The sequence below is a fragment of the Zosterops lateralis genome, assembly GCF_965231275.1.
Source record: "Zosterops lateralis genome assembly, chromosome: 33".
In the NCBI taxonomy this organism is placed as follows: Eukaryota; Metazoa; Chordata; class Aves; order Passeriformes; family Zosteropidae; genus Zosterops; species Zosterops lateralis.
In genome coordinates, this window is record NC_139793.1 from 3,592,234 (window position 1) to 3,714,129 (window position 121,896).

Below are 121,896 nucleotides of genomic sequence, written 5' to 3' on the forward strand. Positions count from 1 at the left end.
GGGAAAATAAAGTAAAATAAAAATAAAAAAAGGAAAATAAAATAAAATAAAATAAAATAAAATAAAATAAAATAAAATAAAAATAGAATAGAAGGAAAGAGAATAGAATGGGATGAAATGAAATAAAATAAAATAAAATAAAAAATAGAATAAGGGAAATAGAATAAAATAAAATAAAATAAAAATAGAATAAAATAAAAATGGAATAGAAGGAAATAAAATAACATGAAATAAAATAAAATAAAAAACAGAATAAAGGAAATGGAATAAAATAAAATAAAAATAGAATAAAATAAAAATGGAATAGAAGGAAATAGAATAAAATAAAATGAAATGAAATAAAATAAAATAAAAAACAGAATAAAGGAAATAGAATAAAATGAAATAGAATGAAATAGAACAAAATAAAATAAAATAAAATAAAATAAAATAAACCAAAATAAAATAAACCAAAATAAAATAAAATAAAATAAAAAACAGAATAAAGGAAATAGAATAAAATGAAATAAAATAAAAATGAAATAAAATATTAATGGAATAGAAGAAAATAAAATGAAATAGAATGAAATAGAACAAAATAAAATAAAATAAAATAAACCAAAATAAAATAAAAGTAGATAAAATAAAATAGAATAAAATAAAATAAAAAACAGAATAAAGCAAATGGAATAAAATAAAATAAAAACAGAATAAAATAAAAATGGAATAGAAGGAAATAGAATAAAATAGAATAAAATGAAATAAAATAAAAATGAAATAAAATATTAATGGAATAGAAGAAAATAAAATGAAACAGAATGAAATAGAACAAAATAAAATAAAATAAAATAAACCAAAATAAAATAAAAGTAGATAAAATAAAATAAAATAAAATAAAATAAAATAAAATAAAATAAAATAAAATAAAATCCAACTTGCCTCCCGGGATGTTTCAGTCCAGGGGGGGCCGGAGCCGAAGGGCCAAAGGGGGAATTTTGGGTTCTGGGAAAAGGAGACACAAAAAAATGGGATTTTTGGGCTTAAAAATCCCATCAAACGGGGCAAATCCTGGTTTTTTGGGGATTTTTTGGGGCAGATTTTTGGGATATTTTTTGGGATATTTTTGGGCTTTTTTGGGGCAGATTTTTGGGGATTTTGGGGATTTTTTTGGGGGATTTTTTTGGGGATTTTTTTGGGATTTTTTTGGCTTTTTCAGGGCAGTTTTTGGGGTTATTTTTGGGTATTTTTGGGGATATTTTTTGGGATATTTTTTGGGATATTTTGGGTTATTTCGGGGCAGTTTTTGGGGATATTTTTTGGGATATTTTGGGATATTTTTGGGGCAGTTTTTGGGGATATTTTTTGGGATTTTTGGGGCAGTTTTTGGGGATATTTTTGGGGATTTTTGGGGCAGTTTTTGGGGATATTTTTTGGGATATTTTGGGTTATTTTGGGGCAGTTTTTGGGGATATTTTTGGGGCAGTTTTTGGGATATTTTTGGGGATTTTTGGGATATTTTTGGGGCAGTTTTGGGGATATTTTTGGGCTATTTCAGGGCAGGTTTTGGGGATATTTTTTGGGTATTTTGGGGATATTTTTTGGGATATTTTTGTGGATTTTGGGGATATTTTTGGGCTATTTTTGGGCAGATTTTTGGGTATTTTGGGGATATTTTTGGGGCAGTTTTTGGGGCAGATTTTTGGGGATTTTGGGGATATTTTTGGGGATTTTTTTGGGGCGGATTTTTGGGGATTTTTGGGATTTTTTTTTTTGATATTTTTGGGGCAGATTTTTGGGGATTTTGGGGATATTTTTGGGGATATTTTTGAGGCAGATTTTTGGGGCAGATTTTTGGGGATTTTTGGGGATATTTTTTGGGATTTTTTTGGGATATTTTGAGCTATTTTAGGGCAGTTTTTGGGGCAGTTTTTGGGATATTTTTTGGGTTATTTCGGGGCAGGTTTTGGGGCAGATTTTTGGGTATTTTTGGGGATATTTTTTGGGATATTTTTTGAGATATTTTTGGGATATTTCAGGGCAGTTTTGGGGCAGGTTTTGGGGATATTTTTGGGGTATTTTGGGCTATTTCAGGGCAGTTTTTGAAACAGTTTTTTTGGCAGGTTTTGGGGATATTTTGGGGTATTTCGGGGCAGTTTTTGGGGACATTTTTGGGGCAGTTTTTAGAGAGTTTTGGGCAGTTTTTGGGGATATTTTTTGGGATATTTTGGGCTATTTCAGGGCAGTTTTTGGGGACATTTTTGGGGCAGTTTTGGGCTATTTCAGGGCACTTTTTGGGATATTATTGGGGATATTTTTGGGGATATTTTGGGGCAGTTTTTGGGGATATTTTGGGGCAGTTTTGGGGTATTTTTGGGCAGTTTTGGGGGTGACTCACCGATGTCCCCGGTGACCCCCCCCAGCCGTGTCACCTCCCCCACGCTGACCCCGAGCTGGGCCAGGACCCCCAAAACCTGGGGGGGGAGGGGAGAGGTCACAGCCGGGACCCCTCCCCAAATTCCCCCAAAATTCCTCCCAAAATTCTCCCTGAAATCCCCCCAAAATTCCTCCTCAAAATCCCCCCAAAATCCCCCAAAATTCTTCCCAAATCCTCCCCAAAAATTCCCCCAAAATCCTCAAAAAATCCCTAAAAAACCCCTCAAAATTCCTCCTCAAAATCCCCTAAAATCCCCCGAAATTTCCCCCCAAATCCCCCCAAATTTCCCCCAAATCCCCCCCAAAATTCCCCAAACCTCCCAAAATCCCCCCCCAAACCCCCCCAAATCCCCCCCAAAATCCCACCTCAACCTCACCTGGCTGAGCTCCCTGAGCCCCCTCCCCAAAATTCCCTCAAAATCCCCCAAAAATCCCCCAAATCTCCCCAAAATCGCCCTCCCACCCCAAAATTGTCCCAGAATTTCCTCCTAAATCCCCCAAATACTCCCAAAATCCCCCAAAAAATTCACCAAATCCCCCCCAAAATCCCCTCCCCATCTCACCTGGCTCAGCTCCCTGAGCCCCCTCCCCAAAATTCCCCCCAAATCCCCCCAAAATTCCCCCCAAATCCCCCCAAAAAATCCCCCAAATCCCCCCAAATTTCCCCCAAATCCCCCTAAAATCACCCAAAATCCCCCAATTTCTCCCAAAATCCCCCCAAAAATCCCCAAAAATCCTCCAAATCCCCCAAAAAAATCCCAAAAAAATTCCCCAAATCCCCCCAAAATCCCCCTCCCCATCTCACCTGGCTCAGCTCCCTGAGCCCCCTCCCCAAAATTCCCCCCAAATTCCCCTAAAATCCCCAAAATCCCCCCAAAATCCCCCCAAAATCCCCCTCCTACCCCAAATCACCCCAAAATTCCCCAAAATTCCCCAAAAAATCTCCCCAAAATCTTCCTAAATCCCCAAAAATCCCCCCAAAAAATCCTCCAAATCCTCCTCCCACCCCAAAATTGTCCCAGAATTTCCTCCTAAATCCCCCCAAAATCCCCCAAATCCCCCCAAAAATCCCCCAAATCCCCCCAAATTCCCCTAAAATCCCCCAAATCCCCCCAAATCCCACCTCAACCTCACCTGGCTGAGGTCCCTGAGCCCCCTCCCCACAGGGGGGACTTGGGGGCCAAAGGGGTGAATTTGGGGGGTCCTGGGGGGTCCCAGGGGGTCCCTGAGCTCTGAGACCCCAAAAGCTGCAGCCAAAGAGGTCAAAGCCCCTCCCAAAACCCCCAAATTTGGGGGGTCGGGGGTGGGGGATCCCCCTAAATTTGAGGCCTGTGGGGAGGAAAGGGTTAAAGGGGGGTTGGGGAGGGGAAATTTCAAAAAAAAAAAAGCAAAAAAAAAATCAAAATTTATCCCAAAAATGAGGCCAAAACCACCTGGAGATGATTTATCACAGTTTGGGACCCCCAAAATTTACCCCAAATTCTTCAGGGACCCCCAAAATTGTCCCCAAATTCTCCAGGGACCCCCAAAATTTACCCCAAATCCTTCAGGGACCCCCAAAATTGTCCCCAAATTCTCCAGGGACCCCCAAAATTTACCCCAAATTCTTCAGGGACCCCCAAAATTGTCCCCAAATTCTCCAGGGACCCCCAAAATTTACCCCAAATTCTTCAGGGACCCCCAAAATTGTCCCCAAATTCTCCAGGGACCCCCAAAATCTCCTCAAAACCCTCAAAATCTCCCCAAAATCCCCCTCAAATCCCCCCAATTGACCCCAAATCCCCCTAAACCCCCCAAAATCTCCCCCAAATCCCCCCAAAACCCCAAAATTTCCCCAAATGCCCCCAAAATCTCCTCCCAAATCCCCCCAAAATCCCCCTCAAACCCCCCAAAATCTCCCCCAAATCTCCCCAAAATCCCCCCCACAGGTTCCAGGGACCTCCCAAAACCTCCCAAATTCCCCCCAAATCCCCCTCAAATCCCCCCAGTTGACCCCAAATCCCCCCAAACCCCAAAATCCCCCCCCAGTTGACCCCAAATCCCCCCAAATCTTCCCCCAAATCCCCCCAAAATCTCCCCAAAATCCCCCCAAAATCCCCCTCAAACCCCCCCCAACTGACCCCAAATCCCCTCAAACCCCAAAATCTCCCCCAAAACCCCCCTCAAATCCCCCAAAATCCCCCCAAAATCCCCAAAATCCCCCTCAAACCCCCCCCAATTGACCCCAAATCCCCCCAAAATCTCCCCCAAAACCCCCCTCAAATCCCCCAAAATCCCCCCCAAAATCCCCAAAATCCCCCTCAACCCCCCCCCCAATTGATCCCAAATCTCCCTAAACCCCCCAAATCTCCCCCCAAATTACCCAGGGACCCCCCAAAATCCCCCCAAAATCCCCCCCAGCCCCACCTGGGCCCTGCAGCTCCTCCAGGCCCCGCCGGACCCTCCCCAATTCGGCCTCCAATTCGGGGAGGGGTCTCCTGGGTGGGGGGGAGAATAAAAAAATGGGGGTCAGAGGGGAATTTTGGGGGGGATTTTGGGGGTTTTGGGGGGAATTTTGGGGGATTTTGGGGGTCCCTGGGTCATTTGGGGGGATTTTGGGGGGAGATTTTGGGGGTTTGGGGGGATTTTTGGGGGGGATTTTGGGGTTCCTGAGTCATTTGGGGGAATTTTGGGGGTCCTTGGGTCATTTTGGGGGGATTTGGGGGGTTTTGGGGGGAATTTTGGGGGATTTTGGGGGTCCCTGGGTCATTTTGGGGGGATTTTGGGGGGATTTGGGGTTTTGGGGGGGATTTTGGGGGGATTTTGGGGGTCTCTGGGTCATTTTGGGGAGTTTTGGGGTCAATTTGGGAGATTTGGGGGAGAATTTGGGAGGATTTTTGGAGATTTTGGGGTTTTTTGGGTGGAATTTTGGGTGATTTTGGGGGGATTTTTGGGGCCTTTTGGACAGAATTTTACAGAGATTTTTGGTGAATTTTAGGAGGAATTTTGGGGGGAATTTTGGGTGGATTTTGCGGAATTTTAGGGAGATTTTTGGGGGAATTTTGGGAGGATTTTTGGGAGGAATTTTGGGTGAATTTTGCGGAGATTTTTGGGGTTTTTTGGGCAGATTTTGGGGAGATTTGGGGAGAATTTGGGTGGATTTTTGCAGAGATTTTTGGGGAGTTTTGGGGGGAATTTTGGGGATTTTTGGGGAGAATTTTGGGGTTTTTTTGGGGGCATTTTGGGTGGAATTTTGGGGGAATTTTTGGGGTTTTTTGGGGAGAATTTTGGGGATTTTTGGGGGGAATTTTGGGGAGATTTTGGGGGGATTTTTGGGTGAATTTTGGGGAGATTTTGGGGGGATTTTTGGGGATTTTTGGGCAGATTTTGGGAAGATTTTTGGGTGAATTTTGGGTGAATTTGGGCAAATTTTTGGGGAGATTTTTGAGGAATTTTTGGGGAGATTTTGAGGAGATTTAGAGAGAATTTTGACGAAAATTTTTGAGGTTTTTTGGGGCAATTTTGGGTAGATTTTTGTGAAAATTTTGAGGTTTTTTTGGGCGGATTTTGGGGCGATTTTGGGGCAAATTTTCCGGAGATTTTTTTGATTTTTCTGGGGTAAATTTTTTGAATATTTTGGGTTTTTTTGGGGTGTTTTTTGACTTGGGGGGGTCCCCAAAAACCCACCTGGCTCCGGGGGGGGTCTCTGAGTCCTCCAGGGGAATTGGGGGGGGGTTGGGGGGTCTCAGGGCCTCCCCCCCCTCGGGGCTCCCCAAAAGCTCCTGCAGGAAACGGGTCACCCTGGGGGGCCTTTTTTGGGGAGAAAAATCAGATTTTTAGGGAGAAAAATGGGATTTTTGGGGAGAAAAAAGAGATTTTTAGGGGAGATTTGGGGGTTTTTAGAGGATTTGGGGGAGTTTTGGGGGGTTTGGGGAGAAAAAAGTGATTTTTAGAGGATTTTAGGGGGAATTTGGGGGGATTTTTGGGGAATTTTGGGATTTTTTGGGTGGATTTTTTGGGGAATTTTGGGGGAGAATTTGGAGGGATTTTTGGGGGGATTTTGGGGGTATTTTTGAAGGATTTTTGGAGGATTTGGGGAGATTTTTGGGGAATTTTTGGGAATTTTTGGGGGGATTTGGGGGGAATTTTTGGGATTTTTTGGGAGGATTTTTGAGGGGAATTTTTGGGAGATTTTTGAGGGATTTTTTTGAGGATTTTTGGGGGGATTTTTTGGGGGAATTTTTGGGATTTTTGGAGGAATTTTGGTGGAATTTTGGGGTGATTTTTGTGGGATTTTTGGGCGATTTTGGGGAGATTTTGGGGGGAATTTTTGAGGGGATTTTGGGGGGATTTTTGGAAGATTTTTGGAGGATTTTGGGGGGGATTTTGGGGGATTTTTGGAAGATTTTTGGAGGATTTTTAAAGCCTTTTCGGAGGATTTTTTGGGGAGATTTTGTGAGATTTTTGAGGGGTTTTGGGGGGAATTTTGGGGGGAATTTTGGGGTGATTTTTGGAGGATTTTTGAGGAATTTTGGGAGATTTTTGAGGAATTTGAGGGAATTTTTTGAGGAATTTTTGGAGGATTTTTTGAGGGATTTTTTGAGGATTATTTTGGGAATTTTGAGGGGATTTTTGGGGAGATTTTGAGGGATTTTTGGAAGATTTTTGGAAGATTTTGGGGGGGATTTTTGGGGTGATTTTTGGGGTGATTTTTGTGGGATTTTTTGGATATTTTGGGGGGATTTTTGGAGATTTTTTGGGGGCAATGTTGGGGGGAATTTTGGGGTGATTTTTGGAGGATTTTTGAGGAATTTTGGGAGATTTTTGAGGAATTTGAGGGAATTTTTTGGGAATTTTTGGAGGATTTTTGGGGGGATTTTTGGAGGATTATTTTGGGATTTTTGGGGGATTTTGGGGGGGTCTTGACCTGTTTTTGGGGAGGGTCTCTGGGGGTGGAGCAGCATCCAGAAGGTCCTGCAGGAACTGGAGCTGCTGCTCGGGGGGGGCCGTGCCCTGAAGGGGAGACCCCAGACCCAAAAAATTCAGCGCAAAATCCTCCCCAGAGCCCAAAAAATCCCCATTGGAAACCCCAAATCCCACTGGGACCCCCAAAATTCTCCCCCCGACCCCAAAAATCCCCATTGGATCCCAAAAAAATGCCCCTGAGACTCCCAAAAATGCCCCTGGGACCCCCAAAAATCCCCCCCCGACCCCAAAAATCCTCCCCCAGATCCCAAATCTTCCCCAAAAATCCCCCAAAATCCCCAAAAATCCCCCCGATTTCCCCTTCCAGCCCCTCCAAGTCCCCCAAAAATTTCCCAAAATCCCCAAATCCCCCAACATTTTCCCTTCCAGCCCCTCCAAAACCCCCCAAAACACCCCAAAACCCCAAATTTCCCAAATCCTCCCCAATTTTCTTTTCCAGTCACCCCAAACCACCCCAAAAACCCCCAAAAAATCCCCCAAAAAACCCCAAAATCCCCCAAAAATCTCCCAAAACCCCCCCAAAATCCCCCCAAAAAACCCCAAAGACTCCAAAAATCTCCCAAAAATCCCCAAAGTCCCACAAAATCCCCCAAAATCCCCCAAATTTTCCCTTCCAGCCACCCCAAAAATCCCCAAAAATCCCCAAAATCCCCAAAAAAACCCCAAAGACCCCAAAAATCCCCCAAATCCCCCAAAAACCCCAAAAAATCCCCCAAAATCCCCCAAAAATCTCCCAAAACCCCCCCAAAATCCCCCCAAAAAACCGCAAAGACCCCAAACCCCCAGAAAATCACCCCAAAAACCCCAAAAATCCCCCAAATTTTCCCTTCCAGTCACCCCAAAACCCCCCAAAAAATCCCCCAAAAAACCCCAAATCCCCCAAAAATCCCCAAAAATCCCAAAAAACCCCCCAAAATCCCCCAATTCTCCCTTCCAGTCACCCCAAAACCCCCCAAAATCCAAAAAAAAATTCCCAAAAAATCCCAAAAATCCCCCCAATTTTCCCTTCCAGCCACCCCAAACCCCCCCAAAAATCCCCCAAAAAACCCCAAAGACCCCAAAAATCCCCCAAATCACCCCAAAATTCCCCAAAAAATCCGAAAAAATCCCCCAAAAAAACCCCAAAATCCCCCAAATTCTCCCTTCCAGTCACCCCAAAAATCCCCAAAATCCCCAAAAAATCCCAAAAATCCCCAAAATCCCCCAAAAATCCCAAAAAATCCCCCAAACCTGGATGAGGGCGAGGTCCTGGGCCCTGCAGAGCATCAGCTTCGCTCCCAGTTTGGCCAGTTCTGGGCCGGGGGGGAACTGGTTAAACTGGGATGGGGCTTGGGGTTTTTTGTTTTTTTTTTTTTTTTTTTTGGGTTTTTTTTTGGGATTTTGGGGGATTTTTTTGGGATTTTTGGGAAATTTTTTGGGGATTTTTTGGGGGATTTTAGGGGATTTTTGGGGATTTTTTTCAGGATTTTTAGAAGATTTTTGGGGATTTTTGGGGGATTTTTGGGGATTTTTTTGGGGCATTTTAGGAGATTTTGGGGGGATTCGGGGGTGTTTTTTGGGGATTTTTGGGGGATTTTTGGGAGATTTTTGGGGGGTTTTGTGGTTTCTGGGGTGGCCGGAAGGGAAAACTGGGAGGGATTTAAGGATTTTTGGGGAAGATTTGGGAGTTTTAGGGAGCTTTTTGAGGTCTTTGGGGTGGGAGGAAGGAGAAATTCGGGGATTTTTGGGGGGCTGGAAGGGGTGGAGGTGCAGAAATTTGGGGGGATTTTGGGGTTTTGAGGGGGTGATTTTGCGTTTCTTTGGGGCTGATTTTGACCTTTTTTGGGGGGATTTTGGGGTTTTTTTTAGGGCTGATTTTGGGGTCTGATTTTGGTTTTTTTGGGGGGGGGATTTTGGGTTTTTTGAGGGTGATTTTGGGGTTTTTTTGGGGGGCAGATTTTGGAGGTTTTTGGGGCTGATTTTTGGGCTGATTTTGGGCTTTTTTAGGGCTGATTTTGGGGTTTTATGGGGCTGATTTTGGGGTGTATTTTGGGGTTTTTTTGGGGGGTCTCACCCCTCATCTGTTCCTCCTCAGGGAGCGACTCCAGGTGGGCGTCGAGGGGGGGGTGAACCCTGAAAGGGGGTGGGGAGGGGGAAGATTTTTGGGGACCCCCCCCAATTCCAATCCCCCTCCCCAAATTTCGGGGTCTCCCCCCCATATTTTGGTGTCCCCCCCATATTTTGGGGTCTTCCCTCCATATTTTGGGTTGCCCCTCCAATATTTTGGGGTCTCCCCCCCATATTTTGGGGTTCCCTCCCCCCATATTTTGTATTTTGGGGTGTCCCACCCATATTTCGGGGTCTTTTCCTCCATATTTTGGCGTCCCACTCCCAAATTTTCATGTCCTCTCCCATATTTTGGGGTGTCCCCCCATTCCAAACCCCCCCTTCTCGACCCCTCCCCATATTTTAGGGTCTCCTCCCATTTTTTGGGGTCCCCCCTCCCCAAATTTCAGGTTTCCCCCCCGTACCTGGCACAGATCCATCTGAGCAGGTCCCTGCGGGGCCTCGAGGGGCGACAGAGCAGCTCCAGGGCCTCGCGGGGGGCACGGGGGGCTCCCCCCAAAATTATGGGGCAGGAAAGGGCCTGGGGAGGGGGAAATAATGGGGAGGGGTCTCCAAAAATGGGGGGGTCACAAATATTGGAGGGGTCACGACGGGGCCTGGGGGGGGTCACAGAAGGGTCTGGGGGGGTAAAACCCCCCTGAGGGGGGTCAGGGATCCATTGGGGGGGCAATGAGGGGCAGATTTTGGGGAGTGGAATTGGGAGGGGGGGGGGTGTCCCCATGGAGAGAGTGGGCGGGGCTGAGGGCGTGGCTTACCACAAGGGGGCGTGGCTTATTGCTGGGGAGTGTCCCGCCCTAAGGGGGCGTGGCTTGAGGGGCGTATCCCACCCTGATAGGCTGGGGCGGGGCTTGGGGGCGGGACTTGAGGGGCGTATCCCACCCTGATAGGCTGGGGCGGGGTTGGGGGCGGGGCTTGAGGGGCGTGCCCCACCCTGAGGGAGGGACACGCCCCTCAGGACCCTCGCGGTCGGGGGGTGGGGGGGGGGGCACGGGCGCTGCTGGTCCCCCCCGGAGACACCGAGACCCCCCCGAGAGACCGGGACCCCCCCCCAAAGACACCGGGACTCCCCGATCCCTCAAGACCCCCGAGCCCGCCCCTCTCTCCACCTCCAGCCGCTGCAGAGTCGCCGCCGCCGCCGCCTCGGCCGCCATTTCTTCCCGCGCTCGGCGCTGATTCGCCGCCGCTTTCCCGCCCCTCTTTCTGGTTGGCTCCTCTTCCCGCTACTCGCGCTGCTATTGGACGGCGCCACGCGAGCCTTAACCAATCAGAAAGCGCTGAACCGAATCGACGCGCGGCTATTGGCCAGCGATCGTGCTTCAGCCCCGCCCCCCCTTGTCTTTTGGCCCAATCGGAGCGGGGCGTCCGGCGGCCTCGCGACCCGGAAGTGCTCGGCGCGCGCGCGCGCGCGCGCTCCCGCGCAGCCGCCGCCGCGTTTTTTTCCCGCGCGCGCGGGTTTTCCCGCGCCGCCCGTGACGTCACCGGGGGGGGCGCCTTTAACGCCATGACGTCACCGACGCGGGCCCTGACGTCACGCGGCGGCCCCCCCGAGCCCGGCGGGCCCGAGGCCCGGGCGCGGTTCCGGATCGCGCGGTTCATCATGGAGGCGGGTAAGGGGGGGAGGTGACGTCATGGCGGAGGGAGCGGTGACGTCACGGCGGGACTCGTGTGGAAGGATCCGCGGGGCGGGGCTTGGTGACGTTACAGTGACATCAAAAGGCCGGGATGGGCTGTGGTGTGGTGTCATAGTGACGTCAGAGTGGTGACATAGTGAGGCTAATGGTGGGAGTGGGTTAGAGCTGAGCTCGGTGACGTCACTGTGACGTCATGGTGGCACAAAAGGGGTGAGCTCGGATCAGTGACCCCCCCCCCCAGGTGTGACACAGGTGACACTCAGGTGACCCCCAGGTGCCCCTAAGGATGACACAGGTATCCCCAGGTGTCCCCAGGTGTGTCACTCCTGTCCCCAGGTGTGTCACTCCTGACCCAGGTGTGTCACTCCTGTCCCCAGGTGTGTCACTCCTGACCCAGGTGTGTCACTCCTGTCCCCAGGTGTCCCCAGGTGTGTCACTCCTGTCCCCAGGTGTGTCATTCCTGACCCAGGTGTGTCACTCCTGTCCCCAGGTGTGTCACTCCTGTCCCCAGGTGTCCCCCAGGTGTGTCACTCCTGACCCAGGTGTGTCACTCCTGTCCCCAGGTGTGTCACTCCTGTCCCCAGGTGTCCCCCAGGTGTGTCACTCCTGACCCAGGTGTGTCACTCCTGTCCCCAGGTGTGTCACTCCTGACCCAGGTGTGTCACTCCTGTCCCCAGGTGTGTCACTCCTGACCCAGGTGTGTCACTCCTGTCCCCAGGTGTGAAGCTGGGTTTGGGTTCGGCCGCTCTGGCCACGGCCTGCGGCTCCTTCCACGCCTTCGAGGCCGCCGTGGGCACAGGTGAGGCCAGGTGAGGTCCTGCTGTCCCCAGGTGTCCCCAGGTGTGTCCCAGGTGTGTCACAGACTGTCCCAGGTGTCCCCAGGTGAGGTACTGATGTCCCCAGGTATGACCCAGGTGTCCCCAGGTGTGTCCCCAGGTGCGACCCAGGTGTCCCCTGCTGTTCCCAGGTGTGTCCCCAGGTGTCCCCAGGTGTCCCCAAGTTTCCCCAGGTGTCTCCAGGTGTCACTCCTGACCCTCAGGTGTCCCCAGGTGTGTCCCCAGGTGTGTCCCCAGGTGTGACCCAGGACAGGTACCTGGTGTCCCCAGGTGTCCCCAGGTGTGTCCCCAGGTGTTCCCAGGTGTGACACTGATGTCCCCAGGTGTGTCCCCAGGTGTGACCCAGGACAGGTACCTGGTGGCCGCCGCCTCCCTCTTTGTGGCCGCCAAGGCCCAGGGGACGCCCCGACGGGCCCGGGACGTGCTCAACGTCAGCCTCAGGTGAGACACAGGACAGGTGAGCCAAAAATAGCCCAAAAACACCCCAAAATCACCTCAGGTAACCCAAAACCACCCCCAAAATCACCTCAGGTAACCCCAAAATCCCCAAAAATACCCCAAAGATCACCCCAGGTAACCCAAAAATACCCAATAATTACCTCAGGTAGCCCCAAAAATCACCTCAATGTCACACTCAGGTGAGACGGGCGACAGGTGAGGCCAAAAGTCATCTGAGGTAACCCAAAAATATCCCAAAAATAGCCCCAAATCGCCTCAGGTAACCCAAAAATATCCCAAAAATAGCCCCAAATCGCCTCAGGTAACCCAAAAATATCCCAAAAATACCCCCAAATCGCCTCAGGTAACCCAAAAATACCCCAAAAGTCATCTCAATGTCATCCTCACACTGGCACAGGTAACCCCAAAACACTTCAGGACCCCCCCAAAATCCCCTCAAAACCCCCAAAATCTCCCCAAATCCCCCTCAGGACCCCCCAAACTCCCCCCAAAAACCCCTCCCAGCCTCCCCAAAATCTCCTCAGAATCCCTCCAGATCCCCCTCAGAACTCCCCAAAATCCCCTCAAAATCCCCTCAAACCCCTCCAAACCTCCCCAAACCCCTTCAAGACGCCCCAAATCCCCCTCAGAACCCCCCAGGACCTCCCAAAAACCCCTCAAGACCCCCCCAAACTCCTCAAACCCCCTCAAGAGCCCCTGAAATCCCCTGAAATCCCCCAAAAAATCCCCAAAATCCCCCCAAATCCTCTCAAGACCCCCCAAATCCCCTCCCAAACTTCCCAAAGTCCTCTCAGGACCCCCCAAAATACCCTCAAAACCCTCCCAAACCCCCCAAATCCCCTCAAGACCCTCCCAAATCCCCCCAAAATCCCCTCAAGACCCCCCAAAATCCCCTCAAAACCCTCCTAAACTCCCCAAAACCTCCTCAGGACCCCCAAAATCCCCCTCAAACCCCTCCCAAATCCCCCCAAAAATCCCAAAATCATCTCAAGACCCCCCAAATCCCCCCCAAACCTCCTCAGGACCCCCCAAAATCCCCTCAAAACCCTCCCAAACTCCCCAAAATCCCCCCAAACTTCCCAAAATCCTCTCAGGACCCCCCAAAATCCCCCTCAAAATCCTCCCAATCTCCCCAAAATCCCCTCAAGACCCCCCAAAATCTCCTCAAATCCCCCTAAATCCCCCTCAGGACCCCCAAAACCCCTCAGGATCCTCTCAAACCCCTCCCAAAATCCTCTCAGGATCCCCAAAATCCCCCCAAAATCCCCTCAGGACCCCCCAAACCCCCTCAAGACCCTCCAAATCCCCTCAAAACCTTCCCAAACTCCCCAAAATCCCTCTCAGGAACCCCCAAATCCCCCCAAAATCATCTCAAGACCCCCCAAAACCCTCCCAAATCCCCCCAAAATCCCCTCAAGACCCCCCAAAAAATCCCAAAATCCCCCCAAACCCCCTCAAGACCCCCCAAAATCCCCTCAAGACCCCCCAAATCCCCCCCAATTTCCCCCCAGGTGTCTCCAGCCGGGCTCTGCCCCCCCAGCCCTGGACGGGAATTTCTGGGCTCTCCGGGACAGTCTCCTGCAGTGTGAGCTGCTCCTGCTGCGAGTTCTGCGCTTCAGGCTGCCCCTGGCCCAGCCCCACAGGGTGAGACCCCTCCCCAAAATAACCTGAGACTCTCCTGGACACCCCCAAAAAAATCCCCAAATTTTTGGACCCCAAAAAACCTGAAAAATCCCCAAAAATTCTGCACAAAATCCCAAATAAACCAATTTTTTGGTGCTTTTGGATGCCCCTGGCCCAGCCCCACAGGGTGAGACCCCTCCCCAAAATACCCCCAGAACCCCCCCGGGGACCCCCAAAAAAATCCCCGAATTTTTGGACCCCAAAAAACCCAAAAATCGCCCAAATTCCAACTTAATTCCCAAAAACATCCCAAATTTTTGGTGCTTTTGGGTGACCAAACAAGGTGAGACCCCTCCCCAAAATAACCTGAGACCCTCCCGGGGACCCCCAGAAATCCCCGGATTTTTGGACCCTAAAAAAGCTAAAAAAACCCAAAAATTCTGCACAAAGTCCCAAATAAACCAATTTTTGGTGCTTTTGGAAGCCCCTGGCCCAGCCCCACAGGGTGAGACCCCTCCCCAAAATACCCCCAGACCCCCCCCGGGGACCCCCAAAAAAATCCCCGAATTTTTGGACCCCAAAAACCCCCCAAAAACCCCCCAAAAAAATCTACCAAAATCCCCCCAAACCATCAAATTCCGGAATTTTCTGGTGTTTGTGGGATTTTGGGGGTGATTTTGGGATGAATTTTGTGGGATTTTAGGAAAATTTGGGGGGATTTTGGGGAGATTTTTGGGGTGATTTTGGGAGGAATTTTAGCGGAATTTTGGGGAAATTTTAGCGGAATTTTTGGGGAGATTTTAAGGCATTTTTGGGGAATTTTGGAAGGAATTTTAGTGGAATTTTGGGAGGATTTTGGGAGGAATTTTAGGAGAATTTTGGGAGAATTCTGGGAGAATTTTGGAGGAATTTTAGGAGGAATTTTAGCGGAATTTTGGGGGTTATTTTGAGAAGAATTTTAGAGAATTTTGGGAATTTTGGGAGGAATTTTAGCGGAATTTTGGGGGGATTTTTTAGGAGGATTTTGGAAGGAATTTTAGCAGAATTTTGGGGGGAATTTTGGGAGAATTTTGGGTGGAATTTTGTGAATTTGGGGGAAATTTGGGGAGAATTTTGGGGGAGATTTTGAGGAAATTCTAGCAGAACTTTGGGAGGATTTTGATGGGAATTTTGGGCAGAATTTTAGGGGATTTTGTGGGAATTTTGGGAGATTTTAGGGGGGAGATTTTGGGGAGAATTTTAGTGGAATTTTGGGGGAAATTTTGGGAGAACTTTGGGTAGAATTTTGTGAATTTGGGGGAAATTTTGGGGCTGATTTTGAGAGGAATTTTGGGGAAATTTTGTAAGAATTTTGGGCATAATTTTGGGAAGAATTAGGAGAATTTTTGGATTAATTTTAATGAATTTTTTCCTATTTTGAGAACTTTTTAACCCGATTTTTCCCCCATTTTTCCCCAGTACCTGGTGCAGTACCTGCTGGCCCTGTCCCGCTGGGGGGGGGGTCCCTTGGGGAGGGTCCCGGGGGTCTCCTGGGCCCTGCTCAGGGACGGGGCCGCGGGGGGGCTCAGCCTGCGCCACCCCCCCCCTCACCTGGCGGCCGCCGCCCTCCACCTGGGCCTGGAGCTCTGCGGGCGGGGGGCGCCCCCGGGGACCCCCCAGAGGTGGTGGCAGGTGAGGAAAAAATGTGGGGAGGGGTCTTGGAGGGGTTTGAGGGGGATTTGAGGGGAGTTTGAGGGGAGTTTGGGGGTCCTGGGGGGGTTTGAGGGGAGATTTGGGGGGGTTGAAGGGGGATTCGGGGGGATCCGGGACCCCCCAAGGTGGTGGCAGGTGAGGAAAAAATGTGGGGAGGGGTCCTGGAGGGGATTCGGGATCATTTGGGGAGGATTTGGGGTAATTTGGGGGGGTTTGAGGGGGGATTTGGGGGAGATTTGAGGGTCCCCACTGGTGGCAGGTGAGGAACAATTGTGGGGAGGGGTCCTGGGGGAAATTGGGGGAATTTGGGATCATTTGGGGGCATTTGGTGGGTTTTGGGGAGGGTTTGAGGGGTCCTGGGGGGGATTTGGGGAGGATTTAGGGGGATTCAGGACCCCCCCCAAGGTGGTGGCAGGTGAGGAGAAATTGTGGGGAGGGGTCCTGGGGGGTCTTGTGAGATTTCGGGGGGGGGGTCCTGGGTGGTTTTAGGGGGGTCCTGGGCAGTTGAGGAGGGTCCTGGTGGGTCCTGGTGGAGTTTTGGGGGGTCCTGGGCAGTTTTGGGGAATTTTTTGGGGGGTCCTGAGCAGTTTAGGGGGAATTTTGGGGGATCCTGGGGGGTTTTAATGGAGTTTCGGGGAGTTTTAGGGGGTTCCTGGGGGGTCCTGGGGATTTTGGAGGGTCCTGGGAAATTTTGGGGGGTTCTTGGGGGAGATTTGAGGGATTTTTGGGGGGTCCTGTTGGATTTTGGGGTGTCCTGGTGTGTTTAGGGGCTCCTGGCCATCCCAGGAATTTGGGGAGGGGTCCCATGTGGGATTTTGGGGGGTCCTGGGTGTGTTTAGGGGGGTCCTGGCCATCCCAGGAATTTGGGGAGGGGTCCCATGTGGGATTTAGGGGCTCCTGGCCATCCCAGGAATTTGGGGAGGGGTCCCATGTGGGATTTTTGGGGGTCTCACCCCCCCCCCCCGCCCCCCCCAGGTGCTGAGCCCGGGGTTAACCCCTTCGGCGCTGGAAGGAATCGTGCGGGAGCTTTTGGGCCTTTACAGCCTCGACACTCAGGTGGGGGGGGGCGCGACCCCCCCCCCGCGACCCCCGGGACCCCTCCCCTCCCCCACGGACAGACAGAGGGACCCCCCCAGCCCCTGAGACCCCTCCCCAAAATAAATCCCATTTCAGGTCCTGACAGAGCCTGAGACCCCCCCCCCAAAAAAAAAATCACATTTGAGGTCCTGAAAGACCCCAGGAGCCCCCCCCCAAAAAAAGCCCCAAAACAGATGGACCCCCCCCAAAAAAAAAGTCTCAAAGACAGAGAGACCCCTCCCCAAAAAAGCCTGAAAGACAGATGGACCCCTCCCCCCCAAAAAAAAAAAAGCCTTAAAAACAGATTAATTCCCCCCCCAAAAAAATAAAGCGTCAAAGACAAAGGGGGCTCCCCAATTTGAAGGGAAGTCCCAATTTGAGGGGGGGATCCCCAATTCGGGGGAGGGGGGCGAATTTAAAGGGAGAGTCCCAATTTGGGGAGGGGTCTCCACTTAAGGGGGAATCCCCCAATTTGGGGGGGGGGGGTCCCAGTTCGAGGAGGGGTTCCCCAGTTTGGGGAGGGGGGGAGTCCCAATTTGAGGGGGGGTCCTAATTCGGGGGGATTCCCAATTTCAGGGAGGGTCGCCCGGCCGGGGTTGGGCCGGGGTTGGGCCGGGGGAGCGCGGCTGGGCCTGACCGGAAGTGCCGCCGGCGCCGCCTCACGCCCAAATGGCGGCGCGCGTCTCCCTGGCGACAGAGGGTGGTGTGGAGGGGGCGTGGTCATGGTTGTGATTGGTTGGGTTTGAGGAAAGAGGGCGTGGCTTATCGCCTCGCTTGTCATTCCCGCCTTCTACCAGCGCACGCTGATTGGTTGATCACCCAAAAGGGGCGCGGCGGACGCAGCTGTTTATGGTGACGGAATTCCCGGAGCGCCCCGGGATTGGCCGCTCCGCCCGGCGCTTCTCGTCTGCTCCGAGTCCTCCGGGTTTGCGACAGCGCAGCGGGGCGAGCCGTGTGCTTTACGGCGCAGAGGCACGGGGGTCCCGGGAGGGTCCCGAGGGAGTTTTGGGGAGATCCCGGGGGGGTTTCGGACAGTCCGAGGCGGTTCCGCGAGTCCCGAATTGCCCCCGGTGCCCTCCTTTGTGGAGGTACTCGGAGCGCGCCTCGCTTGACGGCCGGTTGTACGACAGTCACCGGGGCGTGCGGCGCGCTTTACGGCAGCGCGGCGGCCAGAGGGGCCGGGGGGTTTTTGGGGGGTTTTTGGGGGTCCCGGGGGGGATTTTGGGGGTCCCGGGGGGGGTCGGGGCTCAGTGCCCCCCCCAGGATGCCGCTGGCCGTGCAGTGGCCGTTCCCGGCGGAGCCGTCGCGGCGCTGGGCCCTGGCGAGCCGCCTGGTGACGGGGCTGGTGGGAACCTACAGCTGCGTGTGGACCCGTGAGTGGGGACCCCTCCCCAAATACCGCCGGGAGACCCCAAAATCCCCCCTGGGCCCCTCCCCAAATACCGCCGGGAGACCCCAAAATCCCCCCTGGACCCCTCCCCAAATACCGCCGGGAGACCCCAAATACCGCCCGGACCCCTCCCCAAAATCCCTGGGCACCCCCTGAGCTATTATAGGACCCCCAGGACCCCCCCAGCCCCTCCAGGACCCCCCAAACACCCCCCAAGACCCCCCAAATTCCTCTTCCAGCCCCTTTAGCACCCCCTGAGGACCCGTCAGCCCCCCTGGAACCCCCTGAGGACCCTCCCAACCCCCCCAGCCCCTCAAGGACCCCCCAAGACCCCCCAAATTCCTCCCCCAGCCCCTTTAGGACCCCCTGAGGACCCTCTGGGATCCTCCAGGACCCCCCAAATTCCTTCTCCAACCCCTTTAGGACCCTTTGAGGACCCCTCAGCCCCCCCAGGACCCCCCTGAGGACCCTCCCAACCCCCTTAAACCCCCTTGAGGACCCTCCTAACCCCCCCCAGACCCCTTAACCCTCCTCGAGGACCCCCTGGGACCCCCCAGGACCCCCTTAACCCCCCCTGAGGACCCTCTGGGACCCCCCAGGACCCCCTTAACTCCCCTGAGGACCCTCTGGGACCCCCCAGGGCCCCCCTGAAGCCCCCCCGTGCCCCCCCAGGGTACCTGAACAGGCTGAGGGTCCACAATGGGGAGGTGCTGCACGAGCTGGTGGAGAGGAGGGGGCCCGGGACCCCCCTGCTGACCCTGTCCAACCACAACTCCTGCATGGACGACCCCCACCTCTGGGGTACGGGGGGCTGGGGGGGCTGGGGGAGGAGTTTGGGGGGGTCTGGAGGGTTTTGGGGAGGTCTTGGGGGTCCTGGAGGGGCTGGGGGGGTCCTCAGGGGGTCCCAGGGGGACTGAGGGGTCCGGAGGGGGTCCTAAAGGGGCTGGAGGAGGAATATGGGGGGGTCTTGGGGGGTCCTGGAGGGACTGAGACCATCCTCAGGGGGTCCCAGGGGGATTTTATGGGGATATTTGAGGGGTCTCGGGTTTTGGGGGTCCTAAAAGAGGTCAAGGGGTGCTCAGGGGCTCTGGGAGGGGGTCCTGAGCGGTTCTAAAGGGGTTGGAGGAGGAATTTGGGGGGGTCTTGGGGGTCCTGGAGGGTCTTGGGGGGTCCTGGAGGGGCTGGAGGAGTCTGGAGGAGGAATTTGGGGGGCTCTGAAGGGTTTTGGGGAGGTCTCGGGGGTCCTGGAGGGGCTGAGGGGGGGTCCTGGGGGGGTCCTACAGGGTCTGGAGGATGAATTTGGGGGGTCTTGGGGGGTCTGAAGGTGTTCAGGGGGTCCTGGAGGAGCTAGGTGGTCCTGGGGAGGGTCTTTAAGAGGGGTGGGTGGGGGGCAGAGGGTCCTAAAAGGGTCTGGGGGGGTCCCAGGGGTGCTGGGGGAACCCCAAAGTGATTTTGGGGAGTTTTTGGGGGGTCCCAATGACCCCTCTGACCCCCCCAGGGTCCCTGAAGCTGCGACACGTCTGGAACCTGCCCAGGATGCGCTGGTGGGGGGCTTTGGGGGTCCTGGGGGGGGGTTTGGGGGGTCCTGAGGGGATTTGAGGGGTCCTGGGGGACTTTGGGGGGTCCTAGGGTGGATTTGGGGGAGTCCTGGGGGGCTTTGGGGGGTCCTAGGGGGGATTTGGGGGAGTCCTGGGGGGCTTTGGGGGGTCCTAGGGGGGATTTGGGAGAGTCCTGGGGGGCTTTGGAGGGAATTTGGGGGATCCTGGGGGGGATTTGGGGGGTCCTGGGGGGATTTGGGGGGTCCTGGGGTTGTTTTGAGGGTCCTGGGGATGTTTTGGGAGATTCTGGGGATGTTTTTGAGGGTCCTGGGGGTGTTTTTGAGGGTCCTGGGTGGATTTTTTGTTATCCTGGGGATGTTTTGAGGGTCCTGGGGTTGTTCCGGGGGATCCTGGGGTTGTTTTTGGGGGGTCTCAGCGCCCCCTCCCCACATTTCCCCCCCCCAGGACCCCCACGGCCGCCGACATTTGCTTCACGCGGGAGCTGCACTCGCTCTTCTTCAGCCTCGGGCGCTGCGTCCCCGTCTGCCGCGGTACTGGGGGGACTGGGGGGACTGGGATGGACTGGGATGGGATTGGGGGGACTGGGAGGGGACTGGAAAGGACTAGGGGGCACTGGGGGGACTGGGAGGGAACCGGGATGGGACTGGGGGGGACTGGGAGCACTGGAGGGGATTGGGGGGAACTGGGATGGACTGGGGGGGACTGGGAGGGACTGGGAGGGACTGGGCTGCTTCTAGTCCATACTGGGAGGTAATTGGGGGGCACCGGGTCATTCCCAGTCCACACTGGGCTGTTCCCAGCCCACACTGGGAGGGCCCCAGTTCATACTGGGAAGGCCCCAGTCCACACTGGGTCATTCCCAGTCCACACTGGGAGGGTCCCAGCCCATACTGGTGTTGCAGGGGACGGCGTTTACCAGCGAGGGATGGATTTTATACTGGAGAAACTCAACCAGGGCGACTGGGTGCACGTGTTCCCCGAGGGTACTGGGGGCACTGGGGGGGACTGGGAGGGACTGGGAGAGACTGGGAGGGAACTGGGAGAGACTGGGAGAGACTGGGAGAGACTGGGAGGGAACTGGGAGCACTGGGAGGGAACTGGGAGGGAACTGGGAGCACTGGGAGGGAACTGGGAATGCAATGAGGGGAACTGGGAGCACTGGGGAGAGTGGGGAGGGGTCTCAGGGGGGATTTTGGGGGTCCTTGAGGGGGATTTTGGGGTCTTGGGGAGGATTTGGGGGTCCCTGAGGGGGATTTTGGGGGTCCCTGGGGGGATTTTGGGGTCCCTGGGGGGGATTTTGGGGGTCTTGGAGGAGGATTTTGGGGATCCTGCGGGGAATTTGGAGGTCTTGGGGGGATTTCAGGATCCTGGAGGGGATTTGGGGGTACCCTGGGGGGGATTTTGGGAGCCCTGGGGTGGATTTTGGGGGTCCTGACCCCCCCAGCCCCATTTTTCTCCCCCCCTCAGGTAAAGTGAACCTGGGCCAGGAGGTCGCTCGCTTCAAGTGGGGTGAGACCCCCCAAAAAAACCCCAAAATTCCCCCCAGGGACCCCCAAAATGCCCCAATCCCACCCTGGGTCACCCCAAAACCCCTCCCAGAGCCCCCCAAAACCTCCCAAACCCCTTTGAACCCCCAAAACTTCCCCCAAATTCCTTTAAACTCCCCCCAAACTCTCTCCATTCACCCCAAAACCTCCCAAACCCCTTTGAACCCTCAAAACTTCCCCCAATCCCCCTCAATTCCCTTTAAACCCCTCCAGGACCCCCCAAAATCTTCCCCTGTGCCTCCCCCCAGTCACCCCAAGACCCCCAGAGCCCCCAGACCCCTCCAGGACCCCCCCAGGACCCCCCAAAATCCCACCCTAGGTTTCCAAACCCCCCAAAATCTCCTTCTGGGGTTCCAATCCCCCTAAAATCCCCCCCCGGGGTTCCAAACCCCCCCAGATCCCCTCCTGGTGTTCTAAAACCCCCCCAAAATCCCTCCTGGGGTTCCAAAAGCCCCCTAAAAACTCCCCTGGGGTTCCAAAACCTCCTCCTGGGGTTCCAAAATCCCCCCCAAATCCCCTCTTGGGGTTCCAAAATCCCCTAAAAACCCTCCTGGGGTTCCAAAATCCCCTCCTGGGGTTCCAAAATCCCCTCCTGGGGTTCCAAAATCCCCCCCAAAATCCTGTCCAGGTATCGGGCGGCTCCTGGCCGAGTGTCGTCGGGACCCCGTGATCCTCCCGCTGTGGCACGGGGGTGAGGGGGGCTTTGGGGGGGTTTTGGGGGGTCCTGGGGGTGTTTGGGGGGCACAGGGGAAGATTTTGGGGGGTTCTGGAGGGATTTGGGGGGCACAGGAAGGGTTTGGGGGGCACAGGAAGGACATGGGGGAGAGTTGGGGAGGCACAGGGGAAGATTTTGGGGGGTCCTGGGGGGGTTTGGGGGGTCCTGGGAGGATTTGGGGGGCATAGGAAGGACATGGGTGAGAGTTGGGGGGTTTGGGGGGGGTCCTGGAGGGGTTTGGGGGGGTCCTGGGGGGGTCTGGGGGGTCCGGAGGGTCTTGGGGTGACTGAGGGGGGGCACAGGGGAAGATTTTGGGGGGTCCTGGGGGGGTTCAGGGGGTCCTGGAGGTGTTTGGGGGGCACAGGGGAAGATTTTGGGGGGTCCTGGGGGGATCTGGGGGCATTTGGGGGGGTCCTGGAGGGGTTTTGGGGGGTCCTGGAGGGGTTTGGGGGGCACAGGAGGGGTCTGAGGGTCTGGGGGGAGACACAGGGGAAGATTCTGGGGGGTCCTGGGTGGGTTTGGGGGGTCCCAGGTGATTTTTGAGGGGGTCCCAGGGGGGATTTCTGTCCATAGAAGGATCAGTAAATTGAGGGGGGGCTCAGGGATGAGGGTCCCGATTTTGGGGAGGGGTCCCAGAGAAGCCCCCCCCCTCATTTTGTGTCCCCCCCACCCCAGGGATGAGCGACGTCCTCCCCAACTGCCGCCCCTACGTGCCCCGGGTGGGACAGGTGAGGGCACGGGGGGCATTTTTGGGGGTCTCTGGGGGGATTTTTGGGGTGTCTGAGGAGGTTTTTGGGGTCTCTGGAGGGATTTTTAGGGTCTCTGGGGGGATTTTTGGGGTCTCTGAGAGGATTTTTTGGGTCTCTGTGGGAATTTTGGGGTCTCTGAGGGGTTTTTTGGGGGGTCTCTGGGGGGTTTTTGGGGTCTCTGGGGGGGTTTTGGGGTCTCTGAGGGGGTTTTTGGGGTCTCTGGGGGGGGTTTTGGGAGGTCTCTGGGGGAATTTTGGGGTCTTTGTGGGTCTCTGTGGGGATTTTTGGGGTCTTTGTGGGGATTTTTGGGGTCTCTGAGGGGATTTTTGGGGTCTCTGGGGGGGTTTTGGGGGGTCTCTGAGGAGGTTTTTGGGGTCTCTGGGGGATTTTTAGGGTCTTTGGGGGGATTTTTGGGGTCTCTGGGGGATTTTTGGCATCTCTGGGAGATTTTGGTGTCTCTGAGGAGGTTTTCGGGGCTCTCTAAGAGGATTTTTGGTGTCTCTGATGGATTTTTTTGTATCTCTGAGGATTTTTGGTGTCTCTAGGAGCATTTTTTGTATCTCCGTGGGATTTTTTTTGTCTCTTTGATAGATTTTTTTGTATCTCTGGGGATTTTCGGGGCTCTCTAAGAGGATTTTTGGTGTCTCTGATGGATTTTTTTTGGGGTCTCTGATGCGTTTTTTTAATATCTGTGGGATTTTTGGGGCTCTTTGATGGATTTCTTGTATCTCTGTGGGATTTTTTTGTCTCTCTGCTGAATATTTTGTCTCTCTCTGGGAATTTTGGGGTTCCCTGTGGGGTTTTTGGGGGTCTCTCTGGGATTTTTGGGGGTCCCTGTGGGGTTTTTGGGGGTCCCTGCGGGTTTTTGGGGTTCCCTGTGGGGTTTTTGGGGTCTCTGAGGAGGTTTTTGGGGTCTCTGAGGGAATTTTTAGGGTCTTTGGGGTCCCTGTGGGGTTTTTGGGATCCCTGTGGGTTTTTGGGGGTCCCTGCGGGTTTTTGGGGGTCCCTGTGGGGTTTTTGGGGTCCCTGTGGGGTTTTTGGGGGTCTCTGAGGGGTTTTTGGGGTTCCCTGTGGGGTTTTGGGGGTCTCTGTGGGGTTTTTGGGGTCCCTGTGGGGTTTTTGGGGTCCCTGTGGGGTTTTTGGGGGTCTCTGAGGGGTTTTTGGGGGTCCCTGACCCCCCGTTTCCCCCCAGCACATCACGGTGGTCGTGGGGCGCCCCTTCAGCGTCCGGCCCCTCCTGGAGCGGCTCCGCAGCGAAGGGACCCCCACGGTGGGTCTGCCTGGGACCCCCATCCTGGGGGCTGCCCCACAGATCTGGGGGGCTCTGACCCACGGATTTGGGGGTTTTACCCCATAGATTTGGGGGCTCTGACCCACGGATTTGGGGGGTTTTACTCCATAGATTTGGGGGGGTTTACCCCATGGATTTGGGGGTTTTACCCCATAGATTTGGGGGGTTTAACCCCACGGATTTGGGGGTTTTACCCCATAGATTTGGGGGGATTTACCCCATAGATTTGGGGAATTTTACCCCATAGATTTGGGGAATTTTACCCCATAGATTTGGGGCTCGACCCATAAATTTAGGCAGGTCTCTGCCCCATATATTTGGGGCTGGGGCCCCATAGATTTTTAGGGGGTGTCTGACCCATGGGGTGGGAGTAGCTCCTGCTCTGCCCCATAGATCTGTGGGTCCCTTTGCCCTGCCCCATAGATCCATGGATCCCAGCTCTGCCCCATAGATCTCTCCCCTGCCCCATAGATCCATGGGTCCTCCCAGCCCCATAAATCATTAATCCCTGCCTCATAATTCTGTGGCTCTCTGCCCCACAGCTCTCTGCCCCACAGCTCTCTGCCCCACAGCTCCCAGACCCCCAGCTCTCTGCCCCACAGACCCACAGACCCAGAGCTCTCTGCCCCACAGACCCACAGCTCTCTGCCCCACAGACCCAGAGCTCTCTGCCCCACAGACCCACAACTCTCTGCCCCACAGCCCCACAGCTCCCAGACCCCCAGCTCTCTGCCCCACAGCCCCACAGCTCCCAGACCCCCAACTCTCTGCCCCACAGCCCCACAGCTCCCAGACCCACAACTCTCTGCCCCACAGACTCACAGACCCAGAGCTCTCTGCCCCACAGACCCAGAACTCTCTGCCCCACAGGTGGAGCTCCGCAAGGCTCTGACCGATTTTGTCCAGAGGGAATTCGAGGCTTTGAGGGGCCACGCCCGGACCCTGCACCCGGCCCCATAACTGGGACCCCTGACCCACAACTGGGGGTCTTCTGCCCCACAACTGGGGGAGTTCTGCCCCACAACTGGGGGTTCTGCCCCACAACTGGGGGTTCTGCCCCATAACCGGGGGTTCTGCCCCATAGAGGAGCCCCCTGCCCCACAACTGGGGGTCCTGCCCCACAGCCAAGGGCTCTTACCTCACAAAAGGGCAAGTCCAGCCCCACAGCGAGGCCCTCCTGCCCCATATAAAGGGGGTTTTTACTCCATAATTGGGGGTTTTACCACAGATTTGGGGGGTCCTGCCCCATAGCAGGGGGTCCCTGGTGGAGTCCCTGCCCCACAGAGGGGGGTCCTGCCCCACAGACGCCCCTCAAGCCCCCCAACTGTGCACGGTGCCAATAAAAGAAGGTGGAACCTCGGGGGTCTCTGGGGGATTTTGGGGGTTCCAGGGGGATTTTGGGGGTTCCAAGAGGAATTTTGGGGTCCCAGGGGGATTTTGGGGGTTCCAAGAGGAATTTTGGGGTCCCAGGGGGATTTTGGGGGTCTCTGGGGGATTTTGGGGGTTCCAGGAGGGATTTGGGAGGTCCCAGGATGGAATTTGGGGTCTTAGAGGGTCCCAGGAGAGAATTTTTGGGACCCAAAACCAACCAAGGCCCGACCCGAGGAGTTTTTATTGAAGCAGAAGAAAAAAAGGGGAGGGGTCCTCATTGCCCCCCCAAAAAACCCCCCAGGAAGAGGGAGGGGATAAAGGGGAGGGGGCTCAGCCTCCCCAAAACGAGGCTTGGACCCCCCAAAATGAAGATTTGGACCCCAAAAAAAGGGGAGGGGGTCCCCAATCCCCCCCCCCCCCCCAAAAAACAGCGCAGGGGGCGTAGCCTGATCCGGGGGGCGGGGCTTAGTCTAAGGGGTGTGGCCCTTTAGGGGGCGTGGTTTGATCCCGGGACGGGGATTGGTCAGGGATTGGTTTGTGGGCGTGGCCTGGCCACAGGGGGCGGGGCTTGTAACCGTTGTGGGCGTTGTTTGAGCGTTGTGGGCGTGGCCTCAGCCCCTCACTCCTCCTTCTTGTCGCGGGGTCCGTCGTGAGCGGCCTGGGGGACAAAGGGGGGATTTGGGGGGTTTTAGGGGGTCCCAAAGGGGTTTTGGGGTGCGAGGGGTAGTTTTGAGTTCCCTCACGGGATATTTTTGGGGTTCACTTGGGGTATTTTTGGGGGGGTTCCATGGGGTTCCCCCCCAGGATATTTTTGGGGTCTCCTCTGGGATATTTTCAGGGTCCTCCCTGAGATATTTTTAGGGTCTCTCTGGGATATTTTTGGGTCCCCCCTGTGATATTTTTGTGGCTCCCTCTGGGATATTTTTAGGGTCCCCTGGGCCCGTTTTTGGGGTGTTCTGGGGTGTTTTGGGGTGTCTGTACCTGCAGGCGGGCGTGCTGCTCCAGCAGCCGGTCGTACTCGCGGGTCAGTCCCTGGGCCTGGCGCCGCATGGCCTGCACCTCACTCTCGGCCTTCTCCAGGGCTGGGGGGACCCCAAAATACACCCTGAGACCCCCCAAATACACCCTGAGACCCCCCTGAGACCCCCAAATCCACCCTGACCCCCCAAATCTATCCTGAGACCCCCAGACCCCTCATGGTCCCATGGCCTGCACCTCGCTCTCGGCCTTCTCCAGGGCTGGGGGGGAAAATACACCCTGAGACCCCCCTGAGACCCCCAAATCCATCCTGACCCCCCAAATCTATCCTGAGACCCCCAGACCCCTCATGGTTCCATGGCCTGCACCTCACTCTCGGCCTTCTCCAGGGCTGGGGGGCCAAAAATACACCCTGAGACCCCCAAAATACACCCTGAGACCCCCAAATCCATCCTGAGACCCCCCTGAACACCCCAAATCCCCCCTGAACCCCCCCAAACCCAGCCTGACACCCCCAAATCCCCCCTGAACCCCCCAAATCCCCCCTGGACCCCTCAGACGTCCCCAAATTACGCAAAACCTCCCCAAATTCTCTCCTTAAGCCTCCTACACACCCCAAAAATCCCCCCAAAATCCTTCAAGTCCTCCAGACACCCCCAAATCCCCCCAAACCTCCTCAAAGTCCCTTCAAATACCCCAAAACCTCTCCCAAATCCCTTTTTAACCCTCCCAGACCCCCCAAAATCCCTTTTTAACCCTCCCAGACCCCCCAAAATTTCCCCAAACCATCTCAAAATCCCTTCAAACACCCCCAAACTTCTCCCAAATCCCTTTTGAACTTTCCAAGACCACCCCAAATCCCCAAAATTCCCCCCAAAATTCCTCTTCAACCCTCCCAGACACCCTAAAATCCCTTTTTAACCCGCCCAGACCCCCCAAAATTTCCCCAAACCTCCTCAAAATCCCTTCAAATACCCCAAAACCTCTCCCAAATCCTTTTTTAACCGTCCAAGACCACCCTAAATCCCCAAAATTCCTCTCTAACCCTCCCAGACCCCCCAAAATTTCCCCAAACCTCCTCAAAATCCTTTTAAACACCCCAAAACTTTTCCCAAATCCCTTTTTAACCTTCCAAGACCACCCCAAATTCCCCCCAAATTCCCCCCAAATTCCCCCCAAAATCCCTCTCTAACCCTCCCAGACCCCCCAAAATTTCCCCAAACCTCCTCAAAACCCCTTCAAATACCCCAAAACTTCTCCCAAATCCCTTTTTAACCTTCCAAGACCACCCCAAATCCCCTAAAGTCCCCCCAAAATCCCCTTTTAACCCTCCCAGACCCCCCAAAATTCCCCAATTTTCCCCCAAAATCCCTTTTTAACCCTCCCAGACCCCCCAAAATTCCCCAATTTTCCCCCAAAATCCCTTTTTAACCCTCCCAGACCCCCCAAAATTCCCCAATTCTCCCCAAAATCCCTTTTTAACCCTCCCAGACCCCCCAAATTTCCCCAAATTTCCCCCAAAATCCCTTTTTAACCCTCCCAGACCCCCCAAAATTCCCCAAATTTCCCCCCTCACCCTTTTTGCTGAGCTCCAGCTCCTCTTTCAGCGACTCCACTTTGGCCTTGAGGGTCTCGTTCTCATCCTTGCTTGGGGAAGGGGCTCCCCCAGACTCCTGAAGTTGCTGTGGAGGCACAAAAAAACAAAATTTGGGATTTTTTTGGAGGGTTTTGAGGTTTACTCAGATTTTTTGGGGGTTTTATCCTGATTTTTTGAGAGGTTTTGGGGGGTTTATATTGATTTTTTAAAGGTTTTTTGGGGGTTTTTTTTCTGATTTTTTGAGGGTTTATCTTGATTTTTAAGGGGATTTTTTGGGGGTTTTTTCTTCCGATTTTTTAAAGGTTTTTTTGAGGGTTTATATTGATTTTTAAGGGTTTTTTGGGGGTTTTTTTCTGATTTTTTGAGGATTTTTGGGGGGTTTTATCCTGATTTTTTTAGGGGATTTTCCAGTTTTTTTGAGGCAGTTTTGGAGGATTATTTGGATGTTTTTATGGGGGTTACTCAGGGCTCGATTTGGAGGTTTTATCCTGATTTTTTAAGGGATTTCTTTTTGAGTTTATCCCAATTTTTTTGAGAGGTTTTTTTGGGCTTTATCCCGATTTTTTGAGAGATTTTTTTGGCGGGTTTATCCCAGCTTTTTTAGGGGATTTATCCAGGTTTTTTGAGGGAGTTTTGGAGGATTATTTGGGTGTTTTTTGGGGAGTTACTCAAGGGTTGTTTTGGAGGTTCTATCCTGATTTTTTAAGAGATTTCTTTTTGAGTTTATCCCAATTTTTTGAGATATTTTTTTGGGCTTTATCCCAATTTTTTGAGATATTTTTTTGTGCTTTATCCTGACTTTTTGAGAGATTTTTTTGGGTTTTATTCCGATTTTTTGAGAGACTTTTTTGAGCTTTATCCCGATTTTTTGAGGAATTTTTTGGGCTTTATCCCAATTTTTTGAGATATTTTTTTGGGCTTTATCCCGATTTTTTGAGAGCCTTTTTTAGGCTTTATCCCGATTTTCTGAGACATTTTTTGGCGCCTTCATCCCATTTTTTTTGCTGTTATTTATCCAAATTTCCCGGCGTTTTTTTTCGAGCTTCATTCACCATTTTCTGGGATGGTTTTTAGTGTATCTCAGGTGGTTTTTTGGGGTGTTTTTGGGGTGTTTTTTACCTTCCTGAGGGCGTCGTTGTCCTCCAGGTACTGCCGGGCTGCCTGGCTGGCGCCCTCGGCCTGTTTGCGGAACGCCTGGCTGGAGGCGCCCAGGGCAGCCTGGGCTGAGATCAGCGTCACCAGCCGCCTCAGGAGGCTGAGGGGGGACAAAAATGGGGTTCAGGGACCCCCCAGAATCATCCTGGATCCCCAAAAATCATCCTGGATCCCCCTGGACCACCTTGAGACCCCCGAGATCCCCCAGGTCTGTCCGAGCAAAGCCCGGCTGGAGCAGCCTGGGCTGAGATCAGCGTCACCAGCCGCCTCAGGAGGCTGAGGGGGACAAAAATGGGGCTCAGGGACACCTCAAAATCATCCTGGATCCCCATGGACCACCCTGAGACCCCCTGAGCCCCCCAGGGTCACCCAGAGCCCCCCTGAGATCCCCCAGGTCTGTCCGAGCAAAGCCCGGCTGGAGCAGCCTGGGCTGAGATCAGCGTCACCAGGCGCCTCAGGAGGCTGAGGGGGCACAAAAATGGGGCTCAGGGACACCCCAAAATCCTCCTGGATCCCCCAGAGACCCCCAGGGTGACACAGAGACCCCTCAGAGCCCCCAGGTTGTGCCCAGGACCCCCTAAAAACCCCCAAACTCACAAGGGGAGCAGCAAGGTGAACCCAGCCAAGTAGAGACCTTTCCCAGACACCCCAAAACAGCTCCTACCCTTCCCTGACCCCCAGATGTCCCCCCAAATTGTGTCTGGGACCCCCCAAACTGTGCCCAGGAACCCTAAACTGTGCCCAGGAACCCTAAACTGTGCCCAGGAACCCCCAAACCGTGCCCAGGACCCCCCAAATTGTGTCTGGGACCCCCCAAACCGTGCCCAGGACCCCCCAAATTGTGTCTGGGACCCCCCAAACTGTGCCCAGGAACCCCAAACTGTGCCCGGGACCCCCCAAACTGTGCCCAGGAACCCCAAACTGTGCCCGGGACCCCCCAAACTGTGTCTGGGACCCCCCAAACTGTGCCCGGGACCCCCCAAATTGTGTCTGGGACCCCCCAAACCGTGCCCGGGACCCCCCAAATTGTGTCTGGGACCCCCCAAACCGTGCCCGGGACCCCCCAAATTGTGTCTGGGACCCCCCAAACCGTGCCCGGGACCCCCCAAATTGTGTCTGGGACCCCCCAAACCGTGCCCGGGACCCCCCAAATTGTGTCTGGGACCCCCCAAACCGTGTCCAGGACCCCCCAAACTGTGCCCAGGACCCCCCAAACTGTGCCCAGGAACCCTAAACTGTGCCCAGGACCCCCCAAACTGTGCCCAGGACCCCCCAAATTGTGTCTGGGACCCCCCAAACCGTGCCCGGGACCCCCCAAATTGTGTCTGGGACCCCCCAAACCGTGCCCAGGACCCCCCAAATTAACTCATCCCCCCAAATTGTGCCCGGGACCCCCAAATTTTCCCCCCAGACTCACAATGGGAGCAGCAGAGCCATTCAAGACTTCCCCAAACTGGATCCAGCCCCCTCCCAACCCCCTCTAACCCCTCCCAGACCCCCCAAATTATGCTCAGGACCCCCCAAATCACACCCAGGACCCCGAAATTTTCCCCTGAGACTCACAAGGAGAGCAGCAGGGCAAAGCCAGCCAGGTAAAGGTTCCTCTGAGCCCGGAAGAGTTTCATGTGGAAGTGCTCCAGGGCGGCCGGGGTGCTGCTCAGCGCCTCCTTGTCCCCCACGTTGTATTTACGGGTCTCCCTCAGGGCATCTGGGGGGCAGGAAAGGGTTAAAGACCCCCCAAAACCCACCCAGGAGCTCCCTAAACCCACCCAGGAGCCCCCAAAACCCACCCAGGAGCCCCCCAGGAGCAGCAGCATGAGGATGATGATGAAGTTTGGGGACTTGGGGCCATCCCAAAGGAGATTTTGAGGGTCCCTGGAGGGTCCCAAGTGGATTTGGGAGGGGTCTTATGAGAATTTGGAGCTCCTGGGGGGGGTCTCTGGGAGATTTGGGGAGGTTTTGCGGGGGATTTTGGGGTCTCCAGGATTAGTGGGGGGTCTTTAGGGGGGGGTTCTCAACAGGATTTTGGGGGTTTCAGGGGGAGGAACTGGCTGGGGGGTCCTGGGGGGCTCCAGGAGGTCCCAGGGGGGTCCCAAGGGGCTCCAGGGGGGTCCTGGGGGGTCCCAAGGGGCTCCTGGGGGGCTCCAGGGGGAGCTCCAGGGGGGTTCTGGGACTCCAAACACAAAGGGCTGAGGGGAGGAAAGGGTTAAAGGACGGATTTTTGGGGGGGTGGGGTCTTCCTCAGGATATCTGGAGGTCAGGAAAGGGTTAAACACCCCCCAAAACCCACCCAGGACCCCCCAAAACCCACCAGGACCCCCCAAAACCCCCTCCAGGACCCCCCAAACCCACCCAGGATCCCCCAAAACCCACCAGGAACCCCAAAACCCCACCCAGGACCCCCCTAAACCCACCAGGACCCCCCAACCCCCACCCAGGACCCCCCAAAACCCCCTCCAGGACCCCCCAAACCCACCCAGGACCCCCCAAAACCCACCAGGACCCCCTAAACCCCCCCCCAGGACCCCCCAAAGCCCCCCAGACCCACCGAGGAGCAGCAGCACGAGGATGACGATGAGCACGATGAAGAAAGTGTTGCCGTAAGCCACGGCCAGGCCCACCAGGCGGGAACGGAAAATCTTCTGCCATCTGAGGGGTGGGGGAGAAATTTGGTACCCCCCAAAGCCCCCCAGGACCCCCCAAGCCCCCCAGGACCCCCCAAATTCCGGGGAACCCCCCAGGACCCCCAAATTCCAGGGAATCCCCTCAGGGAATCCTCAATCCCAGGAATCCGCCCAAAGGTTATGAAGAGGGAAAGGAAAATCTTCCATGGCGGGGAGAGAACACAAATCGGGAACCCCCTCAGGTCCTCCAGGACCCCCCAAAAAACTCCCCAAGACCCTCCAAATTCCCTCAGGAAACTTCCAATTCCACAGGATCCCCCTCCTCCATCCCATTTTATCTCTCAGGGACCCCCGCAAAATCCTCCCCTTAATCCTCAAGCACCTTAAACCTCTCCCACCGCCCCCTTTAATCCCTAAAGACCCCTCCCCACCTTTAGAGACCCCCCCAGCCCCTCACCTGGCCGGGGACACGAAGGGAACGCAGAGCAGCAGCACCAAAAACACCTCGGCGTAGAGGAACGTGGCCACGGCCGTCCACTGCAGGCTCATGGCGGCCTAAAGGGGGGCGCAAACAGCGATGGGGACGCGGTTTGGGGCGGCGGGAGCCCCAAAATCCCCTCAGGACCCCCCAAAAGCCGCCCCGGGGCCGCCCCTCACCCTCACTGCGGCCCCCGCCCAAACAGGAAGTGAACGGCGGAAGCCACGCCCACGCCCTCAGGGAATTGGCCAATCAGAGCGAGAGGCGGGAAAAAAATTAGGGTGACGTCACGCCTGCCCGCCATTTTCCCCGCCTCTCCCCCAGGGAATATTTAACAATTAATTTTGTAGTTGAAATGAGCTTGTTTAAAAGTAAAAAAGGTGAAAATGAAAGACTTTTAACGCGAATTAAATTGATATTAATATTATTAATAAAATCGATGCTATTAAACCTCTTTTTCGCCGTGGAGCCTCCCACCCCCCCCCCAAATACCTCAACACCAATGGTTCGGCCCTCACCGTGGCCACGCCTCCACCTCCGCCCACAGCCAATCATCGTCCCGCCCTCACCACTTGCCCCGCCCCCTCCGCCCACAGCCAATCAGCGTCCCGCCCTCACCATTTGCCCCGCCCACAGCGTTGATTGACAGCTCCCCACAGGTTTAACAAGTTTATTGGGGGATCCCTGAAGGTATTTTGAGTAGTTTGGTGTCCTGGAGGAGTCCCAAAAGGGATTTTGAGGGTCCTTAAGGGAGGTCCAAGGGAATTTTGGGGTCCAAGGGGAATCCTGAGGGGATTTTGGGGGGTCCCAAGAGAATTTTGGGGTCCAAGGGGGAATCTTGAGGGGATTTTGGGGGTTCCCAAGAGGATTTTGGAGTCCAAGGGGGGGATCCTGAGGGGATTTTGGGGGGTCCCGAGAGGATTTTGGGGGGTCCCAAGGGAATTTTGGGGTCCAAGGGGGATCCTGTGGGGATTTTGGGGGTTCCCAAGTGAATTTTGGGGGTCCAAGGGGGGATCCCGAGGGTATTTTGGGGGGTCCCAAGAAGATTTGGGGTCCAAGGGAGATTCTGAGGCGATTTTGGGGGGTCCCGAGTGAATTTTGAGGGGTCCAAGGGAAAATCTTGAGGGGATTTTAGGGGGTCCCAAGGGGATTTCGGGGAGGGGGTCCCATGAGAATTTCGAGCTCCTGAGGGGGAGATTTGGGGGGGTCCTGAGGGGGGGTCCCTGGGGGGGGTCCCAAGGGAATTTTGGGGTCCAAGGGGGATTCCAAGGGGATTTTGGAGAGTCCCATGAAAATTTTGAGCTCCTGAGGGGGAGATTTGGGGGGTCCTGGGGGATCCCAAGGGAATTTTGGGGTCCAAGGGGGATTCTGAGGGGATTTTGGGGGTCCCAAGAAGATCTGGGGTCCAAGGGGGGATCCCTGGGAGGATTTTGGGGGGTCCCGAGGGGATTTTGGGGGTCCCAACTGAATTTTGAGGTCCTGAGGGGGGATTTTGGTGTCTCCAATATTCGGGGGGTCTTTAGGGGGGGGGGATGATTTGGGGGGTCTCAGCCAGGGCCCCCCCCCAGCAGCAGCAGCCCCAGCAGGACCCCCCCGATCAGCCCCAGGACCACCAATTGGAGTCTCAGGGGGAGGAACCGGCCGGGGGGTCCCGGGGGGGTCTCAGAGGGTCCCGGGGGGCTCCAGGAGGGTCCCGGGGGGGCTCGGAGCGGCTGCCGGGGCTCCAAACGCAGAGGGCTGAGGGGAGGAAAGGGTTAAAGGGTTTTTTTTGGGGGGGGGGGGTCAGTGACCCCCAAAAAACTGCCCCAAATCCCCTCCCCCCCCTTTACCTGTCCAGGTGGTCCCTCAGGGTGGGGGAGGGGCGCTCCCCAATCTGGGGGGGGCAACAAAAGGGGGGTGAGGGGGGGGAAAAGCCCCTCCCTCAATACTCCAAATACCCCCCCAAAAAAATCCCCCAAAATCCCCCCCAGGACCCTCCAAATCCCCTCCCCGAAATCCCCCTCTGAGACCCCCCAAATCCCCTCCCCGAAATCCTCCCAAGACCCCCCAAAATCCCCCCCAAGACCCCCCAAATCCCCTCCCCAAAACCTCCCGAAATCCCCCTGAGACCCCCCCAAATCCCCTCCCCAAAACCCCCCGAAATCCCCTCCCCGAGACCCCCCAAATCCCCTCCCCAAGACCCCCCAAATCCCCCCCGAGACCCCCGAAATCCCCCCCCAAAATCCAACACCCCCCCCTCACATCTTGCCGGGGTCGCGCCCCCTCCCCAAATTCCGGGGGGGCTCCGTCGTTGTCGGGATCATCTGGGGGGGTGAGACCACCAAAAACCCCTCAGGACCCCCCCCCAAAAAAAATACCGCGACCCCCCCAAACCACCCCAGTGCTCCCGACCCCCTCCCCAAAACCTCCCCAGGACCCCCCAAAACTTCCCCAATTTCCCCTGGGACCCCCCCCAGGAAGCCGCCCCCTCCCCAAACCCTTCTGGGACCCCCCAAAATCCTCCCGGACCCCCCCAAGGAGTCTCCCCCTCCCCAAAACCCCTCCCGGGACCCCCCCCCTCACGGACCCGACCCCTCCCCAAATTTCTTCTAGACCCTCCCAGTGACCCCCAAACCCCCACAGGGACCCCCTCCAAACCCCCCTAAATCCTCCCAGGGCCCCCCAAACCCTCCCAGGGACCCCCAAACCCTCCCGGGACCCCTCCCCACGGACCCGCCCCCCCCTCCTCCAGCGCTGGGTCTCGAACTCGTAGAATTTCTTCTCGTAGATTTTGCGGGGGGGGTCCTGGGAGGGGGGCACGGGCTCAGCCCAGCGCTCCCAGTGCTCCCAGTTACCCCTCCCAGTGCTCCCAGTTACCCCTCCCAGTGCTCCCAGTGCTCCCAGTTACCCCTCCCAGTGCTCCCAGTTACCCCTCCCAGTGCTCCCAGTTACTCCTCCCAGCGCTCCCAGTGCTCCCAGTTACCCCTCCCAGTCCCCCCCAGTCCATCCCAGTCACCCCCAGACCTCCCCAAGTTCATTCCCCGTTCCTCCCATCGCACCCAGTTCACTCTCCCAGTTTGCCGCGATTTTTCCCAGTTCAGCCCCAGTGTCCCCCAGTCCCCTCCCAGTCCATCCCAGTGCTCCCAATCCCCTCCCAGTGCCTCCAAACCCCTCCCAGTGCCCACCCAGTCCATCCCAGTCCATCTCAGTTCCCCCCCAAGCCCGTCCCAGTCCATCCCAGTCCCCTCCCAGTCCCTCCCCCTGCCCCTCAGTGCCCACCCAGTGCCCCCCAATTCCCTCCCAGTCTATCCCAGTCCTCCCCAGTCTCCTCCCAGTGCCCCCCAATCCCCTCCCTATTCCCTCCCAGTCCATCCCAGTCCCTCCCAGTGCCCCCCAATCCCCTCCCAGCCCCTCCCAGTCCATCCCAGTCCCACCCAGTCCATCCCAATCCCCTCCCAGTGCCCCCCAATCCCCTCCCAGTGCTCCCAGTGCCCACCCAGGGGCCCGCGCCGGCTCTGGAGTTTCTCCAGCAGCTCCTGGTCCGAGAGGCCCCGAAAACTCTCCATGGCTGGGGGGGGTCCGGGGGGGCTCCCCGTCAGTTTTAGGGGTCCCGAGGTCCTCGAAGGGCTTTGGGGAGGGGTCCCGGTATCCCCCCATGGGTTTGGGGGGGGGGTTTCAGGGGTTCCCCGGTCGGATTTGGGGGTCCCAGAGGGGTCCCGGGTGAGTTTTGGGGGTCCCAGAGGGGTCCCGGGTGGGTTTGGGGGACCCCAAAAGGCTCTGAGGGGCTTCTGGGGGTGTCCTCATGGCTTTGGGAGGGTGTTGGGGTTGTTTTTGGGGGTGTCCTCATGGATTTTGGGGGTTTGGGGAGGTTTAGGGTGTCCTCATAATTTTGGGGGGTTTTGAGGGGGTTTGGGGAGGATTTGTGGGTTTTTGGGAAGGTTTGGGGGGGTGTCCTCATGAATTTTGGGGTTTTGTGGGATTTTAGGAAGGTTTGGGGGGGTTTCGTGGGGTTTTTTTGGGGGGTCCCGGTACCTTCGCTCCGCCGGGGCCGCGCTGGGGATGACTCAGGGCAGGGGGCGTGGCCACCCCAGACCACGCCCACCTCCTTATATGGACCAATCCCGCCCAAGCGCGGGGGGTGTGACCATTTATGGGCGTGGTCAAAATGAGCCCCCACCCAATACCTTATATGGTGATCAGGGCGTGGTCTCTAATAAGCCCCGCCCAGTCCCTATATGGGGCGGGGTTTCCCAAAGCTCCCAGTGATGTTTTGGGGGTCCCAGACCCCCACGACCCCCCCCAAACCCTCTCATAGGGTCCAGACCCCTCCCCAAATCCGGGGTCACAACCCCCAGACCCCCCTGAAAATGGGTCAGGACCCCCAAAATGGGTCAGGACCCCCAAAACTCCCCCCATGACAAAATTGGGGTCTGGTCCCCCTTATCCCCCCCCTCCCCAAGATTTGGGGTCTCCCCCTCACCCAGAGACCCCTCCCCAAATTTCACAACTCTAAGACCCCCCCCCCCCAAAAAATAAATTTGGGGACCCTCCCCTTGGCGGTTTCACCGTCATCTTTTATTCCCTCCGGGGGGTCCCCAGGGGGGCTCAGCCCCCCCCCCCCACCCCCCCGGCCCCGCCCCCACATTTTTGGGGAGGGGGATTTTTTTTTGGGGGGGGGGGGGGGGCAACCGAGGGGGGGGAGGGGCTCCCCCAAAACGTCACAATCACGGCACAAAGACACGGGGGGGGGAGGGGGGGGGAGGGGGAGGGGCTTTGGCACGGCCGTGGGGTGGGGGAGGGGCTGTGCGGGGGATATTTTGGGGAGGGGGATTTTGGGGTTGTTTTTTTTGAGTGGGGGGGGTTTAGGGGGATCCATTATGAGGGGGGGCTTTGGGGGGGGGGGGTGGTTAAGCCCCGCCCACTCCGCTGTCCCCTCCCCCTTTGGGGGCGTGGTTTAGCCCCAGGCCCCGCCCCCCGGTCGGCGCCGCGCGGGGCGGCTCTTCGGCACAGCGCCCCCTGCTGGAGGGGAGGACCTGCGGAGAGGAGAGCAAAGGGGGGTCAGGGCGCCCCCTGCTGGAGGGGAGAGCAAAGGGGGGTCAGGGCGCCCCCTGCTGGAGGGGAGGACTGAGAATATTATTGGGGAGGGGGATTCAAATTTCACCGTCCCCCCCTCCCAGAACTGCCCCCAAAAGCTCCTCATGGAGACCCCAAATGCCCCCAAACCCCCTCAAACCTTCCCTCAGCCACCCCACCCCCCAAAACCTCCCCATGGAGACCCCAAATCCCCTCAAACCCCCTCAAACCTTCCCTCAGCCACCCCACCCCCCAAAACCTCCCCATGGAGACCCCAAATGCCCCCAAACCCCCTCAAACCTTCCCTCAGCCACCCCACCCCCCAAAACCTCCCCATGGAGACCCCAAACCCCCCAAATGCCCCTCAAAACCTCCCCCCACTCCTCTCAACCCCCCCCCAATCTATCTCAAACCTCCCCAAAAACCCTCGACCCCCCCTAAAACTCCGCCCAAATCTCCCCCCAAATCTCCCCCACAACCACTTTAAACCCTCCCCAACCCCCCAAATCTCCCCCAAAACCACCCCAAACCCTCTCCAAATCCCCCCAAAACCTCCCCCAAACAGCCTCAAATCCCCCAGATCTCCCCCAAATCCCCCCCAAACCTCCTGCCAACTACCCCAACCCCTCTAAATCTCCCCCCAAACCACCTTAAATCCCCCCAAATCCCCTAAACACCTTCAACCCCCCCAAAATCTCCCCCAAAATCCTCCCCCACCCCCCTAAATCTCCCCCAAACTCACCCCAAATCCCCCCAAAGCCACTCTAACCCCCCCAATCCCCCCAAACCCTCCCCAAAACCACCCCAAACCCCCCCAACCCCCCAAAACTACCCCAAATCTCCCCCAAATCCCCCCAAACCCTCCCCAAAACCACCCCAAACCCCCCAAACCCTCCCCAAACCCCCCAACCCCCCAAAACTACCCCAAATCCCCCCAAATCCCCCCAAGCCCCCCTAAATCTCCCCCAAACCCTCCCCAAAACCACCCAAAACCCCCCAAGCCCCCCTAAATCTCCCCCAAACTCACCTCAAATCCCCCCAAAGCCACTCTAACCCCCCCAATCCCCCCAAACCCTCCCCAAAACCACCCCAAACCCCCCCAAACCCCCAAAACTACCCCAAATCCCCCTAAATCTCCCCCAAAACCACCCAAAACCACCCCAAACCCCCCGAGCCCCCCTAAATCTCCCCCAACCCCCCCCAAATCCCCCCCAAAGCCCCCCAAATCTCACCCTACATCTGGTTGGCGAAGGAGGTGGGGGCTCCCTGGCCGTACCCCCCCTCGGCTGGGGGGGCTCCGTAGCCCCCCTGGCCATAGTCGGGCTGGTAGCCCCCCCCGGGCTGGCCGTAGCCCCCCCCGGGCTGACCATAGCCCCCCTCGGGGGGTCCGTAGCCCCCCTCGGGGGCCGGGCCTTTCTCGGGGACCCCCCCCGGGGGAGGGGCGCGGGCCCCCAGGCCCCCCCAGCCCGTCTCCTTGAAGACAAACCAGAGATTGCCCGTCCACAGCACCAGGTTCAGGAAGCCAAACACCTGCAGGGAGGAGGAAATTTGGGGGTTTTTGGGTTTTTTAAGGGTGTATTGGGTTTTTTTTTTTGGGGGGGGGGTTATGGGGATTTTTAGCAGTGTATTGGGGGTTTTGGGGGGTTTATTGGGTTTGTTTTTTTGGGGGGGGGTTTGGGGAATTTGGGGGTTTTTTTTTGGGATTTTTGGGGGTTTGGGGGGGATTTGGGGGGTTGGGGATTTATAGGGGTGTTTTGAGGGTTTTTTTGGGGGTTTTGGGGGGGCTTTTTTTGGTTTTTTTGGGGGGGTTAGGGTTTTTTTGGGGGGATTTCGGGGGGATTTTTGTGAAAATTCAAGGGGTTTGGAGCATTTTGGGTAGATTTTGGGGTTTGGTGTGGGATTTGAGGGCATTTAAGGGAATTTGGGGGGGATTTCGGGTGATTCGGGGTAGTTTTTTTGAGGGATTTTTGTGTTTTTTGGGGTCTCCAGCCCCCAGACTCACCACAGAGGTGTTGAGGCCGGATGTCCTGGGGGTTGGGGGGATTTGGGGGGGATTTAAGGGGATTTTTGGGGTTTTTGGTGTCTCCAGCCCCCAGACTCACCACAGAGGTGTTGAGGCCGGATGTCCTGGGGGTTGGGGGGATTTGGGGGGGATTTAAGGGGATTTTTGGGGTTTTTGGTGTCTCCATCCCCCAGACTCACCACGGAGGTGTTGAGGCCGGATGTCCGGGGCGCCCCCAGGGCCTGGCACCGCGCCCCGGGGCGTTGGCACCCCCCGACCTGGGCCAGGACCCCCGAGGGCGCCGTGGCCGCCTTGACCTCGGCCAGAGCGGCCGCCCAGGCACAGGAACTGACCAGCCACAGGAAGGCCAGGGCTGCCGTCACCCCCAGGTCCTGCCAGGGGGAGATTCGGGGGGTTTGAGAGTCCTTGAACACTCCAGATTCACCTGAGACCCCAAAAACCCCAAATCTAAACCCAAAAACCCCAAATCTGAGCCCCAAAAACCCCAAATTGGAGCCCAAAATCTCCCCTAGAATTGACCAGCCCATTGAAGGTCGGGGTTGTGGTCACCCCCAGGTCCTGCCAGGGTGAAATTCGGGGGGTCAGGGCACCCCAAAACCGAGATGAGAGACCCCAGACTCACCTGAGACCCCAAAAAGCCTTTCTAGGATCACCTCAGTCTCTCCAATCCCCCTTAAAGACCCCCAAACTCCTCCACAACCACTGGAAACTCTGCCAAAGCTGCCCCAATCTCCCCCAAATTTCATCCCAGGACCCCCAAACCCCCTCAAGGCACCCCCAAATCCCCCCTTAAACACCCCCAAACCCCCCCAAAGTCCCCTTAAACACCTCCAAACCCTCCCAAAACTCCCCCAAGCCCCCCAAAACCCTCCTCAAACCCCCCCAGGCACCCCCAAAACCCCCTTTAACCACCCCAACCCCCCCTTAAACACCCCAAACCCCCCCAAAACTCCCCCAAACACCCCGAAGCCCCCCTAAACCCCCCCAAACCTCCCTTTAAACACCCCCAAACCCCCCAAAACCTCCCCAAAACCCCCCTTTAAACATCCCTCAAACACCCCTTAAACCCCCCAAAACCCCCGAAGCCCCCAAAGCCCCCCTTAAACACCCCCAAACTCTCCAAACCCCCCTTTAAACCCCCCCAAACCCCCTCAACCCCCCCCTTAAATCCCCCCAACCCCCCCCAAAACACCTCCAACCCCCCCCCAAATCCCCCTTTAAACACCCCACCACCCCCTTAAACACCCCCAAACCTCTCTCAAACCCCCCTTAAACCCCCCAAAACCCCCCTTAACCCCCTCAAACCTCCCTCAAACCCCCACTCACGATGCGGGGCGCCCGGCCCCCCGCCCGGTAGGCCTGGGGGGCGAACAGGTACCCCCCGAGGGCGGCGGGGGCGTAGAGGAACGAGCCCACCCCGACGGTGACAAAGAACTGCGCGGCCGAGGAGTGATCGCCCACCAGGAACACCCGCTCGGGGGGTCCCGCCCCGCACGAGGGGGCCTCGAAATACACCTGGTGCAGCCTGGGGGGGCGGGGTTAACTGGGGAGGGGTCCCAGGTACCCCCAGGGTGAAGTTTGGGGTGCCCTGCCTTGATTTTGGGGGGTTTTGGGACCCCCAAACACACCTGGTGCAGCCTGGGGGGTCAAAGTTACCTGGGGAGGGGTCTTGGGTACTCTGGACCCCCTCAGGGTAAAGTTTGGGGGGTTTTGGGACCCCCAAACACACCTGGTGCAGCCTGGGGGGGCGGGGTTAACTGGGGAGGGGTCCCGGGTACCCCCAGGGTGAAGTTTGGGGGGTTTTGGGACCCCCCCACACACCTGGTGCAGCCTGGGGGGGGCAGAATTAACTGGGGAGGGGTCTTGGGTAAACTGGACCCCCCCCAGGGTAAAGTTTGGGGGGTTTTGGGACCCCCAAACACACCTGGTGCAGCCTGGGGGGGCGGGGTTAACTGGGGAGGGGTCCCAGGTACCCCCAGGGTGAAGTTTGAGGGGGTTTGGGACCCCCACACACACCTGGTGCAGCCTGGGGGGGGCAGAATTACCTGGGGAGGGGTCCCGGGTACCCCCAGGGTGAAGTTTGGGGTGCCCTGCCTTGATTTTGGGGGGTTTTGGGACCCCCAAACACACCTGGTGCAGCCTGGGGGGGTCAAAGTTACCTGGGGAGGGGTCTTGGGTACTCTGGACCCCCTCAGGGTAAAGTTTGGGGGGTTTTGGGACCCCCAAACACACCTGGTGCAGCCTGGGGGGGCGGGGTTAACTGGGGAGGGGTCCCGGGTACCCCCAGGGTGAAGTTTGAGGGGGTTTGGGACCCCCACACACACCTGGTGCAGCCTGGGGGGGGCCAGAATTACCTGGGGAGGGGTCCCGGGTACCCCCAGGGTGAAGTTTGAGGGGGTTTGGGACCCCCACACACACCTGGTGCAGCCTGGGGGGGGCCAGAATTACCTGGGGAGGGGTCCCGGGTACCCCCAGGGTGAAGTTTGGGGGGTTTTGGGACCCCCACACACACCTGGTGCAGCCTGGGGGGGCAGAATTAACTGGGGAGGGGTCTTGGGTAAACTGGACCCCCCCAGGGTAAAGTTTGGGGGGGTTTGGGACCCCCATGTGCAAAGGGAGGGGCTTTAAAATGCACCTGGGGCAGCCCAAAATTACCTGGGGAGGGGTCTTGGGTAAAATTTGGGGGGTTTTGGGACCTCCTCCCACATTTAAAGCGCACCTGGTGCAGCCTGGGGGGCCCAAAATTACCTGGGGGGGGGGTCCCGGGTACCCCCAGGGTAAAGTTTGGGGTGCCCCACCCCAAAGCCCCTCAAATCCCCCCTAAGCCCCCCAAATCCACTCCCAAACCCCCTCAAATTCCCCCCAAATCCCCCCAATCCCCCCAAAAATCCCCTCAAATCGCCCCAAATCCCCCCCAGAGCCCCCCAAACCCCCTCAAATCCCCCCAAACCCCCTCAAATTCCTCCCCAAGCCCCCAAATCCCCCCAAGCCCCCCAAATGCCCTCAAATCACCCCCAAGCCCTTCAAAGCCCCCCAAAACCCCCCCAGCCCCCTAAGTCCTCCTCAAATCCCCCCAAGACCCCCAAATCCCCTCCCAAACCCCCGCAAATCCCCCTCCCAGCCCCACAAATCCCCCCAAACCCCCTCAAATCCCCCCCAAACCCCCCAAATCCCCCCCAGTCCTGACCTGAAGGGGTAGCCGAAGGCCACGGTGATGGGGGCGGAGCGGTTGGGGGGGGCGCACTCGATGCTGAGGCGGAGGGAACCGCTGAACCCCCCGCAGGTGGCGAAGGCGAAGATGGAGAACAGCTGGGGAGGGACTGGGGGTCACTGGGGGGGACTGGGGGTCACTGGGAGGGGTTTGGAGGGGACTGGGGGTCACTGGGGGGAACTGGGAGGGGACTGGAGGGGACTGGGGGTCACTGGGGGGGACTGGGAGGGGTCTGGAGGGGACTGGGGTCACTGGGAGGGACTGGGAGGGGTCTGGAGGGGACTGGGGGTCACTGGGGGGAACTGGGAGGGGACTGGAGGGGACTGGGGTCACTGGGAGGGACTGGGAGGGGTCTGGAGGGGACTGGGGTCACTGGGAGGGACTGGGAGGGGTCTGGAGGGGACTGGGGGTCACTGGGGGGAACTGGGAGGGGACTGGAGGGGACTGGGGGTCACTGGGGGGAACTGGGAGGGGACTGGAGGGGACTGGGGTCACTGGGAGGGACTGGGAGGGGTCTGGAGGGGACTGGGGGTCACTGGGGGGAACTGGGAGGGGACTGGAGGGGACTGGGGGTCACTGGGAGGGACTGGGAAGGGTTTGAAGGACACTGGGTGGAGTTTGGAGCAGGTTCAGGGAGTGTTTGGGGGGCACTGGGGGTTACTGGGAGACACTGGGAGGGACTGGGGGGGGTTTGGGGGTCACTGGGAGGGGACTGGGAGTCACTGGGAGAGACTGGGAAGGGTTTGAAGGACACTGGGAGGAGTTTGGGGCAGGTTCAGGGGGCTTTTGGGGGGCACTGGGGGGGCTTGGCGGGTCACTGGGAGGGACTGGGAAGGACTGGGCGGGGTTTAGAGGGGACTGGGCGGGGTTTAGGAGGAAATTTGGGGGGTCCTGAGGAGATTTGGGGGTCACTGGGGGGGTTTGGGGGTCACTGGGGGTTACTGGGAGGGGTCTGAGCGTTACTGGGAGGAACTGGGAGGAGTTTTGGGGGGTCCCAGGGTGAATTTTGGGGGCATTTAGAGGAGACTTGGGGGTCACTGGGAGGGTTTGGGGGTCACTGGGAGGGACTGGGAGGAACTGGGCGGGGCTTAGGAGGAAATTCGGGGGGTCCTGAGGAGATTTGGGGGTCACTGGGGGGCTCTGGGGGGGTCTGGGGGGTCACTGGGAGTCACTGGGAGTTACTGGGAGGGGTCTGAGCGTTACTGGGAGGAACTGGGAGGGGTCTGGGGGGTCCCAAGGGGGATTTTGGGGCTCCAAAGGGATTTGTTTTTGGAGTTGGGGCTGATTTCAGAAATTTGGGGGCTCCAGGAGGAATTTGGGGGGTCCCTGAGGGGTCACGGGGGGGTCAGGGGGGGACAGGGCCCCTCCCCCTCCCCAAAATCCCGGATTATCCCGGATTATGGACCTGACCCAGATCGGGGGGGGAGGGGCGGGCCCGGAGTGGGGGGAGGGGAATTGGGGGGAGCCACATTTGGGGTTGGGGGAGTTTTGGGGGGTCCCAAAAGCCTCTGATGGGGTCGGGGAGAGGATCCGGGGGGGGGGGTTGGGGGGTTTTGGGGGGTCTCAGTGGGATTTGGGGGGTCTCAGGGGGATTTTGGGGTTATGGGGGGGGGTTGGGGGGTCCTGGGGGGATTTTGGGGGGTCTTGAGGAATTTGAGGGGGTCCCAGGGGGATTTTGGGGGGTCCCAGGGGGATTTTAGGGGATCCCAGGGGGTTTTATGGCTATGAGGGGGGGGGTTGGGGGGTCCTGGGGGGATTTTGGGGGGTTTGGGGGGATTTTGGGGGGTCTTGAGGAGTTTTGGGGGTCCCGAGGAGTTTTTTGGGGGGGGGGATTTGCCGGGGGTTCGTGGGATTTTGGGGGTCCTGGGGAAAATTTTGGGGGTTTTGGGAATCCTGGGGGTGATTTTGGGGGTATTTGGGGGTTCCAGGGTGAGATTTTGGGTGATTTTGGGGGTTCCAGGGGGGGATTTTGGGGCGTTTTGGGGTCCTGGGGAAAATTCGGGGGGGGTTTGGGAATCCTGGGGGTGATTTTGGGGGTATTTGGGGGATCCCGGGGTGGGATTTTGGGTGATTTTGGGGGTCCTGGGGGTGATTTGGAGGTTTTTTGGGAATTCTGGGGATGATTTTGGTGGATTTTTGGGGATTTGGGGGTCCCGGGGTGGGATTTTGGGGGATTTGGGGGTCCCGGGGTGGGATTTTGGGGTGATTTTGGGGGGTCACTCACCCACTCCAGCAGCTTGAGGAAGCCCAGGGGCTCCTTGACCACCCGGAACTGCCCCCCGGCCACCAACTGGGGGGGGGGAGGGGCGGGGGGACCCTCAGGGGGGGCTCGGAGACCCCCCCCCAAATAAAGGGGAGGCCGAGACCCCCCAAAACCCCCCAAAATCCCCCCCAAAAACCCCTAAATCCCCCCTTAAAACCCACCCGGACGCCCCTCCAAGGACAAAATTGGGGGGTCACCCCAAACCTGGCCGTGCTGACGTCACGCTGACGTCACACCCCGCCCCCCACCCATTTTTGGGGGGGTTTTATTTCCTCCCCCCCCCCCCATTGTTGCTGCATCATCATCCTCACTCCCCTCCCCCTCCCCGGGATGCTGCGGCAGCGACCCCCCCCCCCAAAAAATGACCCTTCCCCTTTCAAGGGCATCCCCCCTCCCCAAATCCTGCCCGGCCGCCGCGACCCCTCCCCAAATTGGGGACCCCTCCCCTTAAAATTCAAGAATCCCCCCCCTAAAATCCATCCCAAAATTCACCCGCATCCCCCAAATCTTGGAGTCCTTCCCCCCATCCAAACCCACCTGGAGCGCCCCAAATTTTGGAGACCCCTCCCCAAATTGAGGCGCCCCCTCCCCAAATTCAGCCTCCCCCATTTCCCCAATCCATCCGCCCACTCCCCAAAAATTCAGACCCACCCCTCCCCAAAAATCCCGACCCCCAAATCCCCCAAATCCAACCCCCCCTCCCCAAATCCATCCGCGCCCCCTCCCCAAATCCCCCCCAAGCCCCCTCCCCATAATTCCCCAATTAGCGCGGAATGGCGGGGGGGGGTCTCAGCCGCCCCTCACCCCCCGGGAGGGTTTAGGGGGGGGTCTGTGGGTGGGTTTGGCGCAGAGGGGGGGTCCCGGCGGGGTTAATTTGGGGAGGGGTCCCCACCTGGTTCAGCACCTCCATCCTGCGGCTCCGGGAGAGCCCAGCGCCGCGGGGGGGGGAGCGGCGCGCCGCGGAACAGCCGCGGAGGGAGGGGGGAACGGAGGGAGGAACAGCCGCGCCTGCGCGGCGGGGGGAGCGGCAGGACGAGGGAACAGCCGAGAGTGCGGGGGGAGGGGGAAAAGCTGAGGGAACAGCGGTAGTATAAAAGCGTGAGGGCGGAAGTGACGTCATAATGAGGAAGCGGACGCCGCCATTTTGAGTGTGGGCAAGGAGGAGTTTGGGCGGGAAAAAGGAAAAAAGGGAATTTTAGGAATTTTTGAGGGGAAAATTTGGAGATTTTGAGGATTTTTGTGGAGGAGGTTAATTGGGAACCATAGAGGAATTTATTAGGAATTATTGGGGGATTTTTATGAGGGGATTTTGGAGGAAAATTGGGGATTTTTGTGGGGCACATTGGGGGGAACATTGAAAATTTTAGAGCGATTCTTTATTATTATTATTATTATTATTAGGGGATTTTGTAGCAATTTTTTTAGGGGATTATGAGGCGATTTTTTTGGGATTTCTGACCAACTTTTGTAATCACCTCCCACAAACTCATTGTACATTTTTCCCTTTATTTGAATTTTTCAGAGCTCCACTTTTTGAGGATTATTATCTCATTTTAATTCATAAGAAGCCCCCAAAATTTAAAAAAAAAACCCCAAAACTATTTAGGGTACATCCCGAATTTAATTCAGGACAAGCTCACGAAATTTTAAAAACCCTCTAAATTCATTTAGGAGACATCTAAAACCTAAAAATTTATTCTTTTATTTCCTCCTTGTCCAAGATGTCGCCGAGCATCTCCTCACACATCAGCAGCGCCCGCGCCACGTGGAAACAACCTGGAAAAATGAGGAAAAAACAGGAAAAAAACGGGAAAAACGGGGAAAAATCTCCTTCCAGACCTTGACATAAATCCATTATTTCCCAAACTCACCTTTATAAGGTCCCCCTTTGATGGAAAGAGCCACAGAACCGTCCCGGTTCAGGTACCCAAACCACTCGCCGTGCTGGGGGTCACGGAACTGAGGGGGATTTGGGGGGAAATTTGGGGAAAATTTAGGGGAATTTTGAGGGGTTTGGGGGAATATTTGGGGGGATTTGAGAAGAATTTTGGGGGATTTGGGGTCTTCAGGGGGAATTTGGGGGGTTTGAGGGGGATTTAGGGGAATTTTGGGGGGATTTGGGGAGAATTTTGAGGGGATTTGGGGTTTTGAGGGGAAACTTCGGGAGGATTTGGAGTCTTGAAGGGGTTTTGGGGGGCAATTTGGGAGAATTTAGGGGGATTTGGGGTCTTGAAGGGGATTTGGGGGGATTTGGGGAGAATTTTGGAGGGATTTGGAGTTTTGGAGGGGATTTGAGGGAGATGTGGAGGAGATTTGGGGGGAAATTTAGGGGGGATTTGGGGTGTTGAAGGGGATTTGGGGAGAATTTTGGGGGATTTGGGGTCTTGGAGGGGATTTGGGGGGAATTTGGGGGGTTTGAGGGGGATTTAGGGGAATTTTGGGGGATTTGGGGAGATTTTTGAGGGGATTTGGGGAGAATTTTGGGGGGTTTGGGGTCTTGAAGGGGATTTGGGGAGAATTTTGGGGGGATTTTGAGGGATTTGGGGACTTGGAGGGGATTTGGGGGGAATTTGGGGAGAATTTTGAGGGGAATTTTGGGGGGATTTGGGGGGAATCTGGGGGGATTTGAGGGGGATCTGGGGGGAATTTGGGGGGATTGGAGGTTTTGGAGGGGATTTGGAAGGAATTTGGGGGGATTTGGGGGAAATTTGGGGGGATTTGGGGTCTTGAAGGGGATTTGGAGGGGATGTGGAGGAGATTTGGGGGGAATTTAGGGTCCCTCCAAGACTCCCCAAATCCTCCCTAAATTTCCCCAAAATCCCTCCAAATCCCCTCCAAGACCCCAAATCCCCCCAATTCCCCCCAAATCTCCCCAAACCGCTCCAAGAGCCCGAATTTCCCCCCAAAGGCCACCTTGTGGAAGGTGAACCGGGCCATGTGTAGGAAGCGGGAGATGAGCTCGGGCCGGGGCTGGAGGCGCAGCGCGGCCAGGAGAGCGACCAGCGCCTCGGCGTGCGGCCACCACAGCTTCAGAGACCACTCCAGCTGCGGGAATAATGAGAATATTCGGGGGGAAAATGGGGAAAAAATGAGAATATTGTAGTGGAAAAATTGGGGGGAAAATTGGGGAAAAAACGGGGGAAAAATGGGGGGGAAATGGGGAAAAATGGGGAAAAATGGGGAAAAAATGGGGGGAAATGGGGGAGAAATGAGGGAAAATTGGGAAAAAAAGGGGGGGGGAAATTTGGGAAAAAATGAGAATACTGGGGGGAAAATGGGGGTGAAGCTGCTGGTGTGGGGCCACCACAGCTTCAGAGACCACTCCAGCTGCGGGAATAATGAGAATATTCGGGGGGGAAAATGGGGAAAAAATGAGAATATTGTAGTGGGAAAATTGGGGAAAAATTGGGGGGAAAATGGGGAAAAATGGGGGGGAAATGGGGAAAAATGGGGAAAAAACGGGGGAAAAAATGGGGGAAAAAACGGGGGAAAAATGGGGGGGAAATGAGGGAAAATTGGGAAAAAAGTGGGGGGGGGAAATTTGGGAAAAAATGGGAATACTGGGGGGAAAATGGGGAAAATGGGGGTGAAGCTGCTGGTGTGGGGCCACCACAGCTTCAGGGACCACTCCAGCTGCGGGAATAATGAGAATATTCGGGGGGGGAAATGGGGAAAAAATGAGAATATTGTAGGGGAAAAATTGGGGAAAAATTGGGGGGAAAATTGGGGAAAAATGGGGGGGAAATGGGGAAAAATGGGGAAAAAACGGGGGAAAAAATGGGGGAAAAAACGGGGGGAAATGGGGGAGAAATGAGGGAAAATTGGGAAAAAAAGGGGGGGGGAAATTTGGGAAAAAATGAGAATACTGGGGGGAAAATGGGGGTGAAGCTGCTGGTGTGGGGCCACCACAGCTTCAGAGACCACTCCAGCTGCGGAAATAATGAGAATATTCGGGGGGGAAAATGGGGAAAAAATGAGAATATTGTAGGGGAAAAATTGGGGAAAAATTGGGGGGAAAAATGGGGGAAAAATGGGGGGGAAATGGGGGAAAAACGGGGGAAAAAATGGGGGAAAAAACGGGGGGAAATGGGGGAGAAATGAGGGAAAATTGGGAAAAAAAGGGGGGGGGGAAATTTGGGAAAAAATGAGAATACTGGGGGGAAAATGGGGGTGAAGCTGCTGGTGTGGGGCCACCACAGCTTCAGAGACCACTCCAGCTGCGGAAATAATGAGAATATTCGGGGGGGAAAATGGGGAAAAAATGAGAATATTGTAGTGAAAAAAATGGGGGGGAAATGGGGAAAAAATGGGAAGAAATGGGGGAAAATGAGAATGTTGTAGGGAAAAGATGGGGGAAAAAAGGGGAAAAATAAGAATATTGGAGGGAAAAATGGGGGAAAAAAGTGGGGGGAAGTGGGGAAAATTTAGGAAAATTGGAGGAAAAATGGGGGGAAAATGGGGGGAAAATGAGAATATTGTAGGGAAAGAAGAAAAGAAAAAAAAAGGAAAAAAAAAAGAAAAAAAGAAAAACAAAAAACCAACCCAGAAAAAATGGAGGGAAAAGTGGGGAAAATGGGGGGAAAAATGAGGGGAAAATTGGGAAAAAAAAGGGGGGGAAAATTGGGAAAAAATGGGGGGAAAATGGGAATACTGGGGGGAAAATGGGGGTGAAGCTGCTGGTGTGGGGCCACCACAGCTTCAGGGACCACTCCAGCTGCGGGAAAATGGGGAAAAAATTAGAATATTTGGGGGAAAAATGTGGGGGGAAAATGGGGGGAAAAAACGGGGAAAAACGGGGGGAAAATGGGGGGGAAATTGGGGAAAAATGGGGGGGAAAAAACGGGGGAAAACGGGGAAAAATGGGGCGAAAACGGGGGAAAAATGAGGGAAAATTGGGAAAATTGGGGAAAAATGGGGGAAAATGGGAGAAAATGGAGGAAAAAAGGGTGAAAATTGAGGGAAAATGGGGGAAAAATGAGGAAAATATGAGAATATTGTAGGGAAAATCAGAGAAAAAATGGGGAGGAAATGAGAATGTTGTAGGGAAAAAATGGGGGGGAAATGGGGAAAAAATTGGGGAAGAATGGGTGAAAAAATGAGGAAAAATGGGGAAAAAAAACGGGGAAAAAATGGGGGGGAAATGGGTGAAAATGAGAATATTGGAGGGAAAAAATGCGGAAAAATGAGAATATTGTAGGGAAAAAAATGGGGAAAGAAGTGGGGGAAAATGATAATGTTGTAGGGAAAAAACACAGGAGAAAAATGGGGAAAAATAGGAAAATGGGGAAAAAATGGGGGGAAAATGAGAATATTGGGGGGGAAAAACGTGAATTTGGGAAAAAATGGGAACATTTTGGGTGTTCCCAGGTGAGAATTTGGGTTCCCAGGTGAACATTGGGGTTCCCAGGTGGGATTTTTTGGGTCCCCAAGTGGCATTTTTTGTGTCCCCAGGTGAATTTTGAGGTTCCCAGGTGGATTTCAGGGTCCCCAGGTGAGTTTTGGGCTTTCCAGGTGGGATTTTTAGATTAATTTTTGCGTCCCCAGGTGAATTTTGAGGTTCCCAGGTGGATTTCAGGGTCCCCAGGTGAGTTTTGAGGTCCCCAGGTGAGTTTTGGGGTTCCCAGGTGGGATTTTTAAATTAATTTTGGGTCCCCAGGTAGATTTTTGGGTCCCCAAGTGGCATTTTTTGGGTCCCCAGGTGAATTTTGAGGTTCCCGGGGTGGATTTCAGAGTTCCCAGGGTGGATTTCAGGGTCCCCAGGTGAGTTTTGGGCTTTCCAGGTGGGATTTTTAGATGAATTTTCGCGTCCCCAGGTGAGTTTTGAGGTTCCCAGGTGGATTTCAGGGTCCCCAGGCGAGTTTTGGGGTTCCCAGGGTGGATTTCAGGGTCCCCAGGCGAGTTTTGGGGTTCCCAGGGTGGATTTCAGGGTCCCCAGGTGAGTTTTGAGGTCCCCAGGTGAGTTTTGGGCTTTCCAGGTGGGATTTTTAGATGAATTTTTGCATCCCCAGGTGAGTTTTGAGGTCCCCAGGTGAGTTTTGGGGTTTCCAGGTGGGATTTTTAGATGAATTTTTGCATCCCCAGGTGAATTTTGGGTTCCCAGGTGGATTTCAGGGTCCCCAGGTGAGTTTTGAGGTCCCCAGGTGAGTTTTGAGGTTACCTGTGTGGGGCAGTGCCCGTCAGCGTCCAGGAAATAGAAGAGCCCCCCGTGCTGGGGGTCCCAGCCCCACCTGAGGGGTCCCTCCACCAGCCCGGCCACGGCCCGAGCCCCCAAATCCGCATCCCCCCGGCGCCCCGAGAGCTCCAGCAGCAGCCAGCCCGCCTCCAGCGCGTGTCCTGGGGGCCAAAAACGGGGAAAAGGCAAAATTTGGGGAGGAAATGGGAAAATTCGGGGAGGAAATGGGAAAATTCGGGGAGGAAATGGGAAAATTTGGGGGTTTGGAGCCCAAAATTGGGGGTTTGGAGGCTAAAATTGGAGGTTTGGAGCCCAAAATTGGGGGTTTGGAACTCAAAATTGGGGGTTGGAGCCTAAAATTTGGGTATTCTAGCCTTAAATTCAGGTTTTGTAGTCAAAAATTGGGGGTTTGGAGCCTGAAATTGGAGGTTTTTTTTTGTTTGGAGCCTAAAATTGGGGGGTTGGAGGCTAAAATTGGGGTGTGGAGCCCAAAATTGGGGGTTTGGAGCCCAAAATTGGGGGGAAAGGAGCAAAAAATTGGGGAGGAAATATCAAAAATTGGGGGTTTGGAGCCCAAAATTGGGGGTTTGTTGCCCAAAATTGGAATCAAACCTCCCAAAATCAGGATTTGCCCCTAAAAATTGGAACCAAAGCCCCCAAAGTTGGAGCCAACACCCCCAAAATTGGGACCAAACCCCCAAAATCCCCATTTCCCCCCAAAATCAGGATCAAACCCCCCAAAATCGGGATCAAACCCCCCAAAATCGGGATCAAACCCCCAAAATCGAAACCAACCCCCCCAAAATTGGGATCAAACCCCCAAAATCAGAACCAAACCCCCCAAAATTTGGAACAAACTCCCCAAAATTGGGATCAAACCCCCCAAAACTAAAACCAAACCCCCCAAAATTGGGAACAAATCCCCAAAATCGAAACCAAACCCCCCAAAGTCGGGATCAAACTCCCCAAAATTTGAACCAAACCCCCAAAATTGGAATCAAAGCCCCCCAAAAAAATCACAATTTCCCCCCAAAATCGGAATCAAACCCCCCAAAATTGGCATCAAACCCCCCCAAAATCGGGATCAAACCCCCAAAATCGGGATTTGCCCCTAAAATTTGCCTCGACTTCCCCCAAAATTGGAACCAAAATCCTCATTTCCCCCCAAAATCAGGATCAAACCCCCCAAAATCAGGATCAAACCCCCCAAAATTGGGATCAAACCCCCCAAAATCAGAACCAAACTCCCCAAAACTGAAACCAAACCCCCCAAAATTGGCATCAACCCCCCCCAAAATCGGGATCAAAACCCCCAAAATCGGGATTTGCCCCTAAAATTTGCTTCGACTTCCCCCCCAAAATTGGAACCAAACCCCCCAAAATCCTCATTTCCCCCCAAAATTGGGGGTCCCCCCTCACCGGGGTTCATGAGGCGCCCGAGGCTCCCCGGCAGCTCCTCCCCCTCGGGGCTGACGTTCTCCAGCACCACCGAGTCCCCCCGCTGGGACCCCGAAATTTGGGGGGAGAAAAGGGGGGGACACAGATTTTGGGGGGCCCCCGGGGGAAATTGAGCCCCCAGGGGCGATTTTGGGGGGGATTTGGGGGTCCCGGGGGTGATTTTGGGGGGGATTTGGGGGTCCCGGGGGCGATTTTGGGGGGGATTTGGGGGTCCCGGGGGCGATTTTGGGGGGATTTGGGGGTCCCGGGGGCGATTTTGGGGGGGATTTGGGGGTCCCGGGGGTGATTTTGGGGGGATTTGGGGGTCCCGGGGGTGATTTTGGGGGGGATTTGGGGGTCCCGGGGGTGATTTTGGGGGGATTTGGGGGTCCCGGGGGTGATTTTGGGGGGGATTTGGGGGTCCCGGGGGCGATTTTGGGGGGGATTTGGGTTCCCGGGGGCGATTTTGGGGGGGATTTGGGGGTCCCGGGGGGGATTTTGGGGGGATTTGGGGGTCCCGGGGGCGATTTTGGGGGGGATTTGGGGGTCCCGGGGGGGATTTTGGGGGGGATTTGGGGGTCCCGGGGGGGGATTTTGGGGGGATTTGGGGTCCCGGGGGCGATTTTGGGGGGGATTTGGGGTCCCGGGGGGGGATTTTGGGGGGATTTGGGGTCCCGGGGGCGATTTTGGGGGGGATTTGGGGTCCCGGGGGGGGATTTTGGGGGGATTTGGGGTCCCGGGGGCGATTTTGGGGGGGATTTGGGGGTCCCGGGGGGGATTTTGGGGGGGATTTGGGGGTCCTGGGGAGGATTTGGGGGTCCCAGGGGATCCTGAAGGAGTTTGGGGGGGGGGGAAATTTGTGGTGGGGTGAAGTATTGGGGGTCCCAGGGATGATTTTTTGGGTCTTGGAGATGATTTTGGGGCTTTGGGAGTGATTTTGGGGGTCCCAGGTGTGATTTGGGAGTCCCGGGGATGATTTTTGGGATGTCCCAGGTGTGTTTTGGGGATCCCAGGTGCGATTTTGGGGTCCCAGCTGCATTTTTGGGGGTCCCAGGTGCATTTTTGCAGATCTCAGGCGCATTTTGGGGGCCCCAAGTGTGTTTTGGGGGGTCCCAGGTGCATTTAGGGATATCCCAGGTGTGTTTGGGGGGTCCCAGGGGTGATTTTGGGGGTCTCAGGTACATTTAGGGATATCCCAGGTACATTTTGAGGGGTGCCAGGTACATTTAGGGGTGTCCCAAGCACAATTTCGGGGTCCCAGGTGTGATTTTGGGAATCCCAGGTGTGGTTTGGGTGTCCCAGGTACATTTTTGGGGATTCCAGGTGTGTTTTGGGGTGGTCTGAGGTGCAGTTTCAGGGTCCCAGGTGCATTTGGGATGCCCCAGGTGTGTTTGGGGGTCCCAGGGATGATTTTGGGATGCCCCAGGTGTGTTTGGGGGTCCCAGGGATGATTTTGGGATGCCCCAGGTGTGTTTGGGGCTCCCAGGGATGATTTTGGCTGCCCCAGGTGTGTTTGGGGCTCCCAGGGATGATTTTGGCTGCCCCAGGTGTCTTTTTGGGGCTCCCAGGTGTGTTTTGGCTGCCCCAGGTGTGTTTGGGGGTCCCAGGTGTGTTTTGGCTGCCCCAGGTGTGTTTGGGGGTCCCAGGTGTGTTTTGGCTGCCCCAGGTGTGTTTGGGGGTCCCAGGGATGATTTTGGCTGCCCCAGGTGTGTTTGGGGGTCCCAGGTGTGTTTTGGCTGCCCCAGGTGTGTTTTGGGGCTCCCAGGGATGATTTTGGCTGCCCCAGGTGTGTTTGGGGGTCCCAGGTGTGTTTTGGCTGCCCCAGGTGTCTTTTTGGGGGTCCCAGGTGTGTTTTGGCTGCCCCAGGTGAGTTGGGGATGTACCTGCAGGTGCATCAGGACGTGCCGCGCCCCCCACTCCACCATGGCCTCGGCCTCGGGGTCGGGCTCACTCGGGGGGTCCCTCTTGGGGTCCCCCAGGAGCTGCAGCCCCACCTTGAGCACCATCATGGGCTGGGCCAGCGCCTGCTGGGGGGGGGTCCCCCGAGAACCGGGGCCGCCCCAGTTCCATGGGAGCCCCCCGGGCCCAGCCCCACACGGCCAGAGCCCACTGCCGGCCCCAGGCCTGCAACGTGGGGAGGGGGCTCAGGGGGGCTCAGGGGGGTTTGGGGTCTCAGGGTTATTTGGGGGTCTCAGGGTTATTTGGGGAGGGGTCTCACCCAGTAGCAAGGGTCAGGGTTATTTTAGGGAGGGGTCTCAGGGCTCTCAGGGTTATTTGAGGAGGAGTCCCGGGTTATTTGGGGAGGGGTCTCGGGCTATTTGGGGAGGGGTCCCGGGGCTCTCAGTCTATTTGGGGAGGGGTCCTGGGACTCTCAGGCCATTTGAGGAGGGGTCCCAGGGCTCTCAGGCCATTTGGGGAGGGGTCTCACCCTGTAGCGCGGCTCTCAGGGTGATTTGGGGAGGGCTCTCAGGCTATATTTTGGGGAGGGGTCTCAGTCTATTTGGGGAGGGGTCTCACCCGGTACCGCGGCTCCCAGGGTTATTTGGGGAGGGGTCTCAGGGTTATTTGGGGAGGGCTCCCAGGGTTATTTGGGGCGGGGTCTCAGTCTATTTGGGGAGGGGTCTCACCCGGTAGCGCGGCTCCCCCGCCGCCCGGCCCAGCTCGTCCAGCCCCAGCGCACAAAAGGCTTCGCTGTAGAAGCTGCGCTGGAGCCGCTCGGGGCGCCCGTCCCGCCGCAGCGCGAAGGCGGCGCGGGTCGAGCCCGGCTCCGGCCGCACGTGGCGCTGCAGGAACTCCCCCGCTGCGGATCGGGGCAAAACCCGCCCGGTTCGGGACGATTTGGGGGCATTTGGGGGGAAATTTTGGGGGGAATTTGGGGGGAAAATGAAAAAAAGGGGGAGCGGCGCCCATAGAGAGCAATGGGGGCGGCGCCGCTTAGCGGCCAAAAAGGGAATTGCAGGCGGTGAGATCGGTGAGAGAATTTTGGGGGGAAATTTGGGGAATTTGGGGAATTTTTGGGGATTTCGGGGGAATTGGGGGGTTTGAGTGGATTTTTTGGGGGAAATTGGGGTTTGAGTGGATTTTTGGGGGAAATTGGGGGTTTGAGTGGATTTTTTGGGGGAAATTGGGGGTTTGAGTGGATTTTGGGGGGGAAATTGGGGGTTTGAGTGGATTTTGGGGGGGAAATTGGGGGTTTGAGTGGATTTTGGGGGGGAAATTGGGGGGTTTGAGTGGATTTTTGGGGGGGAAATTGGGGGTTTGAGTGGATTTTGGGGGAAATTGGAGGGTTTGAGTGGATTTTGGGGAAATTGGGGAGTTTGAGTGGATTTTGGGAGGAAATTGGGGGTTTGAGTGGATTTTGGGGGGAAATTGGGGGTTTTGAGTGGATTTTGGGGGGGAATTGGAGGGAATTGGGGGTGGAGAAAGGGGGGAACTGCACCCATAGGGATCAGTGGGGGGGATTTTGCCCGGCTGGAACTGGGGGGATTTTTGGGAATTTCGGGGTGGAAAAAAAGGGGAAACCGCGCCCGTAGAGATCAATGGGGAAAAACTGGGGGGATTTGGGATAACGCGGGGGAGGAAAAAGAGGGAATTAAACCCAAAATGGGCAAAGGGGAATGAACGGCGCCCATGGACAGCAATGAGAGAATTTGGGGGAAAATCGGGAGAATTCGGGAAAATCAGAGGGCGGGGAAAAAAGCGGATTAAAAAAGGATAAAGGGGGGGAACCAGCCCCAAAAACTGCCCCAAATCCCACCCCAAACCCCCTGGGGACCCCTCCCCACCTTTCCGCGCCGCCTCGAGCAGCTCGGGCCGGCGGAACCGGGGCACGGTCCGGTACAGGCGGGAATAGACCCAGATCTGGGGGGTCGGGGGGGGTTCAGGGGGGCTCGGGGGGTCCTCAGAGCCCCCCCAGGTCCCTCCCCACGCCCCCAGCCCCACACGGACCTGGCGGCCCTGCAGCCACACGAATTTGGTGTCGTCGTAAACGGAACCGTCGCGGCTCAGGCAGGAGAAGAAACCCCTGGGGGGGGTCACAGGGGGATTTTGGGGGGTCCAAGGGGGATTTGGGGGGTCCCAGGAGGATTTTGGGGGTCCCAAGTGGATTTTGGGGGGTCCCAAGTGGATTTTGGGGGTCCCCAGGGGGATTTTGGGGGGTCCCAGGGGGTCCCAGACCTCGGGTTTCTTTGTGGGGCGGGGGGAACTTGGGGGTCCTGGGTGTCCCCTGTGGGAATTTGGGGAGCACTTGGGGGGTCCTTGGGCAGAACTTTGGGATTTTGGGGGGTCCCAGAGCTCAGAGTCCCCCATGGGGCTGTGGGGGGGACTCGGGGGTCTCAGGGGGGCTGGGGGGTCCCTGACCCCGGGGTCACCCTTGAGGATTTGGGGACACTTGGGAGGGTCCTGGGGACAAGCTGGGGGGTCCCGAGGTCACCTGGGGTTCTCTGGGGGTCCTAGAGGTGTCCCTGGGAGTCCCTGAAGGTGCTGGGGGTCCCGGGGTGAACCTGGGAGTCCTGGGGTGTCCCTGGGGTCCCGGGGGGTCTCTGGGAGTCCTGGGGGTGTCCCTGGGGGTCCTGGGGGTCCCAGGAGTGTCCCTGGAGGTCCTGGGGGGGTCCTGGGGGTGTCCCTGGGGGTCCCTGGGCGGTTCCCGGGGTGAACCTGGGGGTCCCGGGGGGTCTCTGGGGGTCCCAGGAGTGTCCCTGGAGGTCCTGGGGGGTCCCTGGGTGTCCCTGGGGGGGGTCCCTGGAGGTACTGGGGGTGTCTGTCCCTGGAGGTCCCTGGGGGTCCTGGGAGGGTCCCTGGAGGTGCTGGGGGGTCCCGGGGGGGTCCCCCCCTCACCCGTGCTCGGGGTCGTGCGAGTGCCGCTCCCAGAACGCGACCACCGCCTCCAGCTCGGCCGCGATGCGGCTCCGCCACTCCCGGAGCTGCTCCATGGGCTGGGGAGGGGGCGGCCCGTGGGACCCAGACCCAAAACCACCCTCCGGACCCACCCGCGGGACCCCAGACCCAAAAATACTCCCCGGATCCTCCTGTGGGAACCCCAGACCCACAAACACCCCCCTGACCCGCAAATACCCCCCAGACTCACAAATAGCCCCCGGACCCACTTATGGGACCCCAGACCCACAGGAACCTCCCAGACCCACCCGTGGGACCCCAGACCCCCCTCGGTCCCAGGGTCCCCCTCAGCCCAGCCAAGGGGGGGTCCCCAAAATCCCCCCAGGCCCCACCCCAGGGGTCCCCATGGACCCCCAGACCCCCACGGGGGTCCCCAAAATCCCCCCAAGCCCCACCCCGAGGACCCGAACCCCTTCTGCCCCCCAACCTCCACCGTGGGGGTCCCCAAAACCCCCCCAGGCCCCACCCCGGGGGGTCCCCATGGACCCCCAGCCCCCCCCCCAGCCCTGGGGGTCCCCTCAGCCCCCCCCAGGCCCCTTTTGGGGGTTCCCAAAACCGCCCCTCCCCCCCCCCCCCGGACCCACCGCGGCCTCTGCCCAGTCACGAGACTCGCGACAAGCCCCGCCCCTTTCCTGACCACGCCCCGCCCACTTCCCCTTTGGCTCCGCCCACCGCTGCATGGCCACGCCCCCTTGAGCGCCGAGACCCCAAATTGGGGCGGATTCAGAGGGGCTGGAGACCCCCAGGACCCCAAAGTGACCCCCAGACCCAAAATCCTTCCCCGAGACCCCAAACTGGGGGGTCCAGACCATCCACAGACCCCCCAAGACCCCCTACCCAGACCCCCAAACTGCGGGCTCCAGACCCGACCCTCCCACCAAACCCCCCCCCAAATTTATTAAATTTTACTCCAAAAAAATGTCTTTTTTTATTTTCAAAATAGCACAAAAACGACGGACACAACACTCGAGGGGGGGAGGGGAGGGGAAGGGGGGGGAGGGGTCGGGGGGGTCGTTTTTCCCCTCCCCCCCCACTATGATACACCGGGGGTCCCCCCTCCCCCTCCCCCCACCCCCCGGGAGGGGGGGGGGTCTGTACAGGGTGGGGGAGGGGTCCCGGGGGAGGGGGGGGATTTGGGGGGGGGAGGGGAGGGGGAGGGGCAGCGTTGTACAAAACTTTTTCATTCCAGCAACTGCAACAGGTAAAAAAAAGCCCCCCCCGACCCCCCTCCCCCCCCCCGAGGCGAAGGGACCCCCCAAAACCCCCTCCCCAAAAAAAAAACCCCCCCGGGGATGTTTGGGGGGGGCGTGTGGGGGAGGGGAGTCCCGGGATTTTTGTTGTTGTTTTTTGGGGGGGGGTCCCGGGGGGTCCTTCACTGCCCTTCAGCCTTGGGCTTCTTTGGAGCGGATTTCCTGGGGAGGGGGGATTTGGGGAGGGGGGAGTTTGAGGGGAGGGTCTGATGGAGACCCCTCCTCAAAATAGACCCCAAAAAACCCCCCAGACCTTCAATGCAGCCCCCTCCCCCCACCCAGGACCCCCCAAAACCCCTCCATACCCACCCAGCCCCCCCAAATGAGAGCCCCAGACCCCCCAAAACAACCCCCAGACCCCCAAAAGAGCCCCCAGACCCCAAATTCACCCCCAAACCAGACCCACAGAACCCCCAGACCCCTCCAGGACCCCAAAAACAACCCCCAGACCCCCAAAAACAACCCCCAGACCCCAAAAAACAACCCCCAGACCCCAAAAAGAGCCCCCAGACCCCTAAATCCCCCCCTGCCCCCCAATACAACACCCAACCCACCCCCAGACCCCCCTCCAGGACCCCCAAGACCCCCCCAAATGTCCCCAGGACCCCCCAAGCCCCCCCAAAGAGCCCCCCAGGACCCCCCAAATGTCCCCAGGACCCCCCAAGCCCCCCACTCACAGGTCGGGGGACGCCAGGGGCCGTTTGCTGCCCGGTTTCCCGGCGCCGCCGTCCTTGCTCGACTCTGGGGGAGTTTGGAGAGGATTATCAGGGGTGGGAGAGACCCCCAGGCGTCTGTAGCCCCCTCCCCAACCAGTGTGTGCCCCCAGACTCATTTCACAGTCTCCAGACTCACCTGACAGCCACTGCACCTGTGTGGCTGGGCCACAGCCCTTGTCATTGTGGGTGGGTGACAAGGGGACAATCTCACTCCCACAACCTCCCCCAGGTGCGTGCAGCCCCCAGACTCATTTCACAGCCCCCAGACTCACCTTGCAGCCCCCAGACCCGTCCCAGAGCCCCCAGACTCATTTCACAGCCCCTAGACTCACCTTGCAGCCCCCAGACCCGTCCCAGAGCCCCCAGACTCATTTCACAGCCCCCAGACTCACCTTGCAGCCCCCAGACCCATCCCAGAGCCACCAGACTCACCTTGCAGCCCCCAGACTCATTTCACAGCCCCCAGCCCCACCCCAGAGCCCCCAGACTCACCTTGCAGCCCCCAGACTCATTTCACAGCCCCTAGACTCATTTTGCAGCCTGCAGACTCATTTCCAGCCCCCAGACTCACCTGGCAACCCCCAGACTCACCTTGCAGCCCCCAGACCCGTCCCAGAGCCCCCAGACTCATTTCACAGCCCCCAGACTCACCTTGCAGCCCCCAGACCCATCCCAGAGCCACCAGACTCACCTTGCAGCCCCCAGACCCATTTCACAGCCCCCAGACCCATTTTGGCAGCCCCCAGACTCACCTGGCAGCCCCCACACCCATCCCAGAGCCCCCAGACTCGTTCCAGATCCCCCAGACTCACCTTGCAGCCCCCAGACTCACCTTGCAGCCCCCAGACCCATTTCACAGCCCCCAGACCCATTTTGCAGCCCCCAGACTCACCTGGCAGCCCCCAGACTCACCTTGCAGCCACCGCACCTGGGTGGCGGGCCCGTAGCCCTTGTCGTTGCGGGCGGCGATGCGGAAGATGATGGCCGGCTTGGTGGTGTGGTCGATGTGGGCGCTGGCCAGGCTGGAGGCCGGCACCAGGCACGAGGGGCTGGCCCGCAGTAGACCCTCATGAAGGCCAGCTGGGCGCCCCCCCCGCGGGCCTCGGGGCCGCCCCCGGGCCCCCCCTGGATGGCCAGGTACACCGAGTACTCGGCGATGCGCCCCGACGTCACCGAGGGCGGCTCCCACGTCAGGTGCGCTCCGTCGGGGCTCTAAGGGGACAGAGGGGACACGGGAGGTTAGAGGGGACATGGGGACACCAGGGTTAAGGGGGGGACAGAGGAGACAAAGGGAAATGGGGGGTTAAGGGGGGACAGAGGGGACACAGGGGGTTATGGAGGGACAAAGGGACATGGGGGTTATGGAGGGACAGGCTCCCACGTCAGGTGCGCTCCGTCGGGGCTCTAAGGGGACAGAGGGGACACAGCGGGGTTAAGGGGGGACAGAGGGGACACGGGGGGGTTAGAGGGGACAGAGGGGACACCGGGGTTAAGGGGGGACAGAGGGACACGGGGGGGTTAGAGGGGACAGAGGGGACACCGGGGTTAAGGGGGGACAGAGGGGACACCAGGGGAGTTAGAGGGGACAAAGGGACATGGGGGGACATGAAGGGACAGGGTCCCACGTCAGGTGCGCCCTGTCGGGGCTCTGCGGGGACATGGGGGACAGCGGGGGGTTAGAGGGAGGACAGAGGGGACAGAGGGGACACAACAGGACACGGGGGACACCAGGGGTTAGAGGAGACAGAGGGATATGGGGGGACATGAAGGGACAGGCTCCCACGTCAGGTGAGCCCCGTCAGGGCTCTGTGGGGACATGGGGACACAGCGGGGTTAGAGAGGGGACAGAGGGGACACCGGGGTTAGGGAGGGACAGCAGGGTTGGAGGACAGAGGAGGACATGAAAGGGACACAGGGGACATGGGGTTAGGGAGGGACAGGGGACAGAGGGGACATGGGGTGTTATGGAGGGACAGAGGGGGACACAGGCTCAGGACAGGACATGAGGGGACAGGGAGGATATGAGGGTAATGGGAGGTGGGGGACATGGGGGGACACAGGAGGATCCCTGCCGTGGGGTCTGGGGTCACCTTGATGGCTCAGGGTGCCCTGGGGAAGCCGGGCAGGGATGGGATCAGGTTGGGTTGGGTCAGGTTTGGGTTGGGGTTAGGGATGTGGGTCTGGGGTCTCTGCCGTGGGTCAGGGGTCTCTGCCGTGGGTCTGGGGTCACCTTGCTGATCTTGATGGCGCAGGGCGCCCCGGGGAAGCCGGGCAGGCAGGTTTTGAAGGCCGAGAGCTCTGAGAAGGGCCCGCGGCCGCAGGCGTTCAGCCCGGCCACGCGGAACTTGTAGGCCGTGCCCGGCTGCAGCTCCTGCCGGCGCAGCTGGGAGTGGTCCGGGACCCCCGAGCCCTCCTCCTGCGGGGACAGGTGGGGACATGGGGACAGGGACACAGAAACCCCTGGACATTGGGGACAGGGACACAGAAACCCCCTGGACACTGGGGACATGGCCAGAGAACCCCCCTGGACACTGGGGACAAGGTCAGAGAAATCCCTCGGACGTTGGGGACAAGGACACAGAAACCCCCTGGACACTGGGGACAAGGACACAGAAACCCCCTGGACACTGGGGACAAGGACACAGAAACCCCCCCTGGATGGGGACATGGATAAAGGAACCCCCTGGACATTGGGGACACTGTGGGGACATGGAGAACCCAGAGGTTCTGGTCCCTGGTCCCATAAACCTGTCCCCAGGTGTCCCCAGTGCCATGGAGCTGTCCCTGAGCTGTCCCTGGGTGTCCCCAATGCCACCAGCCTGTCCCCAGCTGTCCCAGCTGTCCCCAGGGCTGTCCCCAGTGCCATGGAGCTGTCCCCAGCTGTCCCTGAGCTGTTCCAGGGTTGTCCCCAGGGGTGTCCCCAGCTGTCCCTGAGCTGTCCCCACATGTCCCCAGGGTTGTCCCCATGTGTCCCCAGCTGTCCCCAGGGCTGTCCCCAGGTGTCCCCAGGACCACCTCCAAGGTTGTCCCCAGGTGTCCCCAGGGGTGTCCAGCTGTCCCTGAGCTGTCCCCAGGGCTGTCCCCCAGGGTTGTCCCCAGCTGTCCCAGGGTTGTTCCCAGGTGTCCCCAGGTGCCTCCAGGTGTCCCCAGGGGTGTCCCCATGTGTCCCCAGGGGTGTCCCCAGGTGTCCCCAGCTGTCCCCATGTGTCCCCAGCCGTCCCAGGAGTGTCCCCATGTGTCCCTAGGTGTCCCCATGTGTCCCCAGGTGTCCCCATGTGTCCCCAGGGTTGTCCCCAGCTGTCCCCAGGTGTCCCCATGTGTCCCCAGCTGTCCCAGGAGTGTCCCCATGTGTCCCTAGGTGTCCTCAGGAATGTCCCCATGTGTCCCTAGGTGTCCCCAGGTGTCCCCAGGTGTCCCCAGCTGTCCCCAGGGTTGTCCCCAGCTGTCTCCAGGTGTCCCCAGGGTTATCCCCAGCTGTCCCCATGTGTCCCCAACCGTTCCAGGGTCACTCACGTCGGCCGGGGGCGCGTCCTCGGCGGGCAGGAAGTAGTGAGTGACCATCATGGTGGTGCCCTTGATGACCCCCACGTCAAACCACTGGTTCTCCTTCTTGGGGACAGCCTTGGGGGGCGCGCCGGGCTCCGGCTTCTAGAGGGGACACGGGGGGTCACGGGGGGGCACAGGGGGGTTGCGGATTTTTTGGGGGGTAAATCAGGGAATTTTGGGGAAATTTGGGGGGGTTTTTTGTGGGGGAAATCAGGGATTTTTGGGGGGGAAATTGGGGATTTTGGGAGGAATTTCTGGAGGATTTTGGGTGGATTTGTGAGGATTTTGTGAGGAATTTTGGGGTCATTTGGGAAAGGATTTTGGGGGTGGATTTCTGGAGGATTTTGGGGTGGATTTCTGAGGATTTCGAGTGGGATTTTGGGGAGGATTTTGGGGTGGATTTGGGGGAGGATTTCAGGGTATTTTGGGGAGAATTTTGGAGTTATTTGGGGAAGTATTTCAGGGTGATTTGGGGCAGAATTTTGGGTGGATTTCTGGAGGATTTCAGGATGATTTGGGGTAGAATTTTGGGCCGATTTCTGGAAGATTTGAGGGAGGATTTTTGGGTGGATTTGCAAGGATTTTGTGCAGAATTTTGGGATCATTTGGGGAAGTATTTCAGGGTGATTTGGGGCAGAATTTTGGGTGGATTTCTGGAGGATTTTGGGGGGAATTTCAGGGTTATTTGGGGGAGGATTTCGGGGTGATTTGGGGTAGAATTTTGGGATTTCAGGACACCCCCCAGGTGATCCCCACTCACCACAGGGGTGCTCTCGATGCCGTTGGCCACCTCGGCCAGGGCGGCGGCCGCCTGCAGCTTGGCGGGGCTGGGGGCCACCGCGGGGCCTGGGGGGGCCACGAAGGCGCTCGAGGGGGCCAGGCCTGCATTGGGGGGGAGAATACACAAAAAAAATTGGGGAGGGGGCTTAAAAACCTTAAAAACCCACCCCTGGAATTCCCCACCCACCTCAGTGTCAGTGGTGGGGTCTTGAAACAAATCTATGGGTGGTCCCCCACCTTGCTGTGGGTGAGCCCCCTACCCAAAAGGGGTCCCAACCCCCCGAGGGATTCCAAACCCCCCCAAGGGACCCCTCCCCACCAAAGGGGTGTCCCCCCTGGGGGTCCCAAAACTCCCCCAGGGATCCCAAAGGGGTCCCAAACTCCCTCGTGGGTGCCCCCTCCCCACTTTATGGGTGTCCCCACTCCCTGTGGGTGCTCCCCAAGGGGTCCCAAGCCCCCCAAACGCCCCCAGAGGGGTCCTAAGCTCCCCCATGAGTGCCCCCTCCCCAGTTTATGAGTGTCCCCACTCCCTGTGGGTGTCCCCTATGGACCCCAACCCCCCCCAAGAGGTTCCAAACCCATAAATACCCCCCAAATCACCCCTCCTCCCCAAATGGGTGCCCTCTCCCCACTTCATGGGTGCCCCCCCAAGGGGTCCCAAGCCCCCCCAGGGACCCCAAACCCCTCCAAATCACCCCCCCTCCCCAAATGGGCGCCTTCTCCCCACCCCCATCACCACGGGTGCCCTCGTGGGGTCCCAAACCCCCTCCCCAGTGTCCCCCCGTCCCTCACCGTCCCCGGCAGGGGGCAGCAGGCTGGCGGGGGTGGCCCCCCCGGGCACTGTTCCCAGGTCCCCCAGGCCGTTGGTGTCCCCCGCGGGGTCGTTGAGGCTGTCGGCGGGGGCCAAGGCCTCGGTGGGCAAATGGGGAGGGGGCGCGGCCGCCTGGGGGGGGGCTGGGGCTGCAGGAGGGGCCGGGGCGGGGCTGGGGGTCGCTGGGGGGGCGGCCGGGGGGGTCCCGGCCTCGGCCAGGTGCTGCTGGTGCTGCACCAGAGCCGCCAGTTCCTGCTGAGTCAGCACCAGGGGCAGCGCCCCCCCCGCGCCCCCCGCCCCCTCCGAGACCCCCAGGGCCCCCCCCAGCTCCGAGGGGCCCCCCCCGGGCTCTCCGGGCTCCAGAGGCTCCGAGGTTCCTGTGGGGAGGGAGGATATGGGGGTCAGGGGGGATGGAGCATGGGGGTCAGCACAGAGTCCAGTTCTGACTCCCTGTGGGGTCAGCACAAAATCCACCCTGTGGGGTCAGTGGGGTCAGCACAGAGTCCAGTTCTGACCCACTGTGGGGTCAGTGGGGTCAGCACAAAGTCCACCCCATGGGGTCAGTGGGGTCACTCCAAAGTCCACCTCTGACCCCCTGTGAGGTCATTGGGGTCAGCCTGAAATCCACCCCGTGGGGTCATTGGGGTCAGCCCAAAATGCACGCTGGGGGGTCATTGTGGTCATGGGGTCACCATCACCCCCCACTGTGTGACCCCCATAACCACGGGACCACCACCATGGGACTGAGACCCCCAGGACCCCCCTAAATCTCTCCTAAACCCACCCAGATCACCCCCAAACCCCTCCAGGACCCCTCAAACCCCCCCAAAACTGACCCATAACAGCCTGCAGCACGGCCTGGATGGCCAGAGCCTTGGCCTGGGGTCACCACTGTGGGACTGAGACCCCCGGGACCCCCCCAAACCCCTCCTAGGACCCCCCCAAATCCCCCCCAGGACCCCCCCAAAGCCCCCCAAAACTGACCCATGACGGCCTGCTGCGCCGCCTGCAGCACGGCCTGGATGGCCAGAGCCTGTGCCTGCGCCTCCTCGCTGGCCGCAGCCGCCGCCGCCGCCTCGGCCGCCGCGGTGACCGCCAGCTCCTCGGGGGTCAGTCCCGGGGGTCCCCCGGTGCCCCCCGCCTCGGCCAGCAGCTCGGGGGGCAGCGCCAGCCCCTCGGGGGGAGCCCCCTCGCCCGTGGCCGGCGGCGGCAGCACCACCACGGCCAGGGGCTCCGGGGACCCCCCGGGCTCGGCCGGAGCCGCGGCCTCGGGGGCGGGAGGGGACGGGGACGGGGCCGAGGGGGGGTCCTGGGAGGGGTGGGGGTCTCCGGGAGGGGTGGGCGTGGTGGTCGGGGGGGTCTCGGGGGGCGCAGGGGGGGATTCGGTCAGCGACGAGATGGTCTGTGGGGAAGGGGAGAGGGAAAAGGGGTCAGGGGGGGACAGAGACCCCTCCCCAGGGATGGGGGTTTGGTGGCACCAAAGGCACCTGTGGTCCCTTGGGATGCTGCCGTGGTCATTGGTGTCCCCAGACCCCGCCCAGTGTCCCCAAAAAGTCCCCAGCAATGGTCACAATGAGCCCACGGTGTCCCCAGACACCCTCTCATTGTCCCCAAACCCCTCCTAATGTCCCCAAAACCCCCTCATAGTGTCCCCAACCCCGTCTCACTGTTCCAACCCCCCCAACAGTGTCCCCAACCCCCCTCCCCAGTGTCCCCAAACCCCCCTACTGCCCCCAAAGCCCCTCCCAATGTCCCCAAACTCCTCCCAGTGACCCCAAACCCCCTCCCAGTGTCCCCAAACCCCCCCACAGTGTCCCCAAGGCCTCTCACCGGCACGGCCGGCCCCGGCGCTGGCGTGGACTGAGTGACCGTAGTGACCGCTCGGGGCTGGGGGGTCCCGGTGGTGCCGCTGGGGCCGGGGCTGGGGGTCCCGGGGGGCACGGGGGGACCCCCACCCTCACTGGGAGGGGTCTCCCCCTCCCCCTGCCCGTTGGCAGCCGGTGGGGGAGGGTCTGTGGGGACAAAGGGGAGGGGTCAGCGAGGTGACAACCCCAAAATGAGGATGAAGGGGGACAATTTGGGGACAATCACGGCAGAGGGGGGGTCACCTTGGCTGGCGCCCATGCTGGCGGTGACCGTGGTGGCCGTGGCCGTTGTCCCCGTCTCGTGGGTCTCGCAGGGGGGGTTGGAGCAGGCTCGGGGGGGGCTGGTGGCAGCGGTGGTGGCACAGGGCGGGGGCGATGTCACCCCCTCGGTGGCGGCCGTGCTGGTGGCCGTGCTGGTGGCCACGCTCTGGTGGCTCTGGCAGGGCGGGGACCCCGCGGGGGCCGTGCTGGTGGTCCCGGTCTCGGGGGTCTCGCGGGAGGGGTTGGCACAAGGCGGGGACCCCCCCGTGGCCGAGGTGGTGGCGGTGGTGGTGGCAGAGCTGGTGGCCGTGGTAGTGTCACCCGGCCGGGACCCCGCGGTGGCCGTGGTGGCCGTGTTGGTGGTCCCGGTCTCGTGGGTCTCGCAGGGGGGGTTGGCGCAGGGGGGGACACCCGGCGGTGGTGGCACCGCTGTCCCCGGCTCCGGAGGGGGGTGAGAGGTGGCCGTGGTGGTGGTGGCCGTGCTGGTTGTCCCTGTCTCGTGGGTCTCACAGGGGGGGTTAGAGCAGAACCGTGTCCCCGTCGTTGTCACCGTGTTGGTTGTCCCCGTCTCGTGCGTCTCACAAGGAGGGTTGGAGCACAACTGTGACCCTGTCATTGTCACCGTGTTGGTTGTCCCTGTCTCGTGGGTCTCACAGGGAGGGTTAGAGCAGGGTGGCCTTGCTGCTGTCATTGTCACCGTGTTGGTTGTCCCCGTCTCATGGGTTTCACAGGGTGGATTGGAACAAGGTGGCCTTGCTGCTGTCGTTGTCACCGTGTTGGTTGTCCCCGTCTCATGGGTCTCACAGGGAGGGTTGGAGCACAATTGTGACCCTGCCACTGTCACCGTGTTGGTTGTCCCCGTCTCATGGGTCTCGCAGGGCGGGTTGGAACAGGGTGGCCTTGCTGCTGTCACTGTCACCGTGTTGGTTGTCCCCGTCTCATGGGTTTCACAGGGTGGATTGGAACAAGGTGGCCTTGCTGCTGTCGTTGTCACCGTGTTGGTTGTCCCCGTCTCATGGGTCTCACAGGGAGGGTTGGAGCACAACTGTGACCCTGTCACTGTCACTGTGTTGGTTGTCCCCGTCTCATGGGTCTCACAGGGAGGGTTAGAGCAGGGTGGCCTTGCTGCTGTCACTGTCACCGTGTTGGTTGTCCCCGTCTCATGGGTTTCGCAGGGGGGGTTAGAGCACAGCCGTGTCCCCGCGGGGGTCTCACACGCCGTGGTGGTGGTGGTGGCTGTCCCCACGCCCCCCGCGGTGGCCGCTGTCCCCACCTCAGGCTGCCCCCAGGGCGTCGTTTGGCACGGGGTGATCTCCTGGGTTTGGCACAGGGTGGTGACAGCACCACTGCCACCACCCTCGGGGGGGCACAGCCGCGCCGTCATCGTGGTCCCCGTGGCCACCGTCTGCTGCGTGGGACAGGGCGGGGCCCCCGGTGTCCCCAGGCGCGCTGTCCCCGTCCCCGCCGCCGTGGGGGTGTTGGTGGTCCCCGTCTCGTGGGTCTCGCAGGGGGGGTTGGAGCAGGCCCGGGGGGGCGGTGGCAGCGTTGTCCCCCCGCCCGTGTCCTCGCAGAGCAGCTGCAGCTGCTGCTGTCCCCCTCCTGTCCCCACGTTGGCCACCAGGCTGGTGGTGGCCGTGTTGGTGGTCCCCGTCTCGTGGGTCTCGCAGGGGGGGTTGGAGCACACCAGGGTGACCGTGCCCGGGGTGGCCTCGGTGGCCGGGGGCTCGGCCAAGGTGCCACCCCCGGTGGTGGCCGCGGGGGGACCTTCGGCCGTGGGCGACGCCAGGATGGACACGGGGAGGTCGTGCACGGGCTGGGCCTCCACCCCGCTGGGTGTGGTGATCAGCGTCACCTGCGTGGGCTGGGACACCGGCTGTGTCCCCACACAGGGTCAGGGGACAGCTCTGGACTGTCACTGGGAGGTGGCACTGCCACACAGCCCTGCCCAGACCCCAACTCAAATATCTGTGAGCCCCCTGTTGTGTCACCCCAAATTCCTGTGTGTCCCCCCCCAAGGGCTGGCACCGCCACATTCGGGGCTCCCCCAAATGTCCCCAGGGTCCCCTCACCTGCATGGTGATGGCAACTGTCCCCAGCACCCCTGTCCCTCGTGTCCCCATTGGGTCCTCAATGTCCCCAGGGTCCCCTCACCTGCACGGTGATGGTGGGTGTCCCCTGTCCCCAGTGTCCCCAATGTCCCCAGAGTCCCCTCACCTGCATGGTGATGGTGGGTGTCCCCAGGCCGCCCCCGGCCGCGGTGGCCGTGATGGCCGCGGGGTTCAGGACCTGGCTCGAGAGGGTGGCGATTGTCCCCAGGGTGGTGATGGGCGTGGCCAGCGAGGCCGTGGCGCTGTGGCCGCCCGCGCCCCCGGCCAGGCTGGTGGACACTGTCCCTGTCACCGTCCCCAGCGTGGTCACACCTGCCAGGGGGATGGATATGGTGGCAGTGAGTGACCGCTCCGGAGAGTGACCCAAAGTGACCCCGTGGTGACCCTTCCTGTGACAGTGACCACCCCCAAGTGACCTCCAGGTGTCCACCCACTGACCCCATGACCGCCCCATGACCCCTCCAGTGACCAGCAGTACCCTTGACCACAAGGGTGGTCACCTCAGTGACCCCCTGGTAACCACCTCCTTCACCAGTGGTGCCCTTGACCACAAGAGTGACCACCCCAGTAACTCTGAGATGACCCTTGACCACAAGCCACTCCTCCCCAGTGACCACCCCAATGACCCCAAGAATGACCCCATGCCCCTCCCACTCACTGGTGGTGCCCTTGACCACAAGTGACCACCCCAGTGACCCAGACGTGACCCTTGACCACCAGAGTGGTCACCCTGGTGACCCAAACATGACCCTTGACCACAAGTGACCACCCAGAGATGACCCTTGACCACCATAGTGGTCACCCCAGTGACCCAGATGTGACCCTTGACCACAAGTGACCACCCCAGTGACCCAGAGATGACCTAGAAATGACCCAGAGGTGACCCCAATGACCCCAGAGTGACCCCACTCACCGGTGGTGCCCTTGACCACCAGGGTGGTCACCGTGGGCTTGACGGCCGAGACAGTGACCGGAGTGACCAGCCGGACGCCGCCCATGGGCACCGTCCGCAGGATCGTCCCCGGCTGTCCTGGAGCCCCCTTCAGCACCACCTGAGGGGACACGGGGACACTGCTGTCACCTGGGGACCCCTCGGCTGACCCCCAGTGTCACCAAACCCTGGCCTGAGCCCATCAAGTGTCCTCAATGTCACCAAACCCTGGTGTGGTGCCTGTCCTCTGCTGTCACCAATGTCCCCAACCCCTCAGCTGACCCCACCCCAGTGTCCCCAGCGTCACCAAACCCTGGCCTGAGCCCATCAAGTGTCCTCAATGTCACCAAACCCTGGTGTGGTGCCTGTCCTCTGCTGTCACCAATGTCCCCAACCCCTCAGCTGACCCCACCCCGGTGTCCCCAACCCCACCGCAGTGTCACCCATGTCCCCAAACCATAGTCTGACACCCCCTACTGTCACCAATGTCCCCAAACTCTTGTCTGACCCCACCTCGGTGTCACCAATGTCTCCAAACCCTTGTCTGACCCCATCCCTACTGTCACCAATGTCCTCAGCCCCTCAGTTAACCCCACCCCAGTGTCCCCAGTGTCACCAAGCCCTTATCTGACCCCACCCTGGTGTCACCAATGTCCCCAACCCCTCCTCTGACACCCTCTAAAGTCCCCACCCCCCCCGAGCCCACCCTAAAGACCCCCACAGCGTCCCCCTAATGTCCCTCTGTGTCCCTTCATGTCCCCCGCACCTCCAATGTCCCCAGGTCTTCCCTGTCCTCAGTGTCCCCAACCCTGTCCTGTCACCTCCTGTCCCCACCATCTCCCTGTCCCTGAACTGCCCCAATCCCAGGTGTCCCCAGGTGTCCCTCACCTGTGTCACGCCCTGCTGGCCGTGTCCCCCGCCCAGCTTGGGGACAGCTGTGATGATCTTGGCGGGGGTCCCTGTGCCCGAGGTCATCACCTTGGTGGTGATGATGGTGATGGGGGACTTGATCCCGGGGCTGCTGGTGACACCTGGGGGACACGGGGGGGACACAGGAGGTCATGGTGGGGTCAACAGGGGGGACAGGGACATGGGGGGGACACAGGGAGTCACGGGGGTCACCCCCTGTCACTCACTGGTGGCCTCTGACTGGGTGGTGATGGGGGACTGGGGGGGCTGGGGGAGTGTGGGGGGGTCTCAGGAGGGGTTTGGGTGAATTTGGGGAGGGGTCTCACTTACCTGGAGCCCCTTACTGGGTGATGATGGCTGACATGGGGATGGTTTGGGTGGGGTCTCAAGGATTTTGGGGATGATTTGGGGGTCTCAGGGATGATTTGGGGGTCTCGGGGCAGGTTCACGTTAATTTGGGGAGGGGTCTCACTCACCTGGAGCCCCTGACTGGGTGATGATGGCCGACATGGGGATGGTTTTGATGGGGTCTCGGGGGGTTTGGGGGTCTCAGGGATTTAGGGAAGGTTTGGGGGTCTCAGTGGGGATTCACATTAATTTGGGGAGGGGTCTCGCTGACCTGTAGCCCCCGACTGGGTGATGATGGCTGACATGGGGATGGTTTGGGTGGGGTCAGTGGGGCGGTTTGGGGGGTCTCAGAGTGGCTCAGGGGTCTCAGGGATTTCGGGGATGATTTGGGGGTCTGAGGGCAGGCTCAGGTTAATTTGGGGAGGGGTCTCACTCACCGGTAGCCCCCGACTGCGTGATGATGGCCGACATGGGGATGGTTTTGATGATGGTGGTGGTCCCGGGCTTGGTGGTGCTGGGGGACACGCTGCTGATGCCCAGGATGGTGGGGGGCTTGGCCGCCCCCGCCCCCGCCTGCGTGCTGGTCAGGATGGTGGTGGGCTTCCCCTCCCCCGACGTCACCAGCTTCAGGATGGTCCCCGCGGGCAGGGGGCCCTTGGTCTGGGGGGAGAGGGCACTCAGGGGAGGGGGCACTCAGGGCAGGAGTGGTCACTCAGGGTGGTCAGTGAAGGAGTGGGGGGGGGGGATTTACGGTGGTCATTGGGGGTTTGGAGGGGTCAGCAGGGAATGGGCTGGGGATGGTCAGTGAGGGGCTTGAAGGGGTCCCAGGGGGGTTTTGGGGGGGGGTCTCAGGGACTTGAGGGGGTCTCAAGGATTTGGGGGATTTTAAGGTAATTTTGGGATAATTTTGGGGTAATTTTGGGGTCTCAGGGGTGTCACCTGTATGATCTGGGTGACAGGGCCGCTCGAGGCCTGCCTGGTGACAGTCAAGGGGGGCTTTGGGGGGCTCTCAGTGATTTGGGGAGGGGCCTCAGGGACTCAGAGGGATTTTTGGGGTATTTTGGGGGGTCTCAGGGGTGTCACCTGTATGATCTGGGTGACGGGGCCGCTCGAGGCCTGCCCGGTCATGGCCAAGGGGGGCTTTGGGGGGCTCTCAGTGATTTGGGGAGGGGTCTCAGTGATTTGGGGAGGGGTCTCAGGGACTCGGGGAGACTTTTGGGGTATTTTGGGGGGTCTCAGGGGGGTCACCTGTATGATCTGGGTGACGGGGCCGCTCGAGGCCTGCCCGGTCACAGCCGAGCTCTGCACGGGTTTCGTTTGCACCACCGACATCACCTTGCCCAGGTTGGAGATCTGGGGGGGCCGAGGGGCTCAGAGACCCCCCAGAAAACACCCCCCACAAAGGAACCCCAAATCCTGACCTTTGAGGGGTTTTAAAGCCTCTGGGACCCCCAAATTTGGGAAGTTTGGAGGTGAAGAACCCCCAAGACCCCAAGCCAGGGGGAGGACACCCCAGAATGCCCCAAATCTTTGTTCCCACAGCCCCAAATCCCACGGGACCCCCCAAATTTCAGTCTCCATGGCTCTAGAGCCCCCTAGGACCCCCAAATTGGGGTGTCCATATCCTCAGAGTCCCCGAGGACCCCCAAAATCTGGGTCCCCACAGCCCCATCACCTCCCAAATCCAGGTCCCCACACCCCCAGACCCCCCAAATCTATGTCCCCACCCTCCCAGTGTCCCCCCTGTCCCCAAATTGGGATCCCCACACCCCCAGACCCCCCAAAATCCATGTCCCCAGCCTCCCAACATCCCTCCTGTCCCCAAATCCAGATGCCCACGACTCCAAGACTCCCGAAATCGAGATCCCCACGCCCCCAGAGCCCCCCAAATCTGTGTCCCCACCCTCCCAGTGTCCCCCCTGTCCCCAAACTGGGATCCCCACACCCTTAGAACCCCCCAAATCCAGGTCCCCACACCCCCAGACCCCCTCAATCTGTGTCCCCACCCTCCCAGTGTCCCCTCTCACCAGGGCGCTGCCCCCCGGCACGGAGATGGGGCTCTTGACCAGCGTGATGGTCTTGGTGACCCCTCCGACCACGGTGGTGACCACCTGGGCCTGCTGGGCCACCGTCACCGTGCCGGACTTGTGCACGGTGATGATGGGCCTGGTGGCCGCGTTGGTGGCCGTGGGGGACGCCCCGGCCGTGCCCACCTGGGCGGCCGCCGTCTTCAGCATCCGCGTGGCGGGGTTGCTCACCTGGGGGGGACATGGTGGGGACACGTTGGGGACAGTCATGGGGTCACCCTGAGTCCCCCAGTGACACCACAGGGGTCACCCAGTGACCCCCTTCAAGCTTCTGGGGTCACCTTCAGTCCCCCAGTGACACCACAGGGTCACCCAGTGACACCCTCGAGCTCCCCAGTGTCACCATGGGGTCACCCTGAGTCCCCCAAGGACCCCCTCAAGCTCCCCAGGGCCACCACAGGGTCACTCCAAGCCCTCTAGGGACAAAGAATGGCCCCCTTGAGTCCCCCAGTGACACAACAGGGTCACCCCAAGTCCCCTAGTGACACCATGGGGTCATTCAGTGACCCCCTCAAGCTCCCCCAGTGACATCATGGGGTCACCCTGAGTCCCCCAGTGTCACTCCAGTGACCCCCTCAAGCTCCCCTGTGTCACCACAGGGTCACCTTGAGCCCTCTGGAGACAAAGAATGGCCCTCTCAAGTCCCCCAGGGCCACCCCAGGACTCCTCAAAGTCCCCCAGTGCCACCTCAGGCCCTGGTGACACCAAAGTGACAATGCCACCACCACCACACCAAGCCCCTCCACTGTCCCCTGACCCTCCCCGTTGTCCCCTACCATGACAGGTGACGATGCCACCTTGACGGTGGCGGGCAGGGTGGTGGCCCCGGGGGTGACGGCCACCGTCTTGACGATGGTGGCCCCGGCGGGGACGCTGAGCACGGTGGGCGCCGAGGCCGGGGGGATCTTCTGCGTGGCCGCGGCCGCCGCCGCCAGCGCCGCCATCCCGCTCATCTGTGGGCTGCTGCCGATCACCTGCGGGCACAGGGGGGGTCAGGGCACCTGGGACAGGTGGGGACGGGGGGGAGCACCTGGGACAGGTGGGGACACGTGGGGGAGCACCTGGGATGGGTGGGAACACCTGGAGATAACTGGGGACAGCGGGGTGTGAGGGCACCTGGGAAAGGTGGGGACAACTGGGGACACATGGGGGAGCACCTGGGACAGGTGGGGACAGCAGGGTGTGAGAGCACCTGGGACAGGTGGGGACAGCAGGGTGTGAGGGTATTTAGGACAGGTGGGGGAGCACCTGGGACAGGTGGGGACAGCTGGGGAGAGGGCTGAATGCATGTGGGACAGATGGGGACAGCAGGGTTTGAGGGCACCTGGGACAGGTGGGGACAGATGAGGACACATGGAGGAGCACCTGGGACATGTGGGGACAGACAGGTGGGGACCTGGAGATACCTGGGGACAGCTGGGGACACCTGGGGATAGCTGGGGACAGGGGTGAGTGCACCTGGGACAGGTGGCGATAGCTGGGTGTGAGGGCACCTAGGACAGGTGGGGACAGGTTGAGGGACAAATGGGGGCAGCTGGGGGGGCAGTTATGGGCACCTGAGAGGGGACCTGAGCACATCTGGGCACACCTGGGGGGCACCTAGGCACACCTAGGCACAGCTATGAGCACCTGGTCACACCTGAGCACACCTGGGGACACCCATGGTACACCTATGGACCCCTGGACACACCTGGGGATATCTGGGGTACAGCTGAGACAGCAAGGTGACACCCGAGTACCACCTGCAGCTCCTCTGTCACATCTGTGCCACCTGAGTGCCACCCATGTCACACCTGGGGCTCACCTGGGATACCCAGGTACTGCCCAAGGCTCACCTGTGTCACCAGGTACTCCCTGTGTCCCTGGTATCCCTCCAAGGACCCTCTGGGGTCCCTCCTTCTGTCCCCAATTGTCCCCAAATCCCCCTTCCCATGCCCTCCACCTGTCCCAGGTGTCCCCAGGTGTCCCCAGGTGTCCCTGCTCTCTCACCGTGCCCTGGGGGCTCTGGGTGGGCACCACCATCCTGACGCCGGCGGGCAGCGATGTCACCGTCACCGGGGCCTTGCCGGGCCCGGCCGAGCGCACCGTGACCAGCGGGGGACCCGCGGTGGCCGCGGGGGGACCCGTCACCTTCAGCACCGCAGGGACACCTGGGCAGGGGACAGAGGGCTCAGGGACAGCTGGGGACATCTGGGGACACCCTTGTGTCACCCTGTCACCCTCTGTCCCTGCCCTGTCACCCTCAGCAGTGCCGGGACCCCCCAGGGAGGGGACAGGGACACCTGGGGACCCCCCAATGTCCTCCTGTCACCCCCAGCATGCTCCTGTCCCTCTCATTCTATGTCCCCATCGTGTCCCCAAACCTCCACACCCTCCCATGTCCTGATGTCCCCTGCCAATGTCCCCATCCCATTTTTGCACCATGTCCTTCTTAATGTCCCCATCTCTGCCCCTCCATGTCCCCAATGTCCCCATTTCCTCTCATGTCCCCATTTCTGCCCCCACGTCCCATGTCTCCAGTGTCCCCATTTGCCCCTCAATGTCCCCATTTCCCCCACCATGTCCCCAGTGTCCCCATTTCCCCCATGTCCCCAATCTGCCCCCCATGTCCCCCATGTCCCCATGTCCCCCGCAATGTCCCCATTCCCCCCACGACATCCCAATTTCTGCCCCACGTCCACAATGTCCTCATTCCCCCCAACATCTCCATGTCCCCCCCAAAGTCCTCACTCCCCCCACTGTCCCCAAATCTCCCCATTTCCCCCACTGTCCCCATGTCCCCCCCAGTCCCCCTTACTGTCCCCATTCCCCCCACAACATTCCCATTTCTGCCCCACGTCCACAGTGTCCCCATTCCTCCCACTGTCCCCAATGCCCCCCCAATGTCCCCATGTCCCCCCCAATGTCCCCATTCCCCCCACTGTCCCCAATGCCCCCATTCCTCCCACTGTCCCCAATGCCCCATTCCCCCCAGTGTCCACAATGTCCCCATTTCCCCCACTGTCCCCATGTCCTCCCCACTGACCGCCCCCACTGTCCCCACCACACCCACACTCACCTGGCGCCCTGCCTGCCGTGGCCGCTGCCGCACCAGCCGCGGTTGCCCCTCCGGCCGCCGGCAGCACCTGCAGGGTGGCCCCGGGCGGCGCCGCCACCGCCCCACCTGTCCCCGCACCTGCGGCCGCCGCCGTGGCCGCCGCCGCCGTCCCCGTGCCCCCCGTCCCCGCCGCCGTCACCCCCGCGGCCACCCCGGACGGGTTGGGGGGCGCGGCGGGCGGCGGCGGGGGCAGCAGGGTGAGCCCCACGCCCCCCAGCTGGGCGGGCAGGGCCGGGGGCGCGGGGGGCGGCGCGGGGGCGGCGGGCGCGGGGCTCTTGGGAGGGTTGGCGGGCACCGAGGGCACGGGGGGCGGCGCGGGGGCGGCGGGCAGCTCGTACTTCTGCAGCTGCAGCAGGTACGAGTCGGCCGTGGGCACCGCGCCCCAGCTCACCTCCAGCGACGTGGTGTTGGCCCGCACCAGCTGCACGCGGCCTGGCGCCGGGGGGCGCTCTGCAATGGGGGGAGAGAGGGGGTTATACACCTGGGGGGGGACCGGAGTTACACCTGTCACACCTGGGGGACACCTGAGTTATATCTGTCATATGTGGGGGGCACCTGAGTTATACCTGTCACACCTGGGGGGCACCTGAGTTATACCTGTCATACCTGGGCAACACCTGAGTTATACCTGTCACACCTGGGGGACAGCTGGGGGACACCTGAGTTATACCTGTCACACCTGGGGGACATCTCAGTTATACCTGTCACACCTGGGGGACACCTGAGTTACACCTGTCATACGTGGGGGGCACCTGAGTTATACCTGTCACACCTGGGGGACACCTGAGTTACACCTGTCATACGTGGGGGGCACCTTAGTTATACCTGTCATACCTGGGCAACACCTGAGTTATACCTGTCACACCTGGGGGACACCTCAGTCATACCTGTCATACCTGGGCAACACCTGAGTTATACCTGTCACACCTGGGGGACACCTCAGTTATACCTGTCATATCTAGGCAACACCTGGGGGGCACCTAAGTTATACCTGTCACACCTGGGGGACAGCTGGGTACACCTGAGTTATACTTGTCATACCTGGGATACACCTGGGGGACAGGTGGGGGGCACCTGAGTTATACCTGTCATACCTGGGTTACACCTGGGGGGACACCTAAGTTATACCTGTTATACCTGGGGGACACCTGAGAGGTGGGGGTTACACCTGGGGGGACACCTGAGTTATACCTGTCACATCTGGGGTACACCTGGGGGACAGCTGGGTATAACTAAATTACACCTGTCACACCTGGGGGACAGCTGGGGTACACCTGTACTGCCCATATCACACCTAGGGTACACCTAGATACACCTGTCACACCTGGGTCACCCAGGTACCCTTCACATCACACCTGTGTCATTGTTCCAGGTCTTGCAGGCCCCCTAGACCGACTGAGCCCCTCCCAGACTCACCTGTCTCCAGGTACCAGAGGTCCTTGCAGCCCCCCTGGTTATTCCAGCCCTTGCAGGCCCCCCCAGACTCACCTGTCTCCAGGTACCAGAGGTCCTTGCAGCACACCTGGTTGTTCCAGGCCTTGCGGTAGCCGTCGCGGCCGCTCCAGATGTAGAGGCGGGTGGCGATGGCCACGGCGCAGTGCCCGGCCCGCGCCCGGGGGACATTGTCCTCCAGGGTCTCCAGCACCAGGGGCTCCCAGGCCATCGAGTCTGGGGGGCACAGGGGGGTCTTAGAGGGGTTTGGGGGAGATTTGGGGGGCTCAGGGAGGGGTTTGGGGGGTTTAGAGTGGGGTTTGAGGAGGGGTTTGGGGGGTCCTCCAGGGTCTCCAGCACCAGGGGCTCCCAGGCCATCCAGTCTGGGGGGGCACTGGGGGGTCAGGGTGGGGTCTGAGGGGCTCAGGGAAGGGTTTGGGGGAGTCAGGGAGGGGTTTGGGGGGATTTTGGGGGGATATTGGGGAGGGGTCTGGGGGGTCCTCCAGGGTCTCCAGCACCAGGGGCTCCCAGGCCATTGAGTCTGGGGGGGCACAGGGGGCTCACAGAGGGGTCTGGGGGACTCAGGGAGGGGTTTGGGGGGCTTTCAGGGACTCAGGGAGGGGTTTGGGGAGATTTGGGGAGCTCAGGGAGGGGTCTGGGGGGATTTTGGGGAATTGGGGAGGGGTTTGGGGGGTCCTCCAGGGTCTCCAGCACCAAGGGCTCCCAGACCATCGAGTCTGGGGGGCACAGGGGGGTCAGAGGGGCTTGGGGCAATTGGGGAAGGGTCTGGGGGGCTCAGTGTGGGGTTTGGGGAGATTTGAGGGAATTGGGGAGGGGCTTAGGGATTTTAGGGTGTATTTGGGGTCAGTTCTGGGGGTCCCAAGCCCCCTCCTCACTCAGGCTGGAATTTGAGATGTTTTAGGGTGGGTTTTAAGATGGATTTGGAGGTCCCAAGCCCCCTCCTCACCCAGCTGGATGTTTTAGGGTGGGTTTTGGGGGTTTTTTTTTGGGTGTATTTGGGGGTCCCAAGCCCCCTCCTCGCCCAGGTTGGGATTTGGGGTGTTTTAGGGTGGGTTTTGGGGTTTTTTTTTGGGTGTATTTGGGGGTCCCAAGCCCCCTCCTCGCCCATGTTGAGATTTGAGGTGTTTTAGGGTGGGTTTTAAGATGGATTTGGGGTCAGTTTGGGGGTCCCAAGCCCCCTCCTCACCCAGGTTGAGGCAGGCCAGGGTGTTGGTGCACTTCCACTCCTTCTCGTGCGTCGCCACCTTCACGTCATCCATCACCAGGGGCACCCACCCCCCAAAAACGTACATCCTGAGGGGGGGGTCAAAGGTCAGGGGGGTCAAGGTGGGTCAGGGGGACACACAGAGACCCCCATCCCTTAAAATTTCCCTCTTTGGGAAAAAGTCACAAGATAAAACATCAATTAAAAAATTAAAATAAAACAAAACGCCCCCAATTAGGGACCCCAATTCTCCCTGGGGTGGGGACAGGGACACAAAGGGACCCCCCCAGGATAAAGGAGACCCCCAAGGGGGGGATTTGGGGGGTTTTTTTTGGGGGGGTCGCCCCCAGACTCACTTGTTGCCGATGGTGGTGGCCGAGTGGAGGCTGCGGGGAAGGGGAGCGACCCCGCTCAGGCTGGGCTTGTTCCACGTCAGCGTCTCTGAGGGAGCCCAAAAACACCCAAAACGTGAGGAAACGGCCCCAAAATCACCCCAAAATGTCAGAAAACTGCCCCAAAATTACCCCAAAATGTGAGAAAAAGGCCCAAAATCGCCCCAATTGTGAGGAAACAGCCTCAAAATGACCCAAAATGTGAAGAAACTAATTCAAAAGGTGAGGAAACGGCCCCAAAATGTGAGAAAAGGACCCCAAGTTCACCCAAAACGTGAAAAAAATCATCCAAAATGGGAAGAAATGCCTCAAAATCACCAAATAAGTGAGAAAATGACACCAAAAATCACCAGAAATGTGAGCGAATGGCTTCAAAATGACACAACACGTGAGGAAATGGCCCCAAAATGTGAGAGAACAGCCTCGAAATTTCCCAAAAACACAAGGAAATGGCTCCAAAATCACTCAAAATGTGAGTGAATGCCTTCAAAGGCACCCAAATTGTGACAAAACTGCCCCAAAACGGGAGGGAACAACCCCAAAAGGTGAAGAAATGGCCCAAATCCCCAAAAAATCCCCAATTACCAATATCCAGGGTCCAGAGGTCCCCCAGCCTGCAGCCACCATGTCCCTCACTACCCTCAATTCCCCCGAGTCCCCCAGACGCCAAATCCCCTAAAACCCCCCAAAAAACCCTAAAAACCCCCCTAAAAAAACCATAAAACCCCCCATTACCAATATCCAGGGTCCAGAGGTCCCCCAGCCTGCAGCCGCTCATGTCCCCATAGATGACAATGACCCTCACTACCCTCCATTCCCCAAACCCCATAAAACCCCACAACTCCCCCCCCAAATCCCCTAAAAACTCCATAAAACCCCATAAAACCCCCCATTACCAATATCCAGCGTCCAGAGATCCCCCAGCCTACAGCTCATGCCCCCATAAATGCCAATGTCCCTCACTACCCTCCATTCCCCTGACCCCAAACTCCCTAAACCCCCCCCCAAATCCCCCCAAAACCCCAAACTCTCCCCTAAAATCCCCAAAAATCCCCAATTACCAATATCCAGGGTCCACAGATCCCCCACCCTGCAGCCGCTCATGCCCCCATGGACACCAATGTCCCTCAGTGTCCCTCACTACCCTCCACTCCCCTGGAACTCCCTGATCTCCCAAGACCCCAAATATCCCTAAAACGCCCCAAAAAACCCCAAAACTCCCCATTACCAATATCCAGGGTCCAGAGGTCCCCCAGCCTGCAGCCGCTCATGTCCCCGTAGATGACCACGTCCCTCACTACCCCTCATTCCCCTGACCCCAAACCCCATAAAACCCCACAAAAACCCCCCAAAAAACCCCCAAACCCCCCATTACCAATATCCAGGGTCCAGAGGTCCCCCAGCCTGCAGCCGCTCATGTCCCCATAGATGACCATGTCCCCCAGTAACTCCCATTCCCCTGACCCCCCCTGATCTCCTGAGACCCCAAATTCCCTAAAACCCCCATAAAACCCCACAAAATCCCCAAAAAACCCCAAAACCCCCCATTACCAATATCCAGGGTCCAGAGGTCCCCCAGCCTGCAGCCGCTCATGTCCCCGTAGATGACAATGCCCCTCACTACCCTCCATTCCCCTGACCCCAAACCCCCTAAAACCCCACAAACCCCCCCTAAAAACCCCACAAAACCCCCCAAAAAAAACCAAAACCCCCCATTACCAATATCCAGGGTCCAGAGATCCCCCAGCCTGCAGCCGCTCATGTCCCCGTAGATGACCATGTCCTTTACTACCCTCAATTCCCCCGAGTCCCCCAGACGCCAAATCCCCTAAAAACCCCATAAAACCCCCCATTACCAATATCCAGGGTCCAGAGGTCCCCCAGCCTGCAGCCGCTCATGCCCCCGTAGATGACGAGGCGCGAGCGCCGCCCGTCGCGCTCCGTGTACACCACGGCCGTGTGGGATTCCCGGGGCGGGGGCAGCACCCCGTAGGTGATGGGGATGTCCCAGGCCAGCACCCCCGAGCCCGGCCGCAGCTCCAGCACGTACAGGTCGTTCAGGTACCTGAGAAACGGGGAATGGGGTCAGGAGAGCCCAAAAAAATACCCTAAAAGGGTGGTTCGGGACGTAGGACTGCCATAAAAGGATCCTTAAATCCCATAAAATGCACCCAGAATTCTCCAAATTCATCTCTGGCCATTATACACATGGTTCAGATATCTGGGGAGGGGGTTCAGAAGATCAGGACCCCCAAAAAACCCTAAAAGGGTGGTTGGAGATGCAACAATGCCGATAAAGGGTTTTTGGATCCCATAAAATGCAGCCAGGATTGTCCCAATGTCATCTCTGCCCATTATACGCATGATTCAGATATAAGGGGAGGGGGTTCAGAAGATCAGGACCCCCCAAAAAGGGTGTTTGGGGACACAGAAATGGTCATAAAGGGTTTTTGGGTCCCATAAAAGGGTGGCTGAGAACATGAGACTGCCATAAAAGGGTGTTTGGGGACACAGGACACCCCTAAAAGGCTCCTTAAATCCCACAAAACGCAGCTGGGATGGCACCAGTGTTACCTGTGCCCACGTTTACAGATGGCTCAGATATCTGGGGAGGGGGTTTAGAAAGTCAGAAGACCCCAAAAAAAAAAAAAAAACCCTAAAAGAGTGTTTGGGGACATAGTTCACCCCTAAAAGGATCCTTACATACCCCAAAGCACACCCAGAACGGCGCCAGTGTCACCTGTGTCTCCCCACAAAGATTATCCCAATGTTTTGGGGTCGTCCCCTCTGTCCCCCTCAAAAATGAGAAATGTCCCCAAATCCCCCTTCCACCCCAATTCCCAGGGGTGCCCCCTCAGAAATCTCTGTGCCCCCCTAAAAATAATCTCAAAGTTCTAAGGTCACTCCCATACTCCCCCCAAAGTATCCCCCTAAACCAGCCCCCAATGTTTGGGGTCTCCCCAAATCCCCCCGCCACCCCGATCCCCGAGGTTTTTGGGGTGCCCCCTGAGGTTTTGGGGTGCTGCCCAGGGTGTGGGGTGCTCCATACCGGGGGATGTTGTTTTTGGGGTCCTCGCTGTCGTTGGCCAGCCCCCCAAACAGGTAACACTTGTTGCCCACCAGGGAAAAGCTGTGGCCCAGCCTGGGGCAAGGGGGGGGCCCGTTTTTGGGGGTCTTCGCCTTCAGCCGCTTCCACTCCCACCTGGAGGCCTGGAATGGGGAGGGGGGATTTGGGGAGGGGTCTGCGATTGGGGGGCACACAGAGGGATGGGGGACCCCAAAACTGGGGGGGTTTAGGGGTCCTGGAGAGGTCCCAGGAGAGTCCCCAGGTATTTGGGGGAGTTACAGGGTATTTGGGAGGGGCCCCAGGGGGTCACCCACAGTTTCTGGGGGGTCTCAGGGTGGGTCCCAAGGTGTTTAGGGGGGTTCCAAGGCATTTGGGGGGCTTCCTGTGGGAGGGTCCCTGGATGTTTGTGGGGGTCCCCAGGTTTTTTGGGGGTCCCAAGGTGCTTGGGGGTCCTGGGGGGGGCCCAGGGAGTCACTCATGGTTTGGGGAGGGTTCTCAGGGGAGCCCAGGGTGTTTAGGGAGTTCTCAGGTGGTCCCCAGGTGTTTGGGGGCAGGTCCCAGGGGGGTTCCCAGGGTGTTTGGGGGTTTCCAGGGTGCCCTCAGGGTGTTCAGGGGGATCCCCAGGTGTTTGTGGGTGTTTCCTAGGACGTTCAGGGCACCCCCAGGTGTTTGTGGGGTCCCCAGGGTGTTCAGGATGCCCCCCAGGTGTTTGTGGGTGCCCCCAGGCGTTCAGGGTGTCCCCAGGTGTTTGTGGGGGTTTCCAGGGTGTTTGTGGGGGTCCCCAGGGTGTTCAGGATGCCCCCTAGATTATTCAGGGTGCCCCCCAGGTGTTTGTGGGCGCCTTCCAGGATATTCAGGGTGCATCCTCAGGTGTTCAGGGTGCCCCCAGGTGCTCCCCAGGATACTCAGAGTGTCCCCAGGTGTTTGTGGGTGGCCCCAGGCACTCCCCAGGGTATTCAGGGTGCCCCCCCAGGTGTTTGTGGGTGGCCCCCAGGGTGTTTGTGGGTGGCCCCAGGCACTCCCCAGGGTATTCAGGGTGCCCCCAGGTGTTTGTGGGTGGCCCCAGGCACTCCCCAGGGTATTCAGGGTGCCCCCAGGTGTTTGTGGGTGGCCCCAGGCACTCCCCAGGGTATTCAGGGTGCCCCCAGGTGTTTGTGGGTGGCCCCAGGCACTCCCCAGGGTATTCAGGGTGCCCCCAGGCGCTCCCCAGGCTCTCAGGGGATACCTGCAGCTCGTAGAGGTCGTTGCTGTACTTGCCGTACTCCACCATCCCCCCGAACACCAAGAGCCGCGTCCCGTCACACACGAACCCGTAGGCGGCGCAGCCCGGGGGGATGTCCCCCCGCACGGCCGGGATGAACCACTGGTTGGTGGCTGTTGGGGACAGTGACACACTCAGAATAACCCCCCAAAGCCCTGGGATGAACCCCTGGTTGGTGGCTGGAACCCCTGGGACACAGAGGGGACAGTGCCACCAGGGGGAACACCAGAGGTGATCCCCCAAACCCCTGGGATGAACTCCTGGTTGGTGGCTGTCGGGGACACAATGGGGACAGTGACACACCCAGAATAACCCCCTGAACTCCCAGGATGAACCACTGGTTGGTGGCTGTTGGGGACACAGAGGGGACAGTGACACACCCAGAATAACCCCCCAAAGCCCTGGGATGAGCCACTGGGTGGTGGCTGTTGGGGACAGTGACACAATCAGAATAAACACCCCAAACCGCCAGGATGAACCCCCAGTCAGTGGGTGTTGGGGACAGAATGGGGACAGTGACACACCCAGAATAACCCCCCAAACCCCTGGGATGAACCCCTGGTTGGTGGCTGCTGGGGACACAGAGGGGACAATGACATGGGGGGAACACCAGAGGTGACCCCCCAAACCCCTGAGATGAACCCTCCAATGGCCCCCCAGCCCCCTTAGAACCCCCCAGTGCTGCAGGCACACCCCATCTGTCCCTAATGCCACCTGTGTGGGGACACCCCTGACCCCCCTGAATGACCCCCCCAGGACCCCTCCCATGACACAAATGTGCCACTTGTCCCTAATCCCACCCCTGTGGGGACACCCCACACCCCCTGATCCCCCTGAATGACCCCCCCCAGGACCCCTCCCATGCCCCCCATGATACAAATGTGCTACTTGTCCCCAATCCCATCCCCTGTGAGAACCCCCCCGTGCCCCCCCAATGACACAAATGTGCCACTTGTCCCTGATCCCACCCCTGTGGGGACCCCCCCCAGCCCCACCTGTGCTGTACACCTGCAGCTCCTCCCCAATCCCACCCCTATAGAGATCCCCTGTACCCCCCACAAGACCCTCCTGTGCCCCTTGAACCCCACCTGTGCCCCTCAATGACACAAATGTGCCACTTGTCCCCAGTCCCATCCCCGTGGGGACCCCCTGTACCTTCACAGGAGCCCCCGGTTGCCCCTTGAGCCCCACCTGTGCCCCCCAATGACACAAATGTGCCATTTGTCCCCAATCCCATCCCCCTGGGGACCCCCCCCCCATGCCACAAATATCTTTTGTCCCTAATACCACCCCTGTGGGGACCCCTCCATGCCCCCCACAGGTGCCCCCCAGCCCCACCTGTGCTGTACACCTGCAGCTCCTCCCCAATCCCACCCCTGTGAGGACCCCCCAGGTGCCCTCCAGGTGCCCCACCTGTGTTGTAGACGTGCAGCTCGTCCACGATGCCCTCGTTGCCCCCCCCGAAGACCACGATGAGCTCTTTGATGGCCACGGCCCGGTGTCCGTGCCGGGGCCGGGGCACGGGCCCAGCCCAGCCCACCACCCGCTTCCAGCGCGGCTGCAGCGCGGGGGGGCCCGGGGGGGCCCGCGGCGGGGACCCCCCCCCGCCCAGGCCTGCCATGCGTCCCCCGCTGCCTGTCCTGGGGGGGATAGGGGGGTTCAGAGATGGAGGAAACCCCAAAAATCCCCCAATACTGAACATTGACCCCCCGCCCAGGCCTGCCATGCGTCCCCCGCTGCCTGTCCTGGGGGGGATATGGGGGATCAGACATGGGGGGTACCCCAAAAATCCCAAAAAGTACCCAAACTGGTCTGACACCCCCCCCGCTGCCTGTCCTGGGGGGACACGGGGGGGTCAGAGACAGGGGAAACCCCAAATAGTGTCCAAAATTATCTGACACCCCCCCCCCCCCCCCCCCCCGCTGCCTGTCCTGGGGGGATAGGGGGGGGGTCAGAGACAGGGGAAACCCCAAAAATCCCAAAAAGTACCCAAAATTACTCGATACCCTCCACACTGCCTTGTCCTAGGGGGATATGGGGGGTCAGACACAGAGGAAACCCCAAAAAGTGTCCAAAATTATCTGAGCCCCCCCCCTGCTGCCTGTCCTGGAGGGGGGGGAACACCCCAAAAATCCCCCAAAGTACCAAAAATGACCTGACACCACCCATAGTGCCTGTCCTGGGGGGTCAGACACAGAGGAAACCCAAAAAGTATCCAAAATTACATGAGCCCCCCCCACCCACTGCCTGTCCTGGGGGGGTCAGACATGGGGGAAACCCCAAAAAATCCCCCCAAAATGATCTGACACCCCCCCCCCCCACTGCCTGTCCTAAGGGGACATGGGGGGGGAGACATGAGGGAAGCCCCAAAAATCCCCCAAAAATGACCCTCCACTGCCTGCCCTGAGGAGGGGGAAACCCTCAACCCCCCCCCAAATTGACGCTGACACCCCTCCCAGAGGGAAAACGGGGGGAGGGGTTTGGATATGGTGATCCCCCACCCCCACCCATTGCTCCTCTTAGGGGGGAGCCCCCAAATCTGGGGGGTCAATCCCCTTCTGCCCCAACAAGGGGGTCCCCAATCTCCAGGGTCACCCCCAACCACTCCCTCCCCTCAAAAAAATCCCACCCAGAATGTTTAATTATTTAATTACACCCCCACAGCATAATTACCCCGAAAGAGTTAATTACCCCCCCCACGGCGGGGGGTGTGACAATTGGGGAGGAGTCAATTCCAGGGGGAGGAGGGGGGCATTTATTCCTCCCCGTTAATTACTTTCTCCATTATGTCGCCTCTTAATTAACACCCCCCTCACATCGCGACCCCCCCCCAATTACTGCCCAATTCCCCCCCCCTCAATCCAGCATTTGCTTTATCTCCCTCCTCCAATATTTACTTTATCTCCCCCCCCACCCCAAATTCCCCCTCAGGCCTTGCCCTCCCCCACCCCGAGGTGTCAAACCCCTCCTCACAAATTGTACCCAAACCCCCTCCCCAAATTCCCCCTCTCAGGCCCATCTCCCCCCCCCCTCAGGCCGTGTCCCTCCCCTCAATTATTGCCCCCCCAAATCAAGTTTATCTCCCCCCACCCCAAATCCCCCCTCAGGCCGTTCCCCCCCCCCCAAACTGCCCATTCCCCCCCCCCCCCCCGGCCCTGCCCCTCCCCTCCCACCCCCTCCCCCCCCTCAGGCCCCTGCGCGCCGCCATCTTGTCTCTGCCCGGGCGGAAAATGGCGGCCGCCTCCTCCCCCCCACCGCCGCCCCCCCCGCTCACCGCGGCCCCGCGGCCGCCTCCCCCTCCCGGCCCGCGGCCGCTCCCCGATTCCCGGCGGCGCCTCCGGGGGTGGCGCGGCTGCGGCGGCTCCCGGCGCGGGGCTGAAGCTGCGGGCGGAGCGCGGCGGCGGCGGCCCCTCACGCCGCCCTGGGAGCCGCCATCTTGCGCCTGTGTCCGGCGGCCGCGGCGGGTGGGCGGGAAACGACGGGAGTGGGCGGGGCCAGAGCGGGACACGCCCCCTCCGGACCCGGGCGGCGCCATCTTGGCCCGGGGACGGGGGGCGACATTGTGGGGAGGGAGGGACGGGAGGGAGCGGCGGCTTTTTGAGGGGGGAACCGGTAAGAGTTTTATCGTCATCTCAGTGGCCCCCGGGCTTGTCCCGGTAGCGGTGGGGCCGAGGGATGCGGCGGAGGGGCGCGGGGGAGACTGTACGGAGCCGCCTGAAGGGGCGCGGCCATGGCGCCAACGGAGGGGGCGTGGTCACGGAAGGGCGTGGCCACGCCCACCCCAACCGCCTCTTAAAGGAGCCGCCCCCCCAGCCCGCCTTTTACGCGGTTTTCCCCACTTGTCGCCCCCCCCCGAGAGCCGCCATCTCCCGGCGCCGCCCCTTCCCAGCCTTCCCGCGGCCCCGTAATCGCTCCCCAACATTCCTGACCTCGTCCCCCCGCACACACCGAATCCCCCGCGGCTCGGCTGCCGGCGGCGCGGCCCGTTTCCCGGAGGCGCAGCTCTGTACGGAGCGCTCAGCCCCCCATGGGCGCCGCCATCTTGGGCGCCCCGCCTCTCCTTGGGTACCGCCCGCTCCGCAAAGCGCGCCCCCTCCTCCTCCTCCTCTTCTACTGCCCAAGGACGCCCCCGCTCTCCCCACCGCTCCCCGGGTTTAACGGGACACCGGAGCCGCTTTGAGGCCTCACGGCCCCGCGGTTTCGAGCTCCTCAAACGAGCCGGGGAGTCCCGGCGCCGCCATCGCCCCCCGCCCCCCCCCGGACTCTCAAGATGGCGGCGCGCGGGGCCCGGATGCGGCGGCCCCGCCCAGGATGAAGCCCCGGGGGCGGTGGGCGGGAAGGACCCGGATGTCGGCGCACGGCGCTGCCATGACACCCCGCAGGTCCCCTCCCAAGATGGCGCCGCCCATCCGGCGGAACCGATGCTCGGTGTCGGCCCCAGCAGGGCCCCCGCGCTCCGTATCCTCCCTCCCGTAGCTCCCCGCTTCATTCCGCCCTTACCGGGTGCGGCTCCGCTACCGCAGCGGCTCCAAGGCGGCGGAGCGGCCGGTGCCCGGGTGCGCGGGGGAGGGGTCACAAGATGGCGGCGCGCTACTGTGGGAAGGGGGGGTCCAAGATGGCGCCGCCCGGTGCCCGGATCTTCCTCCTCCTCCTCCTCCTCTTCCTCCTCCTCGCCTCACGCACAAGATGGCGGCGCCTGCCTGGGACGGGAGCGGAGCTTTGGGCGCTCCTCGCGCTTTTCGCTCAGGCCCAACCGCCCCCTCCTCTCGTCCCCCCTCCGGGACGGGTCCGATGCGGCGCCCCAAGATGGCGCAGGCGGGAGCCCGCAGCTCCGCGGCGGCCCAAGATGGCGGCGGCCGCGGGACCCGGATGCGCCGCTCTCCGCGCCGCTCCGCCGCTGCTCCGCACCTGCAGCCACCCGCCGCCCGCCGACCCCGGGCGCCGCTTTCCGCCGCTGCCGCCGCTGTCTCCGAGCCGCCGCCGCCGCGCTGAAAGCCGAGAAAGGCCCGCTCACCGCGCCGGCTACTGGCGCTTGGGAGCCGCCATTTTGGACGCGTCTCCTCCACCCGCCACAAAGATGGCGCCCGCCAGGCCCCGGATGGTGGCGCTTAACGGTTGCGGCGCTCACTGCGCGTGCGCGACCGCGCGAATGGCTGTGGCGCATGCGCGACTCCACCTCCCCTTGCGCATGCGGTTTTCCCGGCTTTCCTGTAACGGATTTTTGTTCAAACACCCGATTTTGGCGCTTTTCGCCCCAATTTTGCCTTTCCGGAACCCCAAAACGCTCCAGGGGAGTGGGTAGAAGAGGGAGGGGGGTCCTCAACAAGGGGCTCAGAATGAAGGTCCCAGGGTTTGGGGAGGTTTTGGGGAAGATTTAGGGAGTTTTGGGGTGCCCCCTCCGCTGGCTAAGGTGTGACAATCAGCCCCCAGGTGTGACAACTCTCAGGTGTGACAAGGACCTCCCCAGAGGGGGCCGGGAAGAGGATCCAGCGGTTTGGGAGGGGAGATGTGAGAAAAGACTCCGGAAATGAGTCTGGGGGCGCCTCCGACAACCTCGTGGGGCCTCAGAGCCTTTTTGGCGGGAACGTTGGAGCTCCCAGTCCCTCCCAATCCTCTCCCAGTCCATCCCAGTCCCGCCGCCGCCCCTCAGGAGGCCCCGCCCCCGGCCCCGCCCCGCTCCGACCCCGCCATTTTTCGTGTGGCAAAAGCTCCGCCCCCCCGCGGTTACCGCGGCAACGGCGCCATCTTGAATGTGGCGGAACCGCCCCCGGAGGAGGGAAAAGGGGCGGGGCTTAAATAAATACCCGCCTCCGAGCTCGCGATGACGTCATCGGAGTGATGACGTCGTAAGCGCGAAAGGCGTCGCGAGTGTGACGTCATAGCTGCCGGGACACTCCTGAGCGTGGGGGAGACACCTGGGAGGCTGTGACGTCACCTGAGGGAACCTAGTGACGTCATCCAGGGGAGCTGGTGGGGAGGTCCTGGATCCGCCCTGAGGGCCCCAAACTCCCCCTGGGGACCCAAAAACCCCTGTGGGGACACAAAAATCATCCCCTGGCAACCCCAAAACCCACGGGGGGGTCCCAAATACACCTGGATGGATCCAAACCCACCTGGGGGATCCAAAATCAGCAAATGGAGGGGTCAAAATCCACCCAGGATCCCTGAAATCAGCACCCAGGAACCCGAAATCTCATCTGGGGGGGTTCCAAATACACCTGGGGAGACACAAACCTTCTTGGGGAGAGCCCAAAATCAACACCTGCAAGGCCAAAAAGTGCTTGGGAACCTCAAAGTCCACCTGGGGACCCCAAAATCCACCCCAAATTCAGCTGGGCAGACCCAAACCTACCTGGAAGATCTAAAATCGACCTGGATGGACCCAAAATCCACCCGGGGACCTCAAAATCAGCACCTGGTGACCCCAAATCCACCCGGGAGGGTCCTAAACTCACCTGGATAGACCCAAAATCCACCTGGGATGATCCAAAACCCAACTGGACAGACCCAAAATCCACCCGGGGACCCCAAATCCACCTGGGATGATCCAAAACCCACCTGGGAATATCCAAACCCCACCTGGCTGAACCCAAAACCCACTCTGGGGGCACCGCACTGAGGGGAAGGTCCAAAAACCCCCTGAGATCCCCAAACTCAAGGATGGATTGGGTGGAAGTGCGGGATCCGGGACCCCCTCGGAGTGACCCCAGCCTGGGGGGTTTTTTGGGGGGGATTTTTTGGGTTGGTTTTTTTTTGGGGGGGATCGGTGCGCGGAGCCAAAGAAGCGGCGGAGGCGGCAGAGGGTTACACAGATTTATAATCGCTGGATCACGCGCAGCAGCAGCAGCAGCAGCACAGACACAGACCCGGGGGTGGGGGGGGCAGGAGGGGATTTTGGGGAGGGGGGTGATGTTTGGTTGGGGGGGGGCGGCGCCGTGGGACCCCCACCCCCTTCCCCCTCCCCCCCAGGCCACCCCCTCCCCAAAAACAACCGACACCGAAGGGGCTTTTCCGGAACTTTATAAGGCAAAAAACGTCTTGAGAGAATAAATAGGTGGTGGGGAGTTAGGGGGGGGGCCCCCCAAAAAATTTTTCCCCCCCGCGGTTGTGGCTGCGCCCCTCCCCCCCCCTCCTCCAGGGAACCCCTCCCCCACAGGGGCCCCTCTCCCCCTTTTTTTGGGGTTTGCTCTCTCTGGCTGCCCCTCCCCCCTCGTTATTGCCGTGAGGAGCCGGGGGGGGGTTGGGGACCCCCGGGGGGGGGCGATGGAAGAACGGGGGGGGGGCACAAGGAGGGGGTGACCCCCACCCCTCCCCCCCCAGAGTGGGTAAAGTGCAGGACGGGGACCCCTCCCCCACCCCGGGATGGGACTGGGGGAGGGGCGGGACCACCCCCCCGCCCCCAGAGTCAAATGGATCGCCCCGTGCTCGCTCCTGATTGGCTCAGGAGCGGATCCCAGCCCAGCTCGCTCCTGATTGGCTCAGGACCAGATCCCAGCCCAGCTCGCTCCTGATTGGTTCCCCCATCAGATCCCGCCCTCATTTCTGATTGGCTCCAGCCTGGATCCCAGCTCCACCCATGCTCGATTCTGACTGGCTCTGGACTGGATCCCACCCTCGCTCCTGATTGGCTCCCACCATGCCTGCGGCCTCTCCCCATTGGCCGTGACCAGATTCCCCCCAGAATGAAGCAACCTCATTGGGCGGGGGCCGGACCCGCCCCTCCAATCCAAACCACTCCTGATTGGATCCTGGCCGGGCCCCGCCCCCACCCAGAGTCACTCCCCGGGCCGGATCCGGCCCCGCCCCCGTGGGATCTCAGCCCTGATTGGACGGCACCGACCCCACGTGGTCCCTGATTGGCTCCTGCCTCGATCACGTCTCCCTCAGGGGGATCCGGGATCCTCCCCCCCCTCTGCTCCCCTCCAGATCACAGGTCCTGATTGGTCGAACACTGGATCCCAGCTGAACCCAAGGTTGTTCCTGACTGGCTCCAGGCCTGATCCCGCACCTCCTGATTGGCTACACAGCAGATCCTGCTCCCACAGAGACGCCCCCATTGGCCAAAGGCCAGGCCCCGCCCCCTTTTGATGCTGCCCCTCCTGATTGGCTCCAGACACCGGATCTCGCACAGATCGGTAGCTGCTGATTGGCTCGAAATCCGACCCCCAATAAAGTCTCTCCTGATTGGCTCAACAGCACACCCCTCCTCCTCACTCGCTCCTGATTGGCCTCACACCAGATCCCACCCCTGCCCAGCACTGCTCCTGATTGGCTCAGCCCTGGATCCCGGCTGAACCCACCGCTGTTCCTGATTGGCTCCACACCAGACCCCGCCCCGTAACAACACACCCCCTTCTCCTGATTGGCTCCACGCTGGATCCCTGCCCCCAATTGGCCGCAGCCTCGGCCCCGCCCCCCTGCTCAGCAGCTCCACTCCCCATTGGCCGCCGGCCGGATCCCGGCCCCGCCCCCTCCCCTCCCCCATAGTGCAAATGGTTCCCACGGGCGGAAAACGCGAACGGAACTGGAAGAACGAGAAAAGCGGCGCCGGGGGAGGGGGGAAGACACGGCCCCGCTCCCCAAAACAACCCCCCCAACCCCGCCCAACCTCGGGGAGGGCCCCTGGAGACCCCCCCCTCCTCAAAAAGTGCAAAGTAGGGGGGGCCAGGGGTCCCTCGCTGTGCTTGTCGGTAATAAAAATTTGGGGCGGGGGGAGAGGAGGAGGAGGAGGAGGTGGAGAGGGGGCTGGGAAACCCTTGGGTGGATGGGGGGGCTTTTTGGGGAGGGAGGGGGGTCCCCGCTGCCTCGTGAAGGGGGGAGGTAAGGGCGGGGAGGGGGGGCCCGTCCGTGTGTCCGTCCGTCCGTCCGTCCGTGCGTGCGTGCGTTCCCCCGCGGGCAGGCGCTCACAGTCAGCTGACCCGCTCGGGCACAGGCGTCCGCGTGTCCACCGGCTCCTCGCGGGCCGGGGGCCGCGGCACGGCCACGCTGGGGGGGGGCGGGGGCGGCGGCGGCGCCGACGAGGACGACGAGGACGATGAAGAAGAGGAGGAGGAGGAAGAGGAGGAGGTGGAGGAAGAGGAGGCAGAGTCTTTGTGCTCGGGCTCCCCTCGGTGTTTGTAGGGCGGCGACGGCGGCAGCAGCGGCGCTGGCGGGGGCTGAGTCTTAGGGGGCTCCTTGGCGCAGCCGTCGGGGGCCGCGGGACCCCCCCTCTGCTCCGAGCACCCGCTCAAGTCCTGGGGGGGCGGCGGCGGCGGCGGCGGGGGCGGCGGAGGGGGGGGGGGGCTGGCGCTGTCCTTGGGGCCGCTCTGGGGGGGCTCCGGCGGCGGCGGCGGAGGCGGGGGGGGCGCGGGAGGAGCCCCCCGACCTTTGGGGCTGCCCTCCTTGCTGCGCCGCCCGGGGCTGCGGGCGCTGCGGGGGCCGCGGGGGCCCGGAGGAGTCGGCGGCGGCCGCGGCGTCGTCGTTGTCGCGGCGGCGACCGCAGACACGGTCACCGGCTCCACCACCACCGTCTCCCTCGTCTTCCTCTTCTTGATGGGCAGCACGGTCTCCTGCACGGCCGGGGGAGTCGCCGCCTTCTTGTCGGGGCCGCCCGGCCCCCCCGGCCCCGCCGCCCCCGCTGGTTTGCGCCCGCGTTTCTTGGGCACGGCCGGACTGTCCGGCTCGGCCCGGCGCTTCCTGCCCGGCCGCCGCGGGGCCGGAGGGGCTGCGGGGCCGGGCTGGCCCGGAGCAAACGGCATCTTGACCAGCAGCTTCCCGGGGGGCTTCTCCAGCGCCCGTTTGGCCGCGGAGCCCCCCTCGGACACGGCGGCGGCCGCCTTGGGCCGGGCGCTGCCGCTGCCTCCGCCGCTGCCCTTGGGGCGGCCCCGGCCGCGGCCGGTGCCGGGGCCTTTGGGCGATTTGGGTTTCTTGGGCGGGCGCTGCTCGCGGCGCGAGGGGCTGCCCCGGCCCGTCACCGTGAAGTCGAAGTCGTTGGGGTCCAGAGAGGTGTCCCCCACCTTCTCGAAGTAGGCGATCAGCTCCACCTTGGAGCGGAAGGCTTTTCCCTGCGGGCTGCAGACAGAGAGGGGAACGGTCAGCGCTGAGCGGTCAGCAGCGAGCGGTCAGTGGCAGTGACCACACCTCCCCACACCCCCCAACTCCCGCCGAGCCTCACTTGATCAGGTAGACGTCGTACTTGCCGGCCGAGCGGCCGGACTTGCGCTGCTTCAGCTTGCGTGTCCAGCCCTCGGGCAGCGTGGGGTCGTCGTACATGGGCCCGCGGTCGCGGATGATGGAGCGGCGCTGCTTCGGCGACGCCGACGCCTCCGGGGCCGCCGGGGCCGCCCCGGCCCCCTCCGAGCTCTCGGCCTTGCCGGCCTCGGCGGGTTCTGCCGCGGGCTGCGCCGGCTCCGGCTCCTTGCGCTCCTTCTTGGGCTTCTTGGCCTTGGGCGGCCGCTGCAGGTTCTCCTCGGACTTCTCCTCCCTGTGGGGACACACAGCGGTCAGTGGGGGGTGGGGGAGAGGGTCAGTGTTGGATGCACGGACGCAGGGACACGGGGATGCGGCCCCAAGGGTCGCTGGACACAGAATGGGTCAGTGCCGGACACACGGACAGGGCCCCGTGGAGGACTGGACACAGCAGTGGTCAGTGCTGGACACACGGACAGGGCCCCGTGGAGGACTGGACACAGCGCTGGTCAGTGCTGGACACACGGACAGGGCCCTGTGGATGACTGGACACAGTGCTGGTCAGTGCTGGACACACGGACAGGGCCCTGTGGATGACTGGACACAGCATTGGTCAGTGCTGGACACACGGACAGGAGGCCTGGACACAGCATTGGTCAGTGCTGGACACACGGACAAGAGTCCTGGACACAGCATTGGTCAGTGCTGGACACACGGACAAGAGTCCTGGACACAGCATTGGTCAGTGCTGGACACACGGACAAGAGTCCTGGACACAGCATTGGTCAGTGCTGGACACACGGACAAGAGTCCTGGACACAGCATTGGTCAGTGCTGGACACACGGACAGGAGGCCCAGACAGTATTGGTCAGTGCTGGACATATGGACACAGGGACAGGGCGCTGCAGGTCCCCGGTCAGTGCTGGACACACGGACACTGATGGACAGGGCCCTGCGACTTTCTGGACATGGTACTGGTCAGTACTGGACATGTGGACACAATAGACACACGGACAGACTGGCGGGACACACGGACCAGGCCCTGCAACTGTCCGGACACAGCACTGGTCAGTGCTGGACACACGGACATGATGGACACGTGGACACATGGACACACAGACACAGCCCTGGGGGTGGCTGGACACAGCACCGGTCAGTGCTGGATGCACGGACACAATGGACACACAGACACAGCCTCACGGATCCCCAGGCATAGAATGGGCTGGCACTGGACACACGGACACCAAGGGACGCACGGACACAGCCCCGTGGCTCCCTGGACACAGCACTGGTCAGCGCTGCACACACGGACACCGATGGACAGGGCACTGGTCAGCGCTGGACACACAGACAGACAAGGCCCTGCAACTCTCTGGACACAGCAGCGGTCAGTCCCAGACAAACGGACACCACCGGACAGACAGACACAGCCCCAGACACCGGCACGGTGGGCAAAGCACGGGTGGGCCTGGCCGGAGCCAGGACTGACCACTGGACAGGACAAGGAGGAAGAGGAGGAGGAGGAGGAGGGAGGGGCAGCCCGGACCGGCGGGAATTACGGCCGTGGCCGGAGTAACATCCCAGTGTTGGTCACTTCACGGCGTGGGGGGGACAGAGGGGACAGAGGGGTCAGAGTGGACGCGGCCACAGCCATGGCCGGACACCCCAAAGCCCCGTCCTGGCTCGGCCACTCGAGTGTCCGGCAGCCCCGTGTCCACCCCGCGGAGTGACCGACACTAAAACCAGCCCTGGTGGTCCCCGGGGGTCGTGGTCAGCACGTGGTGACACCGGGGCTGTCACCGCACCCCCGTGTCAGTGTCACCGGGGATGGGACCCCCGGGCTGGGGGGATTTGGGGCTCCCAGGAAGCCTCGTGGGACCCCCACCCTCGGTGTCACCGCTGTCACCGGCCCGGGGGTCCCGTCCTGGCGAGCAAACACAGACAGGTGAGGCTGGGGGAGGGGTGGGACCCCCGCTATGGGGTCAATCACGGGGTGAGGAGGGGGATTCAGCCCCCCAGGACCCCCCCCGGGGGTGTCACCCGGCTCTGGGGGTCCCCACGGTACCACCAGCCTGTCCCTATTCCCGTGGTTTATTCCTGGTGACCCCTCCCCACTGAGTGGGGGGAAGCACAACCAGGACCCTCCCCCAGCCCCATTTGAAAGTCGGCAAAAACGGCATCAAAAAATTCGGGAATATCGGGATGAGGGGAGGGATTTTGGGGACAGCAGGTGACCCCCAGGGACCTCCCCTCGGTGGCCTCAGTGCCCTGGGGGGGTCTGGGGTGGCCCTGGGGGTCTCTTGGTGGCCCTGGGGGGTCTCAGGGGGTCTGGGGTGGCCTCGGGGTTAAGGGTCCAAGGTGACCCTGGGGGTCTCTTGGTTGCACTAGGGGAGTCTCAGGGGGTCTGCGGGTCTCTTGGTGGCCCTGGGGTGGCCCTGGTGACCTCAGGCTTGAAGATCCCAAGTGGCCCTGGGGGGTCTCAGGGGGTCTCGGGGTGGGCACAGCAAAGGGTGGGCGTGAGAAGCCGAATTTTGGGGCGCTCCGGGGAAATCTGGGCGATTCTAGCGGAATTTGGGAAATTTCAGAGTAATTTGGGGGTGATTTGTGGGATTTTGGGAAGTGAGGGCGGTTTTAGGATGATTCCAGGCAGGATTTGGAGGACCCAAAGGTTTTTGGGGGAATTTGAGGCGTTTTTGGGAGCAGCATGAGGGGAACGTTTAAGGTAATTTTGGATATTTTGGGGCTCAGCACGGCTGCTGCATTTTGGGGGAATTCAGGGTATTTTGGGGTAACTCGGGGAGTTTGGGGACGCTGCACGAGTGCAGAAATTCAGGGAAATTTTGGGGATTTCAGGGTAAATTTTACGGGTTTGGGGGACGCCGCGTGAGCTGCGGTTTGAGGCAATTTTGGATATTTGGGGGCACCACGTGAGCGCAGCAATTCGGGGAAATTTGGGGGATTTTGGGGTAAATCAAGAGTTTGGGGCACGCAGCACGAGCAGCATTTTGGGGCAATTTCAGGGTGGCGCACGAGCACAAAATTTTGGGGATATTCAGGGGATTTTTGGGTAAATCAGGGAAATTCGGGACGGGGCGTGAGCAGCAGTTTTGGGGCAATTTTGGGTATTTCGGGGCGCAGCATTTTGGGATATTTCACGCAATAATTCGGGGTATTTTTGGGGTGTAGCATTTTGGGGAAATTCGGGGTATTTTTGGGGTGTAGCATTTTGGGGAAATTCGGGGTATTTTTGGGGTAACCCGAGGGGGGTATTTTGGGGCACCACGTGAGCGCGGCACTTTTGGGGCAAATTTGGGAGTTTTGGGGGCGCAGCATGAGCGAAACATTTTGGGGCGACTCAGGGTGTTTTGGGGTGACTTCGAGGGGATTTTGGGGTGACTTCGGGATGGTTTTAGGGTGACTTCGGGGTGGTTTTTGGGTGACTTCGGGGTGTTTTTGGGGCGACTCGGGATAACTCGGGGAGTTCTGGGGTGACTCGGGGGGGTTTGGGGTAACTCTGGAAATCCGGGGTGACTCGGGGGGTTTTCGGGGCGCCTCGGGGGAGGGTTTTGGGGTGACTCGGGAGGGGTTTGGGGCGGTTTTTGGGGTGAATCCCGCGTTCTGAACGCGCGGGACGGGCCGGGGGGTGTGTCCCCTCCTGTGGGGCGGGGGTCTCCTCATCCCGGCTCCCTCCAACCTTCAGGGGGGTCCCCCCATCTCCCAACCCAGCGGGGCCACAGAGAACGGGAACACGGGCTGTGAGGGGGGTCCCCAAATTTCGGGGCGGGGTGTGTGTGTGTGTGAGGGAGGAGGGGGGGCCGCATTTGAGGGGCTGTGCCGGGGGGAGAAAAGGGAACGGGGGGTCCCCGCAGCCCCGGGAAAGCTCGGGGGGGGCCCCGCGGAAGGTTCGGGGGGTCCCACCGAGGGGTCCCCGGGCCGGGGGAGCCGCTCCCGCCCGCCGGGGGGGCCGCGGCCGCTGGTGACGCACTCGCGGCGCTCGCAGCCCCCCCCAGCCCTCACACACCCCCCCGCCCGCCATTCCCGGTTCCCGCCCGGCCCGTGAGGGGAAGGAAAGGAGGGGGGGGGGAGAGGGGGGGGGGGCGTGAGGGAGAGGAGAAGAAGGAGGGGGGGGGGGGTCTCGAGCGCGCGCGCGCGCGCGCGGGGCGACGCCCCCCCCCCCCCCGCCACAGCGTCCCCGCAGCCTTTCCCCAACACCCGCCGCGGCCCCCCCCGGGCCCGCCGCCCCCTCCTCACTCACAGCCGCCCCTCGTCGCCGCTCGGCGCCGCCGCCGCCATTTTCTTCGCAGCGAAGAACCCGCGGGGGGGGGGGGGGGGAGAGCTGAGGGGGGGGGCCGAGGGGGGGGGGCGGGAGGGGGGGGGCGGCCCGGACCGAGCGGCGACGGGAACCCGGAGCGGCGCTGGCCCCGCCCCTCCGCCCGGCGCTCGTTGGTCGAGCGTCGCGTCGCTCAAGACGTCGGAACGCGGCGATTGGGCGGCGGGGCCGCCCTCCGGGGGCGGGGCCGGGGCGCTCGCGCCGGGCCGTTGGAATTGGCGGGAAGCGCTGTCAGTTACCGGGGGCGGGGCCGGCGGAGCGCGCGCGGCCGTTTATTGGGCCCCGCGCCGGGACGCCGGGCGCTGATTGGCTGTTGCGGATGTCGGTCAAGCGCCGGTGGACGGGGCGTGGCCTGGGCCCCCCCGCGCTGCGAAAGGTTTGAAATCCAACGGCCGTAACGGTCCGCGAGGCCACGCCCCGGCCACGCCCTGACCACGCCCCGCCCGCCCCGGGTCCCGCTGCCCCAATACCGGGAAAGCGGAGACCAGTATGGGACTGGGACAGCGGGGACCAGTATGGGACAGCGGGGACCAGTATAGGGACAGCGGGGACCAGTATGGGATAGTGGAGACCAGTATGGGGACAACAGGGACCAGTATAGGGATACTGGGGACCAGTATGGGACAGCGGGGACCAGTATGGGACAGCAGGGACCAGTATAGGGACAGCGGGGACCAGTATAGGGACAGTGGGGACCAGTATGGGGACAACAGGGACCAGTATAGGGACAGCGGGGACCAGTATAGGGACAGTGGGGACCAGTATGGGACAGCAGGGACCAGTATGGGGACAACAGGGACCAGTATAGGGACAGTGGGGACCAGTATGGGACAGTGGAGACCAGTATGGGGACACTGGGGACCAGTAAAGGACCAGTATGGGGATGATGGCCCCCAGTGCCCCCCAGTCCGGCCAGTGACCCCCAGTTTGCTCAGGGTGTCCCCCAGTCCGCCCAGCACGTCCCTGTGGGGGGGGCTGTTCCGGAGGGGGGGAGGGGCGGGGTGCCCCCCCCGGCCCGGGTGGGGGATGAGCGGGGATGGAGCTTTAATCCCCCCTCCCCCTCCCCCTCCGGCCCCTTCCGACCCCCCCGGGACAGCCCCAAACCCCCCCGACCCCTCCCCAATATGGGACAACCCCAAAGCCCCCCCAGGACCCCCCCCAAGGCGCACCCCCAAATCCCCCCCCCGTATGTCCCCCCCACCCCTTTTTCCACTCCTTTTCGGGGGGTCCCGCCCCTCCCGAGCCCCCCCCCGAGCCCCCCCCAAGGGATCGGGGCCATCTCCGGGGGGATTGTCCCTAATCCCGGCCATCCGTGACCCCCCCCCCATTTCGGGGGGATTAGGGGGACACCTGGGGGGGTCCCCAGGGGGACCCTGGGACATGTAGTCCCCCCCAGGAGGGGACAAGGACCCCCCAAATGTCACCCGGGACCCTCAAATGTCACCCTGCACCCCCCGGGGGTGGAGCCAGGACCCTCCAAAATCCCCCTGGACCCCCTCCCTAAATGTCACCCACCCCCCTGAATGTCCCCAGAGCTCTGTGGTGACACTGGGGGGGGACAGAGGAGTTTTAGGGGGGCTCGGGAGGGCTTTGGGGGTACATGGGGAGGGTCTGGGGTGTTTTGGGGCATGGGAGGGGCTCAGGAGAAGTTTTGGGATGTGGCCAAAGGTTTGGGGTTCAAATTTGGGGTCCCGAGAAGCTTTTTTGGGGTTTGGTTTATGGGCACAGGACGGTCCCAGTAAAATGTTGGCGTGCAGGGTGGTCCCGGAGAGGTTTGGGGGTCCAATCTGGGGTCCCAGGGAGGTTTGGGGGTCCAATTCAGGATCCCAAGGAGCTTTTGGGGTCCAATTTGGTAGCTCGGGGTGGTACCAGGGACCTTTTGGGGTCTAACGTGGAGTCCCAGGGAGTTTTCAGGGTCCCAATATGGGGTCCCATGCAGTTTTTAGGGTCCCAATATGGGGTCCCACAAAGCTTTTAGGGTCTCACAGAACTCTTGGGCTCCAATTTGAGGTCCCACGCAGCATTTGGGTCCCAATTTGGGATCCCATCAACATCTCAGGCTCCAATTCAGGACCACAACCCCCCTCAAAGCCCCCAACCCCTCCCATCTCCCGGGGGTATTTCAGGACCACCACCCCCCACCCCCTCCCCACTGCACCAACACCCAATTAAGCCCTTTCAGGGTGGGGGGGGGTGCCCTGATACCCCCTGATCCCCCACCCCAACCCCGCTAATCAGGGCTCGGGGGCGATTAAGACCCCCCGAAAGCCGCTTGCCCGGCGCCTAAGCCCGGCTTGGCCAGCGCCGGCGGCCGGATGAGCCGGGCTCAGCCGCGCTTTTCCTCCTGAGCCCCGATTATTGGGCTGGGCTGGGGGGTCCCATCCGCCCCCCGCCCTATAAAAGTCTCTCCCCGTCGTCGCCCCCCACCCAAACCCGTTTGTCGTGCCCCCCACCATCATCACCATCACCACCACCACCACCACCATGCAGAAATCGCGGGACACGCGCGACGAGCTCCCCGAGGATTTCTACATCCCCATGAACCTGGACACGCCCAACCTGACGGCGCTGAGCCCTTTCCTGGTGCCCCAAACCCACCTGGGCAGCCCCGGGATCTTCAAGGCCATGGCGGCCTTCATGTTCCTGCTGATCGTGCTGGGCGTGCCCATCAACGCGCTGACCGTGGTGTGCACGGCCAAGTACAAGAAGCTGCGCTCGCACCTCAACTACATCCTGGTCAACCTGGCGGTGGCCAACCTGCTGGTGGTCTGCGTGGGCTCCACCACGGCCTTCTACAGCTTCTCGCAGATGTATTTCGCCCTGGGGCCGCTGGCCTGCAAGATCGAGGGGTTCGCCGCCACGCTGGGCGGTGAGGGACGGGGATGGGGATGGAAGGAATGGGGTTTGGGGGTGTGGGATGTGGGGTAGAGGGTTATTGTGGTCTGGAGGTGTTGGGTTTGGGGGTGTTGAGAGTGTGGGATGTGGGGTAGAGGGTTATTGTGGTCTGGGGGTGTTGGGTTTGGGGGTGTTGGGTTTGGGGGCATTTGGGGTGTGGGATTTGGAGTAGAGGGTCATTGTGGTCTGGGGACGTTGGGTTTGGGGGTGTTGGGTTTGGGGGTGTTGGGGGTGTGGGATGTGGGGTAGAGGGTTATTGTGGTCTGGGGGCGTTGGGTTTGGGGATGTTGGATTTGGGGACATTGGATTTGGGGGTGTGGGATGTGGGGTACAGGGTCACCGTGGTCTGCAGATGGTGGTTTTGGGAGTTTTGGGTCTGGGGTCGTTTAGGGTGTGGGATGTGGGGTACAGGGTCACCATGGTCTGGGGGACATTGGGGGTATGGGATACAGGGTAGAGAGTCACCGTGGTCTGGGGACGTTGGGTTTGGGGACATTGGGTTTGGGGGTGTTTGGGGTGTGGGACATGGGATACCAGGTCACCATGGTCTGGGGGTGTTGGGTTTGGGGCATGGGGTACAAGGTCACCATGGTCTGGGGACATTGGACATGGGGACATTGGGGGTGTGGGATGTGGGGTACAGGGTCACTGTGGTCTGGGATTGTTGGGTCTGGGGGTGTTGAAGGTGTGGGGCACAAGGTCACCATGGTCTGGAGACATTGGGTCTGGGGACATTGGGGACGTGGGACATGGGGCACAGGGTCACCATAGTCTGTGGGTGTCGGGTCTGGGGACATTGGGGACGTGGGACATGGGGCAGAAGGTCTCCATGACCTGGGGACATTGGGCACGGGGACATTGGGGGTAGGAGGACACCACGGTCTGGGGACACTGGGTGCGGTGGCATTGGCCGTGGGGACATCAGACACGTGGGGTGTGGGGCAGAAGGTCACTGGGGCCTGGGGACATTGGGGGACAGCTGGCTGGGTGTGGGGACATTGCATGCATGGCACTTGACAAGGGTGGGACACCAGGCAGAGGGACAGGGGGACACAAGGACAGGGGACATGGGGACACTGGGGACAGCAAGGACATGTGGGTGCCATGGCATTGGCACAGGGCAGTGTCCCTTTGGTCCCTGGCCATGGTGGGGATGGCACAGGAGATGGTGACAGTGGTGTCACCTGTGTCCCCTGTCCCCAGGCATGGTGTCCCTGTGTTCCCTGGCCATGGTGGCCATAGTGACAGGGGTGTCACCCGTGTCCCCTGTCCCCAGGCATGGTGTCCCTGTGTTCCCTGGCCATGGTGGCCACAGTGACAGGGGTGTCACCTGTGTCCCCTGTCCCCAGGCATGGTGTCCCTGTGGTCCCTGGCCATGGTGGCCACAGTGACAGGGGTGTCACCATGTCCCCTGTCCCCAGGCATGGTGTCCCTGTGGTCCCTGGCCATGGTGGCCATGGTGACAGGGGTGTCACCCGTGTCCCCTGTCCCCAGGCATGGTGTCCCTGTGGTCCCTGGCCGTGGTGGCCTTTGAGCGGTTCCTGGTCATCTGCAAGCCCCTGGGCAACTTCACGTTCCGGGGCAGCCACGCGGTGCTGGGCTGTGCCATCACCTGGATCTTCGGCCTCATCGCCTCCGTGCCCCCCCTCTTCGGCTGGAGCAGGTCTGGGGGGGTCCCGGGGGTCTGGGGGTCTCTGGGGGTTTGGGGTTCCAGTGGGATTTGGGGGTCTTTGGAGTTGGGGATGTGGGGAAGGTTGGAGGTGCCAGTTGGACTGAAGATACTGGAGGATTTTGGGGGTCCTGGAGGGGATCTGGGGGTCCCAGAGGGGATCTGGGGGTCCCTGGGGTGATCTGGGGGTCCCTGGGGTGATCTGAGGGTCCCAGAGGGGATCTGGGGGTCTCAGAGAGGATCTGGGGGTCCCAGAGGGGATCTGAGGGTCCCAGAGGGGATCTGGGGGTCCCTGGGGTGTCACAGGCTCCCCAAAGTTTGGGTTCCAATGGGAGTTGGGGGTCCCTGGAGTTGGGGTCTGGGGCAGATTGGGGGTCCCGGGGAGGTTTGGGGGTCCTGGATGGGGTCAGGGGGTCCCTGGGATGGTAGCGGGTCCCTGGGGGGGCTCGGGGGGAGTTGAGGGTTCCAAAGGAAGTTTGGGGGGTCTTGGGTGGGGTCGGGGGTCGCAGAGGTTGAGGATCCTGGGGAGATTTGGGGGTCCCGAGGGGGTTTTAAGGGTCTGGGGGCAGATCAGGGGTTATCCCGAGGTGGGTCCGGGGGTCCTGGGGCGGGTCCGGGGGTCCCGCAGCCCTGCGACCCCCCTCAGCCCCCACCCCCAGCCCATCCCTGGGGGGCTGCAGAGCCCCCGGCGTTGGGAATTCCCGGAATTGTCGGGAATTTGGGGATCCCGGCGGTCCCGGGGGCTTTGCTGACCCCGGGGGAGCCTCGGGGGTCCCGGGGGCGGCTCGGGGGTCTCGGGCTGGGCTCGCGGGTCCCATGGCAGTGCCCAACCCCTCGATCCCCCTCCCCAAATCCCTCCCCGAGGGGCTGAGGAGCTCCCGGCGTTGGGAATTCCCGGAATTGTCGGGGATTTGGGGCTCCGGGCGGTTTGGGGGTCCCGGGCTGGGTTCGGGGGTCCCACAGAGATGTGACCCCCCCAAACCCCTCGCCCCCTCCCCAGGTACATCCCCGAGGGGCTGCAGTGCTCGTGCGGCCCCGACTGGTACACGACGGACAACAAATGGAACAACGAGTCCTACGTGATTTTCCTCTTCTGCTTCTGCTTCGGGTTCCCCCTGAGCGTCATCGTCTTCTCCTACGGGCGGCTGCTGCTCACCCTGCGCGCGGTGAGGGGGTTTTGGGGGGTCCTGGGGGGGTTTTGGGGGGGTCCCGGGGGTCCTGGGGGGGTTCTGAGAGTGTCTCGAGGGTCTCTGGGGTCACACGGTTTATTTGGGGTACACGGTTTTTATTGGGGTCAGCGGTTTATTGGGGACACAGGGGAGGAGGGGGGTGGGTGGTCCTTGGGGGGACCCCAAAGCAGTGGGGGGCCTCCCTGGGGGGGTCAGGGACCCCTTCCCCATGTCCGAGACCCCCGTGGGTCACTGGTATGGTGGAGTCCTCCAGTGTGACCCCATGAGTGACCCCCAATGTGTGACACCCCCGTGTCTGACCCCATTTCCCCCGTGCCTGACTCTATGCTGTCCCCACATCTGACCCCACATCCTCTCCCCACATCCCCTATATCTGACCCCATATATGTCCCCATATCCCCCTGTCCTCACCCCAGTGTCTGACCCCACACTGTCCCCTATATCTGACCCTGTATCTGACCCCATATTCCCCCCCCACACCCGCCATGCCTGATCCCGTGCTGTCCCCTATATCCTCCCTCCATATGCCCCTATATCTGTCCCCATATCCCTCACCATTGTCCCCCCATGTCTGACCCCTCTATGTCCCCATATCTGACCCCACAACCCCGGTGCCTGACCCCTCTGCATCCCCACTGTCCCCATATCTGTCCCCCTATCTGACCCCATATCTGTCCCCACATCCATCCCCACCCGTGCCTGACCCCCCGTGTCCCCTCTGTCCCCACATCCATCCCCACCCGTGCCTGACCCCCCGTGTCCCCTCTGTCCCCAAATCCCCCAGTGCCTGACCCCTCTGTGCCCCCATATCTGTCCCCATATCCGTCCCCATATCTGTCCCCATACCCCCATCCCCCTGGGTGCCTGACCCCTCTGTGTCCCATATCTGTCCCCATATCTGACCCCATATCTGTCCCCACATCCGTCCCCACCCGTGCCTGACCCCCCGTGTCCCCTCTGTCCCCAAATCCCCCAGTGCCTGACCCCTCTGTGCCCCCATATCTGTCCCCATATCTGACCCCACATCCATCCCCACCTGTTCCTGACCCCTCTGTGTCCCCACTGTCCCCATATCTGACCCCGCACCCCCGGGTACCTGACCCCTCTGTGTCCCCATATCTGACCCCATATCCGTCCCCATATCTGTCCCCATACCCCCATCCCCCTGGGTGCCTGACCCCTCTGTGTCCCATATCTGTCCCCACACCCCTGGGTGCCTGACCCCTCTGTGTCCCCATATCTGTCCCCACACCCCTGGGTGCCTGACCCCTCTGTGTCCCCATATCTGACCCCATATCTGACCCCATATCTGTCCCCATATCCCCCATCCCCCTGGGTGCCTGACCCCTCTGTGTCCCCTCTGTCCCCATATCTGTCCCCACCTGTGCCTGACCCCCGCGTCCCCATATCTGTCCCCATATCTGACCCCATATCTGTCCCCAGCCACGCCTGACCCCTCTGTGTCCCATATCTGCCCCCACACCCCTGGGTGCCTGACCCCTCTGTGTCCCATATCTGCCCCCACACCCCTGGGTGCCTGACCCCTCTGTGTCCCATATCTGCCCCCACACCCCTGGGTGCCTGACCCCTCTGTGTCCCATATCTGCCCCCACACCCCTGGGTGCCTGACCCCTCTCTGTCCCCATATCTGACCCCTCTGTGTCCCATATCTGACCCCATATCCATCCCCATATCTGTCCCCATATCCCCCATCCCCCTGGGTGCCTGACCCCTCTGTGTCCCCTCTGTCCCCATATCTGTCCCCACCTGTGCCTGACCCCCCGCGTCCCCATATCTGTCCCCATATCTGACCCCATATCTGTCCCCAGCCACGCCTGACCCCTCTGTGTCCCATATCTGCCCCCACACCCCTGGGTGCCTGACCCCTCTGTGTCCCATATCTGCCCCCACACCCCTGGGTGCCTGACCCCTCTGTGTCCCATATCTGTCCCCACACCCCTGGGTGCCTGACCCCTCTGTGTCCCATATCTGCCCCCACACCCCTGGGTGCCTGACCCCTCTGTGTCCCATATCTGTCCCCACACCCCTGGGTGCCTGACCTCTCTGTGTCCCATATCTGACCCCTCTGTGTCCCATATCTGACCCCTCTGTGTCCCATATCTGCCCCCACACCCCTGGGTGCCTGACCCCTCTGTGTCCCCATATCTGTCCCCGCACCCCTGGGTGCCTGACCCCTCTCTGTCCCCATATCTGACCCCTCTGTGTCCCATATCTGACCCCATATCCATCCCCATATCTGTCCCCATATCCCGCATCCCCCTGGGTGCCTGACCCCTCTGTGTCCCCTCTGTCCCCATATCTGTCCCCACCTGTGCCTGACCCCCCGCGTCCCCATATCTGTCCCCATATCTGTCCCCAGCCACGCCTGACCCCTCTGTGTCCTATATCTGTCCCCACACCCCTGGGTGCCTGACCCCTCTGTGTCCCATATCTGACCCCTCTGTGTCCCATATCTGACCCCTCGGTGTCCCCGTGTCCCCGCAGGTGGCCAAGCAGCAGGAGCAGTCGGCCACCACGCAGAAGGCGGAGCGCGAGGTGACCAAGATGGTGGTGGTGATGGTGCTGGGCTTCCTGGTGTGCTGGCTGCCCTACTGCGCCTTCGCCCTCTGGGTGGTGACACACCGGGGACACCCCTTTGACGTGGGGCTGGCCTCCATCCCCTCCGTCTTCTCCAAGGCCTCCACCGTCTACAACCCCGTCATCTACGTCTTCATGAACAAGCAGGTGGGGACGTGGGGACAGTGTGGGGACAATGGGACAGTGGGGGGACATGGGACAGTGGGGACAATGGGACAGTGGGGACAATGGGGGACATGGGGGTGATAGGGCCAATGGGACAATGGGGACAGTGGGGGTGATGGGGACAATGGGGGTGATGGGGGTGATGGGGCCAATGGGACAGTGGGGACAATGGGGTGATTGAGGTGGTGGGGTCAATGGGGACAATGGGACAGGGGGGACAATGGGACAATGGGAACATGAGGGTGATGGGGCCAATGGGGACAATGGGGACAGTGGGGCAGTGGGGCAGTGGGGGGTCATGGGGGCAATGGGGACAGTAGGACAATGGGGACAATGGGGACAATGGGGTGATTGGGGTGGTGGGGGCAATGGAGGACATGGGGGTGATGGGGGCAATGGGGGACATGGGGTGATTGGGGTGATGGGGCCAATGGGACAGTGGGGACAATGGGGTGATTGAGGTGGTGGGATCAATGGGGACAATGGGACAGTGGGGACAATGGGACAATGGGAACATGGGGGTGATGGGGACAATGGGACAGTGGGGACAGTGGGGACAATGGGGGTGATGGGGGCAATGGGGGACATGGGGTGATTGGGGTGGTGGTGTCAATGGGGGTGGTAGGGGGGTGGAGATGATGGGGACAATGGGGGTGGCAGGGACAATGGGGACAATGGGACAGTGGGGGTGATGGGGCAGTGGGGACAATGGGGACAGTGGGGCAGTGGGGGGTCATGGGGACAGTAGGACAATGGGGACAATGGGGTGATTGGGGTGGTGGGGGCAATGGGGGACATGGGGGTGATGGGGGCAGTGGGGACAGTGGGGACAATGGGGATGACAGGGACAATGGGGGCAGTGGGGACAATGGGGTGATTGGGGTGAATCTGGGATCCACCTGTGGGTCTGGGGTCTCTTTATGGGTCTGGGGCAGTTCCTATGGGTCCCTCTATGGGTCTGGGGTCTGTCTGTAGGTCCGGGGTCTGGGCTGACGCCCCCCGCCCGCAGTTCTGCTCCTGCAATGCTGGAGCCCCTTTGGGTCCGGGGTCTCTCTATGGGTCTGGGGTCCCTCTATGGGTCTGGGGATGTTCCTGTGGGTCCCTCTGTGGGTCTGGGGTCCCTCGGTGGGCCCGGGCTGACGCCCCCCGCCCGCAGTTCCGCTCCTGCATGCTCAAGCTGGTGTTCTGCGGCCGGAGCCCCTTCGGGGACGACGATGACGTGTCGGGCTCGTCCCAGGCCACGCAGGTGTCCTCGGTGTCCTCCAGCCAGGTGTCCCCGGCGTAGGGGCTGCCCCACGGCGGCCTCTGCCCCACGGCTCTGCCCCACAGCGGGCCCGACCCAGCTGGGGCTGCCCAACACCGGGCTTGGCCCCATATCAGGCTCTGCCCCACAGCGGGCTGGGCCCTATATGGGGCTCAACCTCATGGTTCTGCCCTATATGGGGCTCTGCCCCACAGCGGGCTCTGCCCCACGGCAGGGCTGCCCCATAGGGGGTCCGACCCAGCTGGGGCTGCCCCACACCGGGCTGGGCCCTATATGGGGCTCAACCTCATTGTTCTACCCTATATGGGGCTCAGCCCCACGGCAGGGCTGCCCCACGGCTCTGCCCCACATCGGGCTGGGCCCCACACCGCGCTGGGCCCCACACCGCGCTGGGCCCCACGGCAGCTCTGCCCCCTCCCCGTGCCCGCTGTGGGGCAGCCCCACGGCCCCATTGTACATAAACCCCCCCCCCCGCATTAAACACTGGAGACGCAGCCGCTGCCTCTGCTTTGGGGGCCGCCCCACAAGTGCCCCCAGACCCACGGGGACCACCCCGAATGCCCCACAAGTGCCCCACAAGTGCCCCAGACCCACGGGTCCACCCCAAATGCCCCACAAGTGCCCCACAAGTGCCCCACAGTGCCCCCAGCCCCACAAGTGTCCCCACAAGAGTCCCACTAGTGTCTTCTCAGCGCCCCCAGCCCCACAAGCACCCCACGAGTGCCCCCCAAGTGCCCCCCAAGTGCTCTCAGCCCCCCAAGTGTCCCCCCTGTGCCCCCCGGTGCCCCCCAGGTGTCCCGCAGTGGGGCGCGCGGCCGAGTTCTGCCAGTAGTGAGCTTTTTTTCCAGGAAAAAAGTTCAGAACTAGCGGAATTCCGGCCGCACGGCCCGGGGGGACACCCGGGGACACCCAGGGGACACCCCATAGGGGTATCCTATAGGGGACAGCCCATAGGGGATACCCCATAGGGGACACGCTATAGGGGACATCCTATAGGGGATACCCCATAGAGGACATCCCATAGGGGACAACCTATAGGGGACAGCCCATAGGGGACAGCCCATAGGAGACATCCCACATGGGACACGCTATAGGGAACAACCTATAGGGGACACCCCACAGTAGACACCCCATAGGGGACACGCTATAGGGGACACCCCATAGGGGACACCCCATAGGGGACACTCCATAGAGAACAACCTATACGAGACACCCCATAAGGGACACCCCATAGGGAACATCCTATAGGGGATACCCCATAGGGGATACCCACAGGGGACACCCCACGGGGACATCCTATAGGGGACATCCCATGGGACACCCCACATGGGACACGCTATAGGGGACACCCCATAGGGGACACCCCATGGAGGACTTCCTATAGGGGACAATCTATAGGAGACACCCACGGGCACAGCCCATAAGGGACATTCCACAGGGGACACCCCATGGAGGATATCCCATAGGGGACACCCCATAGGGGACATCCCATAGGGGACATCCCATAGGGGACACCCTATAGGGGACATCCCACAGGGGACACCCCACAGGGGACACCCACGGGACCCGTGGTGGCCCCAGAGCCTCCCCACAGCACCCAAAGGTGGCCCTTGGTGGCCCCACAGTGACCCACAACATCTCCACAGCACCCAAAGGTGGCCCCACAGTGACCCACAGCAGCCCCACAGCACCCAAAGGTGGCCCCACAGTGACCCACAGCAGCCCCACAGCACCCAAAGGTGGTCCCACAGTGACCCACAACAGCCCCACAGCACCCAAAGGTGGCCCCACAGTGACCCACAGCAGCCCCACAGCACCCAAAGGTGGCCCCACAGTGACCCACAGCATCTCCACAGCACCCAAAGGTGGCCCTTGGTGGCCCCCAGAGCCCCCCCCAGCCCCCCCAGCACTTACCGGCGCCCCCCGGGATGGGGAGGAGAGAGTTGGGGGATGGGGGGCACCGCCCGCCCCCTTTGTCCCCCAATTTGGGGGGGTCCGACCCCAATTTGGAGGGGGTTCCTCCTCCCCAGGAACCCACGGGACCCTCCCCCCCCAAAAAAAAACCCTGAAACTGCCCCAGAGACCCCCCGGAGCCCCTAAAGGCTCCCCAGGACCCCCGGAACGGCCCCAAAACTCCTCAGAAACGTCCCCAAAGCCCCCCAAACCCCACAGAGACCCCCCAGAACCCCCAAACCTTCCCTAGAGCCCCCCAAACCTCTCCGAAAACCCCCCAGAACCCCCCCAGAGCCCCCCGGACCCTCCCCATTTCTTCCCCCAGAAGGGCCCCAAACCCCACAGAGACCCCCCAGACCCCCCCAGAACCCCCCAAACCTCTCCCAGACCCCCCCAAAACCCCCCGGAGCCCCTCGGAGCTCCCCGTAGACCCCCGGACCCTCCCCAGCTCCTCCCCCAGAACGGCCCCAAACCCCACAGAGACCCCCCAGATCCCACAGAACCCCCCCAGACCCCCCCAGACCCCCTCAGAACCCTCTAGAACCCTCCAGAACCCCCTGGAGCCCCCCAAAACCCCCCGGAGCCCCCCAGCTCCTCTCTGGCCGCCGCTCCGCGCCCCCTTTTCCCCGGGGGGGGGATTAAAGTTTCCGTGTCCCCCCTAATCGGACTCCCCCGGGGCGACCCGAAAATCCCGGGATTAGGGGAGGGGGAGGGGGAGGGGGGGCAGCTCCGGCCCCCCCCGGGATGGGAGAGGGGGGGAGGGGATTAAGGTCAACCCTGGGGGGCCTTTCTGGGGTGACCCCCCCCCCCTTTTCTCGGGGAGAACCCCCCAAAAAATCCCCACGACCCCCCAGGACCCCCCACCCCATCCTTGGGGTAAAATGGGGAGGGGGGGACACACCCCAGGACCTCCCCCCAATTTAACCCCCCCCTCTTTAATCCGCCCCCCCAGTGGGTTAATTGTTAATTAGGGCTGGGGTTATTTTGGGGGGCTGGGGGGGGGCCGTGCCCCACTTGGCCCCGAGCCGGAGCCCCCCGTGATGTAACCGCGGCCCCCTGACCCCGATCCGGGGGGCGAGACCCCGAAATGTGGGTCAGGAGGGGGTTCCAGGAGCCTGGTGTGGGGCGGGACCCCAAAATGTGGGTCAGGACCCCAAAATGTGGGTCAGGAGGGGTTCCCGGGATCCCAGTGTGGGGCAGGACCCCGAAATGTGGGTCAGGAGGGGGTTCCGGGAGCCTGGTGTGGGGCGGGACCCCAAAATGTGGGTCAGGACCCCGAAATGTGGGTCAGGAGGGGTTCCCGGGATCCCAGTGTGGGGCAGGACCCCGAAATGTGGGTCAGGAAGGGGCTCCGAGATCCTGGGGTGGGGTGGGACCCCGAAATGTGGGTCAGGAAGGGGCTCCGAGATCCTGGGGTGGGGTGGGACCCCGAAATGTGGGTCAGGAGGGGCTCTGAGATCCCAGTGTGGAGTGAGACCCCGAAATGTGGGTCAGGAGGGGGTTCCAGGAGCCTGGTGTGGGGCGGGACCCCAAAATGTGGGTCAGGAGGGGTTCCCGGGATCCCAGTGTGGGGCAGGACCCCGAAATGTGGGTCAGGAGGGGCTCTGAGAGCCTGCTGTGGGGCGGGACCCCGAAATGTGGGTCAGGACCCCGAAATGTGGGTCAGGAAGGGGCTCCGGGATCCTGGTGTGGGTCGGGACCCCAAAATGTGGGTCAGGAGGGGCTCTGAGAGCCTGGTGTGGGGTGAGACCCCAAAATGTGGGGCGGGACCCCAAAATGTGGGTCAGGAAAGGTTTCCGAGATCCTGGTGTGGGGCAGGACCCCGATGTGGGTCAGGAAAGGTTTCCGAGATCCTGGTGTGGGGCAGGACCCCGATGTGGGTCAGGGGGGGGATCAGGACCCCGCTATGGGGCAGGAAAGGGGGTCAAGACTCTGCTGTGGGGCAGAACCCCCCGATGTGGGTCAGGACCCCGATGTGGGTCAGGAGAGGGCCCCGACCCCCCGATGTGGGGCAGAACCCCGCAAATGTGGGGCAGGATCTCGATGTGGGTCAGGACCCCTGATGTGGGTCAGGAAGGGGGGCAGGACCCAGATATGGGGCGGGGGGTCTCTAAGACCCCTCACTGTGGGTCAGGACCCCCCGGTGTGGGGCAGGAGGGACAACTGACACCCCGCTATGGGGCAGGAGGGGGTCAGGACCCCGATGTGGGTCAAGAAGGGGGGTCAACACCCCGCTATGGGGCAGGAGTGGGGCAGGACCCCGCTATGGGGCAGGACCCCGCTATGGGGCAGGGTCCGGCTGTGTCACACCCTGGGGGTCCCAGCCCCACACTTGTGGGTCCCGGGGGGTCCCAGTTTGGATCCCAGAGGGGCCCAGTCGGGAACTGGGGATGGGAAATTCCCGCTGGGTTTGGGGGTGTCCCGGGGGTCCTGGGGGTTTCTGGGGGTCCCAATTTCAATCCTGGGGGTCCCGTTGGGATCTCGGGGGTCCCAGAACGGCAAATTTAAATCCCAGGGGAGGAAATTTGGACCCCAGGATGGAAATTATCCTGGAAACATCAGAGCTGTGTGTGATCAGCTCTGGCTTTGGGGGTCCCGGGGGTCCCATTGGAATCTTGGGGGTCCCGGGGGTCCCAGGGGTGCCGATTTCCATCCTGGGGGTCCCGTTTGGCTCTTGGGGGTCCCAGGGGGGTCAATTTCGATCCCAGAGGGACCAATTTGAATCCCTGGGGTCCAATTTTGACCTCGAGGGTTGGAAATTATCCAGGAAACATCAGAACTGTGTGTGATCAACTCTGGCTTTGGGGGTCCCGGGGGTCCCAGGGGTGCCGATTTCCATCCTTGGGGTCCTGTTCAGCTCTTGGGGGTCCCGGGGGTCCAATCTGGACCTTGGGGGTCCAATTTTGACCTCAAGAGATGGGAATTATCCTGGAAATATCGGAGCTGTGTGTGATGGACGTTGGGGTTTGGGGGTCCCGGGGGTTTCTGGAGGTGCCGATTTCCATCCCGGGGGTCCCGTTGGGCTCTTGGGGGTCCTATTCAGGTCTTGGGGGTCCCGGGGGTCCAATCTGGACCTTGGGGGTCCAATTTTGACCTCGAGAGATGGAAATTATCCAGGAAACATCAGAGCTGTGTGTGGTCAACTCTGACTTTGGGGGTCCCGGGGGTTTCCGGAGGTGCCGATTTCCATCCCGGGGGTCCCGTTGGGCTCTCGGGGGTCTCGTTGGGCTCTCAGGGGTCCAGGGGGGGCCCAGTTGAGACCCCGCCAGAGGGAGGGAAGGGGGGCCCCGGCCAGGAAACAGCGGGGGATTAGTGCTGGCGTCAATCCCATCAGCTCACCCCGGCTGCTCAGGTGAGGCCGGGCCGTTCCCCCGGATCCGCGCGGCCCCAATTAAGGGATTTTGGGGGGAGGGGGGTCCGGGGCTAATCCGGGGGCGGGGGGGGCTATAAGAGCAGGGGGGCGCGGGCGGCCGGGGCAGTGGCGCTGGTGGCACTTGGGGACGATGGCGACGGGCGTTTGGGACGGGGCGGTTTTCGCCGCGCGCCGGCGCCACGACGACGACGACACCACGCGCGACAGCATCTTCACCTACACCAACAGCAACAACACGCGCGGTGAGCGCCGGGGACGGGTGGGGACAGGCGGGGACAAGGGGTGGGGGGACCCTGGGGGAGTTTTGGGGCATTTCGGGCGAGTTTTTGGGAGTTTTGGGGTCAACGATAGAGTTTCGCCAATGGTAGCAACGCGTGTGGTGAAGATATTGGGGACATGAGGGGACATGAGGGAGGTGTGAAGGGACACAGGAGGACATCAGGGGACACTGGGGGACACCAAGGGACATGGGGGGACATGAGGGGAGGGGGTTGGGGGAGTTTTGGGGCAGTTTTGGGGAGTTTTGGGGTTGGCAATCAAGGTCCGCCAATGGTAGTGACGTGGGTGGTGAAGATATTGGGGACATCAGGGGACACACAGAGGCATGAAGGGACACAGGAGGACATCAGGGGACACTGAGGGGCATCAGGGGACATGGGGGGAGGGACCCTGGGGGAGTTTTGGGGCAGTTTTGGGGAGTTTTGGGGCAGTTTTGGGGCAGTTTTGGCGAGTTTTGGGGCTAATGGACCTCAATGGCGAAGACATAGAGGGACACAGAGGGGACAAAAAGGGGCAGGAAGGGACATCAGGGGCCACCAAAAGGCATGAAGGGACATCGGGAGACACAAGGGGACATGAGGGGACACAGAGGGACGTGGAGGGGACACAAGGGGACACCAGGGGAGCATTTTGAGGGAATTTTTGGGGTCGTTTTTGGAGTCAATGATGAACCTGCACCAACCTGTCATTGATGGTGACACAGTGGAGATGTGGGGGGACATGAGGGGACATGAGGGGACACAAAGGGGACCCAGAGAGGAGCATTTTGGGGGAGTTTTTGGGGTGAACGATGAATCTGCACCAACCCATAATCCATGGCAGTGACACAGTGAAGGTGTGAGGGGACATGGAAGGGACATGAGGGGACGAGGGGACACAGGGGGACATGAGGGGACATGGAGGGACACGGGGGGATGATTTTGAACAAGATTTGGAGGAGTTTTGAGGTCAAAACCCATCCTCCACCACACGGCGAAGAGCAGAGGGGACATGGCGGTGACATGGGGGAACACGGGGGGACATGGAGGGATACAGGAGATACTTTGGGGACACTTTGGGGACACTTTGGGGGGAAGTTCCGGGGAATTTTTGAGGAGTTTTGGGGTCATTTTGGGGTCAAAACCCAACCTCCACCACCGCTGCCACCGCACACTGTGAACACAGTGTGACACCAGGTGACACCAGGTGACACCAGGTGACACGAGGGTCACTCGGGGACGCCTCCCACCCTCCCCCAGGTCCCTTCGAGGGCCCCAACTACCACATCGCCCCGCGCTGGGTGTACAACCTGACGTCGCTGTGGATGATCTTCGTGGTGATCGCCTCGGTGTTCACCAACGGGCTGGTGCTGGTGGCCACGGCCAAGTTCAAGAAGCTGCGGCACCCCCTGAACTGGATCCTGGTCAACCTGGCCGTGGCCGACCTGGGCGAGACGGTCATCGCCAGCACCATCAGCGTGGTCAACCAGATCTTCGGCTACTTCATCCTGGGCCACCCCATGTGCGTCATCGAGGGCTACACCGTCAGCGCCTGCGGTCAGTCTGGGGCGGGGATGTGGTCAGTCTGGGGTGGGGACAGGGATGTGGTCAGTCTAGGGGTGTGGGGGCATGGTCAGTGCCTGTGGTCAGTCTGGGGCGGGGATGTGGTCAGTCTGGGGGTGTGAGGGAATGGTCAGTGCGTGTGGTCACTCTGGGGGGACAGGAAGGTGGTCAGTCTGGGGCGGGGACATGACGGATGGGGGCGTGGTCAGGGCTTGTGGTCAGTCTAGGGGGACAGGGATGTGGTCAGTCTGGGGGTGTGGGGTTGGGGACATGGTCAGTGCCTGTGGTCAGTCTGGGGCGGGGACATGACGGATGGGGGCGTGGTCAGTGCCTGTGGTCAGTTTGGGGACAGAGATATGGGGCAGGGATGTGGGTCAGGAACTCTCTCTGGCTTTGGGCTCTATAGCGCCCTGCTCTATGGGGCTCTATGGGGCTGGGCTCTATAGGGCCGTGTTCTATGGGGCTCTATGGGGCTGGGCTCTATAGGGCCATGTTCTATGGGGCTCTATGGGTTTGAGCTCTATAGGGCTGTGTTCTATGGGGCTCTATGGGGCTGGGCTCTATAGGGCCGTGTTCCATGGGGTTCTATGGGTCCTGGCACTATGGGGCAGCCCCATAACCACCCCAAACCCTCACACATCCCAGCTCTGTGATCCCTGTCCATCCTCCCCATAGCAGGGACTGGACATTATGGGGTTACCTATGGGGTTCTATGGGTTTGGGCCCTATAAGGCCATGTTCTATGGGGCTGGGCTCTATAGGGCCGTGTTCTATGGGTCCTGGTGCTATGGGGCAGTCCCATAACCACCCCAAACCCCTCACATCCCAGCTCTGTGATCCCTGTCCATCCTCCCCATAGCAGGGACTGGACATTATGGGGTTATCTATGGGGTTCTATAGGTTTGAGCTCTATAGGGCCATGTCCTATGGGTCCGGGCGCTATGGGGCAGCCCCATAACCACCCCAAACCCCCCCCACAGGCATCACGGCGCTGTGGTCCCTGGCCATCATCTCCTGGGAGCGCTGGTTCGTGGTCTGCAAACCTTTTGGGAATATCAAGTTCGACGGGAAGCTGGCGGTGGCCGGAGTCCTCTTCTCCTGGATCTGGTCCTGCGCCTGGACCGCGCCCCCCATCTTCGGCTGGAGCAGGTGGGGAGGGGGCCAGGGGTGACAGGAGGGTCCCCAGGGTGTCACAGAGGCGACACAAGTGTCCCCAAGGTGTGGGGAGGGGTCTGGGCCGGGGTCCTCTTCTCCTGGATCTGGTCCTGCACCTGGACTGCGCCCCCATCTTCAGCTGGAGCAGGTGGGGAGGGGGCCAGGGGTGACAGGAGGGTCCCCAGGGTGTCACAGAGGTGACACGAGGGTCCCCAGAGTGTTGTTTGGGGTGACACGAGGGTCCCCAGGGGTCCCCAGGACCCGGAGGGGTTTGGGGTGTCCCTATTGTCCCCTCTGACACCCCAATGTCCCCCCTGGACAAGTACTGACCCCACGGGGGTAACCCCAGGGTTACCTGAGGGTCCCTAAGGAGAGTCTGGGGGTCACCCCCCGATGTCCCCAGGGCTCCCCGGACCTGGAGGGGTTTGGGGGTGTCCCTATTGTCCCCTCTGACCCCCAATGACCCCCGGACAGGTACTGGCCCCACGGGGGGTGGATCTGGGTGTCACCAGGAGTGGCTCTAGGGGGGTCCCCAAGGCTGTCCCAGGGGTCTCCAGGACCCGGAGCTTTCAGGAGGGGTTTGAGGGTGTCCCTATTGTCCCCCCTGACCCCTCTGACCCCGTGACCGGTACTGACCCCACGGGGGGGGATCTGGGTGTCACCAGGAGTGGCTTTAGGAGGGTCCCCAAGGTGGGTCTGGGGGTCACCCCCTGATGTCCCCAGGGGTCCCCTGGACCTGGCACTTTCAGGAGGGGTTTGGGGGTGTCCCTGTTGTCCCCCCTGACCCCGATGACCTCCGGCCAAGTACTGGAGTGGCTCTAGGGGGGTCCCCAAGTCCGTCCCAAGGGTCTCCCAGACCTGGCACTTTCAGGAGGGGTTTGGAGGGTCCCTATTGTCCCCTCTGACACCCCAATGTCCCCTCTGGACAAGTATTGGCCCCATGGGGGTGTCCCCAGGGCTACCTGAGGGTCCCCAAGGGGAGTCCAGGGGTCACCCCCTTATGTCCCCAGGGGTCCCCTGGACCTGGCACTTTCAGGAGGGGTTTGGGGGTGTCCCTATTGTCCCCCCTGACCCCAGTGACCCCGGGACAGGCACTGGCCCCACGGGGGGGATCTGGGTGTCCCCAGGAGTGGCTTTAGGAGGGTCCCCAAGGTGGGTCTGGGGGTCACCCCCTGATGTCCCCAAGGGTTCCCTGGACCTGGCACTTTCAGGAGGGGTTTGGGGGTGTCCCTGTTGTCCCCCCTGACCCCTCTGACCCCCGGCCAGGTACTGGCCCCACGGGCTGAAGACCTCCTGCGGGCCGGACGTGTTCAGCGGCAGCACCGACCCGGGGGTCCAGTCCTACATGGTTGTCCTCATGGTGACCTGCTGCTTCTTCCCTCTGGCCGTCATCATCTTCTGCTACCTGCAAGTGTGGCTGGCCATCCGTGCGGTGAGGAGAGACCCCCCGCCCCAAAAAATCCCATCCTGAAAGTCACTGCCCAGCAGGAGTCACCCCATAGATCCCCCATAAACCCCAGATACCCCTTTTAAACTCCTCAAACTGTACCCCCTTTAAACCCCCCAAACCCCCCAGGACCCCCTTTAAACCCCCCAAATCCCCCTCAGGACCCCCCAGGACCCCCTTTAACCCCTCAGGACCCCCAGGACCCCCTGTGACCCCCCAAATCCCCCTCAGGACCCCCAGGACCCCCTTTAACCCCCCAACCCCCCCTCAGGACCCCCCAGGACCCCCTGTGACCCCCCCAAATCCCCCTCAGGACCCCCAGGACCCTCTTTAACCCCCCAAATCCCCCTCCCCACAGGTGACAACCCAGCAGAAGGAGTCACCCCTTACACCCCCTATAAACTCCTCAAACTAAACCCCCTTTAAACCCCCCCAGGACCCCTCCAAACCCCCCCAGGACCTCTCTAACCCCCCCAGGACCCCCTTTAACCCCCCAAATCCCCTCCCCGCAGGTGGCAGCCCAGCAGAAGGAGTCGGAGTCGACGCAGAAGGCAGAGAAGGAAGTGTCTCGCATGGTGGTGGTGATGATCCTGGCCTACTGCTTCTGCTGGGGGCCCTACACCATCTTCGCCTGCTTCGCCGCCGCCAACCCCGGCTACGCCTTCCACCCGCTCACCGCCGCCCTGCCCGCCTTCTTCGCCAAGAGCGCCACCATCTACAACCCCATCATCTACGTCTTCATGAACAGACAGGTACCTGGGACACACCTGAGCACACCTGGGGGGCACCTGGGACACACCTGAGATACCTGGGACACACCTGGGTACAGCTCAGGGCACAGGGATATGGGATATGGGGTATGGATATGGGATCTACAAGCCCATCATCTACGTCTTCATGAACCGACAGGTACCTGAGACACACCTGAGTATAGCTGGAACACACCTGAGCACACCTGGGTACAGCTCAGGGCATAGGAACACAGGATATGGGGTTATGGGATATGGGTTAGGGACAGGGTGACCATCTACAACCCCATCATCTACGTCTTCATGAACAGACAGGTACCTGGGACACACCTGAGCACACCTGGGGGGCACCTGGGACACACCTGAGATACCTGGGGGGCACCTGGGTACAGCTCAGGGCACAGGGATATGGGATATGGGGTATGGATATGGGATCTACAATCCCATCATCTACATCTTCATGAACCGACAGGTACTGGGGGCACCTGGGATACCTGGGGGGCACCTGGGACACACCTGAGATAGTTGGGACACACCTGGGTACAGCTCAGGGCACAGGGATGTGGGATATGGGGTATGGATATGGGATCTACAACCCCATCATCTACATCTTCATGAACCGACAGGTACTGGGGGCGTCTGGGATACCTGGGGGGCACCTGGGACACACCTGAGCACACCTGGGACACACCTAGGGACAGCTCAGGGCATAGGAACAAAGGTTATGAGGTTATGGGATATGGGACAGGGTCACCATCTACAACCCCATCATCTACATCTTCATGAACAGACAGGTACTGGGGGCGCCTGGGATACCTGGGACACACCTGAGCACACCTGGGACACACCTAGGGACAGCTCAGGGCATGGGGACACAGCCAGGGTATGGGATAGAGGTTATGGGTATGGGACAGGGCCACTATCTACAGCCCCATCATCTACGTCTTCATGAACAGACAGGTACTGGGGGCACCTGGGACACACCTGGGAGCACCTGGAGGGAACCAGGACAGAGCCAGGACAGGGCTCTGTGGGACACAGCAGGGGCAGGGGACACGGAGCAGGGACAGAACAGGGACAGGTGACACAGAGCAGGGACAAGTGACACGGACCAGCTGCCACCACAGCTCCACCTGTCCCCCCAAATGTCACACACTGACCGCACACATTGTCACCTGCAGGGGACCCCCGATGTCGGGGCCCTGGGCTGACCTGGTGTCCCCTGTCCCTGTGTCCCTTTTGTGTCCTCTGTGTCCCCTGTCCCTTTTGTTTCCTCTGTCCCTTTTGTGTCCCCTGTCCCTTTTGTGTCCCCTGTCCCAATGTCTCCTATCCTTGTCACTTGTGTGTCCCACGCCCCTGTGTCCCTCCTGTCCACCTCTGTCCCTGTGTCCCCCGTGTCCCCATGTCACCGCTGTCCTGCCAATGTCCCCCTGTCCCCTCCTGTCCTCTTGTCTCCTGCCTGTCCCCGGTGTGTCCTCTGTGTCCCTGGTCTGTCCCCCTTGTCCCCCGTCCATCCCCGTCTGTCCCCGTTGTCCCCGGTGTCCCCTGTCCCTCTCTGTCCCCGTCTGTCCCCGTCTGTCCCCATCTCTCCCCTGTCCCTTGTCTGTCCCCTGTCTGTCCCCGGTGTCCCCTGTCTGTCCCCTGTCCATCCCTGTCTGTTCCTTGTCCTTGCTGTCCCCTGTCTGTCCCCGGTGTCCCCTGTGTGTCCCCTGTGTCCCCTGTGTGTCCCCGCTGTCCCCGCAGTTCCGGAACTGCATCCTGCAGCTCTTTGGGAAGAAGGTGGACGACGGCTCCGAGGTCTCCACCTCGCGCACCGAGGTCTCCTCCGTGTCCAACTCCTCCGTGTCCCCCGCCTAGGGACCCCCGCCGCCCCCTCCCCAATAAAGCTTTGTACCTCCCGGACCGGTGTCTGCCCGCTGTCACCTCCCGGCCTTGTCTCCAAATGTCCCCAGGGGGCTGGAGGTCCTCAGTGTCACCTCCCGGCCTTGTCCCCAAATGTCCCCAGGGGGCTGGAGGTCCTCAGTGTCACCTCCCGGCCTTGTCCCCAATGTCCCCAGAGGCCTGAGGGTTCCCAGTGTCTCCCTTCTTGGGTGTCCCCAGGGCACTGGGGTTCGTCAGTGTCCCCTCCTCAGGTGTCCCCAATGTCCCCAGAGGCCTGGGGGTTCCCAGTGTCCCCTCCTCGGGTGTCCCCAGGGGGCTGGGGGTTCTCAGGGTCTCCCTCTTTGGGGTCCTCGGAGTGCTGGGGGTCCCCAGTGTCACCCCCAATGTCCCAATGGCTCTGGGAGGTGACATCACCCAGGGGTGTCCCCACTGTCCCCTCCTCAGGGGGCCCCAGTGACTCCAAGGGTCCCAAATGTCCCCACCTGGAGGGGTCCCCAATGTCCCCAATGGCTCTGGGAGGGTCACACCTCGCAGGGGTGTCCCCAATGTCCCAGTCAAGGGTGTCCCCAATGTCCCCATGGCTTTGGGCGTCCCAAGTGTCCCCTCCTCGAGGGGTCCCCAATGTCCCCATGGCTCTGGGGGTCCCCAGTGTCCCCTCCTCGAGGGGTCCTCAATGTCCCCATGGCTCTGGGCGTCCCAAGTGTCCCCTCCTTGAGGGGTCCCCAATGTCCCCATGGCTCTGGGGGTCCCCAGTGTCCCCTCTTGGGGGGGTCCCCAATGTCCCCATGGCTCTGGGGGTCCCCAGTGTCCCCTCTCAGAGGGGTCCCCAATGTCCCCATGGCTCTGGGGGTCCCCAGTGTCCCCTCCTCGAGGGGTCCTCAATGTCCCCATGGCTCTGGGCGTCCCAAGTGTCCCCTCCTTGAGGGGTCCCCAATGTCCCCATGGCTCTGGGTGTCCCCAATGTCACCTCGTGGAGGGTCTCCAATGTCCCCATGGCTCTGGGGGTCCCCAGTGTCCCCTCTCAGAGGGGTCCCCAATGTCCCCATGGCTCTGGGTGTCCCCAATGTCACCTCGTGGAGGGTCTCCAATGTCCCGTGGCCCTTGGGGCGGTGTCACCCCCCGTTCCCATCAGCTCCTGGGGGTGTCACCTCCCCCCCCCCCCCCCCCCCCCCCAAATTCCCCCCGGACCCCGGGGAGCGACAGCCCCGCCCCCGCAAGCTCTCAGCCAATGAGAAGCAGTCCCGCTGCGCGCTGCTCTGCTATTGGTCAATAGAGATGTCAGTCTCCGGTGCCCCAAGGGGCCAATCAGGATCGGGGTGGGGCGAAAGGGGCGTGATTTGAATGTAGGTGATGTCATCGTCTCTGGCCACGCCTCCCACGCGTTTTGATTGGTGAAAAAGGGCGGGAGGGGCGCGCGCCGTGCTGTGATTGGCGGGAAAGGGGCGGGAAAGGGGCGGGGCCAGAGAAAAAGGCACGTGGAGGGGGGGACGGGGATGGGGACAGGGATGGGGACAGGGATGGGGACAAGGATGGGGACAAGGATGGGGACAGGGATGGGGACAAGGATGGGGATGGGACAGGGATGGGGACAGGGATGGGGACAAGTATGAGGATGGGACAGGGATGGGGACAGGGATGGGGACAGGGATGGGGACAGGGATGGGGACAAGGATGGGGACAGGGATGGGGACAAGGATGGGGATGGGACAGGGATGGGGACAGGGATGGGGACAAGTATGAGGATGGGACAGGGATGGGGACAGGGATGGGGACAAGTATGAGGATGGGACAGGGATGGGGACAGGGATGAGGACAGGGATGGGGACAGGGATGGGGACAAGGATG

General features: G+C 60.4%; 9 protein-coding genes and 1 pseudogene across 11 annotated transcripts; 4 read left to right on the top strand and 6 right to left on the bottom strand.

Moving 5' to 3' along the window:
- Positions 1 to 10,984: 10,984 nt before the first annotated feature.
- Positions 10,985 to 16,867, top strand: CCNQ (cyclin Q; the record flags this gene model as incomplete). Its single annotated transcript, XM_083881311.1, has 6 exons — positions 10,985 to 11,090; positions 11,833 to 11,913; positions 12,286 to 12,391; positions 13,921 to 14,053; positions 15,491 to 15,703; positions 16,700 to 16,867. 6 exons carry the CDS (start codon positions 10,985 to 10,987, stop codon positions 16,865 to 16,867), a joined length of 807 nt encoding a protein of 268 aa, XP_083737437.1.
- An 827-nt stretch (positions 16,868 to 17,694) lies between these two features.
- TAFAZZIN (tafazzin, phospholipid-lysophospholipid transacylase) lies at positions 17,695 to 25,411 on the top strand. The gene is made up of 10 exons (XM_083881253.1): positions 17,695 to 18,174; positions 18,864 to 18,992; positions 19,690 to 19,735; positions 20,195 to 20,280; positions 20,653 to 20,733; positions 21,218 to 21,259; positions 21,926 to 21,988; positions 22,688 to 22,740; positions 23,954 to 24,031; positions 24,923 to 25,411. The coding sequence occupies exons 1-10, from the start codon at positions 18,066 to 18,068 to the stop codon at positions 25,010 to 25,012; spliced, it is 777 nt and encodes a 258-aa protein (XP_083737379.1). The 5' UTR covers positions 17,695 to 18,065; the 3' UTR covers positions 25,013 to 25,411.
- A 505-nt stretch (positions 25,412 to 25,916) lies between these two features.
- On the bottom strand, positions 25,917 to 32,478 carry BCAP31 (B cell receptor associated protein 31). 2 transcript variants are annotated; one of them, XM_083881412.1, is made up of 9 exons: positions 32,435 to 32,478; positions 32,235 to 32,332; positions 31,702 to 31,802; positions 30,717 to 30,861; positions 29,118 to 29,253; positions 27,978 to 28,083; positions 26,639 to 26,661; positions 26,405 to 26,482; positions 25,917 to 26,081 (listed from the first exon to the last, which is right to left on the bottom strand). In XM_083881412.1, exons 2-9 carry the CDS (start codon positions 32,324 to 32,326, stop codon positions 26,043 to 26,045), a joined length of 720 nt encoding a protein of 239 aa, XP_083737538.1. In that variant the 5' UTR covers positions 32,327 to 32,332; positions 32,435 to 32,478; the 3' UTR covers positions 25,917 to 26,042. The 2 variants fall into 2 exon arrangements, with proteins under 2 accessions (XP_083737538.1, XP_083737539.1); XM_083881413.1 differs by lacking the exon at positions 26,639 to 26,661 and having other exon boundaries at positions 26,405 to 26,505.
- A 1,293-nt stretch (positions 32,479 to 33,771) lies between these two features.
- Positions 33,772 to 36,310, bottom strand: LOC310921142 (uncharacterized protein). Its single transcript, XM_083881255.1, has 6 exons — positions 36,267 to 36,310; positions 35,731 to 35,802; positions 34,968 to 35,039; positions 34,497 to 34,558; positions 34,085 to 34,128; positions 33,772 to 33,992 (listed from the first exon to the last, which is right to left on the bottom strand). Exons 2-6 carry the CDS (start codon positions 35,798 to 35,800, stop codon positions 33,803 to 33,805), a joined length of 438 nt encoding a protein of 145 aa, XP_083737381.1. The 5' UTR covers positions 35,801 to 35,802; positions 36,267 to 36,310; the 3' UTR covers positions 33,772 to 33,802.
- An 831-nt stretch (positions 36,311 to 37,141) lies between these two features.
- LOC310921277 (synaptophysin-like) lies at positions 37,142 to 45,781 on the bottom strand (annotated as a pseudogene). Its single transcript, XR_014592763.1, has 7 exons — positions 45,697 to 45,781; positions 44,766 to 44,831; positions 42,518 to 42,639; positions 40,657 to 40,855; positions 39,510 to 39,701; positions 38,540 to 38,837; positions 37,142 to 37,267 (listed from the first exon to the last, which is right to left on the bottom strand). The product of XR_014592763.1 is annotated as a synaptophysin-like (transcript).
- Positions 45,782 to 46,452: 671 nt separating this feature from the next.
- RENBP (renin binding protein) lies at positions 46,453 to 57,938 on the bottom strand. Its single transcript, XM_083881415.1, is given in 12 exon segments — positions 46,453 to 46,580; positions 46,676 to 46,763; positions 47,718 to 47,849; positions 50,962 to 51,137; positions 52,396 to 52,477; positions 54,297 to 54,455; positions 54,457 to 54,537; positions 55,041 to 55,213; positions 56,199 to 56,274; positions 56,362 to 56,437; positions 57,250 to 57,347; positions 57,894 to 57,938. Coding segments are annotated over 11 exon segments (1,221 nt in total). The 5' UTR covers positions 57,345 to 57,347; positions 57,894 to 57,938; the 3' UTR covers positions 46,453 to 46,497.
- A 679-nt stretch (positions 57,939 to 58,617) lies between these two features.
- HCFC1 (host cell factor C1) lies at positions 58,618 to 88,103 on the bottom strand. The gene is given in 28 exon segments (XM_083881419.1): positions 58,618 to 58,721; positions 59,237 to 59,300; positions 60,188 to 60,325; positions 60,328 to 60,487; positions 61,506 to 61,691; positions 62,789 to 62,923; positions 63,582 to 63,703; positions 64,394 to 64,789; positions 65,397 to 65,814; positions 66,243 to 66,424; positions 66,521 to 68,411; positions 68,753 to 68,958; positions 69,560 to 69,698; positions 70,466 to 70,608; positions 71,272 to 71,494; positions 72,083 to 72,187; positions 72,862 to 73,092; positions 73,698 to 73,895; positions 74,911 to 75,111; positions 76,158 to 76,468; positions 77,507 to 77,686; positions 78,657 to 78,763; positions 79,031 to 79,115; positions 80,923 to 81,131; positions 82,116 to 82,276; positions 83,359 to 83,507; positions 84,808 to 85,034; positions 87,895 to 88,103. Coding segments are annotated over 27 exon segments (6,588 nt in total). The 5' UTR covers positions 85,016 to 85,034; positions 87,895 to 88,103; the 3' UTR covers positions 58,618 to 58,681.
- Positions 88,104 to 92,303: 4,200 nt separating this feature from the next.
- MECP2 (methyl-CpG binding protein 2) lies at positions 92,304 to 97,867 on the bottom strand (the record flags this gene model as incomplete). Its single annotated transcript, XM_083881312.1, has 4 exons — positions 97,818 to 97,867; positions 93,548 to 93,856; positions 92,682 to 93,444; positions 92,304 to 92,453 (listed from the first exon to the last, which is right to left on the bottom strand). Exons 1-4 carry the CDS (start codon positions 97,853 to 97,855, stop codon positions 92,304 to 92,306), a joined length of 1,260 nt encoding a protein of 419 aa, XP_083737438.1. The 5' UTR covers positions 97,856 to 97,867.
- A 2,509-nt stretch (positions 97,868 to 100,376) lies between these two features.
- LOC310921118 (blue-sensitive opsin) lies at positions 100,377 to 107,694 on the top strand (the record flags this gene model as incomplete). The annotated part of the gene is made up of 5 exons (XM_083881228.1): positions 100,377 to 100,761; positions 102,282 to 102,450; positions 103,457 to 103,622; positions 106,152 to 106,391; positions 107,566 to 107,694. 5 exons carry the CDS (start codon positions 100,377 to 100,379, stop codon positions 107,692 to 107,694), a joined length of 1,089 nt encoding a protein of 362 aa, XP_083737354.1.
- A 5,435-nt stretch (positions 107,695 to 113,129) lies between these two features.
- LOC310921117 (red-sensitive opsin) lies at positions 113,130 to 120,027 on the top strand (the record flags this gene model as incomplete). Its single annotated transcript, XM_083881227.1, has 6 exons — positions 113,130 to 113,241; positions 114,517 to 114,813; positions 115,800 to 115,968; positions 117,241 to 117,406; positions 117,934 to 118,173; positions 119,914 to 120,027. 6 exons carry the CDS (start codon positions 113,130 to 113,132, stop codon positions 120,025 to 120,027), a joined length of 1,098 nt encoding a protein of 365 aa, XP_083737353.1.
- Between the last annotated feature and the right edge of the window lie 1,869 nt (positions 120,028 to 121,896).

Excerpts from the sequence above, each read along its gene's own strand:
- LOC310921142 (XM_083881255.1), bottom strand. The coding sequence starts at position 35,800 with ATGGAGAGTTTTCGGGGCCTCTCGGACCAGGAGCTGCTGGAGAAACTC. Across the intron at positions 34,559-34,967 it reads GCTGGAGGAGGGGGGGGCGG|ATGATCCCGACAACGACGGA; the intron begins GTCCGTGGGGAG and ends TCACCCCCCCAG. Across the intron at positions 33,993-34,084 it reads CTGAGGGACCACCTGGACAG|CCCTCTGCGTTTGGAGCCCC; the intron begins GTAAAGGGGGGG and ends TCCTCCCCTCAG.
- BCAP31 (XM_083881413.1), bottom strand. The coding sequence starts at position 32,326 with ATGAGCCTGCAGTGGACGGCCGTGGCCACGTTCCTCTACGCCGAGGTG. Across the intron at positions 31,803-32,234 it reads CCCTTCGTGTCCCCGGCCAG|ATGGCAGAAGATTTTCCGTT; the intron begins GTGAGGGGCTGG and ends CCCACCCCTCAG. Across the intron at positions 29,254-30,716 it reads TTTGCCCTGCTGCTCTCCTT|CCTCCTGAGGCGGCTGGTGA; the intron begins GTGAGTCTCAGG and ends GTCCCCCCTCAG.
- TAFAZZIN (XM_083881253.1), top strand. The coding sequence starts at position 18,066 with ATGCCGCTGGCCGTGCAGTGGCCGTTCCCGGCGGAGCCGTCGCGGCGC. Across the intron at positions 18,175-18,863 it reads CTACAGCTGCGTGTGGACCC|GGTACCTGAACAGGCTGAGG; the intron begins GTGAGTGGGGAC and ends GTGCCCCCCCAG. Across the intron at positions 20,281-20,652 it reads CTGCGTCCCCGTCTGCCGCG|GGGACGGCGTTTACCAGCGA; the intron begins GTACTGGGGGGA and ends CTGGTGTTGCAG.